The sequence below is a fragment of the Oncorhynchus mykiss genome, chromosome 5 (assembly GCF_057628025.1).
Source record: "Oncorhynchus mykiss isolate SJ-2025 chromosome 5, ASM5762802v1, whole genome shotgun sequence".
NCBI classification, from domain to species: Eukaryota; Metazoa; Chordata; class Actinopteri; order Salmoniformes; family Salmonidae; genus Oncorhynchus; species Oncorhynchus mykiss.
The window spans coordinates 9,654,518-9,798,696 of NC_143026.1; the positions used below are offsets into that span (position 1 = coordinate 9,654,518).

Below are 144,179 nucleotides of genomic sequence, written 5' to 3' on the forward strand. Positions count from 1 at the left end.
TGACACTCAAAATTGAGCTCAGGTGCGTCCTGTTTCCATTGATCATCCTTGAGATGATCCCACAACTTGATTGGAGTCCACTTGTGGTAAATTCAGTTGATTGGATATGATTTAGAGTTCCTCTGTGGAGATGGGAGAATTTTCCAGAAGGACAACCATCTCTGCTGCACTCCACCTTTATGGTAGATTGGCAAGACAAAAGCCGCTCCTCAGAAAAGGCACATGACAACACGCTTGGAGTTTGCCAAAAGGCACCTAAAGACTCAGACCATGAGAAACAAGATTCTCTGGTCTGATGAAACTAATATTGAACTCTCTGGCCTGAATGCCAAGCGTCACATCTGGAGGAAACCTGACACCATCCCTATGGTGAAGCATGGTGATGGCTTCATCATGCTGTGGGGATGTTTTTCAGTGGCAGGGACTGGGAGACTAGCCAGGATAGAGGGAAAGATGAACGGAGCAAAGCACAGAGAGATCTTTGATGAAAACCTGCTACAGAGCGCTCAGGACCTCAGACTGGGAGGAAGGTTCACCTTCCAACAGGACAACGTCCCTAAGCACACAGCCAAGACAATGCAGGAGTGGCTTCGGGACAAGTCTCTGAATATCTTTGAGTGGCCCAGCCAGAACCCGGACTTGAACCTGATCGACCATCTCTGTAGAGACCTGAAAATAGCTGTGCAGAGACACTCCCCATCCAACCTGACAGAGCTTGAGAGGATCTGCAGAGAAGAATTGGAAAAACTCCCCAAATACAGGTGTGCCAAGCTTGCAGCGTCATACCCAAGAAGACTTGAGGCTGTAATCGCTGCCAAACGTGCTTCAACAAAGTATTGAGTAAAGGGTCTGAATACTTATGCTTCTGCAAATAGTAGTGGTTGTGAAACTGAGGGTTTTCCCATTTAACCCTTTGTTAGGCAGACTTTTTTTTGCTTATGATTTAGATACAGTAGATACAGTATTAAATGCAGAGTGGGTATTTTTTAAGTCAAAGGCTTCATTCACTGTTTAAAAATTGCATATTGAGTGCCCAGTAGGTTAGATTTAAGGTACTGTATTTTTCAATATCATCATTATGCCCAATATATCAAATCAAATCAACTTTTATTGGTAGCATACACCGATTTGCAGATGTTATTGCAGGTTCAGTGAAATGCTTGTGTTTCTAGCTCCAACAGTGCAGTAATACTTAGCAATACACAATATTGAAAAAACAATACACACATAATCCAGAAAAATCATACATTCTGAAATATCAGAATGAGCAATGTCAGAGACCGGAATAGAAATATATGTACACATAATGGCAGGTAGTCTAGCGGTTATGAGTGTTGGGCCAGTAACTGAAAGGTCGCTGGTTCAAATCCCTGAGCTGACTTGGTAAAAGTCGAGGTGCCCTTGAGCAAGGCACTTAACCCTGATTGCTCTGGATAAGAGCATCTGTTAAATACAGTATATGAATAGAAAAGGCGTGTACAGCAGTAGTTATATAGGAAAAGCCATGATTAGAATACAGTAAATACACATAAAACACAATGTCAATTTTATTAACGTAACCAGTGTTCATTGATTGTTTTGCTCTATAACCTGTTAGTTCACGTGCCTTGCAGACTAGTAAACAACTACTGATTTAGAACCACCGAGATTTACTGCAGGTCACAAAGCAAACAGGAGCTGCTTCCACTATTCCAGCACCATTTCAACATCATCAAATCCCCTCTGCTTAGTACAATACAGTGACAACAAAAAAGTACCAAAAGCAATTTAGTCCAATCAACGTATGCTAAATATGATGTGGAAGTTCATGGTTCTGATTTCTGTTTGTCTGTGTGTTTGTGGAAGTAGAAAAAAAATGCCATCCCCCTTTCTTTCATGTTGACGAAACGGTCTATGACTCTGTTATACAGTGCACGCTTTTATTTTTTTGTTGCCCTAGGCTACCTGGGTAAAATGCTTGCTCGCTAGCCTAACTTCCTTTCATGGGCAACGTTAGCTAGTTAACAGTAGCCTTCTACATCTAGCTACATATTGAACTTCCATCCTCTCAGTCCAGAGACACAATGTATTTTATGGTTGGATCAAAATCGTCTTTATAATTTCCAGTAAGGAGAATAAAGAAAAATCACAATTTCTCAATCTATCTCCATTTATGGCTAATATAGGATGGGGACTTTTTGCTATCTAGCTTGCTACCAGAGGACAACAACACAACAAGATGCAACAATTCAAGTTGTTTCTGTCGATGACATATTTCTCTGTGATAGGAGTGAAGCCAAATCGAAACTGGCTTCCCTTTTGGAACATGCTGACTTCACTACGACATTCTAGCTTCTGTGTTATCTGAGAAAATGGGCATGTTACTTTCGCCCTGTGTTACTTTCGTGCGACAAAGCTCTTAAAAGAAAATGAGGAAAAAAACAGAGAATGGACTTTACCTACCGTGCATTCGGAAAGTATTCAGACCCCTTGACCTTCTCAAAATGTTGCTACATTACAGCTTTGTTCTAAAATGGAATAAATACATGTTTTTCCTCATAAATATACACACAATACCCCATAATGACAAAGCAAACACAGGTTTTTAGAAATGTTTGCAAATGTATTAAAAATAAAAATAAATAAAATTATTATTTACATAAGTATTCAGACCCTTTGCTATGACACTCAAAATTGAGCTCAGGTGCATCCTGTTTCCATTGATCATCCTTGAGATGATCCCACAACTTGATTGGAGTCCACTTGTGGTAAATTCAGTTGATTGGATATGATTTAGAGTTCCTCTGTGGAGATGGGAGAATCTTCCAGAAGGACAACCATCTCTGCAGCACTCCACCAATCAGGCCTTTATGGTAGATTGGCAAGACAGAAGCCGCTCCTCAGTAAAAGGCACATGACAACACGCTTGGAGTTTGCCAAAAGGCACCTAAAGACTCAGACCATGAGAAACAAGATTCTCTGATCTGATGAAACCAATATTGAACTCTCTGGCCTGAATGCCAAGCGTCACGTCTGGAGGAAACCTGACACCATCCCTATGGTGAAGCATGGTGATGGCTTCATCATGCTGTGGGGATGTTTTTCAGTGGCAGGGACTGGGAGACTAGCCAGGATAGAGGGAAAGATGAACGGAGCAAAGCACAGAGAGATCCTTGATGAAAACCTGCTACAGAGCGCTCAGGACCTCAGACTGGGAGGAAGGTTCACCTTCCAACAGGACAACGTCCCTAAGCACACAGCCAAGACAATGCAGGAGTGGCTTCGGGACAAGTCTCTGAATATCTTTGAGTGGCCCAGCCAGAACCCGGACTTGAACCTGATCGACCATCTCTGTAGAGACCTGAAAATAGCTGTGCAGAGACACTCCCCATCCAACCTGACAGAGCTTGAGAGGATCTGCAGAGAAGAATTGGAAAAACTCCCCAAATACAGGTGTGCCAAGCTTGCAGCGTCATACCCAAGAAGACTTGAGGCTGTAATCGCTGCCAAACGTGCTTCAACAAAGTATTGAGTAAAGGGTCTGAATACTTATGCTTCTGCAAATAGTAGTGGTTGTGAAACTGAGGGTTTTCCCATTTAACCCTTTGTTAGGCAGACTTTTTTTTGCTTATGATTTAGATACAGTAGATACAGTATTAAATGCAGAGTGGGTATTTTTTAAGTCAAAGGCTTCATTCACTGTTTAAAAATTGCATATTGAGTGCCCAGTAGGTTAGATTTAAGGTACTGTATTTTTCAATATCATCATTATGCCCAATATATCAAATCAAATCAACTTTTATTGGTAGCATACACCGATTTGCAGATGTTATTGCAGGTTCAGTGAAATGCTTGTGTTTCTAGCTCCAACAGTGCAGTAATACTTAGCAATACACAATATTGAAAAAACAATACACACATAATCCAGAAAAATCATACATTCTGAAATATCAGAATGAGCAATGTCAGAGACCGGAATAGAAATATATGTACACATAATGGCAGGTAGTCTAGCGGTTATGAGTGTTGGGCCAGTAACTGAAAGGTCGCTGGTTCAAATCCCTGAGCTGACTTGGTAAAAGTCGAGGTGCCCTTGAGCAAGGCACTTAACCCTGATTGCTCTGGATAAGAGCATCTGTTAAATACAGTATATGAATAGAAAAGGCGTGTACAGCAGTAGTTATATAGGAAAAGCCATGATTAGAATACAGTAAATACACATAAAACACAATGTCAATTTTATTAACGTAACCAGTGTTCATTGATTGTTTTGCTCTATAACCTGTTAGTTCACGTGCCTTGCAGACTAGTAAACAACTACTGATTTAGAACCACCGAGATTTACTGCAGGTCACAAAGCAAACAGGAGCTGCTTCCACTATTCCAGCACCATTTCAACATCATCAAATCCCCTCTGCTTAGTACAATACAGTGACAACAAAAAAGTACCAAAAGCAATTTAGTCCAATCAACGTATGCTAAATATGATGTGGAAGTTCATGGTTCTGATTTCTGTTTGTCTGTGTGTTTGTGGAAGTAGAAAAAAAATGCCATCCCCCTTTCTTTCATGTTGACGAAACGGTCTATGACTCTGTTATACAGTGCACGCTTTTATTTTTTTGTTGCCCTAGGCTACCTGGGTAAAATGCTTGCTCGCTAGCCTAACTTCCTTTCATGGGCAACGTTAGCTAGTTAACAGTAGCCTTCTACATCTAGCTACATATTGAACTTCCATCCTCTCAGTCCAGAGACACAATGTATTTTATGGTTGGATCAAAATCGTCTTTATAATTTCCAGTAAGGAGAATAAAGAAAAATCACAATTTCTCAATCTATCTCCATTTATGGCTAATATAGGATGGGGACTTTTTGCTATCTAGCTTGCTACCAGAGGACAACAACACAACAAGATGCAACAATTCAAGTTGTTTCTGTCGATGACATATTTCTCTGTGATAGGAGTGAAGCCAAATCGAAACTGGCTTCCCTTTTGGAACATGCTGACTTCACTACGACATTCTAGCTTCTGTGTTATCTGAGAAAATGGGCATGTTACTTTCGCCCTGTGTTACTTTCGTGCGACAAAGCTCTTAAAAGAAAATGAGGAAAAAAACAGAGAATGGACTTTACCTACCGTGCATTCGGAAAGTATTCAGACCCCTTGACCTTCTCAAAATGTTGCTACATTACAGCTTTGTTCTAAAATGGAATAAATACATGTTTTTCCTCATAAATATACACACAATACCCCATAATGACAAAGCAAACACAGGTTTTTAGAAATGTTTGCAAATGTATTAAAAATAAAAATAAATAAAATTATTATTTACATAAGTATTCAGACCCTTTGCTATGACACTCAAAATTGAGCTCAGGTGCATCCTGTTTCCATTGATCATCCTTGAGATGATCCCACAACTTGATTGGAGTCCACTTGTGGTAAATTCAGTTGATTGGATATGATTTAGAGTTCCTCTGTGGAGATGGGAGAATCTTCCAGAAGGACAACCATCTCTGCAGCACTCCACCAATCAGGCCTTTATGGTAGATTGGCAAGACAGAAGCCGCTCCTCAGTAAAAGGCACATGACAACACGCTTGGAGTTTGCCAAAAGGCACCTAAAGACTCAGACCATGAGAAACAAGATTCTCTGATCTGATGAAACCAATATTGAACTCTCTGGCCTGAATGCCAAGCGTCACGTCTGGAGGAAACCTGACACCATCCCTATGGTGAAGCATGGTGATGGCTTCATCATGCTGTGGGGATGTTTTTCAGTGGCAGGGACTGGGAGACTAGCCAGGATAGAGGGAAAGATGAACGGAGCAAAGCACAGAGAGATCCTTGATGAAAACCTGCTACAGAGCGCTCAGGACCTCAGACTGGGAGGAAGGTTCACCTTCCAACAGGACAACGTCCCTAAGCACACAGCCAAGACAATGCAGGAGTGGCTTCGGGACAAGTCTCTGAATATCTTTGAGTGGCCCAGCCAGAACCCGGACTTGAACCTGATCGACCATCTCTGTAGAGACCTGAAAATAGCTGTGCAGAGACACTCCCCATCCAACCTGACAGAGCTTGAGAGGATCTGCAGAGAAGAATTGGAAAAACTCCCCAAATACAGGTGTGCCAAGCTTGCAGCGTCATACCCAAGAAGACTTGAGGCTGTAATCGCTGCCAAACGTGCTTCAACAAAGTATTGAGTAACGGGTCTGAATACTTATGCTTCTTCAAATAGTAGTGGTTGTGAAACTGAGGGTTTTCCCATTTAACCTTTTGTTAGGCAGACTTTTTTTTGCTTATGATTTAGATACAGTAGATACAGTATTAAATGCAGAGTGGGTATTTTTTAAGTCAAAGGCTTCATTCACTGTTTAAAAATTGCATATTGAGTGCCCAGTAAGTTAGATTTAAGGTACTGTATTTTTCAATATCATCATTATGCCCAATATATCAAATCAAATCAACTTTTATTGGTAGCATACACCGATTTGCAGATGTTATTGCAGGTTCAGTGAAATGCTTGTGTTTCTAGCTCCAACAGTGCAGTAATACCTAGCAATACACAATATTGAAAAAACAATACACACATAATCCAGAAAAATCATACATTCTGAAATATCAGAATGAGCAATGTCAGAGACCGGAATAGAAATATATGTACACATAATGGCAGGTAGTCTAGCGGTTATGAGTGTTGGGCCAGTAACTGAAAGGTCGCTGGTTCGAATCCCAGAGCCGACTTGGTAAAAGTTGAGGTGTCCTTGAGCAAGGCACTTAACCCTAATTGCTCTGGATAAGAGCATCTTTTAAATACAGTATATGAATAGAAAAGGCGTGTACAGCAGTAGTTATATAGGAAAAGCCATGATTAGAATACAGTAAATACACATAAAACACAATGTACATTTTATTAACGTAACCATTGTTCATTGATTGTTTTGCTCTATAACCTGTTAGTTCACGTGCCTTGCAGACTAGTAAACAACTACTGATTTAGAACCACCGAGATTTACTGCAGGTCACAAAGCAAACAGGAGCTGCCTCCACTATTCCAGCACCATTTCAACATCATCAAATCACCTCTGCTTAGTATAATACAGTGACAACAAAAAGGTACCAAAAGCAATTTAGTCCAATCAACGTATGCTAAATATGATGTGGAAGTTCATGGTTCTGATTTCTGTTTGTCTGTGTGTGTTTGTGGTAGTAGAAAAAGAAATGCCATCCTCCTTTCTTTCATGTTGACGAAACGGTCTATGACTCTGTCATACAATGCACGCTTTTATGTTTTTGTTGCCCTAGGCTACCTGGGTAAAATGCTTGCTCGCTAGCCTAACTTCCTTTCATGGGCAACGTTAGCTAGTTAACAGTAGCCTTCTACATCTAGCTACATATTGAACTTCCATCCTCTCAGTCCAGAGACACAATGTATTTTATGGTTGGATCAAAATCGCCTTTATAATCTCCAGTAAGGAGAATAAAGAAAAATCACAATTTCTCCACCTATCTCCATTTATGGCTAATATAGGAAGGGGACTTTTTGCTATCTAGCTTGCTACCAGAGGACAACAACACAACAAGATGCAACAATTCAAGTTGTTTCTGTCGATGACATATTTCTCTGTGATAGGAGTGAAGCCAAATCGAAACTGGTTTCCCTTTTGGAACATGCTGACTTCACTACGACATTCTAGCTTCTGTGTTATCTGAGAAAATGGGCATGTTACTTTCGCCCTGTGTTACTTTCGTGCGACAAAGCTCTTAAAAGAAAATGAGGAAAAAAACAGAGAATGGACTTTACCTACCGTGCATTCGGAAAGTATTCAGACCCCTTGACCTTCTCAAAATGTTGCTACATTACAGCTTTATTCTAAAATGGATTAAATACTTTTTTTCCTCATAAATATACACACAATACCCCATAATGACAAAGCAAACACAGGTTTTTAGAAATGTTTGCAAATGTATTAAAAATTAAAAATAAATTAAATAATTATTTACATAAGTATTCAGACCCTTTGCTATGACACTCAAAATTGAGCTCAGGTGCGTCCTGTTTCCATTGATCATCCTTGAGATGATCCCACAACTTGATTGGAGTCCACTTGTGGTAAATTCAGTTGATTGGATATGATTTAGAGTTCCTCTGTGGAGATGGGAGAATCTTCCAGAAGGACAACCATCTCTGCTGCACTCCACCTTTATGGTAGATTGGCAAGACAAAAGCCGCTCCTCAGAAAAGGCACATGACAACACGCTTGGAGTTTGCCAAAAGGCACCTAAAGACTCAGACCATGAGAAACAAGATTCTCTGGTCTGATGAAACTAATATTGAACTCTCTGGCCTGAATGCCAAGCGTCACGTCTGGAGGAAACCTGACACCATCCCTATGGTGAAGCATGGTGATGGCTTCATCATGCTGTGGGGATGTTTTTCAGTGGCAGGGACTGGGAGACTAGCCAGGATAGAGGGAAAGATGAACGGAGCAAAGCACAGAGAGATCTTTGATGAAAACCTGCTACAGAGCGCTCAGGACCTCAGACTGGGAGGAAGGTTCACCTTCCAACAGGACAACGTCCCTAAGCACACAGCCAAGACAATGCAGGAGTGGCTTCGGGACAAGTCTCTGAATATCTTTGAGTGGCCCAGCCAGAACCCGGACTTGAACCTGATCGACCATCTCTGTAGAGACCTGAAAATAGCTGTGCAGAGACACTCCCCATCCAACCTGACAGAGCTTGAGAGGATCTGCAGAGAAGAATTGGAAAAACTCCCCAAATACAGGTGTGCCAAGCTTGCAGCGTCATACCCAAGAAGACTTGAGGCTGTAATCGCTGCCAAACGTGCTTCAACAAAGTATTGAGTAAAGGGTCTGAATACTTATGCTTCTGCAAATAGTAGTGGTTGTGAAACTGAGGGTTTTCCCATTTAACCCTTTGTTAGGCAGACTTTTTTTTGCTTATGATTTAGATACAGTAGATACAGTATTAAATGCAGAGTGGGTATTTTTTAAGTCAAAGGCTTCATTCACTGTTTAAAAATTGCATATTGAGTGCCCAGTAGGTTAGATTTAAGGTACTGTATTTTTCAATATCATCATTATGCCCAATATATCAAATCAAATCAACTTTTATTGGTAGCATACACCGATTTGCAGATGTTATTGCAGGTTCAGTGAAATGCTTGTGTTTCTAGCTCCAACAGTGCAGTAATACTTAGCAATACACAATATTGAAAAAACAATACACACATAATCCAGAAAAATCATACATTCTGAAATATCAGAATGAGCAATGTCAGAGACCGGAATAGAAATATATGTACACATAATGGCAGGTAGTCTAGCGGTTATGAGTGTTGGGCCAGTAACTGAAAGGTCGCTGGTTCAAATCCCTGAGCTGACTTGGTAAAAGTCGAGGTGCCCTTGAGCAAGGCACTTAACCCTGATTGCTCTGGATAAGAGCATCTGTTAAATACAGTATATGAATAGAAAAGGCGTGTACAGCAGTAGTTATATAGGAAAAGCCATGATTAGAATACAGTAAATACACATAAAACACAATGTCAATTTTATTAACGTAACCAGTGTTCATTGTTTGTTTTGCTCTATAACCTGTTAGTTCACGTGCCTTGCAGACTAGTAAACAACTACTGATTTAGAACCACCGAGATTTACTGCAGGTCACAAAGCAAACAGGAGCTGCTTCCACTATTCCAGCACCATTTCAACATCATCAAATCCCCTCTGCTTAGTACAATACAGTGACAACAAAAAAGTACCAAAAGCAATTTAGTCCAATCAACGTATGCTAAATATGATGTGGAAGTTCATGGTTCTGATTTCTGTTTGTCTGTGTGTTTGTGGAAGTAGAAAAAAAATGCCATCCCCCTTTCTTTCATGTTGACGAAACGGTCTATGACTCTGTTATACAGTGCACGCTTTTATTTTTTTGTTGCCCTAGGCTACCTGGGTAAAATGCTTGCTCGCTAGCCTAACTTCCTTTCATGGGCAACGTTAGCTAGTTAACAGTAGCCTTCTACATCTAGCTATATATTGAACTTCCATCCTCTCAGTCCAGAGACACAATGTATTTTATGGTTGGATCAAAATCGCCTTTATAATCTCCAGTAAGGAGAATAAAGAAAAATCACAATTTCTCAATCTATCTCCATTTATGGCTAATATAGGATGGGGACTTTTTGCTATCTAGCTTGCTACCAGAGGACAACAACACAACAAGATGCAACAATTCAAGTTGTTTCTGTCGATGACATATTTCTCTGTGATAGGAGTGAAGCCAAATCGAAACTGGCTTCCCTTTTGGAACATGCTGACTTCACTACGACATTCTAGCTTCTGTGTTATCTGAGAAAATGGGCATGTTACTTTCGCCCTGTGTTACTTTCGTGCGACAAAGCTCTTAAAAGAAAATTAGGAAAAAAACAGAGAATGGACTTTACCTACCGTGCATTCGGAAAGTATTCAGACCCCTTGACCTTCTCAAAATGTTGCTACATTACAGCTTTGTTCTAAAATTGATTAAATACTTTTTTCCCTCATAAATATACACACAATACCCCATAATGACAAAGCAAACACAGGTTTTTAGAAATGTTTGCAAATGTATTAAAAATAAAAAATAAATTAAATAATTATTTACATGGGAGACTAGCCAGGATTGAGGGAAAGATGAACGGAACAAAGCACAGAGAGATCCTTGATGAAAACCTGCTACAGAGTGCTCAGACTGGGAGGAAGGTTCACCTTCAACAGGACAACGTCCCTAAGCACACAGCCAAGACAATGCAGGAGTGGCTTCGGGACAAGTCTCTGAATACCTTTGAGTGGCCCAGCCAGAGCCCGAACTTGAACCTGATCGACCATCTCTGTAGAGACCTGAAAATAGCTGTGCAGAGACACTCCCCATCCAACCTGACAGAGCTTGAGAGGATCTGCAGAGAAGAATTGGAAAAACTCCCCAAATACAGGTGTGCCAAGCTTGCAGCGTCATACCCAAGAAGACTTGAGGCTGTAATCGCTGCCAAACGTGCTTCAACAAAGTATTGAGTAACGGATCTGAATACTTATGCAAATGTGATATTTTAGTTTTTGCTTTGTCATTAAGGGGTACTGTGTGTAGATTGATGAGGGGGAAAAAACTATTGACTCCATTTTAGAATTAAAAAATATATATATTAAATGGAACTTTTATTTAACTAGGCAAATCAGTTATTCGAACTAGGGTGTCTGTAGTTACGCCGCTAGCACTGAGACACAGTGCCTTAGACCGCTGCGCCACTCGGGAGCCCAGAATAAGGCTGTAACATAACAAAATGTGGAAAAAGTCAAGGGGTCTGAATACTTTCTGAATGCACTGTGTATTTATCCTATTGTTTTTACCAATAAAAACTCCACTCTGTCCATGACAGCCAACATAACACACCCCTTCTTACATGTGTCTCTTGGGTCAATCCTCTCCAGGTGAACCAATACCCCGTCTATATAGCCACGTTATCGTTACTCGTTGTGTATGTTTATTATTATTTATTATTACTTTTATTATTACCTGTTATTAGCAAGCATGTGACGAATAGAATATGATTTGATTTTGGAAAGTATGGTGACAACCTGACCCCGGTGCAGCTCTCTAATGCTGATTAATTCAGAGAAAAAAACGAATTGTCCATGCCCCCAAGACGATGATGATCTTGAACCAGTTTTGCATTTTCCCTTCTAATGATTAAGTTTAGGATTGGGGCACCCCTTCAATCTTACTTTAGTGGACCCTTCTTCATCGGATTAAAAAGGAACAACAGTGAAAAGTGATAAAGTTAGAGACAGACAACACTTTTTCACTAATACAGGTGTTACATACCAAACGGCACCCTTTTCCATACGTAGTGCACTACTTTTGACCAGAGGCCTATGGGCCCTTGACAAAAGTGTGCAATATTTAGGGAATAGGGTGCCATTTGGGAGGCAGCTTGAGGCACAAGTTTGTCTTTGAGGAGGAACACCTTGTTGAGCTCGCTCATAAGACCTTGTACAACTATCCCATTATGGGATTAATTGCTAATCAGGGGTGCGTTCAGTTCGCTTGAACGTTTGAAGAACAGTTTGTACTGAACGACGCGTTTTCTCAAAACATTCTTGAACAGACCGAGATACGTTTGCTCCGTTCAGTGGGTATGCCGGGGAGTGGCTTGAAGCAACAAGTGACATATTTAATTTACATTTTTTAAATTATATATTTATTTATTATTTTTATATTATTATTATTATATTATTATTATTATTATTATATATATTATATATATTATATTATATATATATTATATATTATAATATTATATATAATATATATATTATTATTATTATTTATATTATTATACATTTAAATATTTAATTATATTTAAATATTTAAACCCCGCCTCATTTTTCAACTGGTCGTTCAGTACAGCACCGACTACACTCAATTTAACATTCTATTACGTTTTTCTGTACTGAACGCAGCCTAGGTGATTTTCTGGGGGTGAAGTACCACTGGCCAGAAATCAGTGATTTCAAATAGTATTTGAACCCAGGTCTGCTGGACACATAGCTCTCCATTCAACACATGACAGTAAAGTCCACCATCTCATGACTATACACTTCTGGTCTTTCTCAATACTGTAATTCACCAAGCGACCAAAATGGTGACATTTTTGGAAAGATCACCCTTCTTTTCCTCCAGACATGCAAAACTACAGTTAGGCAGGGTATTGGTCCAGACATTTACACTGAGTGTACAACATATTAAGAACACCTTTCTAATATGGAGTCCCCTTTCACCCTCAGAACAGTCTCAATTCATCAGGGCATGGACTCTAGAAGGTGTCAAAAGCGTTCCACAGGGATGCTGGCCCATGTTGACTCCAATGCTTCCCACAGTTGTGTCAAGTTGGCTGGATGTTCTTTGGGTGGTGGACCATTCTTGATACACATGTGAAACTGTTGGAAGCCTGGAAAAACCCAGCAGCGTTGCAGTTCTTGACACAAACCTGGTGCATCTGGCACCTACTACCTACCATTCACCCTTTCAATGGCACACATTCACAATCCATGTCTCGGTTGTCTCAAGGCTTAAAAATCCTTATTTAACCTGTCCCCTCCCCTTCATCTGGATTTAACAGGTGATATCAATAAGGGATCATAGCTTTCACCTGGGAAGTAGATCCTCTACTTCCAACTTGTTTAAATGTACAAACATCACATATGGAAGTAGTTTAGTTCCTAAAAAAAAAAAAAGGGGAAAATAAAATAAAAAAAATGTTTGTTTTTTATAATAATCCTGATCTGTTTTATATCTCTGATATATAGGACAGACACTTCAAAACAAAGTTCTGTCTTTTTTTTGGGACTATCTGTTATTACATTTATTAATCTGTTATTACATTTATTAATCTGTTATTACATTTATTAATCTGTTATTACATTTATTAATCTGTTATTACATTTATTAATCTGTTATTACATTTATTAATCTGTTATTACATTTATTAATCTGTTATTACATTTATTAATCTGTTATTACATTTATTAATCTGTTATTCAATCTATTAATCTGTTATTACATTTATTAATCTGTTATTCAATCTATTAATCTGTTATTCAATCTATTAATCTGTTATTAAATGTATTAATCTGTTATTAAATTTATTAATCTGTTATTCAATCTATTAATCTGTTATTACATTTATTAATCTGTTATTCAATCTATTAATCTGTTATTCAATCTATTAATCTGTTATTAAATTTATTAATCTGTTATTAAATTTATTAATCTGTTATTCAATCTATTAATCTGTTATTCAATCTCTATTAATCTGTTATTCAATCTATTAATCTGTTATTCAATCTATTAATCTGTTATTCATTCTATTAATCTGTTATTCAATCTATGAATCTGTTATTCAATCTATTAATCTGTTATTCATTCTATTAATCTGTTATTCATTCTATTAATCTGTTATTCAATCTATTAATCTGTTATTCAATCTATTAATCTGTTATTAAATGTATTAATCTGTTATTAAATTTATTAATCTGTTATTCAATCTATTAATCTGTTATTACATTTATTAATCTGTTATTCAATCTATTAATCTGTTATTCAATCTATTAATCTGTTATTAAATTTATTAATCTGTTATTAAATTTATTAATCTGTTATTCAATCTATTAATCTGTTATTCAATCTCTATTAATCTGTTATTCAATCTATTAATCTGTTATTCAATCTATTAATCTGTTATTCATTCTATTAATCTGTTATTCAATCTATGAATCTGTTATTCAATCTATTAATCTGTTATTCATTCTATTAATCTGTTATTCATTCTATTAATCTGTTATTCAATCTATTAATCTGTTATTCATTCTATTAATCTGTTATTCAATCTATTAATCTGTTATTCAATCTATTAATCTGTTATTCATTCTATTAATCTGTTATTCAATGTATTTCTATGGGCTAATAGCAGTAAGGCCAAATTCAATGTTTCACCCCCCCCCCCCCCCCATTGTTTTTTGTATACCTAAAGGGGTCCTAAAAATCTAAATCAAAAAGCCAAATGATCCTTAATATGACCATCTTAAAACAAGTCCCTTTGTTAGTTTAGTAGAACATCGGCGGATGTAATGGATTGAGACACAGCCCATGCAAAAAAAATAACTAATATTTCTAGCTTAAACAGACAGATTTGTACAATTATTATGCTAATTAGATTTCCGTGGGGCACGGCCAATGACTTTAGGGGGTTAAAGTCTATGTTGAACAGAAATGAGCATTATAAGGACACGGAGAGATCTTAACATACACACTACATGACCAAAAGTATGTGTGCACCTGCTAGTCGAACATCTCATTCCAAAATCATGGGCATTAATATGGAGTTGGTCCTCCCCGCTATAACACTCTTCTGGGAAGGCTTGTCTGAACATTACTGCTGGGTCTTGCTTCCATTCAGCCATGAGCATTGCTGAGGTCGCTCACTAATGTTGGGCGATTACGCAGTTGGCGTTCCAATTAATCCCAAAGGTGTTCGAAGGTACTGAGGTCAGGGCTCTGTGCAGGCCAGTCAAGTTCTTCCACACCGATCTCAACAAACCATTTCTGTATGGAGCTCACTTTGTGCATTATTATTTACCTTTATTTAACTAGGCAAGGCAGTTAAGAACAAATTCTTATTTTCAATGACGGCCTAGGAACAGTGGGTTAACTGCCTGTTCAGGGGCAGAACGACAGATTTGTACCTTGTCAGCTAAGAAAAAGGCATTACAGAAAACATAATGCCGGGGAAAGAATCTTTATAAAACGTTCCAGGGAACAAACGTTTAATCTGTCACATCCCATCCCATAAAAATTACAGCACTTCTGAAACAATCTTACGGATCCCGTCCCGAGGACATTCGAGAACTGTTTCCTATTGGCTCATTAAAACAAAATGGAGACACACACGTCCTAGCGTAGTAGTGTTTTTAATAACAATGTCAAGTGTAAGATAATAAAACGTAAGTCAGTCGCATTGCAGGGCATAAATAGACACAGTAGAAAACAAAATAAATGCTTTTAGGTAGCTAAACTACAGTATACAAGCGGCGTGAAAGATTTGACCAGAAAGTCAAAATGACAATAAACCTTTTGTAGGAATAAAATGACAAAAGTTCCACACAAGCCTATGAACATGAAGTCAAAATGAGTCACTGAAAAGCACTGTTGACCTGCGATGCAACTTCCTTGTTCCATTGTTGTGGTTAATGGTCATGCAGGAAAATATCACGTTTCAACCCACATTGTAATCATGAAGACAATGCTTTACTGTGAACATCGAGGGCCGGTTTCCAGATCACAGATTCAGAACAGTCCTGGCCTAAAAACCATGTTCAATGGAGATTCTCTATTAAACGGGCATCTCAGTCCAGAATTACTGTAGTCTATTATCAATTCCCATAATGCATTGGATATTCCTGTTTAGAACTGACACAGTCTTACAATATCTTGCATTGTATGGCATATTAAAACATGTGTTGTTCAAGTAGCGTTTTCCTTCATGATGGCCAAAGTAAAACTGTTAATTTCTACTGTATACTATTAATATGATGCGGTACGAACACTGTTAAGGTTAAACTGTTAAATCAACACATTCTAAACATCACAACTAAGAAGCCACCAAAAATTCACTGCAAACACAGTCACATCTGTGAGCAAATTGTTGACGGTTATTGATAATACCGAATATATTTCCCCAGAGAACATTTCCAAGTGTTTGGTGAAAACATCACCGTTATTCAGGGACAGTTTGTTCAAATGAATGAGTTTTTATCTTTAGCTGCTGTTGTGATCTGCACCCTTAAATAAGTACACATCACCGTTCATACGTCGGGTTAAGGTGCCTTTAAGTGTCCACTCCAGGTAAACATAGCCTATATGCAACATACTGCCATTTTTATATTAAACCAATATCAATGTCTTCCATGACTTCAGATAAATTACAACTAGAAATAAAAAATGATATAAAAAATAAATAATAATATAGTTACATTAAACACCTTTTAAAAAAAAAATGGAAATACAGATTAAGCCATTTCTGTAAACCCATTTAGAGTGAAGACAGACAGGTGACTAACCCTAACCCATGAACCATCTAGAAGGGTCCAATAACCTTTTACTCAAACTACACTGACACAAACACAATGGAGAACACACAGAGGAGATGGATGTGCAGTTCCTAACTTTGAAAATATTTCCTTGTATGGTTTTTGGAGGTTATTTTCTTGTCTTATGACACAAAGAGGTTAGCGTGGAAAAGAGAAGCATGATGAAAAAGAGCTTAAACCCATAATAGTAGAATTTGAAAGTCACACCAAACCATATAAAGCATGATATGGCATATACATGTACACTGAGTGTACAAAACATTAAGAACACCTGCTGAATCAGTTGAATCCAGGTGAAAGCTATGATCCCTTATTGATGTAACTTGTTAAATCCACTTCAAATCAGTGTTGATGAAGGGGAGGAGACAGGTTAAAGAAGGATTTTTTAAGCCTTGAGACAATTGAGGAATGGACTGTGTATGTGTGCCATTGAAAGGGTGAATGGGCAAGAAAAAATATTTAAGTGCCTTTGAATGGGGTATGGTAGTAGGTTCCAGGTGCACCAGTTTGTGTTAGGAACTGCAACGCTGCTGGGTTTTTCCACGCTTAACAGTTTCACGTGTGTATCAAGAATGGTCCACCACCCCAAGGACATCCAGCCAACTTGACACAACTGTGGGAAGCATTGGAGTCAACATGGGCCAGCATCCCTGTGGAACGCTTTTGACAACTTCTAGAGTCCACACCCTCAACGAATTGAGGCTGTTCTGAGGGCAAAAGGGGGTGCAACTCAATATTAGGAAGGTGTTCTTAATATGTTGTACACTCAGTGTAAATGTCTGGACCAATACCCTGCCTAGCTGTAGTTTTGCATGTCTGGAGGAAAGGAAGGAGGAAAGGTGATCTTTCCAAAAATGTCACCATTTTGGTCGCTTGGTGAATTACAGTATTGAGAAAGACCAGAAATGTCTAGTCATGAGATGGTGGACTTTACTGTCATGTGTTGACAACTCAATATTAGTAAAGTGTCCTTAATGTTTCGTTCACTCAGTGTATAGTTACCATTACATGTCATATGGCTTATAATAGGTAAATTGTCATTGGTAAGAGACTATCAGATCATTTATATCATGCAAATGATTGTGTTATGAGGGCATTAGGTCAGGGCTACTTCAAGTAAGGTGTTCTCCAAGATTACGCCTCAAAATGATTGTCACGTGTCCTACGAAACCCCAAATAGATCATATTTCAATGTGGTCAAGTTTTCCCAGGGCACCCCAAAATAATCCTCCTTTGGTTTCCATAGCTACGGTACGTGTTTCAGGTGCTTTACACACCTTTATGAAGGGGTGGCAAAAACATCAAACTAAATTGAGAACCTTTTACCCAGGCTAAAACACCCATCCCTCCCATTCAGGAAATGAAAAGAATGACTGGGATTCAGAATGATGGACACAACGTCTAGATGCAGAAAATCTGGAATCTCCTAATTCAACCCCTCACCCCCTGCTGAGGATTCAGTCTGACTGGGAGAAATGGAGTGAGGGGATTAATTCTGTATATAAGGAGCTAATCTCACCTCAGGCACTCTGACGGTAAGCCTCTCCCCACAAATCCTCTTAGAGCAGCAATCAGCAGTTGAAGCAATAAGAAAGCGTTTCCTCCGCCCCCGTTTCGGTAAAAAGCTGAGGGATGGGGCTGCAGAAATGTAACCAACACTCAAATTCATAGATATGAATGCAAGGACTGACCACCAATGATAGGAAAATTATCGTTTTAACCATGTTTTGATATATATATATATATATATAGTGTTTGTTTATATTTACTGTTTACAAACAGTGGGGTAAAACAAGCATATATTTTAAGTTCTGATGGGCAACGACAGTTGAACTAAAGCTCATGAGGCATTTAAAAGTTATATTCTTCAAGAATCAAATGAGTATCATCAATTTACAAGTCCAAAAATGGATGCAGTAACTGCAGATTGCCCCTTTACAGGATTATGTTTTAAATAACCTTTTGATTGTGTAACAGTCAGTGGTTTAACATTAAACCCACATTTCCCTGGTGATGGCAAGAGCAAAATAGTAGTGTAGCGGAGTGAGCTTTCACATTTAAAAAAAAAAACTTTATTTAACTAGGCAAGTCAGTTAAGAAACAAATTCTTATTTACAATGATGGCCTAGGAAGAGTTGTGTTAACTGTCTTGTTCAGGGGCAGAATGACAGACTTTTTTTTAAACCCTGTCAGCTCGGGGATTTGATCTAGCAACCTTTCGGTTACTGGTCTAACACTCTAACCACTAGGCTACCTGCCGCCCCTATACATCCACACACATACAGATATACAGTAGCTTACATACAGTACTGCTGGGGCTAATGCTAATTGCTATGGATGTATAGCACAGTACTGTTTTGGCTAATGCTAATTGCTATGGACGTATAGCGCAGTACTGCTGGGACTTATGCTAATTGGTATGGATGTAAAGTGCAGTACTGCTGGGGCTAATGCTAATTGGTATGGATGTAAAGTGCAGTACTGCTGGGGCTAATGCTAATTGGTATGGATGTAAAGTGCAGTACTGCTGAGGCTAATGCTAATTGCTATGGATGTACAGTGCAGTACTGCTGGGGCTAATGCTAATTGCTATGGATGTAGAGTGCAGTGCTGCTGGGGCTAATGCTAATTGCTATGGATGTAGAATGCAGTACTGCTGCGGCTAATGCTAATTGCTATGGGTGTAAAGTGGTTAAAAAGTAAAGGTGTGTTGTAGTTGAGGATGCAAGGTCTGTAAAAACATAATATGTCTAACAGTGCAGTCCAATGCAGAAAAAAAAGGGGCCAGTTGGAGAGGCATTGGTTACCACATCCCTTACCATTTTTAAAAAGGTGCGCGCACACACATACACACACACAGTCAATAAATACGTTTACCAGTTATTGCTAATCCTGACGAACTTCACATTTTTGTATCTAAAACGACCTCTGTTTTCAGTGTACTAACTTAACAATTTGTGTTCACTGGATTTTTACGTATACGTAAGCATGCGTCTCATTTCGTCAAGAGACCCGCTTAGTTTGTCACCCTCGATTCATAATAATAACAAGATTAGTGGTCTCCGCAAGTGTCCCCTTAAAGGACTATCCTATGATCTGAGTAGGGAGAGAAACGCACAGCCGGAAATAGCACCCAAATCCCATGGGAGTGGATGAGAGAACAGGCGGGTGGTGACTCTGGTGTTGCTTCATGTCTTGTTCCTGGTGAACATGCGCTCGCTCCGCAGCGTCAGGTGCTGGAGCTGGAACTGCAGCACCTCTGTGTCGGCCGGAGGCTCCTTGACACTCATTTTGTCCAGGTTGAGGTAGTCCAGGGACTTGGACTGGGCCCTCTTCCCCTTGAGAAGGCAGAGGGGCAGGGGGCCGTGGTGCAGGGCCCTCCCTGGGCCACCCTCCCCTTGGGACAGGGGCCTGAGGTAGGGGTCACCTGAGCTGGGCATGCGCCTACGCCGGCGCCCGTTGACCACGGGGATGTCGTATGGCTGGTAGTAGCGGTTTTTGGCTTTGTAGATGCGCGACGCCCGGTGGATGCCCAGGTCCATGGGTTTGGGGACAGAACTGGGCAAGGCCTCTGATGCTGTTGACGTTGTGGTGGTCGGTGTGGTGATAAGGGTCTTCTCTGGGTTGGGAGACCACTTGTGGGCTAGTTTTAGCAGCTCCTCGCCGGTGGTGAAGCCGACTAGGTAGTTGGAGTCCATGTGGAGAATCTGGAAGCCTGAAACAGTACTTTTGATGGGGGAGCAGGGGGTGCTGGCACAGCGGGGCCTGTCCCCTGTATCGGGTTTCAGCATGGCTTTGACCTCTGCAGCAGCAGGTAGAACAGAGATGGGTGTCCTGGACACGCCACTGACATCCATTTCCATCTTTACCGACATGACCTGACGAGAGAAATAAATAAATATATATTTTTTTATATATAATATATTTATCTATATGATAGAGAGCGAGAGAGAGAGAGAGAGAGAGAGAGAGACAGACAGAGATGAAGAGAACAAAAACAAAATAATAACTACAAAGTCATCCTCTTTTTAAAAAATTGTTCAAACCATTCTCAGACACATGGTCCACACAGTGATACTTTTATTCAAGGAATTAATTGTTGGTGATTGGCCAAGGTGGCAATGGTTTCATCCTTCAGAACACTGTAATAACACTTTGACCTTCCTTTGACCTTGTGGAATTCTCCCAGATGCGAATTAGTCTGACAAATCACATACTGTAGGTCTTTCCATTCATTAACATTTAGAGGAGATCCCATCCACATCTCTTAACCCTCATACCTTTAAAAGGTGATGACGGAGGCCATCACCTAAAGCTTGCACTCAACCAATGTGGAGCAAGCAGCCCAGCCCTACTAGCTTAAAATTAACATATGGTCATGTGATATTGGTTGAGAGAAAAGGAGATTGAAATCAACAGCAGAAAAAAATATATTTCAGTCCATGAGAGGAAAACAAAACCTGGAGCAACAGTAGTATCCAGACATCAAAAACAGAAATGGATAACAAATGCCTGGAAAGAAGTAATACTTCAATAGCTTGTGTTGAGTGCTGTCCAGGAGTGTGGGAAGGGCACGACAAACACATTTAACAAACTACTTGGTGAGGAATACAAAACTTAATGTGGCTTAATGTTCTAAAATGAATATGTACAAACACTTGCAGTGGTATCCATCGTCCCTTACCATATTTGTAATATTCATTTTCTCGCACGTGTAATTTCACTCATGCATATTATATATCATTGGGAAGAGTATGTGCTTGATATTGATCATGTGGAGGCAGGCAGACCTACAATATAATTACAGTGCAGGTACACGTGTTTACAATGCATTGGTGTGATTGCACATTTGTGTTTTGGTGCTCGTTTGCACAGTGAAATGACATGCAACTTCCCACATAGTAAGAACCATCACACTAACACTACAGTTTATTTGACACATCTCTCAAGGTGTGCAAGCAACATGCATATAACAGTAAGTAACCTACTCGTTAATGTCACTGTACCTCCCAATGTAATAACCATGTAAATACATGTTTCTAGGGACACTTCAGTTTATATTAAGTGATAATGCCCGAGAAGCCGGTGTTTGGAGGATATATTGGCACGGTGTTGTTAGGCCCGAGATGAAGTCAAGGTAGCACGAGGGCCGGGAAACCGTGCCAATGTATAATCCAAACACCGGCTTCCAGCTGAGGTATATATCATAATATATACAACCATGCAGGCAACTGTGGGTGTTTACACTCCAGGCCTATTCCAAAATGTAACATAATTGTGAACTAAGTTAATTTCTTATCCCCTTAACACCATTGGTGACATTTATGTCTAGGGAAAAAGATAAAAGCATTTGATAGGCCTTTAGGCTCGTCTGTTTACACACAGTAGATATTTTTATGGTAATGACAGGCTATTTATAATATCACTAATGCACAGCTTGTGGTGGTTGATGCGCCTCATTCAATCAGTTGAAAGGAGGCCCATCCTAAAAAAAAACTCTAGCCAAATAATACTATTGCGTCATGCTTGGCATCTTCATTTTGCTTTCAAATGAGGCCCATGCCCATCCCTGTATGAATTATGGAATTCTACGTTCAAGGCCGTTTAAATGTCAGCGGATAGCAAACTATAATTTATGTTGGCCTCGCAATTTATATAGACATTATTGCAACGTAAATGTTTCCAAGTCATAAATAGATGTCCGTCTGCGCATCCCGTCTCACACACCTGTCATCTGAAATCCTTCATCTGAAATCCATACGCGCTCTCAATAGAACATAGGCTACGAAAGGGATTCGGGCTAATACATTTTTTCACGATCATTTGACGCAGTATTATGAATAAAATTCGTTAATTTAAGCTTTAATATAAATATAGAGATATATTAAAACAGCTTTCCCACAACAAAACCATTCGACACAGGCCGGTTTTATCCTGTTTTTCCCCTGCTGGCAGGCTGGGAGGAAAATTAGGCAAGAAAGACCACCATGGAACAAAATCAACATGGAGAGATAACATCCGAGTTCGTTTTCAACCGTATGCATGGCACACAAAAAAAGCAATCTGCAAAAGCAATCTTAACATGAATATTAATAAAACTGGTGTTATTCTTTCCGGGTAGAGAGCAGTCTGTTGTCCACCATTACAATATGGTGCCATTATATGACTATTCGGTTGATTAAATGTAGTCTATTGAAACAACATCTTTAAATGTAGGTGTTTAATTCGAATAAACATCTCCAAACATGCTAGAACGATATAACAAGGGAAACAAACCTGTTCAACAGCAAAGCCACCCGACGTTCACGCCTCTTCTTATTTGAGCCAAATCGGAGAGGAAGAGGCAAAACGAGAAGGTTTACTCCGCCCAAAATCTCTCCACGTTCAGCAAATAATTAATTATTAAGCAAGTGAAGAGTTTTTGTATGGGAGACATTTAGTGTCGAATTTAGTCAATATAAAAAAATGCATTTCTATTTTGATACGTGAGGCTTATTTGATCTAATAGAAGTTTCGTAATGCTTAGGCTGTTGTTATGAGTGTACTGACAGTGATGCACGTGACCAGTGGTGACAAGTCATTCAGGACAGGTTGGGGGCAGAGCCGCACATTTTCAGCAAAATAAAATAAATATATATTTTTGGGGGGGCTTGCCTATTTTACATATTATTTTGACATTAATACGTGTCACATATCAGTTTTCAAACAATGTAAAAAAATAAATATATATATATCATCGAGTTAATAAAGCCACGTGCAAACAGGTGTTCCAGCCTAGCTCAGTGCTCTCTGTAGTGGTGGGGCAAGCCAGCAGAAAATAGGAGCATTGCGCTGTGATTGGCTCAGTGTTCTGTCACTCATGGGGACACTACGTCACAGGCCAAGTCTAAATCCCTAGTAAGGGTAGACATCAAATATTTAAGCCCTTTGGGTCCTGCCATAGAGGTAGGCTCAAGGTCATTGGCCACAGATAAAATGACGTCAAATCATGGTATATGTACATTAGCATTGATTGGACTGATCATGTGAAAAATATTAGCTCGCAGTCATCAGGAATCAAGTTGACAATCTACTAGCAAATCCTTTATAATCCTTGTCATATGAAGATAAATAATGAAGAGAAATTCTAGATAAGACGTATCGGTGCTCATCGGCCATTGGACATAAACATTACACAACAAGTTGGAAATCGCAAATTCAACAATGAGTGGTTTGTAAGGAATCAGTGGCTAACTGTAAGCATTGCAAAGCAATCATTAGCCTGCTATTCAGTGGAGTGGCTGTGGGGATTTTTCCAAGTTCCCACTATAAATCCAGAGAATGCCAGAATTTGATGACAACATTTGCCCACACAGGACTGCCATGCCACCTTCCTGTTTAAGTGAGCACAGCACAAGATGAGTCCAAAAATGTATTGGAACGTTATGCTGCTGAATAAATGATGTAATATGCAAGGGAGATATGTATACTGAAGCTAGTAAAGTAATACTAAGTGTATGTTGTGTAGTAAGCCGTTAGTAGCCCATGTGCCTCACCCTAATAATTTGGTCTATTTTCACCAACGCGGTATTGTAAACACATCGTTCGTGGCCGGTGTGTGCTTGTTTGCAGACTTTTTTTGTACAGTGGTGCCGCTTGGCTTGCACGTGCAAATTCGCCACACACAACATTCTATAATAGAATTGTGTTATTTGACGTGTCAAATTAAAAGCTTATTTAACGTGTCAAATAGTGTTTTTTGACGTGTATCTTTTTTGACACGCAAAGATCCAAACGGCGTTTAATGTGCCTCACCCTAATCATTTGGTCTATCTTCACCTCTTAATTTCGCCTACTGTTCTAACTTGGTGGTGCACATGTAGCCTATAACCTGTTTGAGAGAAATGTGATCATCAAATATTGTAAGAGCTTTCATTGTCTGCTTATATGCCCCCTTTATTTATCCTACGGTTCTGACTTGGTGTAGAGGGAGTATACTGTAAGAACGGCCTATGTTCTCAATTCTATCGCTGTACATTTCAAAAGTGCTAAACAAATAGTTACATTGACTACGTCCGTTGTCGCTCGCTCATTAATGTCTCAATCGAAATGACAGGTTGCCTCTTATCCGCTTGTCGTTCCCTTATATCATAGTTTGTACTTCTCAATTGTCAGTAGAACCACATTTGGTTAAGCAAGTCAGCCATATCAGCTGTTTTTTTTTAAAGGCAGTAAATGAGGCTAGATGAACTGTTTCGCTGCCAGACAAGGCTCCACTGATAGCCACGTGTAGCAATGGTAAGGTGTTGGGACTGCTGTTGGGACAGCTATATGTAGACCCTAACAGTTTTTGGGCACCGTTTGTCACCATTATAGTGCATTTAGTGTAGTGTAGTGGCTTTGCTGGCATGCATCCCACTTCTTTTTTTGGGGGTCCCACCAAGATTTACATGCTAAAATCACCACTGCACGTGACATCCCACAAAAAAACACTTTATCCACCAATCCAAAGATAGGAATAGGTGGGAATCTGGCCCGTGGCTGGTTTTATTTGGCCTCCAAGTTTTCTGATAGTTTCTATTTTTTCTAATGTTCATCGTTTTACATAAAAAACTGTACAAACACCAGGAAATCAGCTTCAAGTAATTTTAATTTTTTGAAAATCTCCTCCAAAGTATCCCCAAGCATAATAGAGAAAAACAAATAATATTGATAATACATAATAATTAATTGGATTTATATATCACTTTACTACCAACTGAGTTACTCAAAGTGCTTTACATAGTAGGGGGAAACTCACATCATCCAACATCAATGTGTTGCACGGCGACCATTTTTGTGCCAAAGCGTTCACCACACATCAGCTATCAGGTGGAGAGGTGAGGTGTGATATATGCCAATTAGGAATGAGGGGGGGGGGTGATTAGGTGGCCATGATGGAATGTGGCCAGGATGGGAATTTATGGATGCCTGATGAAGACGTAAGGGTCAAAACATTGTTATAAATAATTATCACCTGGGAGCATGAGCAGCAGTGTGCAGCGTCTTCCTTTCTGTTTTCCACAGGTTGGGAATTTAGCCTTGACACCGGAGTGAACACCCCTAGTCTTACAACAAGTGCCATGGGAATTTGCATGACCACTGAGAGCCAGGACACCCATTTTAACATCCCATCTGAAAGACAGCACCCTACGCAGGTCAATGTCCCCAAATGTAATCAAGGTTTGAAATGATTATATTTTAGTCCAATATTATATCTGTTTGGGCGTCTTGCGGTCAATTTGCAGTCTACATTTAAAAAAAAATGATGTTCCTGCCCAACGACCATCCGCTCCAGAAAAAAATTGGCCCGCGGCTGACAAGGTACAAATCTGCCATTCTGCCCCTGAACAGGCAGTTAACCCACTGTTCCTAGGCCGTCATTGAAAATAAGAATTTGTTCTTTACTGACTTGCCTAGTTAAATAAAGGTTAAAAAAAATAAAAATCCTTGGGATACAGCTTTTGTCAAATTGATGTCAATATATATAATGGTTTTGTTTTTTCTATTTCTATTTCAAGGTAGCACATTAGGACGTAGGGCACATCGATTGCATGTGTTACACCTGTGCTGGCGTGTCCATCCTGTGCTAGCCCAGGTGATATTTAAGAGCGACTGGCCCAGGTGATATTTAAGAGTGACTGGCCCAGGTGATATTTAAACCTCTTAAAGATTACCCCCTTTTTTTCAATTTTCGCCTCAAATGACATACCCAAATCGAACAGCCTGTAGCTCAGGCCCTGAAGCAAGGATATGCATAGTCTTGGTACCATTTGAAAGGAAACACTTTGAAGTTTATGGAAATGTGAAAGGAATGTAGTAGAATATAACACAATATATATTTTAGTTTAGCTTAGTATATTAATTCAACCATTTAAAAAAAAAACAAGCACACGTAAAACTTGAAAAAGCCATACATGCACATGAATAAAATCATCGAGGATAACACACAATAAAGTCTGGGATTTATTTCCATTGTGGTCCTCTTGAGACAAGATGGCTGGACAAGATCGAACACAGTATGGCAGTGAAATAATAAAACAAAAACATAGAAGAAGAACATCTATCTCATCATTCCAGTTACATCATAGGGGTTATTCATATGGGCACAGAGAACATCAAACATATTTTTACTTTATTTATAAAGCTGTCCAGAGAGGACGTTGTTTTTATGGGCAGAGGCAACTCATTCCATTCTGAGGCTCCAGTATATAAGAAAGTACCTTTCCCAGCATTACTCCTGTATAAGCACACATCAACAACACCTGATCTGGTGCTGAGATTGTGTGCATCCCTAACACGAGGATAGTAATCCCTTAGATATCTGGGCGCTGGACCATAAATACTCCTGTAAACCAAACCTAGTCTAATCTGGGACACCCTAGCCTCAACATGCAGCCAGTTTAGTTCCTGAAAGCAGCTCCCTGCCTATGTGAATACGTGGACTCACCATCAATACTACCCTGATCAGCATTATTCTGGGCTATCTGGAGCTTCCCCTTCAAGAGTGTAGATAAGCCCCCAACCCAGGAAGTACTAGCATAGTCAAAATGGCATTGAATGAGGGCAGTAGCAAGCACTTTCATGGAGTCCTTATCAAGCAGCTTGGATTTTCTAGCCCAAAAATTTGTCCTGGCATTAACCTTCCCTAGCGCTTTATTGGCCATGCTCACACCTCCCAAGCTTCCAACAATGATACATCCCAAGTAGCTAACAGAGGTTTTAGTAGTCAGCTCCTGACCCCCTAACTCCACTCTGATTTCAGACGACCTACACAATTTAGGTCTGGATCCAAAAGTTTTCCCTAAGTGCAGAGATATCTCCAAGACATTTGCTAATGTTAGTAAGCTCTGTGCTAAGTATGCTCTCCAACATAGTTTTACTTTTGTGAGACACCAGAAGTGTAGAGTCATCCGCATAAAGAAAAAGATGTCAAGAACGAGCATCTTTGATATCGTTAATATACAATAAAAACAGCAGAGGCCAAAGCACGCTCCCCTGCGGAATGCCACAACTCAGTGGTTTTGCCTGAGACAGTGACCCATTAACCTCGACTACTTGCTCCCTTCCTGATGAATAGGACTTTACCCAGCCTAGAGGGATACTGCTCAAATATGGCAGTAGAAGAAGATGGGACGAGATGGATTTTGGATGACATTGTGCAAATTTTGTCATCAATGAAACATTTGATCTCCACACAGTTTTCTGTTTCCAAAACTAGAATCTGTAACAAACAGAGTGCACTAAGTTTGGTAGACTTGACTTGCCTGATTGTTTACAGAGATGACTATGTTTAGGACGAGTGCACTAGTTAGTGGGCGTTTTCCTAATGATCGGCATCCATATTCAGTAGGGAACAAATGGTCCTCGTCCTCTTCTTGGCACTAGCTAGCTAGCTAGCTTGTCTCAAGTAGATATCTAGCTTGCTAGCTAGCTAATTCACAACTCACAAAGAACAAACAAAAAACATACTTGTACTTGGCTTAATTAAATAGCTAGAAATCGATGTCTTTGTAAGTTTTGCCACAACTAGTACTCCGTCTGTGAATCAACTTTTTTTTTCAGGATAAGAAACACGTCTTCAATAAATACCTTGTTTACTGTAAAATGTTGTCAGTGATTTCGTTAAGGGGAAGCAATATAAAAAACTAATTGTTATGCAAAGCTAATTTCCCGCTTGAAATTGTTGAGCTGGAATCTCATATGTTTGTCGCAATTATTACAAAGATAGAAAATGAGGCTCTGTGCAGTAATGGGCTGTGATACTGTCCAGATTTCCAACAGACGTTGAAAGTAATAAATAAAGAGATGCATTTGGAGCAGTGGCGATTTTAGCATGTAAAAATGTTTTAGATGCATGCCAGAAAAGCCACTACACAACAGTGAACAATACATTAATTGAACTATAACGATGACAAACGGTGCCCACAAACTGTTATGGCCTACATAAAGCTGTTCCAACAGGAGAGCTTTCTTTTCAGCACCATGGAGTGAATCCTTACCACCACTCCACCTGGCTATCAGCAGAGCCTTGTCTGGCAGCGAAACAGTTCATTCAGCCTCATTTACTGCCTTAAGAAAAACTGCTGACTTGCTTAAGCAATGTGGTTTCTACTGACAATTGAGATGTACAAACTATGGCATAAGGGAACGATGAGCGGATAAGAGGCAAGCCGTAATTTCGATTAAGACATTAATGAGCAAGCTAAGACGGACATAGTCAATAGAACTATTTGTTCAGCACTTTTGAAATGTACAGCGACAGAATTCAGAACATGGGCCGTTCTTACAGTATTCTCCCTGTACACCAAGTCAGAATAACGGGGGCATAAGAAGACAGTGAAAGCTATTACAATATTCAATGATATTTCCCCAAAACAGGCTATAAGCTACATGTGCACCACCAAGTCAGAACTGAAAAGGGGGAAAGCACCCAGTTATTAGGTTGAGCCACATGGGCTACTAACAGCTTACTACATAACATACACTTAGTATTACTTGCTTAGCTACAATATACATATCTCCTTTGCATATTACATCATTTATGCAGCAATTTTTGGACACAACCATTGTCGTGCAGTGCTCACTTGAACAGGAAGGTGTCAGTCCTTCTTGTGGGCAAATGTTGTCATCCAACTTTTTCATCAAAGTCCGGCATTCTCTGGATTTATGGTGCTCTGGATTTAAGACAACTCAGAACTCGGGGAAAAAAACAAGGTCACATCACAACGTCAGTGATCTTCGTGCCGGAGCTCTAGAAAGAGGCCAGAGTTCCCGACTTGGATGTTGAATGACCGTTCAAAATGTATTTTGCCAGTTGGAGCAACATTTCTTCCAGAGTTTCCAGTTGTATTGAACTCACTGAAGTCTGAGATTTCCCAGTTCTGAGTTTTCAGTTGTTTTGAACGCAGCTTTAGTCATGCTGGATTGACAGCATGGCCAATGTATTCAACCTTTTCTGGCCCTTGGTGTTGTACAGTATGTGAATGTTTTTCCTTTTAAGCTTGGAAAAGAGACCCTTTAACCCAGACTTGGACCACACACCATCTCCACTGAATAGCAGGCTAGTGATTGCTTTGCAACACTTGCAGTTAGCCACTGATTCCTTCCAAACAACTAATTGTTGGATTTGCAATGTCCTACTTGTGTAATGTTTATGTCCAATGTATGTTTTATCTATAATTTTTCTCAGGGGCACAACTTTGGTTTTAGAAGGGGGGGGCATATATATATTTCTTTCAGTCGGATAAACACTGCAAACAGCCTACCCGACCCGTCAGAGACGTCCCGCATGGTCCTAAAGCACACCGTTGCAATTTCAGAATGTGGGGGGGGGGACATGTCCGCCCCGTCCCCAGTGAAAGTTGCACCCCTGATTTCTCTTCATATGACAAAGATTGAAAAGGATTTCAAAGTATGATGTATCAAAGTATCTGTCCAACCAAAGCTACGGTATATATACAGTGCATTGCGAAAGTATTCGGCCCCCTTGAACTTTGCGACCTTTTGCCACATTTCAGCCTTCAAACATAAAGATATAATACTGTATTTTGTTTGTGAAGAATCAACAACAAGTGGGACACAATCATGAAGTGGAACGACATTTATTGGATATTTCAAACTTTTTTTAACAAATCAAAAACTGAAAAATTGGGCGTGCAAAATTATTCAGCCCCTTTACTTTCGGTGCAGCAAACTCTCTCCAGAAGTTCAGTGAGGATCTCTGAATGATCCAATGTTGACCTAAATGACTAATGATGATAAATACAATCCACCTGTGTGTAATCAAGTCTCCGTATAAATGCACCTGCACTGTGATAGTCTCAGAGGTCCGTTAAAAGCGCAGAGAGCATCATGAAGAACAAGGAACACACCAGGTAGGTCCGAGATACTGTTGTGAAGAAGTTTAAATTTGGATACAATTTATATCTTTATGTTTGAAGCCTGAAATGTGGCAAAAGGTCGCAAAGTTCAATACTTTCGCAATGCACTGTATATATATAAAAAAACATGATTTGATGTCATTTTATTTGTGGCCAATTGTCACGGCCGTGGTCGGAATGAGACCAAGGTGCAGTGTGGTGAGCGTACATTTTCTTTTATTTGTAAAATGTCGCCAACAAAACAAGAAATAACAAAAACGACCGTGAAACTTACAAGGGCTATAGTGCCCCTAACAAAGACAACATCCCACAATGACAAAAAGGGAAAAGGCTGCCTAAGTATGATTCCCAATCAGAGACAACCATAAGACAGCTTTCCCTGATTGAGAACCATACCCGGCCAAAACATAGAAAACAGAATATAGAATGCCCACCCAAATCACACCCTGACCAAACCAAATAGAGACATAAAAAGGCTCTCTAAGGTCAGGGCGTGACACCGATGACCATGAGCCTTCTTGGATGGGCACTTCTAATGTAAATCTATGGCAGCACCCAAGGAGCTTGAATTTTTGAGCTCTCCCCGTATATTTTGTGGTGATGTATTGTCCGCATGAGTGACAGAACACTGAGCCAATCACGGCGCAACTAGAGAACATTACTAACCCTTACGTTCTCTATTTTCTGCTGGCAGCTCCACCGCCACAGAAAGCACTGAGCTAGGCTGAAACACCTGCATTTTGGAACTGCCTTACTCAAAAAAGAGACCATGTATGTATGCGGCTTTATTACCTCATTATTTATTTATTTTACATTGTTTGCCAACTGATATGTGACATGTATTAATGGCAAAATAACATGCAAAACAGGTAACCTCAAGAAATAAAATGAATGATGGGTCGCCACTGATTTGGATAAATTATTGCACGGTGAGAAATATGTCGGTAGCTGTGTAATCAGTAGTGTGCTGTATCCATGACTACCCATCTAACCAATCACTAACGCAATGGTCACTGATAGATAAAATATGCTAGCTACCAGTAATGAAACAAAACTATAGCTGGGTTTAACACAACTAGCATGATGAGGCAACATGGCTAATTAACATTAGATGACCAATGTGTCCAGCTATATGACATACCAGGGTATCCCAGGGTATGCTGCACCATCAAAAGATGCCATCATTAGTGACACTGGGGTCATTGCAAAGTAATTTATCGAGCTGTAGAACACCATTAAGCTCTTAAGTTTTGGTAGACGTCTGTAAAACATTGCATAGGCAACTACTTATGCTCTGTTGCCCTATGATCAGATTAGGTCAGAATACCATTAAAATATAGTCTACTATAATTATAGGCATCTTCTGAAAATAGACAAAACTCAAAAGGTTGTACATTTCACCAACATGTATTAAATAGCCGATAATATGGTGAACAATATAGAAACCATGAAAGTAGAGGATGGATCCCCTCTCAATATGAAAATGACACACCACAAGAAAGATACACAATGTGTAGAATTAGAGCAGAGCCTCAAAACATCAATCAGGTTTAAGAGGGCAGCAACTGAACACGTTTCATAGGACAAGATAAAGTGTGGGTGTTTATTCTAATGTTTCAGAGGACAAGATAAAGTGTGGGTGTTTATTCTAATGTTTCAGAGGACAGGATAAAGTGTGGGTGTTTATTCTAATGTTTCAGAGGACAAGATAAAGTGTGGGTGTTTATTCTAATGTTTCAGAGGACAAGATAAAGTGTGGGTCTATTCTAATGTTTCATAGGATAAGATAAAGTGTGGGTCTTTATTCTAATGTTTCATAGGACAAGATAAAGTGTGGGTGTTTATTCTAATGTTTCAGAGGACAAGATAAAGTGTGGGTGTTTATTCTAATGTTTCAGAGGACAAGATAAAGTGTGGGTGTTTATTCTAATGTTTCAGAGGACAAGATAAAGTGTGGGTGTTTATTCTAATGTTTCAGAGGACAAGATAAAGTGTGGGTGTTTATTCTAATGTTTCAGAGGACAAGATAAAGTGTGGGTGTTTATTCTAATGTTTCAGAGGACAAGATAAAGTGTGGGTGTTTATTCTAATGTTTCAGAGGACAAGATAAAGTCTGGGTCTTTATTGTGATGTTTCAGAGGACAGGATAAAGTCTGGGTCTTTATTCTAATGTTTCATAGGACAGGATAAAGTCTGGGTCTTTATTGTATAATATGTTCTCCGTTATTGGGGGTGTTGCTGATCAGGCAATGGTTGTTATGTTGTTATCTCACAGAAAGGAATGTGCTAGTTTTGATTGAAGAAAAGGAGTGTGAGGTTGACCCAGAAGTCTGCAGACTACAAGGATGGAGTCTATATACACTACTAACTATAGCAGGACACGATCAGTAAGAATTGAAGGTCCTCATTTGGGTACTGGTCACAGGAGTAGCAAGAAAGGCTGCCTCTCTGCTGACCTCTGGAGTCTGTCTTTCTCCTCTTACACATACAGAGAGAATAACAACATGGCTGCTGTTTGAATGAACTGTAGAACACTATTAAAAACAACCAATCAGGGTGAAAAACAGGGATAGGGGACATAAACATCAACTATTATCTACAAACTACACTACCACAGATGTTATAAAAACCACTACACTACTAAATAAACTATAAAACAGAAGACCATGAGCACAGACCCAACATCCAGCAGAAACTAGAGAAGAGGTGAGAAAGATAACATGAGACCATGAGCACAGACCAACATCCAGCAGAAACTAGAGAAGAGGTGAGAAAGATAACAGGAGACCATGAGCACAGACCCAACTCCAGCAGATGATGTCAAATGTGGTTCAGGTGGTCTGCAGGAGGTTCAGGTGGTCTGCAGGAGGTTCAGGTGGTCTGCAGGAGGTTCAGGTGACAGGATGTCCTCAGGCTCACAAGGATCTAAAGGACTTCAGATGTAGAGGAATAAGAGAACAAGGGTCGAGAACACAAGAATAAACTTTAAACTAAACACTGGCCTATACTGTATAGATCAGGCATGGGCAAAGGCCGGCCGGGGGGCTGTATTTGGTCCGCTACCTGATTCAATACGGCCCGTGGAATCATGCTCAGATCACAAAGAATTTGCGATAGTAAAGTTTGTAAAAACGTATTTGTTATTCATATTAAAATCCCAATGAATACTCACCTTTGTGTAACATTTTAACTCCCACCGCTTGTGGGACATTTATTTTGAAGGCACGTATAAATAACAACTGCACGAGGAAATACAGTGACTGACAGGCTGACATACACGTCACAGTTAAATAGTAGCTAGCTAGAAATTGCGCAAAAAAAAAGGTTTTTCAAAAGATATCAAAGAAAGGGAAAGAGGACAATGAATGTAGGGTGTTTCAGCAAGAGTGGACATGACATATTTATTTATCGAGGTATCAGGGAAAGCTGTGTGCTAAGTGTGCAAAGAGAGCATCGCTGTCTTGAAAGACTACAACTTGTCCCGACATTGTCCAGACGAAGAATGCAGAGAATTATAGGAATATGTCTTCTGAGCAAAGGGCAAGTGCATCAAAAGAGTTGCTTTCTCAGTTGCAAAAGCAGCAAGGACTTTCCACAAAACTGCATTCAGCAAACGACGGAATTGCGAGACCTAGCTATGTACAGCACTGTGCCACAAAATTGCTTTACATAGCAAGCCATTCGCTGAGGGCTAAATCATTAAATAAATGTTTAATCGACTCTGCAGCAATACTTTGCCCCGACAAGAAAGAGCTGTTTAAAAATGTTTCCCTGTCAAGACGAACAATGACACGGTGTGTTGAGGACATCGCAGAGAATATGGAACAACAGTTGAACGAACAGGTAAAGGATTTCACCTTTCTCCTTGGCCCTGGATGAGAGCAGTGACACGGCGCAGTTGTTGATATTCTTACGAGGTGTAAACCCAAGACTTTTAAATGAGAGGAGCTTGCTTCAGTGCAGGCAATGAAGAGCACAACCACAGGGAAATGTTTATCATAGGAGGTTAATAAGTGTGTGGCAAAGCTGGGAGTGAGTTTTGAAAAGTTATCCAGTGTGACCACTGATGGGTGCACAAACTTGACAGTAAAAAAGATTGGCCTTTTGAAAAGGATACAAGATCAAGAAGCTGAGCTGAACCCAGATTAGAAAATGATTTTCCTGCATTGCATTATTCATCAGGAGGTGCTCTGTAAATGTGTTCTGAAAATGAGCCATGTTGTGGATACAATCACTAAAGTGGTAAACTTCATAAGAGCAAAATCTTTAAACCACAGGTAGTTTGTCTCACTGTTGGAAGAGACAGAGTCGGGTCATGCAGATCTCCCCTACCACACAAACATGAGATGGCTGATTTTGGGGAAGGTGCTTAAAAGGGTGTGGGACCTGAAGTCAGAGATTGCAGAGTTTTTGCAAATGAAAGGAATCGTGGATTTCCCTTAACTGCAAGATAAAGAATGGCTGGCTGATTTTGCCTTCACTGTGGACATCATGGTCCTCATGAATGAGCTGAATTCCAAACTACAAGGGAAGGGCCTTTTTGCACATCAGATGTACAGCCTTGTCAAAGCCTTCAAGAGAAAATGACTCCTTCTGACCCGCCAAGTAGAAGCCAACAATCTCACCCACCTGACAGTACTCCCAAGTGGCGCAGCAGTCTAAGGCACTGCATCTCAGTGCAAGAGGCGTCCCTACAGTCCCTAGTTCGAATCCAGGCTGTATCATATCCAGCCGTGATTGGGAGTCCTATAGGGTGGCGCACAATTGGCCGGGGAGGACCGTCAGTGTAAATAATAATAATTGATCTTCAGTCTGATGAAGTGATTGGAGAACTATTCAAAACAATGTCACTGACAAGTTGAAACTTTCCAAAGATTAGGAGTCATGCTTAGAGATGTTTGTATTGTTTGGGTCAACCTATGTATGTATGTGAACAGACATTTTCAGTGATTAAATATAACAAGTCAAGACACAAATCAACCTTTTTAAATTTAACCAGGTAGGCCAGTTGAGAACAAGTTCTCATTTACAACTGCGACCTGGCCAAGATAGAGCAAAGCAGTGCGACACAAACAACACAGTGGGATAAACAAACACAGTCAATAACACAATAGAAAAGTATATATACAGTGTGTGCAAATGTTGTAAGATTAGGGAGGTAAGGCAAAAAATAGGCAAAATAATGACAATTTAGCAATTAAACACTGGAGTGATAGATGTGCAGAAGATGAATGTGCAAGTAGAGATACTGGGGTGCAAAGGAGCAAAATAATAAATACAAATATGGGGATGAGGTAGTTGGGTGGGCTATTTACAGATGGGCTATGTACAGGTGCAATGATCGGTAAGCTGTTCTGACAGCTGATGCTTAAAGTTAGTGAGGGAGATGTGTGTCCAGCTTCAGTGATTTTTGAAATTCGTTCCAGTCATTGGCAGCAGAGAACTGGAAGGAAAGTTGAGTTGGCTTTGGGGGTGACCAGTGAAATATACCTGCTGGAGCGCGTGCTACAGGTGGGTGCTGCTATGGTGACCAGTGAGCTGAGATAAGGTGGAGGTTTACATAGTAAAGACTTATAGATGACCTGGAGCAAGTCGGTTTGGTGACGAATATGAAACGGGGGCCAGCCAACGGTGACAAAACGGATGGCACTGTGATAGACTACATCCAATTTGCTGAGTAGAGTGATGGAGGCTATTTTGTAAATGACATCGCCAAAGTCTAGGATCGGTAGGATAGTCAGTTTTACGAGGGTATGTTTGGCATCATGAGTGAAGGATGCTTTGTTGCAAAATAGGAAGCCGATGCTAGATTTAATTTTGGATTGGAGATGTTTAATGTGAGTCTGGAAGGAGAGTACAGTCTAACCAGACACCTACAGTTGAAGTCGGAAGTTTACATACACTTAGGTTGGAGTCATTAAAAACTTGTTTTTAAACTACTCCACAAATTTCTTGTTAACAAACTATAGTTTTGGCAAGTCGGTTAGGACATCTACTTTGTGCATGACACAAGTAATTTTTCCAACAATTGTTTACAGACAGATTATTTCACTTATAATTCACTCTATCACAATTCCAGTGGGTCAGAAGTTTACATACACCAAGTTGACTGTGCCTTTAAACAGCTTGGAAAATTCCATAAAATTATGTCATGGCTTTAGAAGCTTCGGATAGGCTGATTGACATCGTTTGAGTGAATTGGATGTGTACCTGTGGATGTATTTCAAGGCCTACCTTAAAATTCAGTGCCTCTTTGCTTGACATCATGGTAAAATCAAAAGATATCAGCCAAGACCTCCGAAAAAAATTGTAGACCTCCACAAGTCTGGTTCATCCTTGGGAGCAATTTCCAAACGCCTGAAGGTGCCACGTTCATCTGTACAAACAATAGTACGCAAGTATAAACACCATGGGACCATGCAGCCGTCATACCGCTCAGGAAGGAGATGCGTTCTGTCTCCTAGAGATGAACGTACTTTGGTGCGAAAAGTGCAAATCAATCCCAGAACAACAGCAAAGGACCTTGTGAATATGCTGGAGGAAACAGGTACAAAAGTATCTATAACCATAGTAAAACGAGTCCTATATCGACAACCCGAAAGGGCGCTCAGCAAGGAAGAAGCCACTGCTCCAAAACCACCATAAAAACGCCAGACTACGGTTTGCAACTGCACATGGGGACAAAGATCGTACTTTTTGGAGAAATGTCCTTTGGTCTGATGAAACAAAAATAGAATTGTTTGGCCATAATGACCATCGTTATGTTTGGAGGCGAAAGGGGGAGGCTTGCAAGCCAAAGAACACAATCCCAACTGTGAAGCACAGGAGGTGCTTTGCTGCAGGAGGTACTGGTGCACTTCACAAAATACATGGCATCATGAGGAAGGACTATTATGTGGATATATTGAAGCAACATCTCAAGACATCAGTCAGGAAGTTAAAGCTTGGTCGCAAATGGGTCTTCCAAATGGACAATGACCCCAAGCATACTTCCAAAGTTGTGGCAAAATGGCTTAAGGACAACAAAGTCAAGGTATTGGAGGGACCATCACAAAGCCCTGACCTCAATCCTATAGAAAATGTGTGGGCAGAACTGAAAAAGTGTGTGCGAGCAAGGAGGCCTACAAACCTGACTCAGTTACACCAACTCTGTCAGGAGGAATGGGCCAAAATTCACCAAACTTATTGTGGGAAGCTTGTGGAAGGCTACCCAAAATGTTTTACGCAAGTTCAACAATTTAAAGGCAATGCTAACAAATGCTAATTGAGTGTATGTAAACTTCTGACCCATTAGGAATGTGATGAAATAAATAATTCTCTCTACTATTATTCTGACATTTCACACTCTTAAAATAAAGTGGTGATCCTAACTGACCTATGTGTATACCCATTAACAAGAGTTCTGTCCGTGGTGCTGAATGCACAGTGTACTTTTCCCTCCGTGTAGTTCATTCCATGTTTAATCAAGAAAATCCCTACCAAAAGGAGAACATGGATGTGGTTTATTTCTGTGCATGTTAAAAAAAGTAAAATAAGTAGCATACCTGGACGTGATTTACAGTAGATATATCTGTCAACACAGTCATACACATGATGTATAATCCTGTAATATGATTCTGGCCCGCGGTGGCAAAAATATATTCTAATCTGCTCCTCCATGGAAAATAATTGTTCATGCCTGGTTTAAACAATGGCTGGGGGTCCCAGAGAAGAGGTGAAACAAAACAACTGGTGTTGTAGATTCCCAGAAACTTCTGAGGTCTCTTCTGGAGTCAGTCATATTTCCATAAAATGAAGCAAAATTACAATTTTTTTGTGAATTCAATAAATAAATTACTCCGGAGGAAGATATGGCTGAGAAACATCAGTCTGCAGAAGTCCTTTGAGGGCCTAAAGAAAAGGGGGTTGTGTGTGACGAGCACTTTGAATAGTGCTTTATTCTGATTCTGGTACAGCTACTATCTTTGTCAACAAAAATACATTTCAAGTCATATGATACACGGAAGACACTGTCCTCCGAGGCACTATCTACCAGAATAAATAGCAGGAATCCACCCTCTCAACCTGCAACAGATGCACGGCATAGTAGAAAAATAAGTAAGCCAACTACAGAGTTCGTAGCAATTAAAGATGCATCGTTGTAGTTTTATATCAATACAACAGGTTTAAAGTCTTGAATTGTCTATTTTTGAAGGAGAAGACAGGGGAGCAGATGGAGGTTTATGTGAGAAAGAAGACAGAGAGAACAAGCGAGTGAAGGAGAGCGTAGACCCAACTCCAGCAGAGGAAGCAGCTGATGGTCTGCAGAAGGTGGTCTGTCAGATGACAGGGGTGGCAGAAGGAGGCATCCTCACAAGAAAACGGGAAGCTTAAGTGTCAAAGGAAGCGGCATGTAGCACAGGTGTCATGCAGGAGGCCATTGGAAGGAGGTCTATAGTATAATAATTATACACTCGCAGTAATTGATTGCACACACATTGAAACAAAAAATATCAAAGTTAATCTCATATAGATTTTGTCTTCTCCAGGAACTGTATTCTATCAAATTGACACCAAAAAAAAAAATCCTATAGATTGAAATAAAGCATATGTTGAATTCTAATAGACAACATTAGGATTGATTATACAATTATATGTGGGTTTTTCTTCATCACCCAACTATCCTCTTTATAATTTGTAGAACAAAACAAGATACAATGTTGGAGGCCATGGGGTCCCGACCTCCACATCTAAAGGACTTCTTCAAACTACAGAGCAGTGTGCAGAGAAATAAGAGCGGGCGGAGGTTCTCCGTGGAGGTAAAAAAAACTTGGAATACAGATGTACCACAACAGTCCTTCCACTTACAGAATTCTCCAGAAAAAATGTATCCTACCATCCCTAAGTACCCTCCAGCGCACGCACCATTTGTTCATTTTCTGTTAGAATAAATATAGCATTTTGCTCTTTACAAGAGGCTTCATTTATTGCTCTACAAGAGGCTTCATTTATTGGACTGCATGTTTTCAGAAGTTATCTCAAATCTGGTATTTTATTTTGAAGCCCGGATTCCTTGACTCTTTCATGGAAAATATGAAATATGAGCACAGCAGAAAGAGAAGCAACTCCTGCGTTGTCCTGTTGGAAGGTGAACCTTCGCCCCCCAGTCTGAGGTCCTGGGCGCTCTGGGACAGGTTTTCATCAAGGATCTCTCTGTACTTTGCGCCATTCATCTTTCCCTCAACCCTGACTAGTCTCCCAGTCCCTGCAGCTGAAAAACATCCCCACAGCATGATGCTCACCACTATGCTTCACTGTAGGGATGGTGCCAGGTTTCCTCCAGACGTGACGCTTGGCATTCAAGCCAAAGAGTTCCATCTTGGTTTTATCAGACCAGATAATCTGGTTTCTCATTATCTAAGAGTCCTTTAGGTGATTTTTTGGCAAACTCCAAGCGGGCTGTCATGTGCCTTTTACTGAGGAGTGGCTTCTGTCTGGCCACTCTACCATAAAGGTCTGATTGGTGGAGTGCTGCAGAGATGGTTGTCCTTCTAGAAGGTTCTCCCATCTCCACAGAGGAATCCTGGAGCTCTGCCAGAGTGACCATCGGGTTCTTGGTTACCTCCCTGACCAAGGCCCTTCTCCCTCAATTGCGCAGATTCGCCGGGCGGACAGCTCTAGGAAGAGTTTTGGTGGTTCCAAACTTCTTCCATTATGGGGTATTGTGTGTAGATTTATGGGATAAAAAACAAAAACATTTTAGAGTAAGGCTGTAATGTAACAAAATGTGGAAAAAGGGAAGGGGTCTGAATACTTCCCATGCAATCTGAGTTTCTTTGGAGCTAGCTACCTAAAGCTGGCAAAAAGCTATGCTGTGGTCTCATACTCGCTAGCTAACTAATGTCAGCTGGACTCAATGGTATCATCTTCCTTGAACCTTGTTCTCACGGTATCCGTACCCCAAGGGTATTACGTGGGACACACTTGTGTCAACCTTAGTTCCTTTTCAGACTTGACGTTGCCAAAGGCGCTTCAACAAAGTAATGTGTAAAGGGTCTGAATAATTGTATAAGTGAAAAAACATTTTTTTTAACTGTTTTTGCTCATTATGGGGTATCGTATGTAGATTGAGAAAAAAACTATTCAAACCTTTTTAGAATAAGGCTGCAACGTAACAAAATGTGGAATTAGTCAAGGGGTCTAAATACTTTCCGAATGCTGCGATAGTATACAAATAATAATTGATTGGGCTTAAATATAGCACATATCTACCAACTGAGGTACTCAAAGCACTTTACATACTCACCTCATCCACCATCAATGTGTAGCACCCACCTCAGTGATGCACAGCTACCATTTTTTGTGCCAGAATTCTCACCATGCATCAGCTATCAGGTAGAGAGGCGAGGAGTGATATGCCAATTAGGAATGAGGGGGGGGGTGATTAGGTGGCCATGATGGAATGTGGCCAGGTTGGAAATTTAGCCATGACACCGGTGTGAACAGCCCTACTCCTACAATAAGCTCCATGGGATTTTGAATGACCAGAGTCAGGACATCCGTTTTAACATCTCATGTGAAAGATGGCACCCTACGCAGGACAATGTTTCCAAATGTAATCAGGGTTTGAAAGGATTACGTATTATCTTGTTTAGGCTTCTTTGCGGTCAGTTCACAATCAAATGTTTTATTTTATTATTAAGTTCCGGATCCCCGACCATCTGCTCAACATCAAAATTGTCCCGCGGCTGAATCTAGTTGAAGATCCCTGATTTAGGGTATCAATTACTTTCAAAGACATTTGGGGTTAAGTACCATGATATTAATTTATATTGAAAAAACAAATAGTTGAATATTCCCGGGACCACCCATACGTAAAATGTATGTACGCATGACAAAGTCGCTTTGGCTAGAAGTGTCTGCTAAATGTAATGTATTCATATTGGAATGCATTTGGAAATAGACAAATACACTGACTTAAACACACCCCGATGCATTTAACCCAGGTATTTTAAATAAGTATTGGAAAATACTTTTAAGCAGTAGGCTATTTATAGGAAATTATTAGAAATACTTCCAGTAGAAGTACTTGATTCGGGCCACATTATTTGTTATTTAAACACACCAAAATAATCAAATACAGATTGAACCCAGGTCTGATCATCTCCCATATTCTTTACCTGTCACACCTTAACTGTCGTCATTACTCCAATGTCTAGGCCTGCTAAATGTTTTGTGTAATATGATGTAATAGTGTTTCCCCTGCTAACACATATATACTGTGGGAATAACATTATCTAGAGGAATATTTCCATAATTGTACCTCTCATATCAAAAGAAATAGAATGGTTTGGACAGACAAATAGACACATGAATGACAGTTGTTGCACAACAACAAGCACAACTTGTAGTAAAGAACTAATGAAGTGACAGTTAAACCAAAGATTAGAATTTTCCCTGAACTTTTATTCTGAATATATATATATATATACACACACACAACAATTATATGTTTGATTACAATGTAATAAAGAGAATGATGGTCATTACAGTGTGCACAAGGCAGACACTTCCGATTCCAGTTTCATGAATGGGAAATGAAGTGCAAGCTCAGAGTAGGTCTGAAAATATAGGTGAAAAACATATGTACCCTGTACAGGAAACAAGTATATTTTATCTGACCCTTTAAAAACATAGCTTGGACCTTGTAGGCTCAAGATGAGCCAGAACATCCATTCCATTAGTCTCAGTTCAGGAATCCAGCGAGATGTAGGCAGCAGAATATTCAACATTTCAATTCTATACATCGGCATTACATTAAAATATACAAGACGCTAGCAACAGGTGAATCAAATGGGAAGCAGTCATACAGTAGCAGAGACAATCACAAACACATGTCTTAGTTAAGTGTGCCTTTCACACACCCACTGTGCAACAGTGACACCCTCCCTAGAAACATTGAAACATCATGAAATTGCCATGTTGTAAGCTCAGCTAAATGAGTAACAGCATTTTGTAACAAATAACCCTAGTCTAGACGAGAATGTGATTTCTGGTTAATCTAATCCTAATTATGTAACAATTGAAATACTGTTTTGACCTTGAACAGAACATCTGTTTATTTGGAGTCCAGCTTTGCCTCCCTTTCCTTGCTGGTGGTCAAAGACATGGCACCTTCTCCAAGAGTCCCTTTAGAATTCAGTCCCTGGTGAACTCTGTCATGGGGTGAAGTCTCGGACCCCTTTTCTGTGGGGTCTAGGGAAGGGGCTTGTGGCGTCACTTTACCACTTGGTGCATCCTGGGTAAACGTTTGTGGTAACACTTTACCACTCTGGATTTCTTTGGAAGGTGAGTGTGGGGACATTTTACAAGTCAGGTTATCTTGGGTAGGGTTCTTTGAAGGGACTTTGGCAGGGGATTGTGGTGACACGTCACCACTCTGGGTTTGTGGTGGCACTTTGCAACTTTGGGCATCATGCTGCAGAGTCTGCTTGACCCATTTGTCTGGGGTTGAGGCTTCCAGTTTCTCTTCGGAGGCGTGTTGAGTTGCTGGGTTCAGGGTGGCTGAGAATCCAGTAGGAGGTTCCAGGTCCTCAGAGGAGGATTGCAGGGCTGCTTTACTTTCTGTGGTGGGCTGAGAAGGGGACGGCTGGGACGCTTTATCCCCGGCTGCAGCGTTTGGGGAAGGGTCAGCAGGGCCAGACCGGGGTTCTTTAGTGGGCGATGAGCTGATCCCTGTGAAGGAGAAAAGGAAGCTCAATGAGCATGGTCAACTGTGAGCATAGCTCACACCGCTGGTGAAATGGACTTCAGTTCATCTCAAATAGTAGAGTTAATCTCCAGCCGTTACTGAGCTTTCAGATGTGTCAACTTGGCATTCTCCATTCACAAGAACATTGTGACTGAATAAGGAAAAAAGTTCCAGCGGAAGGTCAACCTGAGAAAAACTTGTCAATCATTTCAGAATGAAACCACGTTCCTAATTATCGAAACCACGTTCCTAATTATATTTTGGAGTGCAGACTAACAGTAGGCACATGTCAAAAAACAGGTAAAGAAAAAGCTCACATCGCCTCTCCCCTATTTGACCTATATAGTTTGTGTATGTATTGATGTGTAGGCTACGTGTGCCTTTTTTAAATTGACACAGTTCTGTCCTTGAGCTGTTCTTGTCTATTAACGTTCCATATTATGTCATGTTTCATGTTTTGTGTGGACCCCAGGAAGAGTAGCTGCTGCTTTTGGTATTTTTGTGTGGGGGGGGGGAATACCAAACAGCTTAATCTGCATATTGCTCATTTGCATATTCATGTCTATTTTAACACAATATTTCAGAAAAGGTGAAAAACAAATAATCTCATGTCTATTTCAACCAACTAATTGTAGCAATACCGCAAAAAAGGAAGAGGCAAGTGGGAAAAAGTAAGGAACTCTTGACAGCTGTGCCATATAAATTGCTAAATAGTTGGGAAGAGATTTGCGATGTACCAATTCCATGGCACATGGTTTATGAATTGACATGCAAAACGACGCCGGATTCAAAACTTAGAATTTTTTCAATTTAAATTATACCAAATTATTGCAACCAATAGAATGTTATATAAACACAGCAACAAAAGAAACATCCCTTTTTCAGGACCCTGTCTTTCAAAGATAATTTGTAAAAATCCAAATAACTTCACAGATCTTCATTGTAATGTGTTTAAACACTGTTCCCATGCTTGTTCAATGAACCATAAACAATTAATGAATATGAACCTGTGGAACGGTCGTTAAGACACTAACAGCTTACAGATGGTAGGCAATTAAGGTCACAGTTTTGAAAACTTAGGACACTAAAGAGGCCTTTCTACTGACTCTGAAAAACACCAAAAGAAAGATGCCCAGCGTCCCTGCTCATCTCCGTGAACGTGCCTTAGGCATGCTGCAAGGAGGCATGAGGGCTGCAGATGTAGCCAGGGCAATAAATTGCAATGTCCGTACAGTGAGAAGCCTAAGACAGAACTACAGGGAGACGGGACGGACAGCTGATCGTCTTCGCAGTGGCAGACTACGTGTAACAGGGATCGGTACATCCGAACATCACACCTGCGGGACAGGTAGAGGATGGCAACAACAACTGTCCGAGTTACACCAGGAACGCACAATTCCGCCATCAGTGCTCAGACAGTCCGCAATAGGCTGAGAGAGGCTGGACTGCGGGCCTGTAGGCATATTCTAAGGCAGGTCTTCACTAGACATCACCGGCAACAACATCGCCAATGGGCCCAAACCCATCGTCGCTGGACCAGACAGGACTGGCAAAAAGTGCTCTTCACTGAGGAGTCGTGGTTTTGTCTCACCAGGGGTGATGGTCGGATTCGCGTTTATAGTTGAAGGAATGAGCGTTACATCGAGGCATGTACTCTGGAGCGGGATCGATTTGGAAGTGGAGGGTCCGTCATGGTCTGGGGCGGTATGTCACAACATCATCGGACTGAGCTTGTCGTCATTGAAGGCAATCTCATGCTGTGAGTTACAGGGAAGACATCCTTCTCCCTCATGTGGTACCCTTCCTGCAGGCTCATCCTGACATGACCCTCCAGCATGACAATGCCACCAGCCATACTCCTTGTTCTGTGCGTGATTTCCTGCAAGACAGGAATGTCAGTGTTCTGCCATGGCCAGCGAAGAGCCCGGATCTCAATCCCATTGAGCACGTCTGGGACCTGTTAGATTGGAGGGTGAAGGCTAGGGCCATTCCCCCCAGAAATGTCTGCGAACTTGCAGGTGCCTTGGTGGAAGAGTGGGGTAACATCTCACAGCAAGAACTGGCAAATCTTGTGCAGTCCATGAGGAGGAAATGCACTGCAGTCCTTAATACAGCTGGTGGCCACACCATATACTGACTGTTACTTTTGATTTGGACCCCCCCCCCCTCCCATTGTTCAGGAATACATTGTTCCATTTCTGTTAGTCACATGTCTGTGGAACTTGTTCAGTTTATGTCAGAGTTGTTGAATCTTGTTATGTTCATACAAATCCTTACACATGTCAAGTTTGCTGAAAATAAACGCGATTAACAGTGAGAGGACGTTTCTTTTTTTGCTGAGTTTATATAGGGGATACAACGTTCCCAGCTCTGCAGATTTTGCAAGGAGGCAGAGTTATTAGATCATTTATTTTGGTATTGTCCATATGTAGCTAATTTTTGGTCATAGGTCCAGGAATGGCTGAAGAATTGCAACATTAACCTAGAGCTAACACTGCAGATGGCACTACTGGGTGATTTCAAAAGTCAGTCAATCGATCAATAATATAATAATTATTTTAGCAAAAAATTTTACCTTTAATTTACAATCTGTAGAAACTATGAGAATAGAAAGGTTCAGAACTTTTGTGAAACATCACAGTGCAGTTGAAAAAAATCTGGCCAATAGAAATCCGGTGCTGGCAGAGTTCCTCTGTCCAGTGTCTGTGTTCTTTTGCCCATCTTAATATTTTATTTTTATTGGCCAGTCTGAGATATGGCTTTTTCTTTGCAACTCTGCCTAGAAGGCCAGCATCCCGGAGTCACCTTTTCACTGTTGACGTTGAGACTAGAGGTCGACCGATTATGATTTTTCAACGCCGGTACCGATTATTGGAGGACCAAAAAAAGCCGATACCGATTAAATTGGCCGATTTAATTTTTTTTTATTTGTAATAATGACAATTACAACAATACTGAATGAACACTTATTTTAACTTAATATAATACATGAATAAAATCAATTTAGCCTCAAATAAATAATGAAACATGTTCAATTTGGTTTAAATAATGCAAAAACAAAGTGTTGGAGAAGAAAGTAAAAGTGCAATATGTGCCATGTAAAAAAGCTAACGTTTAAGTTCATTGCTCAGAACATTAGAACATATGAAAGCTGGTGGTTCCTTTTAACATGAGTCTTCAATATTCACAGGTAAGAAGTTTTAGATTGTAGTTATTATAGGAATTATAGGACTATTTATTTCTATACCATTGGTATTTCATATACCTTTGACTATTGGATGTTCTTACAGGCACTTTAGTATTGCCAGTGTAACAGTATGGCTTTCGTCCCTCTCCTCGCCCCTACCTAGGCTCGAACCAGGAACATATCGACAACAGCCACCCTCAAAGCATCGTTACCCATCGCTCCAGAAAAGCCGCGGCCCTTGCAGAGCAAGGGGAACAACGACTCCAAGTCTCAGAGCGAGTGACGTCACCGATTGAAATGCAATTAGCGCGTACCCCGCTAACTAACTAGCCGTTACACCAGCCTCATCTCAAAGAGTTGATAGGCTTGAAGTCATAAACAGCTCAATGCTTGAAGCATTGCGAAGAGCTGCTGGCAAAACGCACGAAAGTGCTGTTTGAATGAATGCGTACGAGCCTGCTGCTGCCTACCATCGCTCAGTCAGACTGCACTATCAAATCATTGACTTAATTATAACATAATAACACACAGAAATACGAGTCATAGGTCATTAATATGGTAGAATCCGGAAACTATCATCTCAAAACGTTTATTCTTTCAGTGAAATACAGAACCGTTGGGTATTTTATCTAACGGGTGGCATCCATAAGTCTAAATATTCCTGTTACATTGCACAACCTTCAATGTTATGTCATAAGTACGTAAAATTCTGGCAAATTAGTTCGCAATGAGCCAGGCGGCCCAAACTGTTGCATATACCCTGACTCTGCGTGCAATGAACGCAAGAGAAGTGACACAATTTCACCTGGTTAATATTGCCTGCTAACCTGGATTTCTTTCAGCTAAATATGCAGGTTTAAAAATATATATTTGTGTATTGATTTTAAGAAAGGCATTGATGTTTATGGTTAGGTACACGGAGCAACGACAGACCTTTTTCGCGAATGCATCAATTATATGCAACGCAGGACACGCTAGATAAACTAGTAATATCATCAACCATGTGTAGTTAACTAGTGATTATGATTGATTGTTTTTTATAAGATACGTTTAATGCTAGCTAGCAGCTTACCTTGGCTTCTTACTGCATTCGCGTAACAGGCAGACTCCTCGTGGAGTGCAATGTAAGGCAGGTGGTTAGAGCGTTGGACTAGTAACCGTAAGGTTGCAAGATTGAATCCCCGAGCTGACAAGGTACAAATCTGTCGTTCTGCCCCTGAACAGGTAGTTAACCCACCGTTCCTAGGCCGTCATTGATAATAAGAATGTGTTCTTAACTGACTTGCCTCGTTAAAAAAAAAGGCATTTTTTTTTTTTAAATACAGATTTTTGTTTCTGGCCATTTTGAGCCTGTAATTGAACCCACAAATGCTGATGCTCCAGATACTCAACTAGTCTAAAGAAGGCCAGTTTTATTGCTTCTTTAATCAGAACAGTTTTCGACTGTGCTAACATAATTGGAAAAGGGTTTTCTAATGATCAATTAGCCCTTTAAAATGATCAACTTGGATTAGCTAACACAATGTGCCATTGGAACACAGGAGTGATGGTTGCTGATAATGGGCCTCTGTACACCTATGTAGATATTCCATTAAAAATCAGCCGTTTCCAGCTACAATAGTCATTTACAACATTAACAATGTCTACACTGTATTTCTGATCAATTTGATGTTATATTAAAGGAAAAAATATGTGCTTTTCTTTCAAAAACAAGGACATTTCTAAGTGACCCCAAACTTTTGAACGGTAGTGTATATATAAATATATGTACACCGAAAATATATGGGAGATTGGAAATGATGCAGACAATTACTTTGATGGAAGCTACAATCTATCCTCAATATTAAAATTGATCCACCCTTTTAAGAAAATACAAAAAATAGAATAAAAAATAATCCCATGTCTACATTCAACTAGTAATGGTCATTGATAAAGATGTTTTTTTTTTTTAATTTGTAAAAAAAAAAATACTCTGTTTGGAGTGTTGCCTTGCATTGCAGAATACTATTCAGTATTCTGGACCATAATTATGTAGTTCCACTTCGTTTGACATTCTAAAAAACATTCCAGATGACAACACTTGTGTTACAATACGATAGATTTTGATCAAGAAATCTGACTGTTTCAGATTGTCACATCCATAACGGAGAGTTTCACATCCATAATCGTTGCTTCTCCTCTCCAAAGTAATAATGCAAGACAATCTTTTCAAAATGGTTGTTTTTGTGTTCAGTCAAGCCGTTCATTCTAAAAGACTTACAAACACAGACTTTTTTCTAATATGTTCAATCTCCCCTGAAATCTTGTACATTTCATGTCACATCCATTTTTTAAAATTTATTTAACTAAGCAAGTCAGTTAAGAACAAAATTCTTATTTACAATGACGGCCTACTCTGGCCAAACCCGGATGACGCTGTGCCAATTGCGCCCCGCCCTATGGGACTCCCAATCACGGCCGGTTGTGATACAGCCTGAAATCAAACCAGGGTCTGTAGTGACGCCTCTAGCACTGAGAAGCAGTGCCGAGGACCTCTGCGCCACTCAGGACCAAAAGCGTATTTGCTTTATTTCTTATGTCACATCTATAATGCTGGAATAGCCCAAAGAATGGTCAAATAAAGAGTACATAGACAGAGCAAGCCTATTAGTTACAGTACTACTATAGCAAGTGATGGGTATTCAACCCTAAATCGTTTACCAGTTGCAGCCTTGTCCAGATTCTTCTTGCCTTGCGTGAAAGGGCAGGGCAATATCTTTGCAGGGGTGTAAGTGTTCAAAGGAGTTTTTTTCGCAGCTGTCGAACACAAAAAAAAAGACATTGAGATGCGAGCGGCAACAAATTACCGTTGATAATTTGTACTGTACGATGAGCAGCGATAAGTACCTGGGGAGGAGGCAGAGATGTCCAGGAGTGACTCATGAGATGCAGCGATGGAAGCCAGGAAGTCGTCTATCTGTTTCAGCGAGAGCGAGTTGTGCAGGGTCTCCAGGGGGCATATGGACGGAACCATGGAGTACAGCTCAAAACCTAGAGGGTGGAAACGCCTCCAGACGATAAGCCGACAATACGGAGAACACTACAAGCCCTCTGGGGACTACTCATGACAGAGAACATTGTATTATTTGAAAATCGGCAGACAAAAATCACAATGCTTCCATTATCTCCAAGTGACAGCAAACAAAATAAAACACTACCGACAAAAATCAGATCTGATTGAGGTGAATACTGTAGGATGCAGGCAGATGTATGATACAAAGTATATCCCACTGAAAGCAATACCCATCACGACTGTCACAGCCAGGATGAGAAGAAACACAAGAGTGAATGTTAACCTAGTTGGGAATACAGTTTGGTTTATATAGCCCTGAAGCCTTTGATGGACGTTGGGGAGAGATTGAACAAAGTGGTCTAACAAACACCACAATATCGTTCAGGAGAAAAAGCGGTCTTAATTTTTTTTATTTTACATTTAATTTAAAAGCTACAAGTTGTAACTTTTTGGGCAACCTGATGAAATTTGCATAAAAATATGAGTTATAGATCTGTTACTCTCATTGAAAGCAAGTCTAAGAAGAGGTAGATCTGTTCTATTTCTATGCTTCCCGTTCATAAGTTTTGTTTTTGCGTCTTTTACTTTGGGTTTTGTACACCAGCTTCAAATACAATGAAAATACAATATTTGTGGTTATTGAAAATATTTCCGCAGCGGTTTAGATGGTACCATGATTCTCTCTATACATTGCTTGTTTTGCCACCAAAGTGTAAATAAATGTGTCTGAGACACTGCAAGACAAAGGTGATGACGCAGAAAACATTTTTCAGTTAGTATGTTACAATGAGCATGGCTTCTCTGGTTAAAACAACGGAGGGCAAAAGGGGACATTTATTTGATCACTAAAAAACAGCATCAAAATCTTCCCCATTAGCATGTCATTGAGTCAATACATTGAACAAAATAGGTTTGCTAAATATATAACTAAAATCAATTGAGCTTATCATTTTAAGCAATAACCACATTTATTTGTATGAATACCTCCCCAATGAGTAACACACCATGGATGAAAAACATGGGTACTCTGTAGAAAGACACATTTTGCGATATGATGTAAATTAATATAAAAAATATTAGATTTGAACAAAGTTCCTTTATCATTAAAAACGTATTTGTTGGCCAAGTGTGAAAATATTTGCAGGGATGTATAACACTGTAGTTACACTATATGATCCCTCAGGAAAAGGTATATATTGGATCTTCCCCCTTTCTTATTAAACTTCTAACTTTCCCTATAACAAGAAATATACAGTTGAAGTCGGAAGTTTGCATACACCTTAGCCAAATACATTTAAACTCAGCTTTTCACAATTCCTGACATTTAATCCTAGTTAAAATTCCCTGTTTTAGGTCAGTTAGGATCACCACTTTCTTTTAAGAATGTGAAATGTCAGAATAATAGTATAGATAAATGATTTATTACAGCTTTTATATTTCATCACATTCACAGTGGGACAGATGTTCATAAACACTCAATTAGTATTTGGTAACATTGCCTTTGAATTGTTTAACTTCGGTCAATCATTTCGGGTAGCCTTGCACAAGCTTCCACAATAAGTTGGGTGAATTTTGGCCCATTCCTCCTGACAGAGCTGGTGTAACTGAGTCAGGTTTGTAGACGACCTTGCTCGCAAACGCTTTTTCAGTTCTGCCCACACATTTTCTATAGGCTTGAGGTCAGGGCTTTGTGATGGCCACTCCAATACCTTGACTTTGTTGTCCTTAAGCCATTTTGCCAAGTATGGAAGTATGCTTGGGGTCATTGTCCATTTGGAAGACCCATTTGCGACCAAGCTTCAACTTCCTGACTGATGTCTTGAGATGTTGCTTCAATGTTTTCACAATGTCCTCCCTCATGATGCCATCTATTTTGTGAAGTGCACCAGTCCCTCCTGCAGCAAAGCACCCCCACAACATGATGCTGCCACCCCCGTGCTTCATGGTTGGGATGGTGTTCTACGGCTTGCAAGCCTTCCCCTTTTTCCTGAAAACATAACGACGGTCATTATGGCCAAACAGTTCTATTTTTGTTTCATCAGACCAGAGGAAATTTTTCCAAAAAGTATGATCTTTGTCCCCATGTGCAGTTGCAAACCGTAGTCTGGCTTTTTTATGCCGATTTTGGAGCAGTGGCTTCTTCCTTGCTGAGCGCCCTTTCGGGTTGTCGATATAGGACTCTTTACTGTGGATATAAATACTCTTGTACATGTTTCCTCCAGCATCTTCACAAGGTCCTTTGCTGTTGTTCTGGGATTGATTTGCACTTTTCGCACCAAAGTACGTTCATCTCTAGGAGACAGAACACATCTCCTTCCTGAGCGGTATGACGTCTGCGTGGTCCCATGGTGTTTATACTTGTGTACTATTGTTTGTACAAATGAACGTGGTACCTTCAGGCGTTTGGAAATTGCTCCCAAGGATGAACCAGACTTGTGGAGGTCTACAATTTTTTTTCTGAGGTCTTGGCTGATTTCTTTTGATTTTCCCATGATGTCAAGCAAAGAGGCACTGAGTTTGAAGGTAGGCCTTGAAATACATCCACAGGTACACCTCCAATTGACTCAAACGATGTCAATTAGCCTATCAGAAGCTTCTAAAGCCATGACATCATTTTCTTGAATTTTCCAAGCTGTTGAAAGGCACAGTCAACTTAGTGTATGTAAACTTCTGACCTACTGGAATACAGTGAATTATATTTATAATTTTTACTTATATTTTTTATTATATCTGTAAACAATTGTTGGAAAAATTACTTGTGTCATGCACAAAGTAGATGTCCTAACCAACTTGCCAAAACTATAGTCTGTTAACAATATATTTGTGGAGTGGTTGAAAAACAAGTTTTAATGACTCCAACCTAAGTGTATGTAAACTTCCCGACTTCAACTGTATATTAAGTAAATATATAAAGTACCAGTCAAAAGTTTGGACACACCTACTCAAAGCATTCCAGGCAAAGCTGGTTGAGAGAATGCCAAGATTGTGCAATGCTGTCATCAAGGCAAAGGGTGACTACTTTGAAAACCTCAAATATATTTTGATTTGTTTAACACTTTTTTGGTTACTACATCATTCCATATGTGTTATTTCATAGTTTTGACATCTTCACTATTATTCTATAATGTAGATAATAGTAAAAAAATATAGAAAAATCCTTGAGTAGGTGTGTCCAAACTTTTGACTGGTACTGCATATGCCTGAAATTAACAGTAACAATGATAACAAATCTTAATATTTTATCAACAAATATACTAAACCTTTTTTGGACTGTAGGACATGTACTGTATGGCTGTGGTTTAGATTACTTATCATAGACAGCACCTGTCAACAGCACCAAATAGAATTATCATTTTCATGAGCAAAAGTGTTCTGAGGGGCAGGACTAAAGCACACAGCTACTCAAGGTATTTCCATAGCCAAGGGTCTGAGGAAAGGAGAAAACAGGGAAGACTACGTTGAAGAGACTGTGGAGGTCTAGACTGAGAAAGGAAGCTGAACTATACACAACAGAAATCTATATGAACTAAAAACACCAAACAACGTTCAGACAAGATATAAATGGGTAAATTAAACATAATAAAACACTTACCACAGAACATACTGGAAAAGACTGACCCATTTAGAAAAGCAGAAAAAAACGATAATCCAAAATGATCAAATTAGTGCAAATTGATTTAATGTACAAAATCATATTTTGTTGCATCAAAATTACAGCGTTAACCACAAACTGAGGTGACTGACAGGTTTATGCGGCCCAAATGTACGAAAATATTAATCCCAGATATCACATTGATTTAAAAAGTTGCCTTTACATAAAAATATATAAAAGTGCAATAGATACTATAGCTAAATTTGACTAGATTAGCAGCATTACCATAGTTGCCTAGATTAACAGAATTACCACATTTGACTAGATTAGCAGCATTACCATATTTGCCATAGACTAAAAGCATCACTACATTTGCCTAGATTAGCAGCATTACTACATTTACCTAGATTAGCAGCATTACTACATTTACCTGATTAGCAGCATTACCATATTTGACTAGATTAGCAGCATTGTTATATTTGCCATGGACTAAAAGCATCACTACATTTGCCTAGATTAGCAGCATTACTACATTTACCTAGATTAGCAGCATTACTACATTTACCTAGATTAGCAGCATTACTACATTTACCTGATTAGCAGCATTACTACATTTGACTAGATTAGCAGCATTACCACATTTACCTGATTAGCAGCATTACTACATTTACCTGATTAGCAGCATTACTACATTTGCCTAGATTAGCAGCATTACCACATTTGACTAGATTAGCAGCATTACCATATTTGACTAGATTAGCAGCATTACCATATTTGACTAGATTAGCAGCATTACCACATTTGACTAGATTAGCAGCATTACCATATTTGACTAGATCAGCAGCATTACAAGATCAACGGTATAACTATTTGCCATACCTCTAAAGGAACATTTAGATTGGCAACATTGTTGTGATACAGTCACCCAACTCCAACACAACAAAAGTCATCAAGAAAAAATTGAAGGCCATATTCAAACCAAACTACAGCACTTTGACTATTAAAATGAACAGATAAGCAGGGGACAGGTCTAGCTAGCCTAGCAGGTCACAAAATAGCTCCATGTAATCCTAAACTATAGCGTGACAAACAGGAGGACTTTTCAGGCGAACAAAAGAAGCACATGATCTTGGAGGGCTGCATGAGCATTCAGAAGTCTCAATGTTTAGGATCACATTCCCTGTGCACTGCTTTGACACTAGCAGAGGATCTCATGAGGAGGGAAGATTCTATCCAGATCAAAATGACAACAGGGATGAGGTAAGGATGCATCTTAATTAACAAAAGCAAACATACCATTGGTTGGGTGTCGCGCAAATGAGATAGAAAATCGTTTTACAGCAGACCCACGCGTGGCCTCTGAGAAAGAGAAAAACAGGTACCTGAAATGTACAACAGCTAAAAGGAATAGAGGTTAGGAAAAGGCAAAATAAATCAAGTATTAGAAGGCATGCAGGTGAGAAAGGTGGGAAACGGAGCGCTTGTTTTAGTAGTGAGTTAACTGTTGGGATTCTCTCAGCCAGAGCAAAGTTTGTGAAGATTAACAATTGTTATCTGCTAAGGGGGGGTAGGACGGAAACATTTCTAAAAAGGCCATTGGACACCTGTTGGTCCCACACTTCATTGGACCTTGCATTGGGCAGAATCCAACCCAAACCACATCTACTGTAGCCTCTGTACATTCACCACCTGCCTTCCACCAACTCGTTTTCCTACATTTACCTTGCTGGTGCTTCGGCATCTTTCCACTGCTATAAATTATTACAAATAGGATACATTCTATGTGACAGTGCAAAGAATCCTGGATTTTACGGGGTAATAAATTAAAAGTTTGATGATCCTGATCAATTTGCGTCAAACTAAAAGGAAAAGCTGTTCATTTTTGACAGCCACAATCTAAGAAATGTGGATTTTCTTCATGACTCAAACAGATGGTTTAGCAAGCCATGACACCCATCATCTCAGATTGTTCTGAAATAATTTCTGTAGTTATAAACAGATAAGAATAGCATTCCTGAAACATTATTTTGTTTTAAATTAATCTCTTATAATTTGAGTGCAGCCAAATTTGCCCTTTTGATTTGTGGTCATTCACATAATATTCAACAAATACAGTACCCAACTTTCTACCACCGAGTAAGACCAGTGGTGTAAACTACTTAAAGTAGCTCTTTTTTACTTAAGTCGTTTTTGGAAGAATCTGTACTTTAACTTCCCTATTTATATTTTTGACTACTTAAAAAAAAAAAGAAAACCGTACCGTCTGGTTTGCCTAATAAGGAATTTGAAATGATGTATACTTTTACTTTTGATACTTAAGTATATTTTAGCAATTACATATACTTCCGATACTGAAGTATATTTCAAACCAAATACCTTTAGACTTAGTATATTAGTAGTATATTACTGGGTGACTTTTACGCGAGTCATTTTCTGTTAAGGTATCTTTACTTATACTCAAGTATGACAATTGGGTACTTTTCCCCCCATCACTGAGTAAGACATGAGGAATCCACTAAAATGTTCAAAAAGCCACCCATGGACCTCAGCGCCAAAGCCACCACAACAACCTGTATATAGTAGAATTTCTTACATTTGAATAGTAGAATGAAGCTGCATGTTTGTTGTATTGCTTCTTCATCCTTTGTAATGCATTTCCTGCAAATCTGGCTATGTTTTTATTCCCCCTGTTATTAATTGAAATCGCTTGTATTATTTACCATGAATCAGTGTGAAAGTACCAGGTTTTTAACCACTAAATTCCACTGTTCCTGCTACTGCCGCTACACCCTTTTCTCCACTTTGCTGTCTGTTGTATTTATTAAATGGAACACGACCTTTTCTTTGCAACTCTGGGTAGAAAAGCAATAGATTTGGCTCATGATTAAAATAAATGGTGTGATCATCCTCGCAATTCAAAGCCAGTTCTCCATGAAAGCAATTCAGTTTGTCCTTCTCTTATAAACCTATAGCTTCAACCCAACTCTCCTTGACCAGTCCAACAAGTGGCCTCTCTCTGAGACAGCTATCCCTATGCAATTCTCAAGACGTTTCATACAAGCTCAAAACTTTGGAGAAATGAGTTTGTGACTAAAATGTGACAACCCTAATTCAATTATAAACCATTGCATGGCAGTTGTTTACTAATAATTGTATTGAAAAACACATCTCCATACTTAGTAGGGATGCAACGGTACAGTAGACCCACGGTTTGGTATGTATCACAGTTTGTGGGCAACGGTAACGGTACGGTTTCTTTGTATTTAAGTAAAGTGTGCGTTTGTATGACTCTCATACAAGGGATGCGTTTGCAACACGTAGCTCTAATCTAATCTCCTAATCTAGTACATAGTGAACCATCACAGTGAGGTAACTTCCAGTACATAGTGAACCATCACAGTGAGGTAGCTTCCAGTACATAGTGAACCATCACAGTGAGGTAGCTTCCAGTACATAGTGAACCATCAGTGAGGTAGCTTCCAGCACATAGTGAACCATCACAGTGAGGTAGCTTCCAGCGCATAGTGAACCGTCACAGTGAGGTAGCTTCCAGTACATAGTGAACCATCACAGTGAAGTAGCTTCCAGCACATAGTGAACCGTCACAGTGAGGTAGCTTCCAGGACATAGTGAACCATCACAGTGAGGTAGCTTCCAGTACATAGGGAACCATCACAGTGAGGTAGCTTCCAGTACATAGGGAACCATCACAGTGAGGTAGCTTCCAGTACATAGTGAACCATCAGTGAGGTAGCTTCCAGCACATAGTGAACCGTCACAGTGAGGTAGCTTCCAGCACATAGTGAACCGTCACAGTGAGGTAGCTTCCAGTACATAGTGAACCATCACAGTGAGGTAGCTTCCAGTACATAGTGAACCATCACAGTGAGGTAGCTTCCAGCACATAGTGAACCGTCACAGTGAGGTAGCTTCCAGCACATAGTGAACCGTCACAGTGAGGTAGCTTCCAGTAATAGTGAACCGTCACAGTGAGGTAGCTTCCAGTACATAGTGAACCGTCACAGTGAGGTAGCTTCCAGCACATAGTGAACCGTCACAGTGAGGTAGCTTCCAGTACATAGTGAACCGTCACAGTGAGGTAGCTTCCAGCACATAGTGAACCGTCACAGTGAGGTAGCTTCCAGCACATAGTGAACCGTCACAGCGAGGTAGCTTCCAGTACATAGTGAACCATCACAGTGAGGTAGCTTCCAGTACATAGTGAACCATCACAGTGAGGTAGCTTTGAGTTCCTCTGGAGGTTCAACTATCCGTGGAGAGAGGTATATAGGGTGTCTGTATCAATTTGTTTTCATTTTCTCTCCGTGATGTTTCATAGAGTTTGGGAATTACTTTGCTACTGAAATGTGTGCGGGAGGGGACATTGTAACGCGGTTTAAGAAAATCATCAGGTGACGAAATCCCGAGTCAGTAACCACCGAATAGGGCGGCAAATCTTTGGCTATGATGAATACCCCCACTGCTTTTGTTATTTCTTTATGTTTTTCTGAATTTGTCGCAAATTGTTGTTGGAAGGCAGCAACGAGAGATTGTTGTGTTTTTCGCAAACGAGTGGACTCTCTTTGCTCCAGCTTTACCTACAAGGGATACAGCCGGGTGACGGCCACGTAAATGACACATCACGTTTGAAGTGTTTCCACTCGAGTAGCTGACAGGGGCAAAGCAATGCTTGCAGACTGTACTTTGTTTGTTTACGGTCTTCTTACCCTCGTCATCGTATTGCACGCTGAATCCAACATTTCCCACACAGCGGATTTGAAAGACAGCGGTATCTCGTCAAATGTGCTTTTTTTTGTGTGTTTCCCCTCTCTTCATGGGGCCCCTTTAGGGCAGTTTCCTACTGAGATGTCATTGCAAATCGTACATTGGTTGTTTAAGGGGGAGGGGGTTGTGGTTGACACATTTTGAGACATTGCTGTGGAGTAAAGTCTGTCAGCCCTCAGGAGTCCCCTAACGGCCTGGGGCCCCAAGCAGTTGCTGTGTACTATTGCATCCCTAATATTTAGTGTGATTAGTGACATTTACCATTAAACCCAACCCAGCCCCAATACCATTACACTTGCAAAACACTATAGAGTTTGTGTTTGGGACTTTTACAATTGAAACCATTAGAATTGATGTAGCCTAATGGTTTGCTTGTTCACCAGGAATGAACTAATCCATACCCTTTTTTTAAAGGGAATAAAACACACAAAGGGGCCGTTTCCTGGACACAAGTTAAGCCTAAGAGAAGGACAAACTGAATCACTTTTCATGGAGGACTGGTTTCTATTGTGAGGATGACCACACAATGTATTTTCATCATGAGCAAAAGCTATTGGTTTTCTACCCAAGGTTGCAGAGGAAATGTTGTGATCCATTTAATAAAACACAAGAGACCAGCAAAACGGATAAAAGCATCAGGAACAGCGACATCTAGTGGGCAAAACAAATTTATTGTAAACAATGCAAGCGACTTCAATGGCCGATTTCAAAATTCACCCGATTCACAGGGAATACATTACGAATGATGAATAAGCAATAGTCCAAGCAGCAGATCCATAATATTTGTCAAACAGAGACCTGATACTGTATACAGGTTGTTGGGGTGGGATTGGCGTGGTTGTTGGGGTGGGATTGGCGTGGCTGTTGGGGTGGGATTGGAGTGGTTGTTGGGGTGGGATTGGCGTGGTTGTTGGGGTGGGGTGTCCGTGGGTGGCCTTTTTACCATTTTATTGAATTCCTCATGTCTTACTTATTGTTAGTAAGAATTATGGTCTAAATCGGATATTAGGTACTACATTTATTAAAGATTATATGAATCTTATAAATAAAATAAATGGACAACTTGGGTACAATCAATTAGCTTAATTGCTCAGATATCAAATTACATTATATACACAAAAATGTGTGAATTCGGCTATTTCAGCTACATCCATTGCTGACAGGTGTATAAAATCGAGCACATAGCCATGCAATCTCCATAGACAAACATTGGCAGTAGAATGGCTCAGTGATTATAATTTTTGTTTGTTTGTTGTAATTGTATCCCCTTTTTCTCCACAATTTTGTGATATCCAATTGGTAGTTACGATCTTGTCTCATTGCTGCAACTCCCCAACGGGCTCGGGAGAGGTCGAGTAATGCGTCCTTTGAAAAATGACCCGCCAAGCCGAGCTGCTTCTTAACACCTGGTCGCTTAACCCGGAAGCCAGCCGCACCACTCTGTGGGAGGAAACACTGTTCAACTGAGGTCAGCTTGCAGGTGCACGGCCCGCCACAAGGAGTCACTAGAGCGTGATGAGTCAAGGAACCCTCCCCAAACCCGGACGATGCTAGGCCAATTGTGCACCGCCCTATGGGACTCCTGGTTACGGCCGGCTGTGACACAGCTTGGGATCGAACCACAGGCAGTAGTGACGCCTGCGCCACTCGGGGGGCCAAGCTCAGTGACTTTCAACGTGGCACCATCATAGGATGCCACCTTTCCAGCAATTACTACCTCAAATTTTTGCCTTGCTAGAGCTGCACACAAGCTCACAGAACGGGATCGTGAGTCCTGAGGTGCAACACTCACTACCGAGTTCCAAACTGCCTCTGGAAGTAACACCAACCAAATAACTGTTAGTCAGGAGCTTCATGAAATGGTTTTTTATGGCCGAGCAGCCGCACACAAGCCTAAGATCACCATGCGTAATGCCAAGCGTCGGCTGGAGTGGTGTAAAGCTCGCCCCCATTGGACTCTGGAGCAGTGGAAACGTGTTCTCTGGAGTGATGAATTCACCATCTGGCAGTCTGACGGACGAATCTGGGTTTGGCGGATGCCAGCAGAACGCTACCTGCCCCACTGCATAGTGCCAACTGTAAAGTTGGGTGGAGGAGGAATAATGGTCTGGGGCTGTTTTTCATGGTTCGGGCAAGGAAGGTCCTTTCCTGTTTCAGCATGACAATGCCCCCGTGCACAAAGTGAGGTCCATACAGAAATGCTTTGTCAAGATTAGTGTGGAAAAACTTGACTGGCCTGCACAGAGCCCTGACCTCAACTCTATCGAACACCTGTGGGATGAATTGGAACGCTGACTGCGAGCCAGGCCTAATCGGCCAACATCAGTGCCCTGCCTCACTAATGCTCTTGTGGCTGAATGGAAGCAAGACCCTGCAGCAATACTCCAACATCTAGGGGAAAGCCTTCCCAGAAGAGTAGAGGCTGTGACAGCAACAAAAGGAGGACCAACTCCATATTAATCCCCATGATTTTGGAATGAGATGTTCGACGAGCAGGTGTCCACATATTTTTGGTAACGTTGTATATTTCAACAAAATAATGTTTCAGGAATACTAAATCTTATCTGTTTCGAACTATACAAATGATTTCAGAACAATCTGAGATGGGGGGTGGCGAAATGCTATTTCTTGTGCTTTTTGTGGTGGAATGACTCCGGCTTGAAATCAAATGCCCATGTAAATGACAACAGTGAAACAGTCTGTGCAAAAGTGCTATAACGTGTAGTACTTCGTAGCGTTCTAAAACTGGGTGAGCAATCAAATAAACACAAAAATATTATCATCTACACCTTATTCCACAGTCTGCCAGCATAATACAACAATTATTTTCTAAACTTTGTGGAATAGGGCTGTTTTAATAAAAGCTCTATCAAAAATGTCTGGAAAGGTCCAAAAGGATTATCTAAAATGCATAAAAATACAGAAAAGCTACAAAGGCTGGCTTAAGAAAACTACAAAAAAAACGTATTCAACGACAATATTCATAACCAAATTACAATAAAGTATTTGTAGACAACTGTTTGAAGAGTGTAATATGGCTACAAAACCAGGGATGTGGTCAATTCCATTTAAATTAAGTCAATTTCGGAATTAAACTGAAATTCCAATTCCAATTTATAATTGAAATGGAATGGACCCCAACACTGAATAATATGGTTGTTAAGTGGAGACGCCAAAATGTAGACATTAGTGGAGACACTTTACTAGTTTTGAAGGGAGCATTAAGTTTGCTAGCAAAGAGCGATGCGGTAGCTAACCAACTGTAAATACGTTCATTGTTTCGCCCCAAAGTTAGCCAGCTAGCTAAGTTAATTAGCCAGTTAGCTTAAGATATTTACAGATAGTTAGCAACCGTTCACACACTTTTACTTGCTACCTGTCGTGTCAAAAACATATCCCGAAAAAATGACGAGGTGTCTCCTCCAGCTGTGATCTACTTTCCAAGCATATTACAACATATGCGCTTTACAGCTAGCTACAGTAACTACAGGAACAAAGTTTTACATTTTAAAATGTTATTTGTAATACAAATTCCAAAAAAATTGTAAATTTTCCCAAAAAATAAATCACGGATGATTTAAATTGATTGAAGGTAAACTGTGATTGAGGGCCAAGTCCTTACTTGAGATCTGCACACGCAACTGTTTGAGATAAAAGCTAAATGTTTAGTTGCATCTTAGTTACGTGTGCAGATGTCCGGTTCGGATTCTAGCCATAAGAAATTGTTTGCATGAGTAATTTATTATTATTTTTAAATGTAGTAATGAATGAAATAATGGATGTTCACACCTCATCGTCTAGCTAAATCGATATAGTACAAGATTTCTGAGACAGGAATATTTGACCCGCAATTAATTTGAATTGAAAGTAAGATACTTTAATAAGATATTGATTATTAAAAGAAGTTATGAGGGGGATCAGTACTGAGTGCAACATTGTGCACAACTCCGGAAAAATACGTCTTATTTTGTATGAATAAACCTTAAATTCCCTACCAAAACAATGGACTTCACCATATTAACAAAAAATATGGATTATTACAATTTATTCTCCCAATAACATGAATTATGTTTCTGTCCAAAAACACAATATGGTAAATTAGAGGGACCGACACAAAGTGTCAGAATACATTCATGTATTTCCTATTGAAATACACAGGAGGAAATTACAGGATTCCTTTAGAGAAATGAGCAAGGGTTCATCTTTTTTTTTTTTTTTTAAAGATGTGTGTGCGTGTTTGCACATACCATCTAAGAAGCCAGAAGAGGTCAGCTTTTTACGGTGCGCGCGAGCATAATCTTGTAGGTTAGGTGCACTGGAGGAGGCCCCGAGCACCATGGTGCTAAAGAGACCAGCGCAATGAGACCCTGGTGGGAGTTAAGAGAAGATACATACAACAACCATTTGGTCCACACCATTGGAATGCATGCAGCATGCATTTCTAGGAGATTCTTGCCACAAAAAAGACCCTGTGCAGCCTCATAAGAGCCTTCACATAATGACAGTAATGTCACTTGGCATGAGGATGGCCTTGTGGGAGGGGGAGGAGGGGTGGTGTAATTCCTAACTTTTGGGCCGACATTATAGACCTGGGTAAATTGTAAAAACCTTCCTAGGAGCAATGTTATATCTCCGAGTTGTTGACCAAAACCTTTGTTACTAAACTTGCACTTGAAAATGCTTGTAATTTAACGACTGCCTCAACCTACTTGTAAAACATGTAAGTGCGTTGTTCGATTATTTATTGCCCTCCCCTACACAACAAATATTTCTGCTAAACATAGACAGAAACACATCCTATCTTTGACCGCCAATATCTTAATATATCAATATACAGTACAAATACAAGTTAGCAATTGTTACAACCTAGCCAAGCAAGGATAAAAAACAACAACTTTTAAACTACTTATTAGGCCGAAATATTTAAATCATATTGAGTTATAGTTTGCTAATTGCAGGTTAATGTAATTGTGCCTCAATACATTTAAATGATGCGTAAACGTGATGTGCCAAATCTGTGATTTTGTGCATTATCATAGGGTAAGCCATTAGAATAAAATGACTCAAATTATTGCAGCCATATGTGATAGATTCTCCATGAGCTGGTCCGGGGTCATTATTGCGCATTCATTCTAAAATGGGAGGGTAAGAATTTGAATGAAGAAAACTGATCAGAGATCAGCGCTGCCTTCTTTCAATCTTTTCGGTATTGACACATGCTCTCGACGAGTGTTATCTACCTGGTGTCATGGGAAACGCATGTAAAGATGCACTTGGCGAATGTTATCTACATGGTGTCATGGGAAACGCATGTAAAGATGCACTTGGCGAGTGTTAGCTACCTGGTGTTATGGGAAACACATGTAAAGATGCACTTGGCGAGTGTTATTCACGTGGTGTTTTGGGTAACGCATGTAAAGATGCACTTGGCGAGTGTTATTCACGTGGTGTTTTGGGTAACGCATGTTACAGCTTCTTCGGTCGTTATGAACGATGCATAGTTAGAACATTGGTAAAAGCCTCATTTCCAACGCAATCGGGAAACCTGATCCAGGTCACTGCAAGTTGATAACTACGTCCTCTAACCACTAGGCTATTATACAGTTGCTACGTATCTTGATGACTGTCATCTTCATTGCACAGCTAATTATGAGCCAAGAACCTGGTACGATACACAGGCATAAACTACTAACTACTAGATACCATCACAAATAATACGATCAAAATTAAGATAAATAATAACAATACAAACATGATAGTTTGTAATATCAAAGCGTTACTTAGTGATACAAAAATATCAAAACTGAAGAAAAAAGTGAAAGAAAAGAATGAAGGTGTAGGACAGCCATTTCTAAAATGGTAGCCAGCAACAAATCCCTAATATTTTGATAAGAATTTGCTGTGGCTACAACATTTTAGGTCACTAAGGACATTACCAGCATGTATGAGAAATTGAGTCAGCACTGTATTAGTTGTGTGGCAAAAATCTTTGTCTAAAGTATGCTTAACAGCTTGTTGACAGTATTACTTGGTCAAACAAGCTCCACAACACAGATGTAGTAATTGATTGTTAATTGTGAAGAGAGCAGCCAGTGTATGACACTTCAGGTGCTTGAGGCTCCGTCAACACAAAGCAAAGATTTGAGATGCGTCAGAAAACATACAGTACAGAACAAATCTGACATCATTAAAAAAAAATCATTGCATTGCAAAAGTTACTTCCAATATTTGCCCTCACGTTGAAGTTGTGCTGAAGTAATGTGAAGACACTAAAACATTTGAAAACTAGGGATATAATGAAACATCTAAATCACATTCTTTAAAAAAAAAGAACATTTTCATTTTTTTTTTTACATTTCTTAATAATATAAAGTGATAAATTGGAGCTAATTTGTTTCAAACGTCCTAAAAGCAGTGATTATGCTTACCTACTCCTGGGGTGAGTTTGTGTTCAGAGTATAGTCTACCAGGTCGCTGTGCATGGGCATTGTTCTCTGACAGAACCTAGAGGAGAAAACAAAAAACTATAATTACCACATTTCACTGAAACTCGTCCACAACCTCACTGAAACGGATGCCTTTTTCTGGAAAGACATGTCAATAAGCAGCAGAGGGAAATGGTAGTGCAGACGCCAACAAAGACTAATCAGCAGAAGAAAAGAAAGATGAACATGCAACATCCCTATGGCCACACGAAGTCCATGCCACGTGAGAGGTTGGACATTACGGAGGACACAGCGGGTGAGAAGAGATGCAGGAGTTGAGGGACGAGGATGGACGTGGCAACAGTTTGCAGAAAATCAGGTTTCAAACAATCAAGACTGCACAACTTTAACCAAGATACACATTACACCCGTGTTAAAGAAAAAAAAGTCAAAGTGAAGACAAAACACGAAGAAAGAAGTTGAGTTTGGTGTTCTCATTTTCCCATCCAAGATGTTAATATCTCCGTTTCGTGCACGGACAACAACAAAAAAACGAGACAAACTTGAAATGAGCGGATCCTCTGCCTTTTTTTTAGGGGGGGGGGGGGTGAAGGGAGGTAGAGGTGGAGTGGGGCGGACCTCACAGCAGGATCCTGGTCTGTGTCAGTGGATTGAAAGGTCATGAGAGCACGAAGACAATGAGCACACTGTGAGCCCATTCTCACACCTCACATGGCTCACCTGGAGGACCAGGAAGGGTAACCCCCTGTCTAGTAGGGCAGAAGACCCATCTTAGTGACTAAAACCAACCAGGCTCCATACAGAAACCCCACATTACAGGAAGTGGTGGGTTTATTTTGTATTTATTTAACCCTTATTTTACCAGGTGAGATGACAGAGAACATGTTCTCATTTACAGCAATCACCTGGGGAATAGTTACAGGGGAGGTGTGGACAAGCCAATAAAAGCTTCTTCTAGCACTGACCTAGCCTGCTGTGAGTTTGGCTGAGAGATAAGAGTTTCTCGGAAAGTCTGAGGCAAATATACATAAAATTGTCCATCATTGTATGTTCGCCTACAATGATGCCTTTTCTAATTATGTACAGTAGGGTATAGCCTATACGCTACAGTTGTAGTAAATGACATCAGTGTGATGTAAATGTAGGTGGTTAGGTACTGTACAGACGGTGTGATGAAGACATTCAAGTGCCGCCACACATACAGCCATAATATAAGCACCTTTAACTCAGTCACGTGTCCTCTGACAGCAAATACATTATACTATAATACATACTATTATAATATTCTTTAATACATACATATTATTATAATATACAGTGTTCAGACCCCCATGACTTTTCACACATTTTGTTACAGCTTTATTCTGAAATTGATTAAAATCGTTTTTTTTCTTCTCTCAATCTACACACAACACACCATAATGACCAAAAAAATAATGAAATAACAGTTACATAAGTATTCAGACCCTTTACTCAGTACTTTGTTGAATCACCTTTGGCAACGTTTACAGCCTCAAGTCTTCTTGGGTATGACGCTACAAGCATGGCACACCTGTATTTGGGGAGTTTCTCCCATTCTTCTCTACAGATTCTCTCAAGCTCTGTCAGGTTGGATGGGGAGCATCGCTGCACAGCTATTTTCAGTTCTCTCCAGAGATGTTCGATCGGGTTCAAGTCCGGGCTCTGGCTGGGCCACTCAAAGACATTCAGACACTTGTCCCAAACCCACTCTTGCGTTGTCTTGGCTGTGCACTTAGGGTCATTGTCCTGTTGGAAGGTGAACCTTCACCCCAGTTTATATCAAGGATCTCTCTGAACTTTGCGCCATTCATCTTTCCCTCAATCCTGACTAGTCTCTCAGTCCCTGCCGTTGAAAAACATGACAACATGATGCTGCCACCACCATGCTTCACCGTAGGGATGGTGCCATGTTTCCGCCAGACACTTGGCATTCAGGCCAAAGAGTTCCATCTTGGTTTCATCAGACCAGAGAATCTTGTTTCTCATAGTCTAAGAGTCCTTAAAGTGCCCTTTGGCAAACTCCAAGTGGGCTGTCATATGCTTTTTACTGAGTAGTGGCTTCCGTCTGGCCACTCTCCCATAAAGGCCTGATTGGTGGAGTGCTGCAGAGATGGTTGTCCTTCTGGAAGGTTCTCCCATCTACACAGAGAAACGCTGGAGCTCTGTCAGAGTGACCATAGGGTTTTTGGTCACATCCCTGACCAAGGCCCTTCTCCCCCGATTGCGCAGTTTGGCAGGACAGCCAGCTCTGGGGAGAGTCTTGAACTTCTTCCACTTAAGGATGACAAGGCCACTGGGGACCATCTAAGCTGCAGAAAAGTTTTGGTACCCTTCCCCAGATCTGTGCCTCAACAATAATATCTCGGAGCTCTACGAACAATTTCTTCAACCTCATTGCTTGGTTTTTGCTCTGACATGCACTGTCAAATGTGGGACCTTATACAGAAAGATGTGTTTCCAAATCGGGTGCGTTTTCCTTTCCAAATCATGTCCAATCAATTGAACTTACCACAGTTGGACTCCAATCAAGTTGTAGAAACATCAAGGATGATCAATGGAAACAGGACGCACTGGAGCTCAATTTCAAATCTCATAACAAACGGTCTGAATACTTCAGTAAATAAGTTTGGTTTAATTTTTTTATAAATTTGCAAAAAAATTAAACGCTTTTGCTTTATCATTATGGGGTAGTGTGAGTAGATGGACAAAAACATTTTTTATATATAAAAAAAATCAATTTTAGAATGAGGCTGTAAACGTAACAATGTGGAGAAAGGGAAGGGGTCTGAATACTTTCAGAATGCACTGTTTAATATACTATAATACATACTATTATAATATATGATATAATACATACTATTATACACACACACACATATATATATTCTATAATACATACTATTATTGATCACTGCTATAATTGAAAGATATCACCTTTCAATATATGATTTAGTGTCAACCTTAGACCTGCTTTAAATATTCACACTGCATTCCCCCTTTATAGGATGACTTCAATGGCCCTATCGTTAATATAATCTGGTCAAAAGTATAAAATACAGCCAATTTCACATTCAAATCTGGTTGTGTCCATTTGGCAAATGGGGTGAGAAATGTAGTTGAAATAGCCTGCTTTACATTTGATTTGAGCAAAGCAGTGACCCATTAGAAAAGAGTGTGTTAAATTCCATCGCAGCCGAGTTGGGCCAAATTTCTTGGAGGCATAAGCGGCAGGCAAGCTTAGGACGGACATCCCACCCCAAACAGATCTCCAAAATCTGCATGTTAGTTAGTCACACTAGCCACTCTGATAGTGGCCCAGATTATTGTTCAAATTCTCACTCAACAGCAAATCCGAGCGAGTCGCGAAGGACAGCTAATGTCTGTTTCAGCAGATTAATATAAAGAGTGGTCTTTACCTAGTCTCTTAGATGGATGAAAAGAACGACACCAAACTGTGCAGACAGACTGGTTCGATTATGGCTTTTCTTGTTGGCAAAACGTAAAAATGCATGACAAAAGAAAGACATACATTCTGTTGTTCAAGTTATGAATATAGTGGAATATAGAGTATTGATACCAATATAGTGGAATATAGAGTATTGATACCAATATAGTGGAATATAGAGTATTGATACCAATATAGTGGAATATTGAGTATTGATACCAATATAGTGGAATATAGAGTATTGATACCAATATAGTGGAATATAGAGTATTGATACCAATATAGTGGAATATAGAGTACCAGTCAAAGGTTTGGACACACCTACTCATCCCAGGCTTCTACTTTATGTTTTACTATTTTATATATTGTAGAATAATAGTGAAGACATCAGAACTATGAAATAACACACATGGAATCATGTAGTAAACAAAAATGTGTTATATTTGAGATTCTTCAAAGTAGCCATCCATTGCCTTGACTGCTTTGCACACTCTTGGCATTCTCTCAACCGGCTTCATGAGGTAGTCACCTGGAATGCATTTCAATTAGCAGATGTGCCTTGTTAAAAGTTAATTTGTTGTGACAAGGTAGGGGGGGTATACAGAATATAGCTCTATGTGGTAAAAGACCAAGTTCATATTATGGCAAGAACAGCTCAAATAAGCAAAGAGAAACAACAGTCCATCATTACTGAAATGAAGGTCAGTCAATGTGGAAAATGTCAAGAACTTTGAAAGTATCTTCCAAGTACAGTCACAAAAACCATCAAGCTCTTTGATGAAACTGGCTCTGATTAGGATCTCCACAGGAAAGGAAGACCCAGAGTTTCCTCAGCTGCAGAGGAAACTCTGGGTTACCAGCCTCAGAAATTACAGCCCAAATAAATGCTTCACAGAGTTCAAGTTACAGACATCTCAACATCAAGTATAAAATATATTTAGATTTGTTTAACACTTTTTTGGTTACTACATGATTCCATATGTGTTATTTCAAAGTTTTGACGTCTTCACTATTATTCTACAATGTAGAACATAGTAAAACAATTAAGAAAAACCCTTGAATGACTAAGTGTGTCCAGACGTTTGACTGGTACTGTATTTCACACAGCCATCATTGAAAGAGTCCATGAGCAGGTAGGTATTTGATAAAAAAATGTTTTTAAAATATATTTACCCGGGGAACAACAAAACAGGGAGAAACCTCAACAAAGATGAAACCAGGGAGAGAGCCACAGACAGTGTCTCATTAGCTGGTTGGTGCTAAGCACTTTAGGTGTACCTCTAGTAGACATTGTGGCCACATTGTGAGGAAAGTGTGAATTCCACCAAGGCAGCAGAGCAACAACGTTAGTTGCAAAATATATATATATATTTTTTAAATACAGTGCAAAATGAGTATCCCATAGCCAGCAATCTTTGAATTGCAATGCTATTACAATTTAAGACACTAAAATGTAACCTTGTTTCAAGAGTTATCATCTTCACTGTATGGACCCAATGAACCGAATGACCCCCCCAAAAAATGAAAGACAAAAAGGAATCATTCTTCCCAGTACCATTTAGGTTGTTTTTTTTTAATTATGAAAATGGCACCCATTTTTTGAAATTGCGAATAGGGGTAAAAATGGCATCTTTACATCAATCTGCTGATTAGGTGTCCTTGCTGACCGCAGCAGTGTTTTTAAGTGCACATGAACAAGAGTAGGTGTCATCTGTTTGTGTGGATAATAAATTAAAATGGGTAAAAACCTGTTGCCATGAGCCAAAAATACTGGATGTGAAAGCCAGTGATTTGGGGGAGACAGGGGAGGAAGTGATTTGGTCCCCTGATCTGCGTCTTCGACGCCCAGTACCAACACCACAGGTGTAATGAAGCCAGGTACCAATAGAGTCAGGGCTAGACACACTCAGGGGGCTCTCTTCCTGGAAGTGAGAGAGGGGGCAGAAACAGCACAGTCATGCAACATTACAAAAAAAAAAAGAACAGTCTCCAGCTAATGTATGTGTGTCCCATCAACATTCACAAGTAGGAACTGTTTTTTTGTTTAGGTTTGGTATAATGTATCGTCATACTTTGCCAGCTGCGGTCTTGATAAAGTCTGGCTGCAATGGGGACTAAAAGGAAAGTTAAAAAAACACACACAAAAAAGGAGAAAGATCAATGTACTAGCAATTGTTAGACTGTCCATTTCCGGGTCACATTGACATGCAGGTCAATTCTGTGATCCTGGCACAAGTTCGTTAATCAGATAATTAACAATCAATACATACATTTTAAAGTAAATGTAGCCCTGGGCAACTTTAGCTGATGTGTGTAGACTGTTCTCTCAGCATTAGTGTCAGCATACAGCTGGTGTAATGTATTAGGTCAAGTTAAATCACCAAACAGTGTACTGCCAACACCATGTGATAATGTGAAAGACCAGTGACTATAATACAGTGGGTGAGGAGGGACAATCTACACTATAATACAGTGGGTGAAGGACAATATTCCCTACAATACAGTGGGTGAGGGACAATTTTACTACAATACAGTGGGTGAGGGACAATTTCACTATAATACTGTGGGTGAGGGACAATTTCACTACAATACTGTGGGTGAGGGACAATTTCACTACAATACTGTGGGTGAGGGACAATTTCACTACAATACTGTGGGTGAGGGACAATTTCACTACAATACAGTGGGTGAGGGACAATCTTCACTACAATACAGTGGGTGGGGGACAATCTTCACTATAATACTGTGGGTGGGGGACAATATTCCCTACAATACAGTGGGTGAGGAGGGACAATATTCCCTACAATACAGTGGGTGAGGAGGGACAATCTACACTACAATACAGTGGGTGAGGGACAATATTCACTATAATACTGTGGGTAAGGCACAATATTCACTATTAGCCAAAAGATGTACAGAGATAGTTGCTTTTGTAATATATACCCTTAAAAGCCAGCAGTATTACATTGACATTTTAGTCATTTAGCTGACGCTCTTATCCAGAACAATTAGGGTTAAGTGCTGTGCTCAAGGGCACATTGACAGATATTTCACCTAGTCGGCTCAGGGATTTGAACCAGCGACCTTTCGGTTACTGGCCCAACACTCTAAACCACTAGGCTACCTGCCACCAGTTATGACAACGTAATCAACAATTCAAGTTAAAAATATACTCTTGTTGAGTTGATTTTAACACTTACACGGGTATATAGTGAATGCAACACAATAACCAGTGTTGGTCAATATACATCTTCAACTATTTACAGTTAGCTTTTAATACTGTACTTTCAGAGTTTCTAACATTTTCGAAAGTCTAACATTAGCTCGGTGTAGTGTGGAACAACACGGACACCGTGTTAATTTTAACCCTATGAGAGTTGATTTAACATTTGTAATTTTGCTGTGCAACTGGTGAATTTGAAACATAGGGGTTGCTGTTTGGCAAAAGTGATGGTACACGCTGCTTGCAGAACATTTCCTTGTGATCTGAAGGAAACAAACGTAAATAGAAATGTGGCACTCTTATGCACATGCAAGGTGTCCTGTGGGGGGTGTGACTTAGTGCATTACTGAAGTATATGCAATGGAGATTAGAAGGTGCAGTAGATATGAATTTAGCAAATAACATTGACTTCTAGACAACAACAAAATTATTATTACAAAATATTTATCATTACTTATAACCTGAGTGACTGCATCAAGCTGAATTTTATAAAGGTAAAGTGTAGAATGCAGATGTAAAAATGAGCAAATTTCTTCTAAGAACGTGTATTGGTGACCACCACTTAAAATTAAAAATTGATTAGTTTCTACAACATTTTCAAAGACCAGTAGTTACCATGCACTCACCACACTCAGCAACATACAGCAATGTTTTGTGTGTGGGTGGGTACACAGAAATAGATTTCAATATTACATAAAAAAATAAATTAAATATATCAACATGAATATATACAGACATAGATCTGAATATTGCAAGCAAAGAAGTTGAAGATCCAGATAAAAACAAAGTTTCAAATTACAGGAAACAACTTTCAGAGGTGAGTTTGCTGAAAGCTTCATAGCTAACGTGGCACTTCATTTCTCTCAACGACCAAGGCCAACGCTACTTGTAGAATAGCAAAGTGCTTCCTTTGAGGACTTTTGTGTGTTCATGCAAAGATGGACCATCAAAGATACACTACTGTTCAAAAGTTTGGGGTCACTTAGAAATGTCCTTGTTTATGAAAGAAAAGCACATTTTTTGTTCATTAAAATAACATCAAATTGATCAGAAATACAGTGTAGACATTGTTAATGACTATTGTAGCAGGAAACGGCAGATTTTGTATGGAATATCTACATAGGCGTACAGAGGCCCATTATCAGCAACAATCACTCCTGTGTTCCATTGGCACGTTGTGTTAGCTAATCCAAGTTTATCATTTAAAAAGGCTAATTGATCTCATACAACGCTGTGTACTACTCCCTTCACAGAACAGCGCAAACTGGCTGTAACCAGAATAGAAAGAGGAGTGGAAGGCCCCGATGCACAACTGAGCAAGAGGACAAGTACATTAGTGTGTCTAGTTTGAAAAACAGACGCCTCACAAATCTTCAATTGGCAGCTTCATTAAATAGTACCCGCAAAACACCAGTCTCAACGTCAGCAGTGAAGAGGCGACTCCGGGATGCTGGCCTTCTAGGCAGAGTTGCAAAGAAAAAGCCATATCTCAGACTGGCCAATAAAAATAAAGGATTAAGACGGGCAAAAGAACACAGACACTGGACAGAGGAATTCTGCCTAGAAGGCCAGCATCCCGAAGTCGCCACTTCACTGTTGACGTTGAGACTGGTGTTTTGCAGGTACTATTTAATGAAGCTACCAGGTGAGGAGTTGTGAGGTTTCTGTTTCTCAAACTAAACACAATATACTTGTCCTCTTTCTCAGTTGTGCACCGGGGCCTGCCACTCTTTCTATTCTGGTTAGAGCCAGTTTGCGCTGTTCTGTGAAGGGAGTAGTACACCGTGTTGTACGAGTTCTTCAGTTTCTTGGCAATTTCTTGCATGGAATAGTCTTCATTTCTCAGAACATGAATAGACTGACGAGTTTCAGAAAAAAGTATTTGTTTCTGGACATTTTCAGCCTGTAATCGAACCCACAAATGATAATGCTCCAGACACTCAACTAGTCTAAAGAAGGCCAGTTTTATTGCTTATTTAATCAGAACAACAGTTTTCAGCTGTGCTAACATAATTGAAAAAGGGTTTTCTAATGATCAATTAGCCTTTTAAAATGATAAACTCTGATTAGCTAATACAACATGCCATTGGAACACAGGAGTGATGGTTGCTGATAATGGGCCTCTGTACACCTATGTAGATATTCCATTAAAAATCTGCCGTTTCCAGCTACAATAGTAATTTACAACATTAACAACGTCTACACTGTATTTCTGATCAATTTGATGTTATTTTAATGGACAAAAAAATGGCTTTTCTTTCAAGAACAAGGACATTTCTAAGTGACCCCAAACGTTTGAAAGGTAGTGTACATTTTACAATTGTTACTTGCTCGCGGCTGGGCTATTGAGAGAAGGTAGTCACACCAGCATTGTTTTGAGACCTTAAAAATCACTCCTTGTTCTAATTGTAATGGTATATTACTGTAATAAGTAACACAGTAAGCTTACATTCCAAAGGGGGCTGGTGACTCATCAGGTGACCCCTTTCAGTGCACATTGTTATTCTGTTGCATAGCTCTGCTGTAAACATACAACACTACACAGTACTAACCCAAAAACCAATTCAAGCCAATTACATGCAAGAGCAGTACCACTAACCAGGCATTTTTATCACCAATGTAGCTAGCAGGTGACTATCATAGTGTACGTTTGTTGTGACACTTTACAACTCTTATACAGTCTATCCTGTATACCACCTGTGTATTCTGAACTGGACCTGAAGGTGGCACTTACTTCCACAGAGCCAATCTTTTTGGAGCGGGGCAGTGGGCACTTTCTGTTGATGTAGATGGGGTCAGACACCAGTGGCCTGAACATCATTAGGGCTGCTCGGTCCGGCTCGTCCCGCTTGGCGTTGGCGGCGGCCAACTCCTCGTCGTTGTCTTCCTTAGACTTCTTCTTGGATCCCTCGTTCTGGAGATGACAGGGATACGATTGGTAGAACATCATGTATAAGGGAAAAGAAGGTTATAGTCCACTTTAAACCATGAGAAAAAGAAATAAGATGATTTCAGAGGTTTGGAAAAAAAAGATTTAGAATTCCTGATTATTCAGAAAAACACACAATGGAGTAAAAAAACTAACAGGATATAGGCTCATTCATGTTGCCTCTAAGATTAACTACTTCCTGTCAAGATGTGAGTAAGCCGAATACTAATATTAACTACACAACTCACACCCATAAAACACTTTTAACCTCAATAAGCGTTTCTATCAACTTTTTCCCAGTAACTACATCAGCATTCACCATACGCCACCCTAAAAGTGGTTACACAGTTCTACAAAGACATGCATCTAATGAGACACACACACATGGTTTCTTCAGATACTGGGACCCCGTACCTCTCGAGAAGCTGGTCTGTAGCCAAACCCTGAGGGCAGGTTTTTGTCGTCCTCACAGCCCTTGGCTCCCGGGCTGAAATGCAGCTCCACGTGGAAGCGCTCCTCAGACGAAGGGTCCTAGAGTAATGGTACAATGGTTCTGGTAATAATAAGGTGGCAGGCAACGTGGCGTGTGTTGGGCCAGTAACCGAAAGGTTGCTAGTTTGAATCCGAGAACCGACGAGGTGAAAAAAAATATGTTGATGTGCCCTTGAGCCCTAATTTTCTACAGGGCAGTCGTTGATAATGGCAGACTCCGGCCGTGACCCCAATCTCCGAGGAGAAGTTGGGAAATGCGGAAAAAAAATAAACATTTCCAATTCACACATGCGTATAATACACACTTGTACATGTGTGAAATAGGACAAATAATAAGCACCCACCTAACTATTATTATATTAATATTATAATAACCTTGGTGTTACCCTCAAAAACATACCACAAAACAAGTAGAGATGAACGCGCATTGTTACCTCTATGACCCATAATACTGAGCGTCATAATACTGAGCGCCATTAGTATGACAACTTCCTCAGTAAATAGATATAGATCCATTCTATATCGGCTATGAAAATAAAATCTGGTTCTACTCCAACAATCCCACTTACAGTGGCTGTGTGATGACTCAGCTGGTGTCAGCAGCTGAGTCAGGCTGCTAGTTAACATAACCAAAACCCACAGGCATATACTTGGACCTTACAGTACCTTGTTAGGGTCCTCGTAAAGCATGATTACAATCTGTGTCATGTAGTTCAGTTCGCTGACCACCTTGAGGTACTCCATGGCCCTCTTCCATTGGTCATCTTTGGTCTCCTGGGATTTGAGCAACAGTTAAATATGGGATTCAGACATATTTAAGCCATATTAACCACATTTTTCTGGGTAAAATGTGGTTATATTTGGTAGACAAAAAAAAAAAAAAAAACCACAAAAAAAACGTGACACATCATTTAATACATATATGCAATACACAATGTTCGGTGGATTCTAATGTGAAACATGGCCCTTTAAACTGGTTCAATAGATACAATACAGAAATGTAAACGTACGGAAGTTCAGGACCAATGTTAGAGAGGACTCACGTCACAGAAAGCTCCGTAGCGGAGGATGGAGAGCAGGGAGTGCACGTGGCTCTCACTGGTGAAGTACAGCCTGGTCCTGACATGACGCTCCGGGGACATGACTCCACGGGAATACCTGGACAACACACATGAGACAACTGCAATTGTATTTCATAGGGAGACCGATATGGATACTACTCTGAGGATGGTGACTCCACATGTTTTTTTAAAATGTATTTTTATTTAACCTTTATTTAACTTGGCAAGTCAGTTAAGAACAAATTCTTGTTTACAATGACGGCCTACACCGGCCAAACCAGGACGACACTGGGCCAATTGTGCGCCGCCCTATGGTACTACCAATCACGGCCGATTGTGATACAGCCTGGATTCGAACCAGGGTGTCTGTAGTGACGCCTCTAGCACTGAGAAGCAGTGCCTTAGAGCGCTGCACCACTCTGGAGCCCCGAGTTCGAGAAATGTCTTACACAGGGTGCAGTTTGTTGACGGTGTCGTCGTCCTGTGTCCTCTGCAGGTCGGAGCGGATCTTGCGAATGAGGGGGGTGCAGTAGCCCTTGGCTATGTCCAGCTTCTCAGGTTGAGAGATACCATACTCCTGACGGGACAGGGGTGTAAAAAAACATGTTTATTTCAACAAGAGCACAACAGTGGCCACTAAAACAAATGTCCCTTTAACCAAACACATATTACTAGTCTATCTGGTAACACTACAAGATATAAATCAAACTATTTGTCACATTCGCCAAATACAACAGGTGTAGGTAGACCTTACCGTGAAATGTTTACTTACAAGCCCTTAACCAACAGTGCAGTTCAAGAAGAGTTAAGAAAATATTTACCAAATAAACTATATCTATAAGCAGAATGTAATAGGGGCTGCCACTATTAAATCACTCCAAACTTCACCACGATGTATGGAGAGTATACTGGTGCTGTACGTCTGCTGTGCATCACTGTAGTGTCTTGGTGAAAGGCGCTAGCTACATAAATGCCAATCATAAAATCTTTGATCCAAACCTGGAACATACCTGTGGAATGACGATGTCGGCCAGGGCCTTGGACAGGCGGTAGATCTCCATAGTGTTAGACAGGTTGAGGGAGCTGTTGTGCTGCACGTCGTACTTGATGCAGTCGTAGATGTCTGGGATCTTGCTGATGTTGTAGCGGCCGTTCTTCATCCGGAAGTCCTTCTCCAGCTTGGCCCAGCGCCGCAGCATCAGATCCAGAGTCTCACTATGGTACAACTGGATGTCTAGAAAATATTTTTTTTCAAATGAACATTACACTATAGGTGCAGGACAACAAGTTGTTTGAACAATTTGAAATGTATGACATTTGAAATTCTACTGTTAAAAGGCATGTACACAAATACTGCGACTACCACATTTAGATGACAGTTTGACCAAAACATCATTCAAAATGTAGTTAAAAAAAACAAATTAAATGGTTTAATATTGTCTTTCATTCATATCCCAATAACTTTTAGATATTGTGGTAAAATATGGCATGTCAAATAATGAATAAGAACTGAGTCAAAACTACTTTATTAAGTAACTGTGAATATCAGTGTAATCTACTTTCATCTGGGACATACATTTATTTTTTTGTTGCAATTTTTACCCCCCTAATTTCATGATTACCATCTTGTGTCATCACTACCTCTTTCCCTACTGTATTTATTTTATTTATTTATTTAGCTCCTTTGCACCCCATTATTTTTATTTCTACTTTGCACATTCTTCCACTGCAAATCTACCATTCCAGTGTTTTACTTGCTTTATTGTATTTACTTTGCCACCATGGCCTTTTTTTTGCCTTTACCTCCCTTATCTCACCTCATTTGCTCACATCGGCCCTCGGAGTGTGGTGTCAGGTATATACTGTACTCTGTATCATCTACTGCATCTTTATGTAATACATGTATCACTAGCCACTTTGTTTACATACTCATCTCATATGTATATACTGTACTCAATACCATCTACTGTATCTTGCCTATGCCGCTCTGTACCATCACTGATTCATATATCTTTATGTACATATTCTTTATCCCCTTACACTTGTGTCTATAAGGTAGTAGTTTTGGAATTGTTAGCTAGATTACTTGTTGGTTATTACTGCATTGTCGGAACTAGAAGCACAAGCATTTCACATAGAGTTCAGTGTGTCAAATCGGAGGGTCTGTTGTCCGGACCTCTGGCAGTCTCTATGGGGGTGCCACAGGGTTCAATTCTTGGACCGACTCTCTTCTCTGTATACATCAATGAGGTCGCTCTTGCTGCTGGTGAGTCTCTGATCCACCTCTACGCAGACGACACCATTCTGTATACTTCCGGCCCTTCTTTGGACACTGTGTTAACAACCCTCCAGGCAAGCTTCAATGCCATACAACTCTCCTTCCGTGGCCTCCAATTGCTCTTAAATACAAGTAAAACTAAATGCATGCTCTTCAACCGATCTCTACCTGCACCTACCCGCCTGTCCAACATCACTACTCTGGACGGCTCTGACTTAGAATACGTGGACAACTACAAATACTTAGGTGTCTGGTTAGACTGTAAACTCTCCTTCCAGACCCATATCAAACATCTCCAATCCAAAGTTAAATCTAGAATTGGCTTCCTATTTCGCAACAAAGCATCCTTCACTCATGCTGCCAAACATACCCTTGTAAAGCTGACCATCCTACCAATCCTCGACTTAGGCGATGTCATTTACAAAATAGCCTCCAATACCCTACTCAACAAATTGGATGCAGTCTATCACAGTGCAATCCGTTTTGTCACCAAAGCCCCATATACTACCCACCATTGCGACCTGTACGCTCTCGTTGGCTGGCCCTCGCTTCATACTCGTCGCCAAACCCACTGGCTCCATGTCATCTACAAGACCCTGCTAGGTAAAGTCCCCCCTTATCTCAGCTCGCTGGTCACCATAGCATCTCCCACCTGTAGCACACGCTCCAGCAGGTATATCTCTCTAGTCACCCCCAAAACCAATTCTTTCTTTGGCCGCCTCTCTTTCCAGTTCTCTGCTGCCAATGGACTGGAACGAACTACAAAAATCTCTGAAACTGGAAACACTTATCTCCCTCACTAGCTTTAAGCACCAACTGTCAGAGCAGCTCACAGATTACTGCACCTGTACATAGCCCACCTATAATTTAGCCCAAACAACTACCTCTTTCCCTACTGTATTTTATTTATTTATTTATTTATTTATTTTGCTCCTTTGCACCCCATTATTTTTATTTCTACTTTGCACATTCTTCCATTGCAAAACTACCATTCCAGTGTTTTACTTGCTATATTGTATTTACCTTGCCACCATGGCCTTTTTTTGCCTTTACCTCCCTTATCTCACCTCATTTGCTCACATTGTATATAGACTTGTTTCTACTGTATTATTGACTGTATGTTTGTTTTACTCCATGTGTAACTCTGTGTCGTTGTATGTGTCGAACTGCTTTGCTTTATCTTGGCCAGGTCGCAATTGTAAATGAGAACTTCTCAACTTGCCTACCTGGTTAAATAAAGGTAAAATAAAAAAAAAAATAAAAATAAAATAAAAGGTCGCATGACATATACAGTACCAGTTAAAAGTTTGGACACACCTACTCATTCCAGGGTTTTCCTTTCTAAAACGGTGTGATGGTTTGGGGGTGCTTTGCTAGTGACACTGTCTGTGATTTATTTAGAATTCAAGGCAAACTTAACCAGCATGGCTACCACAGCATTCTTCAGCGATACGCCATCTCATCTGGTTTGCGCTTAGAGGGACTATCATTTGTTTTTCAACAGGACAATGACCCAACACACCTCCATGCTGGTTGAGAGAATGCCAAGAGTGTGCAAAGCTGTCATCAAGGCAAAAGGTGGCTACTTTGAAGAATCTCAAATATAAAATATATTTTGATTTGTTTTAACACTTTTTTGGTTACTACATGGGGAGGGAATGTTATGGTTCATTCATACTCATTAAGTGGGATGTGTCATAGAATCCAAACCAGAATCAAGGTCTCCGTTTCCTCATCCCCTCACTAACAAGCCCGTTGCTCCAAATCAGAGCTCTAACTTTCAATTCAAGCCATTGACTTAGTGACTCACGATAATGACAGGGACCTATGATCCAACTTAATTATGGATTTTAAAATGGGGTTTCAGAGCAAATTTTGGGGAGCATCCCAAAAGGCAATTTATTTCACGACAGTGCCTTTACGGGTCCTGGTCAAAGCGAGTGCACTAAAGAAGGGAATAAGGTACCATTTGGAACCATCCCTGGAGTTCATTAGTTTCAATGGGGATCTTCGCTGGAGATATGAGCAGAGTGTTTACCAGCTGACTTGGGGTCCTCCATCCTCTGTCTGATCTGCAGAGTGAGGCTCTGAATGAGAGCGTACACCTTGTCACACGTCTTCACCGGGTTCTTGATCATCTGCATGGACTTGATCAAGGAGGAGCTGGTGGTGGGTGCCAGCTGGGAACAGAAAGACAAAATACTATGAGCACTAGGAAGGGGGGAAATATTAGGGATGGTGCAGACAAAAATCACTACGGCCCACAGTCAGAGACAGGGTTTTATACATCTCTGAGCCCTGTCAGCTTATGTGTCCTGCTTGGACTATTTCATTAGGACAAGAAAAAAATGGGTCATTGGACATTTTCAAAAATAATATTTTAGCAAGAATCTATTTACAACAGTAGTACTTATAATGATCAAACGCCAATATATATTTTGTCACCGAGTGGCTTTCTCCACAACAGTCACAGACAAAATGGATCGGACAGGACAGAACTTAAGACTGCATCACATAGTCCCAACCTTCTCGTAATCTTCGGCAGTGAAGTCCCTATCTCTCTGCAGGATCTCGTGGAGACGGGCCTTGACGCGCTGCTGGCAGCTGCTGAGAGAGTCGCTGTCGCTGTCCAGCAGCCCGTTCATGTTGGCACTCTTCACCATCTGCACCAGGATTGGTGTCAGCTCGCCCTCCAGCGCCAGCAGTCCCTAAATGGATGCCACCAGATATATTTACATTTTAGTCATTCAGCAGATGCTCTTATCCAGAGTGACTTACAGGAGCAATTAGGGTTAAATGCCTTGCTCAAGGGCACATCGACAGATTATTCACCTAGTCGGCTCTGGTATTCGAAAAAGCGACCTTTTGGTTACTGGCCCAATGCTCTTAACCACTAGGCTACGTATTATAACTAGACTGACTGACTAACGAGACAACATTCTTAAAAGTACATTTCACTTCAAAAAGAAAGTGTGTGTCAGATGTTTCTATTTAGATGTCAAAAGTAGACACACATTGAGATATATCCACATTTCAGATCATCTGGTTGAGTAGATCGAGATTTGCCTCAATACAAAATTAGATGGAAAAAAGATAAGCGCCATTTAATTTCCAGATGTTATTGTGAGTTAGTATTTTCTATTCATTTGGGAAGAGGCAAATAGGCATGGGACGTGGATTTATCTTAACATTAAAAAAAAAATGTTGTGGTCTAAAAACATCGGCCAGATGTCTCTTTAAAAATCTGTACTGTCAGACAGACCTTAGCGAAGGCAGCGGCTGTCATCTGAACGCGTCCCTCGTCGGAGGCGTAGATCTTCAGGTCGTGTCTGTAGGTGCTGTGGAGGCGCAGCAGGCCACACCCTGGGAATCCTGCGTAGTCACCTGGAAAATACCAAATCAGCTTTTTACACATCAGTGTGAGTCTGTGAGGACGTCCACTAATTTAACATTACAACCTAAATATGGAACATGAGATGGGTATTGAAGTGGATTGTACTTATCTAGGTAGAGAAATAAATGGAAGTCAGGATTGGGGTCATTTGGGGTATCAGGAAAAAAGCTTTGTTATTGTTTCAACTGCTGATTGCCGCTTTAAAGCCTGAGTGGATAGAGTTTGTTACCTTGTCTATAAAGAGGGAGTGGAGGATAGAGGTTGTTACCTTGTCTATAAAGAGGGAGTGGAGGATAGAGGTTGTTACCTTGTCTATAAAGAGGGAGTGGAGGATAGAGGTTGTTACCTTGTCTATAAAGAGGGAGTGGAGGATAGAGTTTGTTACCTTGTCTATAAAGAGGGAGTGGAGGATAGAGGTTGTTACCTTGTCTATAAAGAGGGAGTGGAGGATAGAGTTTGTTACCTTGTCTATAAAGAGGGAGTGGAGGATAGAGGTTGTTACCTTGTCTATAAAGAGGGAGTGGAGGATAGAGGTTGTTACCTTGTCTATAAAGAGGGAGTGGAGGATAGAGGTTGTTACCTTGTCTATAAAGAGGGAGTGGAGGATAGAGTTTGTTACCTTGTCTATAAAGAGGGAGTGGAGGATAGAGTTTGTTACCTTGTCTATAAAGAGGGAGTGGAGGATAGAGTTTGTTACCTTGTCTATAAAGAGGGAGTGGAGGATAGAGGTTGTTACCTTGTCTATAAAGAGGGAGTGGAGGATAGAGGTTGTTACCTTGTCTATAAAGAGGGAGTGGAGGATAGAGGTTGTTACCTTGTCTATAAAGAGGGAGTGGAGGATAGAGTTTGTTACCTTGTCTATAAAGAGGGAGTGGAGGATAGAGTTTGTTACCTTGTCTATAAAGAGGGAGTGGAGGATAGAGGTTGTTACCTTGTCTATAAAGAGGGAGTGGAGGATAGAGGTTGTTACCTTGTCTATAAAGAGGGAGTGGAGGATAGAGGTTGTTACCTTGTCCTCCAGGGTACATGCAGCGGAAGGCCCTGCCCAGCTCCTCAGCCTGTACCCTGCCTGCCGGGGTCAGCTCCCCACCCCACTTCAACACCAGCAGCAGAGAAGGGTCATCCCTACGCACGTCTATAGGGCACAGCAAGCAGAGACAACACAGAGAAACACACATATAATGAGTCAGTAAGTCACAGAGAACCACACAGACAGACACAAACAATCAGTTCACAGACTAGAGAAACTGTTATATAAAGTCTAGATGACAGAACAAATCCTACCTTCCTCCTCACTGGATGTTTTGGGGCACCCATGCGGAAGGTACGTCATCTGAACCTTGCGATTGATGCCAGAAAAATGGCCATACCTAAAGCAAAACACATTTTGTTTTAAGAGCAGATTGTTAAATCAAATATTCAAATCGTTAGAAAGACATCTGGGAATGTGCAGTAACACATACATTTCAAGGACTGTTTTCAGTTGTTCAAGTTTTGCTTTGGATTCTTCAATTTCGGAATCGTTGTTCTGTCCGATTTCGACAAGGAGTTGTCTTGCGATATCTAGCACTTCCTGGATTTGGACATAAACAAATTGCGATGCAGGTAAGTTGTACTGTACAACACGTGAAGCTACAACGTACAAAGGATACAAATAGGTTTTATTTACCTGTAACTGCTTTGGCTTTTTCAACTTTAGTTTTTTGTTTTTGTACCCGCCACATTTTTCAAATAGATCAAAAAACCTAAAAAAAGTAATAAATACAAATAAAGAGGCGATACATTACAGTGGTGAAAACATTCACCAATACTGAATCACCATGTTAACAGTACTGTAGTGTGACAGTAGCCCTGTACATTGACTGTGTGGGAACAGCTGTCATGTACCTTTGGTGCCGAACCTCCATTTTCATTTTCTGTTTGGGAGTTCTGTCGCCATGACGAATCACAGCGATAACACACCGTAGCTCCATCCTGAGTTAAGAGGAGCAACAGTTAAAGATATCAACTTCCCATATGAGTGGAGTTCAGCCATGTTCTATTTTTTTATTTATTTTTATTTTACCTTTATTTAACCAGGCAAGTCAGTTAAGAACAAATTCTTATTTTCAATGACGGCCTGGGAACAGTGGGTTAACTGCCTGTTCAGGGGCAGAACGACAGATTTGTACCTCGTCAGCTCGGGGGTTTGAACTCACAACCTTCCGGTTACTAGTCCAACGCTCTAACTAACGCTTATCTTTTTTGCTTGATTTAAATGTATACGATTATGTCAATGGAGGATATGCAGGAACATTTGAGTTATGCACACGGAAGTCAAGTTGGGGCCTAAAAATGCACCAATTTACAGCTACATTTTCTATGGCTAAAACAGCTTTATTCACTACGAACGCATCATCAAAATGTGTGTAAATACGTACATGGTTCCAGAGGTGGTGGGGACAATGGGGATATCTTCAGCCTCCAGAGGAATGGACCACGGGATGGAAAACTGGGGAGCCAGCTCTCTCATGATGATATTTCTACAGGAGAGGACAGATGATGTTCAGGGACAAAGAAACTTTGGTAACTACTTGAAGATCATTCTTATTACATGATGTATTGGGTTGTATTAGCGCTACATTGCCTAATACATATATTCATCTTAAAACAAGCTGTGTCTGACCATTATGAATCTGTGTAATAGTGATGTGCATCTTTCCCTTTCTAGACGATTCAATACGTACATGGATCCAGATGAATGGGCTCCGATACGATACAGATTGATACGTTTTAGTTTTAAACAATTCAGGGGGGGGGGGGGGGGGTTCGGTTTGTTTAGAGAACGAATCGATGCACTATAACATTTGTTGCATAAACACATTCACACTCCATTCTAAATTAAATTCTGCAAAATGGAATGTTTGAAAGTTTTTAAATAGCTTATTTTCTCCTCCTGATATGCCGTTATTGTGATGAAATGATCAACTTTAACCTACATATCAAAAGATTAAACAATCAGTGTTAAGTAAAACTACCAAAACTATTACTGATGGTGAACCTGAAGAATCTAAATGAAATCTACTGTAAGCCAGTTCAGCAGGAATAGCCAGATGAGTGGTCTCCGGTAATGTACTTTTATTATGGTAAAACACCATTTTCAACAGCACATAGATAATAACCTATAGCAAATTACATAGGTTGTCACTCAACTAATAAAGCCTAATATCCAACAAGCCATTTTAGCATTTGAAAGCTGAAGGTGCTGTGCAGTAGTTCAAGATCAAAACAGGCCGCCACTGATATTACCTCAGTCTGGTCAGCAAGAAGCTGGGCACAGTGAAACAGTTTGACTAGGCTACTGATATCACCTCAGTCTGGTCAGCATGAAGCTGGGCACAGTGAAACAGTTTAACTAGGCTACTGATATTACCTCAGTCTGGTCAGCAAGAAAGTTGTGCACAGTGAAACAGTTTAACTAGGCTACTGATATTACCTCAGTCTGGTCAGCAAGAAAGTTGTGCACAGTGAAACAGTTTAACTAGGCTACTGATATTACCTCAGTCTGGTCAGCATGAAGCTGTGCACAGTGAAACAGTTTGACTAGGCCACTGATATTACCTGGGGTTGCTCAGCACACAAAATGACTTGTAGATCAATGACTGTCAACACAGTTACATGCTTAGTTCGACACTGATGTGTATCAGTTGTTACAAAAGATTAGGTTATTTCGGTAGAAAGAAAGTAATATACGAAAAAATATTTATAATTAAACCGGCGATTTGTAACGTTTGATTTTCTGACCCGATGCATGCTACATTAGGATCGTTTTGGGGTCCGTGGAAACATTTGAAATCACTGGTGATCTAAGATGCTCCATTAACTATTGAATGGATCTTACAGTCAACGGTTCGGTCCAAGTAGCCTTGTGGTTACAGCGTCGGACCAGTAACCGAAAGGTTGCTAGATCGAATTCCAGAGGTGACGAGATAAAAATCTGTCGTTCTGCCCCTGAACAAGGCAGTTAACCCACTGTTTCCCGGTAGACCGTCATTGTAAATAAAAATTTGTTCTTATCTGACTTGCCTAGTTAAATAAATATTTGTATTTATTTTTAGATGTGTTATTTTTAGATGTGTGTGTGTGTGTGTGTGTGTGTGAGATATATATATATATATATATATATATACACAGTGCCTTGCGAAAGTATTCGGCCCCCTTGAACTTTGCGACCTTTTGCCACATTTCAGGCTTCAAACATAAAGATATAAAACTGTATTTTTTTGTGAAGAATCAACAACAAGTGGGACACAATCCTGAAGTGGAACGACATTTATTGGATATTTCAAACTTTTTTAACAAATCAAAAACTGAAAAATTGGGCGTGCAAAATTATTCAGCCCCTTTACTTTCAGTGCAGCAAACTCTCTCCAGAAGTTCAGTGAGGATCTCTGAATGATCCAATGTTGACCTAAATGACTAATGATGATAAATATAATCCACCTGTGTGTAATCAAGTCTCCGTATAAATGCACCTGCACTGTGATAGTCTCAGAGGTCCGTTAAAAGCGCAGAGAGCCTCATGAAGAACAAGGAACACACCAGGCAGGTCCGAGATACTGTTGTGAAGAAGTTTAAAGCCGGATTTGGATACAAAAAGATTTCCCAAGCTTTAAACATCCCAAGGAGCACTGTGCAAGCGATAATATTGAAATGGAAGGAGTATCAGAACACTGCAAATCTACCAAGACCTGGCCGTCCCTCTAAACTTTCAGCTCATACAAGGAGAAGACTGATCAGAGATGCAGCCAAGAGGCCCATGATCACTCTGGATGAACTGCAGAGATCTACAGCTGAGGTGGGAGACTATGTCCATAGGACAACAATCAGTCGTATATTGCACAAATCTGGCCTTTATGGAAGAGTGGCAAGAAGAAAGCCATTTCTTAAAGATATCCATAAAAAGTGTCGTTTAAAGTTTGCCACAAGCCACCTGGGAGACACACCAAACATGTGGAAGAAGGTGCTCTGGTCAGATGAAACCCAAATTGAACTTTTTGGCAACAATGCAAAACGTTATGTTTGGCGTAAAAGCAACACAGCTGAACACACCATCCCCACTGTCAAACATGTTGGTGGCAGCATCATGGTTTGGGCCTGCTTTTCTTCAGCAGGGACAGGGAAGATGGTTAAAATTGATGGGAAGATGGATGGAGCCAAATACAGGACCATTCTGGAAGAAAACCTGATGGAGTATGCAAAAGACCTGAGACTGGGACGGAGATTTGTCTTCCAACAAGACAATGATCCAAAACATAAAGCAAAATCTACAATGGAATGGTTCAAAAATAAACATATCCAGGTGTTAGAATGGCCAAGTCAAAGTCCAGACCTGAATCCAATCGAGAATCTGTGGAAAGAACTGAAAACTGCTGTTCACAAATGCTCTCCATCCAACCTCACTGAGCTCGAGCTGTTTTGCAAGGAGGAATGGGAAAAAATGTCAGTCTCTCGATGTGCAAAACTGATAGAGACATACCCCAAGCGACTTACAGCTGTAATCGCAGCAAAAGGTGGCGCTACAAAGTATTAACTTAAGGGGGCTGAATAATTTTGCACGCCCAATTTTTCAGTTTTTGATTTGTTAAAAAAGTTTGAAATATGCAATAAATGTCGTTCCACTTCATGATTGTGTCCCACTTGTTGTTGATTCTTCACAAAAAAATACAGTTTATATCTTTGTTTGAAGCCTGAAATGTGGCAAAAGGTCGCAAAGTTCAAGGGGGCCGAATACTTTCGCAAGGCACTGTATTTTATATATATATAAAAATAAATTTTAAAAAACCTTCATTATTTTTACAAGGCAACATTAGACATCATATGAAGCGTCTTCCATCTAAAGTACTACATAACCTATTTCATTCATTTAGGAATACCCATAACTAATTACTTAAATGATTAAGATCATTTGCAAACTGTAAAATTTTAGCAACAATAATTAGTCATTTCTTTTCTCCAAAATGTGTATTCTGACCCCAGTATTTTTGCACAGTCGTCGTAGTACTTCATGGAGTTCTTGACGAAGCTGAAGCCGTTGACGTCACACACGTACGACTGGCCGTTGGCACGTAGCAAGTCGAAACCACAGACCGTTTGCTGTCAAGAGAAAGGAGAAGTGAAACTGAGAATCAGAGATGTGACATTTAAACCTCACTATCCAAAGTTGCAAACAGGCCTTTATGGTTCACTGGTAAGGCAGATACGGGAATTGAAACCTATCGTCATTGAAAGCAGTTTACTGTACACAGTATCAAAGAATATTAAAATACATTATTTGATTAATCAGATGGAATGCACATTATTGGGCCATAATTGAAAACAGACAATGTCTTGATATACTTTGATATTTCTGATAATGTGTTACAATTTGGGCACTACATTCTATTTAGTCTCTAGGGAACTTGGATACTTAAGGCACTTCTACTCTGTGTTTCCTAGCATTTAGGCCACTTGTCTCTCTTTAGACAACCCCCATCACCTTTGCTTGGTCTATTCCACAGGGCTGTCCACCTTAATCAAGTCAGACTAAGGATAATGAGTCAAGTCCCTGGCTTGGTCCTAAACGGTAGCTTGTTCCTTATACAGTACATCACTTTGGACCAGAGGGTCAGGGCTCTGGTACAAAGTAGTGCACTATGTAGGGAATAGGGTGACATTTGGGACATAACAACAGTCTTGGCAGAGCTTAAGGTCATGGTTGCTAGCGTGTTGTCCCTGATTACTGGTTGCTGGTGTGTTGTCCCTGGTTACCGGTTGCTAGCGTGTTGTCCCTGGTTACCTTGAAGGCCAGACAGACCTTCCAGGCGATGAGCTTCTCGCGGGCGTTGAGGATAACAGGGTAGCGCACCTCCTTGCCTTCACTGTCCCGCTCCACCTTGCCGTCCAGGGCCGGGGACTTCCTGGCCTCCGCGTGGGCGTAGTCCGGCCCCACTGTGTACACCTAAGGACCAAGACCACCCCACACACAGACACCGCCCCCCACACACAACCACAAAATGATGGTTACCTATCCAGCATTTATGATTTTTTTTATTTTTTTATTTATCTATTCTACTTCCATTGTTCTCTGAGAGTAGGGGCCCTGGTCAAAAGTAGTGCACTGAATAGGGTGCAATTCGGGACACAGCCTTGACTGTGGTGCTCAAAGCAAAGACCATGGACATACACACTGAAATACTGAATCTAGTGGCCTCACTGTCCTCGCCTTTTATCAGCTGTGTAACTAAAAGCTGGTGCCTGATCCTGCAAAGTAAATATAATGAGCATTTTTAGCTGCCCTATTTCAGCTGGTCCCAGATAGTAAATATAGCTTGTCCCAAGTGGTACCCTATGGGCCCTACGCCACTTGGAACGTAGACATAATATGTGGTTTTAGCTAGATCCCTTTTCAGCTGAGCCCATGAGATAAGCAGAATGATATATATACTGCTGGGTTGGAGTTCTCCTATTTCGGCAGACTCCGCAGTCTAGATTTGCACAGTCACTCTCCTCTCATCATTTTTGAAACCGAGACAGTCTTCCACGAGGCATAACACATAAATCCTATTATGTTGTTCTTTAAGGCAAATATTGACTCTAAATTCACCCCTGAGGATGCCCTATTTTTTAGACAGTAGAATGGAAAACACTGAAGTAAACACGTTTAACACAAACGGCTGTTGGCTAATGGGATTTACCTTCACATCAGTTCCATCCGTTGGCATGAACTCTTCATAAATGTAGGATCCAGTTTTTCGCACATTGCTCTCGGGCGAATAAACACTACTTCTGCTTCCAATCTAGAGGGAAGATCAGGTGGAGAGAAATTACATGGACAGCCATGAATGCTGTACCGTGACTTGTACAGTCTTTAGCTAGCCCTGCAGGGGGTTAGAGGCTCTAGCTAGACTTGCAGGGGGTTAGAGGCTCTAGCTAGCCTTGCAGGGGGTTAGAGGCTCTAGCTAGCCTTGCAGGGGGTTAGAGGCTCTAGCTAGCCTTGCAGGGGGTTAGAGGCTCTAGCTAGCCTTGCAGGGGGTTAGAGGCTCTAGCTAGCCTTGCAGGGGGTTAGAGGCTCTAGCTAGCCTTGCAGGGGGTTAGAGGCTCTAGCTAGCCTTGCAGGGGGTTAGAGGCTCTAGCTAGCCTTGCAGGGGGTTAGAGGCTCTAGCTAGCCTTGCAGGGGGTTAGAGGCTCTAGCTAGCCTTGCAGGGGGTTAGAGGCTCTAGCTAGCCTTGCAGGGGGTTAGAGGCTCTAGCTAGCCTTGCAGGGGGTTAGAGGCTCTAGCTAGCCTTGCAGAGGCCCTAGCTAGCCCTGCAGGGTGTTAGTGGCTTGTACAGGTTCTAGCAGGCTCTAGTTAGTAGGAAATTGTATTAGGGGCTTGTAAACACTGCAGAGTTGTTGCTAGAGCACTGAGTTATGGCCTTAGTTAGGAATGTTGACAGCTGACTGTGTGTATGTGTATTACATGACCAAAAGTATGTGGACACCTGCTCATCGAACATCTCATTACAAAATCATGGGCATCAATATGGAGTTGGTCCCTCCTTTGATGCTATAACAGCCTCCACTCTTATGGGAAGGCTTTCCACTAGATGTTGGAACATTGCTGTGGGGACTGGCTTCCATTCAGCCACAAGAGCATTAGTGAGGTAGGGCACTGATGTTGGCCGATTAGACCTGGCTCGCAGTCAGCGTTCCAATTCATCCCAAAGGTGTTTGATGGGGTTGAGGTCAATGCAGTCAAGTTCTTCCACACTGATCTTAACAAACCATTTATGTATGGACCTCACTTTGTGCATGGGGGCATTGTCATGCTGAAACTGGAAGGGCCTTCCCCAAACTGTTGCCACAAAGCTGGAAGCACAGAATCATCTAGAATGTCATTGTATGCTGTAGCATTAAGATTTCCCTTTACTGGAACTAAGGGGCTTAGCCCGAAAAACAGCCCCAGACCATTATTACTCCAACACCAAACTTTACAGTTGGCTCTATGCATTGGGGCAGGTAGCGTTCTCATTGCATCCGCCAAAGGCAGATTCGTCCGTCAGACTGCCAGATGGTGAAGCATGATTCACCACTCCAGAGAATGAATTTTCACTGCTCCAGAGTCCAATAGCATTGAGCTTTACACAATTCCGCTTGGCACTGCGCATGGTGATCTTAGGCTTGTGTGTGGCTGCTTAGCCTTGGAAACCCATTTCATGAAGCTCCCGACGAACAGTTATTGTGCTGAAGTTGCTTCCAGAGGCAGTTTGGAACTCGGTAACGACTGATGCAACAGAGGACAGACGATTAAAAAAATAATATTCAGCACTCGGTCCCATTCTGTAAGCTTGTGTGGCCTATCACTTCGCAACTGAGCCATTGTTGCTCCTAGACGTTTCCACTTCACTTACAGCTGACTGGGGTAGCAATTTGACAAACTGACTTGTTGGAAAGGTGGCATCCTATGACTGTGCCACATTGAACGTCACTGATCTCTTCAGTAAGGCCATTTTACTGACTGTGGTGGTTTTCTATGGAGATTGAATGGCTGTGTGCTCAATTTTATACACCTGTCAGCAACGGGTGTGGCTGAAATAGCCGAATGTGTCCATATACTTAGGTGTCCATATACTTATAGTGTGTGTGTGATATATATATATATATATATATACACACTGCTCAAAAAAATAAAGGGAACACTTAAACAACACAATGTAACTCCAAGTCAATCACACTTCTGTGAAATCAAACTGTCCACTTAGGAAGCAACACTGATTGACAATAAATTTCACATGCTGTTGTGCAAATGGAATAGACAACAGGTGGAAATTATAGGCATTTAGCAAGACATCCCCCAATAAAGGAGTGGTTCTGCAGGTGGGTACCACAGACCACTTCTCAGTTCCTATGCTTCCTGGCTGATGTTTTGGTCACTTTTGAATGCTGGCGGTGCTTTCACTCTAGTGGTAGCATAAGACGGAGTCTACAACCCACACAAGTGGCTCTAGTAGTGCAGCTCATCCAGGATGGCACATCAATGCGAGATGTGGCAAGAAGGTTTGCTGTGTCTGTCAGCGTAGTGTCCAGAGCATGGAGGCGCTACCAGGAGACAGGCCAGTACATCAGGAGACGTGGAGGAGGCCAACAACCCAGCAGCAGGACCGCTACCTCCGACTTTGTGCAAAGAGGAGCAGGAGGAGTACTGCCAGAGCCCTACAGAATTACCTCCAGCAGGCCACAAATGTGCATGTGTCTGCTCAAACGGTCAGAAACAGACTCCATGTGGGTGGTATGAGGGCCCAACGTCCACAGGTGGGGGTTGTGCTTACAGCCCAACACCGTGCAGGACGTTTGGCATTTGCCAGAGAACACCAAGATTGGCAAATTCGCCACTGGCGCCCTGTGCTCTTTACAGATGAAAGCAGGTTCACACTGAGCACATGTGACAGTCTGGAGATGCCGTGGAGAACGTTCTGCTGCCTGCAACATCCTCCAGCATGACCGGTTTGGCGGTGGGTCAGTCATGGTGTGGAATTTCTTTGGGGGGGCCGCACAGCCCTCCATGTGCTCGCCAGAGGTAGCCTGACTGCCATTAGGTACCGAGATGAGATCCTCAGACCCCTTGTGAGACCATATGCTGGTGCGGTTGGCCCTGGGTTCCTCCTAATGCAAGACAATGCTAGACCTCATCTGGCCCGAGGAAGGCATTGATGCTATGGACTGGCCCACCCGTTCCCCAGACCTGAATCCAATTGAGCACATCTGGGACATCATGTCTCGCTCCATCCACCAATGCCACGTTGCACCACAGACTGTCCAGGAGTTGGCGGATGCTTTAATCCAGGTCTGGGAGGAGATCCCTCAGGGGACCATCCGCCACCTCATCAGGAGCATGCCCAGGCGTTGTAGGGAGGTCATACAGGCACATGGAGGCCACACACACTACTGAGCCTCATTTTGACTTGTTTTAAGGACATAACATCAAAGTTGGATCAGCCTGTAGTGTGGTTTTCCACTTTAATTTTGAGTGTCACTCCAAATCCAGACATGCATGGGTTGATAAATTTGATTTCCATTGATAATTTGTGTGTGATTTTGTTGTCAGCACATTCAACTATGTAAAGAAAAAAGTATTTAATAAGAATATTTCATTCATTCAGATCTAGGACATTACATCAAAGTTGGATCAGCTTGGAATGTGGTTTTCCACTTTAATTTTGAGTGTCACTTCAAATCCAGACATCCATGGGTTGATAAATATTTTAGTGTTCCCTTTATTTTCTTATATATATTATATATATTATCTTATATATATATATATATATATGGCCTATTGGTGTATGGATGGATGTCATGACCTTTTGTGTGCATCCTAACCTTGCGGAAGAGCCTCTGGCTGCCCCCTCCGGCCGACGTGGGGTAATAGATGTAGACATTGTGGTCCTCGGCACTCACAGGCTTCTCCACAAAGGGCTTCTGGAACACTTCACCGTTCACCTCCACGTGGTCCTCCCCCTCCACCAGGTTACACTCTGGATAGACACGGCACATACAACTGGTTATCTATGGGATTAGCAGGCCTTGATCTTCAAATCAGACCCCTTAGCAGCAACTCTTTACTGTACAACAGTGGTCACTAACCCTGGTCAAAGAGATATACCCTGTGCAGTCATTTAATAGTCCAGCACCAAACCAACCAATTCTGTAGCCTGGTCCCAGATCTGTTTGTGCTGGTGTTAGTACAGTGTTTCTACAGTGTCTGCGTCACAGAAGAGTTGTTACCAATCCTCTTTTACTGCTGCTCTTTAATTATTTGTTACGTTTATTTCTTCTTCTTCTTCTTCTTCTTTTTTGGTAGGTATTTTTATTTTTTAACTGCATTGTTGGTTTAGGGCGCTTGTAATGCAAAAGAGATAGAAAATGGACAAAAACAGATATGTCCTTGGATATCCTGATAGTTCAAAAGAGGCCTCTTGCTGTGAGGCAGAATGAGAATTTCATACATTGATGCTTTTCTCCTTTTATAATCTGGCTTCATCCAACAGAAAGGGAAACTAATATTTTTATGCCAGGGCAGTGTTTCCTTTAGGATTTTAGTTTAGCAGCGGAGGCAAAGTAAGAGTGTGTGTTGGGGGGAGGGGGGCACCCCTGTGATATTTTTTGTGTAGAACTGAGAAGGTCACTTCTGGTGACTTTTTAAAAATGACATTCTGCTTTAAATTGAATGACAATTAAATTATGTTGTCAACCATCTGAAATATAATGCTCCCTTTAAAAGCATTATAACCTGTTGCCCAACTGATGCAGCATAGCGGCTTTAAATAAATTGGCTAAAGCATAGGGTTGCCAATCTGCATGTACCTCACTGAGAACCCCCCCAAAACAGCACAGTCACTAAACTGCTACATTAAAATGGGGCCAGATGGTTTCTCACCTATTAACCGAATATCTAATAAAAGCCTGCATGGCAGTGACTATGTGTGAGTAAAGTACCTGTGACCCCCACTGGCTAGGACACAACCAGACTTTGGGAGGGAAGGTTTCTTCGTTTGCACAGAGGCTTATCTGCTAGATTCCACAGCAGCCATCTTTACTGCTGCGTGCCTGAAAAGGCCTGTTCCAACGGGAAAAACTAAGTGGACGCGGCAGACGTGCAATCTGATATTTAATTTACCAATCGGTTGAGGATATGGTTCGTTTCAGGCTAATAGGCCTATCAACAGGATGCTGGTCTGAAAAGTCCCCGTACGTGTTCTGACACACTGGGCGGGGTGATTTAGTTTAGTTGACGAAAGCCCATTGGCTGTTCTAAATAGGCCTTCTCAACATCCTCTGGTAAATACACGGAACTCTACAGAATTTCAATAAATATGAACGTAGAGACGAAACAACATGGAATTGTAGAAGAGATTCCATTTCATTAAAAGGAAAAGAAACACCATAGTGTATCCCATCTATCACAATGGAAGCCTAGAGTCAGAGAGGTCAAAGCAGACAGCTGTCATGTCCACAGATGGCCTCCTTAAATTGGCCACCCATACTAGAGAACCAGTAGAGAAAAACAGGGAAAGAGAGGAGAGCGAGAAAGACAGAGACAGAGGAGACAGAAGGACTAGTCTACAGTACATCATCCTGGAAAAGGGAGAGCAAGAGCGAGTGCGAGAGAGCGAGAGCAAGCAGGAGAGAGGGAACGTGGCAGAGAGAGATCCAAACACCAGTGTGAGTGGGTGTATAATCACTAAGCAGTGCAGAGCTGAGACAGGACAGACAGGAAGCAGGTCTCCCAGGCCTAGTGGTGCTCCAGTTTTACTCCTCAGAGCAGGGGGTGGATGGGAACGAGACAGCTGCTAACACACACACGGTTCACTGCAGCTACATTACACAGCTGAGCCTATAGGCCTATCTGAACGTTTTCATTTTAATGAACACAACCCTGTGTACCAGGACTGGATTAGACCTGGTGCCCATTCAAACATTGTGTGGTAGCCATTCAAACAACAATGAGGCATCCAACCTAGACAATGAGGCATCCTGAATGATCAATGGTCTGATTATAAATTCATCTCAGAGAAGTGTTGATGACGTACACTTGGGAAAGGCTAGCAGATAATATGTTAAGAGACGCGATTAGGTCTCTTTGCCAAAAGATAAAGCTCTACCATCAAGGGAATGAGCAAAATTTAAGCCGTAGCTGAATGGCCTTTATTTGCCAACAGCAACAGATGTGGTATGAACAGGTCTATCCAGCCGTAGCTCATATTCCTATTGGATTTGAACATGATGGTGGGGGTTCATTTCAGATGCCAAATGGCTGCATTGTCCTTTTGGACAGGATTGTTTCCACTAAAACAGTATTGTTTCCCCATCTGTTTCACAGTCATGGCTAGTTGCCATTTTAAGACTGAAATGTAAAACAGTTTAATCCCTGTAGCCTTTCTACATGCCAGTAATCTTATGTTTGCAGCGATCTAAAGGACGAGAGAGGAATTTAAAGCAGTCCTGATTGATTCCATTCCAGATACGACAGATTTGAAAATGTTAAAAATGTGTTTTGTATATTGAGCTGACATATTGAACCAGACAATTAACATCACTGGCTAGGTTTTCATGCAAATATTCACAATCCTGCATAAAGACAATATGCACATTTCCCCACCAACGGTGTTTCCACCAAACGGACTCGTTGAGGATAGAAATTAGTGTGTGATGAAAGCAGTGCACAGAAAATGTACCTTTTCGCTTTAAATTGTCACGTACCAAATAAAAATCTAAAGTTCAATGTGTTTATCATCACATTTTCAACTCTGATAGTTTTGTCACAAAAAAAAAAACTGTTGCGTAGAATAGCAAAGGTGCCTCCTCTGGTCTTGGCACTCTGGCCAACAGCTTGCCCATATAGTGCGATAGGATGTGTGGGTAGACTAGTCTACATGAGATTATTATGGATAAGTGGTTATTTTATCAATATTGGCGCATAAAAAAGGCATTTCCGCCACCATTTCTCACATAATTCAATTTACAGACACAAAAAGATCCAATCATGCTGAACATGGTTGGATCGATCACAGCTGTCCATAATTTCCTTTAGACATGGTTGAACTTTACTGTGGATGGAAATGTGGTTTTGTGAGTAAATCTTTGGACACAATTTCTGTTTGGATTATCATAAGAATAAACTACAACAACAAAAAAAACTATGGCACAGACCAAGCAGTGGACCAGAAACAGGATGTTTACAGTCTAACGTGAGGTTCTGGGCAGAAATCAAATGAAGAATAACACAATGGTCTAAACACTGATCTGACAGTGATTCATAATGCTACTTCCCTATACTGAAACACTTTTTTTGTCAACATCATTAAGGTATACAGAGGCGCATTTTGAGAACGTGCCCCATATTCTACGAATAAACTTAAAGGGACATTACACTTCAAAGCTTGTCTGATGTGTGCAAACCTCAAACCTGTTCTTCTGTTGAGCTAAGTCCACATCCCAGGCCATCCCTTTTGTAGATCCAGCTATATGTCACAATACACAATACCGATGAATGGAAAAGAGAAGCACCATTTGATTTAAAGATTGGCTGTGCTCATCTTTTCCATTAATCTTGGAGTTTGAGGCATAGCTGGATCGATATACATGATAAGTACTCATCTTGACATTAGATTACTTTTGAAGTCTGAAAGCACATTTTAGATTTTTCCCTAGCATCCAAAAACGTAATTCAACCAATCAACTCATCATCAAGCCTCTTGAAAAACTAAGAAAAATGTGCACAACTTTGGGTTGCCTGGACCAGGATTGAGAAACATTGCTTTTTTTCAATGACGGCCTAGGAACAGCGGGTTAACTGCCTGTTCAGGGGCAGAACGACAGATTTGTACCTTGTCAGCTCAGGGATTTGAACTTGCAACCTTCCGGTTACTAGTCCAACGCTCTAACCACTAGGCTACCCTGCTTTGACCTTTAAGGTACTGGGTACTAACCCTCTGGTCTCGCAGGGTCTCTGTTGAGAACGGCGTAACGTGGGAGCAGGATGCCCTGGTTCTTCAGAATCCGGTACACCTCCCTCCTGGAGGAAGAGAAATGCTAGATCAGCTGACTGAGCATCAACAACACAGGGATCAAAACCACTCTTTTCATTAGCTGTGTGGCGTCAATTAGCCTGCAGCAAGGCTTCACCTTTAAAACAGCTGTGTGCTGTTTCAAGTCTTTCTGAATGTGACCACTTTCTTAAAGGGATACGTCAGGATTTTAGCCCTTTATCCTCTTCCCCGGAGTTACATTAACTCATGGATTCCAATATTCTGTCTCTGCACGTGGTTTTATGGAAGTTGCTAACTAGTGCCAGAGCAATTGCTAGCTAGCGTTAGCGCAATGATGAAGTCTATGGGTATCTGACTTCCAGTTATTGTGCTAACGCTAGTTACCATTGGCTCGCAAAATGTATTTCATACTGGACACAGAGACTAAAATAGTATCCACGAGTTAATTTACTTTTTGGAAGTAGATTGGCAAAATCCCGAAGTATCCCTTTTCACCCTGCTTCTTGATTGAACTGGCCTTTCATTAGCCTGTACAATGACTTAGCATTTAACACTGTATCAAGTGGTGGGTGTCAAGTTTTGTTTCATCATATCGTAAATATAGGATAGGCCCAATGTACAGCAAATCAGCAATGGGGTGCGTCCAAATCAGCACAGTATTACCTATATAGTGCACTACTTTTTACCATCGACACTCAGAAATGGGAGTCAACATCGGGAGTTGACGTGCAAGTCGTCAAGGAATCAATTAATTTGGAGTCGATTCACCATCACAACGCCATCGTCGTTAACAGTTGGATCAATCAGAGAAAGGCAAGGGACAAAAGTGAGTTCCTGTATGGCAATATTTTGAGAAGTTAAATGAGAAGGAAATGCTAACTTTGCCAGGTGGAATTGAGGCTCAGTAATACTAGTACAGGTCATGCAGCTGCACTACTGCCAGCAACAGATGGTTTCAGACCCTGACCTGTTCGCTGTGATTACTATTATTTGACCCTGCTGGTCATCTATGAACATTTGAACATCTTGGCCATGTTCTGTTATAATCTCCACCCGGCACAGCCAGAAAAGGACTGACCACCCCTCATAGCCTGGTTCCTCTCTAGGTTTCTTCCTAGGTTCTGGCCTTTCTAAGGAGTTTTTCCTAGCCACCGTGCTCCTACACCTGCATTGCTTGCTGTTTGGGGTTTTAGGCTGGGTTTCTATACAGCACTTTGATATATCTATCACCTGATGTAAGAAGGGCTATATAAATACATTTTATTTAGAGTTATTTGGTAACTTTAGTTGTGAATGATACAAACCTTAAAATGTCTTAGAAATAAAAATATATATGGTCTGTATGATGCGACTATTTGCTACTGATGATTTGAGAAAAATAATGGGAAAAAAAGCTTGAGTTCTATTCCTTGCCTCAGGCTGCACAAACTGTTCTCTCATCAAGTGATCATATTTTCACCCATCAGACTATTCTCAATTGAATCTCGTCTTTAATAATATGTCAAATTAGTTTTGACTTAGAGTGGACCATTAGCAAATGGGCAGGAACAGGGGCAGGGGATAAAGACATGTCATCACACTCACTACAATAGCAGATGGAGGCTACTTTCCAGCAGGTTCTTTTTTCTCACTCATGCCGGTAGGGTGACCGCATATAAAAACACCCAAATGCGGGACAACAGGATGGTTTTGTGGGCCAGCGTAGCCTACATTAATGCATGCATTTAGACCGGAATATGCATGTAGATCTTCTTGCAACTGTTTTGTAAGAAAATTAGAGCAGATGGTGTTTACTATATAAATCAAATCAACATTTATTTGTCGCAGGTGTACAACAGGCCTTACAGTGAAACACTTACATATAACCTTCCTGCATTTTGTTTCAATCACAGCCCATTTTGCCTAGTTACCGACATTCACACGCTGTTTCAATCACAGCCCATTTTGCCTAGTTACCTGCATTCACACGCTGTTTCAATCACAGCCCATTTTGCCTAGTTACCTGCATTCACACGCTGTTTCAATCACAGCCCATTTTGCCTAGTAACCGACATTCACACGCTGTTTCAATCACAGCCCATTTTGCCTAGTAACCTGCATTCACACGCTGTTTCAATCACAGCCCATTTTGCCTAGTAACCGACATTCACACGCTGTTTCAATCACAGCCCATTTTGCCTAGTTACCTGCATTCACACGCTGTTTCAATCACAGCCCATTTTGCCTAATTACCTGCATTCACACGCTGTTTCAATCACAGCCCATTTTGCCTAGTAACCTGCATTCACACGCTGTTTCAATCACAGCCCATTTTGCCTAGTAACCTGCATTCACACGCTGTTTCAATCACAGCCCATTTTGCCTAGTAACCGACATTCACACGCTGTTTCAATCACAGCCCATTTTGCCTAGTAACCTGCATTCACACGCTGTTTCAATCAAAGCCCATTCTACCTAGTAACCTGCATTCACACGCTGTTTCAATCAAAGCCCATTCTACCTAGTAACCTGCATTCACACGCTGTTTCAATCAAAAGCTCATTCTGTCTAGTAACTGACATTCGCATGCGGAAATTAGGTGGTGTGTTTGGTGTATCAGTAACAATAAGGCTCGAGGGGATGTGGTATATGGCCAATAGACCATGGCTAAGGGCAGTTCTTATGTAGTCAAATATACCACGGCTTTAGGCCAATCAGCATTCAGGGCTCGAACCACCCAGTTTATAATACGCTATTATATATACACGTTTCTGTTATGAATCATTATCTTCCAAGACATTCATTCAATATCTCAAACAGTCTGGGACAGTTGTGGGATGCAATAGATCCCAAATGAACACAACCACTAGCATCAAAAAAACTTTTTTTATGCAATGTGGCTGACGCAACAGATCAGAACGTTTAGCTTAAAATGTTAGAAACTATTAGGCTATTTCTTCACATTATAAGCACAGCAATGAGCACGTGGTAGTAGGCTATAAGTGCTAATGTTCCATTAGCAGAAAACATTATGAAAAGTGACTGCAAATGCAATTATGCATGTAATACTTTTATTATAAAAGGTGCATTTTTAATGGTGAAAATTGTCTTTCCCGAACTTGAAACTCACACACTGCTTATATATATGCCAGTTAGGCTCTACACGCCTTGTAAAGCGGATTAATGTGCTTCATTTTTTTGGGCCACTTCAGTTGTGATACAAACCGTATTAAAACATATAGGCCTATGGGCTAGGCTACATGAGGTGTGATACTAACCTTATTAAAACATATAGGCCTATGGGCTAGGCTACATGAGGTGTGATACTAACCTTATTAAAACATATAGGCCCATGGGCTAGGCTACATGAGGTGTGATACTAACCTTATTAAAACATATAGGCCTATGGGCTAGGCTACATGAGGTGTGATACTAACCTTATTAAAACATATAGGCCTATGGGCTAGGCTACATGAGGTGTGATACTAACCTTATTAAAACATATAGGCCCATGGGCTAGGCTACATGAGGTGTGATACTAACCTTATTAAAACATATAGGCCTATGGGCTAGGCTACATGAGGTGTGATACTAACCTTATTAAAACATATAGGCCAATGGGCTAGGCTACATGAGGTGTGATACTAACCTTATTAAAACATATAGGCCCATGGGCTAGGCTACATGAGGTGTGATACTAACCTTATTAAAACATATAGGCCCATGGGCTAGGCTACATGAGGTGTGATACTAACCTTATTAAAACATATAGGCCTATGGGCTAGGCTACATGAGGTGTGATACTAACCTTATTAAAACATATAGGCCTATGGGCTAGGCTACATGAGGTGTGATACTAACCTTATTAAAACATATAGGCCCATGGGCTAGGCTACATGAGGTGTGATACTAACCTTATTAAAACATATAGGCCCATGGGCTAGGCTACATGAGGTGTGATACTAACCTTATTAAAACATATAGGCCTATGGGCTAGGCTACATGAGGTGTGATACTAACCTTATTAAAACATATAGGCCTATGGGCTAGGCTACATGAGGTGTGATACTAACCTTATTAAAACATATAGGCCCATGGGCTAGGCTACATGAGTTGTGATACTAACCTTATTAAAACATATAGGCCTATGGGCTAGGCTACATGAGGTGTGATACTAACCTTATTAAAACATACAGGACTATGGGCTAGGCTACATGAGGTGTGATACTAACCTTATTAAAACATATAGGCCTATGGGCTAGGCTACATGAGGTGTGCAACTATGACTCAAACAAGTCGTAAAAAAGGCATTGTTTCTTAGGTTGGGCATCATTCACAAGTGATAGGCTAATATTGTCACCCATCAGACTTTTCTTGATTTAAACTTGTATTTACATATACTAAACAATATGTGTGACATTTGTTTAGATTTAGAATGGACAATTATCATGCAATTATCATTGGCCCAGCATTGTCCGGGTTTGGCTGGGGTAGGCCGTCATTGTAAATACGAATTTGTTCTTAACTGCCGTGCCAAATAAAGGTGAAATAAAAAAAATAGCGAATGGAGGATACTTTTCCCCGTGGTTCATTTTCATGCCAGCCAGGTAGGCTATTCTCCTGTTGTAAATATAAGCAATGTGCTTAATATTAGGATAGTTGAGAAATATAGTAGGCCTAGCCTATAGAGAGCTGATGGGATCCTCCTCTTTTTATTAGCAGCCATCACTCTTTTCTCATGCAATTACATAGCCTATAGAAATGTTGCGCAACATGAGCTCTCATGAAGTGTCTTATTCGATTTTCGATTACATTTGCATTGATGTCGGAGTGATTAGAGGGACAAGAGAGTGCTGAGTACCAGGCAGTTAGCAAGTTTGGTAGGCTACTAATGACAAGCATCAGCGCTTCGAGAAGCCTAATTACCGTGACTAAACGGTCATGTGGAATTTCACTGCCTCCAATGACCTGTGACCGTCAGTGTGGAGGCAATACAAATCTTGGGCTCCCGAGTGGCGCAGCGGTGTAAGGCACTGCATCGCAGGATATAGCCTGTTGATATGAATTAAACAATCTAGCCGATTGGTATGAATGACAGAATCTAGCCTATAGATATGAATTACACAAGAAATATACATTTAGAGATTTTTATTTTAATGCATTGTTTAATCTTTATTCAACCCACCTGCCCATCGTTCACCCACACAAAATGTCATGAGCCTAAACCCGCCCACCCCACGGATATAACCGCGGGTTCTGAGTCAACCCGCGCATCACTAGTGTGTATGTACGTATCCCAAGTGGCACCCTATTCCCTTAATAATAAACTACTTTTGACCAGAGCCCTATAGTAGTGCACTATATAGGGAATAGGGTGCCATTTGGGACAAAATCCATGTCTGTCTGGGTGAAATGCTTTCGTGGCGCCAAATTTTAATACTTGTTCTAAATTATTGTAGATGTCAAATAGCGAATGATAAAACTGTTCCCATCCACAGAGACATTATGAATACCACTGTTTCACAACTCTTATCAGAGGGCAGCAGTGTATTCCAGTTTGTATGCTTCCTCAAATTAAACTTGGGTTGGGTGATTGATCAATCATGAGAAAACAAAAACACTAAAAATACTTACTATAGACCATTCCTAAAAAAGGGATTCATGTCCTTCACTCGTTTAGCATTACCAGTGATTTTTATTAGCAACCATAATGTGTAGAATGAAAGCAACCTCCAATGTTTCCATTGCTGCAGTGATGTCGGGAGATACTGTCCAACACATGGCTTTTAACCAGAGTCCATAAAGGCTGGTCAAAAGTAGTGCATTGTTTAAAAATCCACCAGTGTTTTTTTTTTGTATTATTTTTGTATTTAACTAGGCAAGTTAATTAAGAACAAATTCTTATTTTACAATGACGGACTACCCCAGGCCAAACCCTCCCCTAACCCGGACGGCGCTGGGCCAAATGTGCGCCGCCCTATGAGACTCCTGATCACAGCCGGATGTGATACAGCCCGGGATCGGACCAGGATCTGTAGTGACACCTCTAGCACTGAGATGCAGTGCTTTAGACCGCTGCGCCACTCGGGAGCCCTTTTGTGAAGATAATGTGAAGAATGGGCAACAGCCGTGTCAGGATCTATTGTCCAACACATGCCTTTTGACTAGTGGATTATTGAACAATGCAAAAGTTTAGAAAACAGTGAAGGACATTGTTGTGGATGGTCTATAGTGAGTATTTTCTAGTGTTTCATTCAACATGATTGATCAATTAATGATCAAACACCCAACCCAAGATTAATTTGAGGAAGCATACACTGCTGCCCTCTGACAAGAGTTGTACACCTTTGCCTTTAGTGAAACAGTGGTATTCGTTTCATGAGAAATTAAAACACTAGATTCTCTTGATTGGGACATAGGCCAAGGCATCAAACATGGGCAGAGGGGAACATATCATTCACCCTTTGATTATAAACTTCAGGATCGTTCAGTTATCCACCGATGACTATTAGCAACCATAATGTGAAGAATGACCTATTGTCCAACACATGCCTTTGACCACATATGGTCATGATTCCCATAGCAACTGTCAATCACCTTACCTGTCTTGGATGTAGTACTGGAGATCCAGATCATTGATGACAAACGGGTTTCTGAGTTTCTCATAGGCTACTGCTTTGTCCAATGGAAAACCTAAAAAAAAAAAAGACCAATAAAAACAACTTGTGTTTGTAGGAGAACAGAGGTGAAGTCAAGCTCATTCAAAAGACCTCTGTGCCAGGAGGACGGAGGAAAATACATTCGCTAACGGCTAATTTCCTAAAATATTTAATACGAAGGCATTTCCTTGTAAAGCCCGTGCTTTAAAGGCCTTACTAGCAGAGATTGTGTGAACTAAACGGGCATGTGTTTCTCTCTCTCTCTCTCTACAATACATTGAGAGGTAACATGTTTGCTTTACTGTTTAGCTCATATGACAAAATGACTAATGAGCGTCCAAATGGCATCATATTCCCTACACAGTACACAGGGCTCTGGTTTAAAGTAGTGCACTATGTAGGGAATAGGGTGCCATAGAGCTCTGGTCTAAAGTAGTGCACTATGTAGGGAATAGGGTGCCATAGAGCTCTGGTCTAAAGTAGTGCACTATGTAGGGAATAGGGTGTATTTTGGGACACATCCTAAACCTCTTATGTTACCAGCTAGAGTTGATGTCTAGAGGACGAGTCTAAACAACAAGCTGAAATAAACCACCAGCCGTAAACAAACTTAACTACAGGCCGCTTGGCAGCTGACCAAATCACATCACAGCTTCTTGGGTGACATAGGTGTGGTGTGCCAGCCAGACGAGGACTACGTAGTAAATAAATCGCTGGTTGGAGAGGTCTGTTTACATATGGGCCCTGGTCCAAAGCATTGCAGGCAGGGAAAAGGGGGAGGGGTTTAATTGGTACATATCAGGATATTATTTTTGACGATATATTATATCGTTGACAATATCGCTATATAATTTTTGCGCTACTTTGCTATACCTGCACCAACATTTCTGTCTTTTTTTCTTCTTATGTCTTGTTCATCTTCTTTTAAATACGGAGCCTATTTGTTTTCAGCACTTTTATTTCCATGACTGACTAAAAGTCGTTTTCTCATGGCACTCTTGTCCCCCAGCAAAAGGAATATGTTTGGAACATCAAATCAAATCACAATAAAATCACAGTACCGACTCACAATATATATTACGATTCTATGTATTGCATCGCACCCAAGTATCGTGATAATATCGTATCATTAGGTCCCTGGCAATTCCCAGCCCTAATTTGGGACGAAGCAATGGTTTAAGAAAAGCAGGGTGACCCCCACCCCCCCACCCCCACTTAACTTTGGACGTGCAGACACAGGAAACAATGAAAACACATTACATGTCAATTACAACACAAAGTCAGAAGCACCAGTGCTGTGACTCCTTAATTAAAGGGATAGTTTCGCCAAATAAAATAAAAATGTGTGTAGTTTCCCTTACCCTGTTGTCCTACCCTGTAAGCTGTCTAGTCTTTTGTTCACCTGGCCACTGTTTCCAAATGCAAACTTTTTAGCATGTGTGGCACATATCCAATGCAAGTCAATGTTATCAATATTAGTATGTTGCACTGTCCAAATCATCTAGAAATAACTTTGAGCTACATAATCAGTGTGAGATACTTTACCCAATTACATATTGTTTTCCCTATCCTTTTTCACACTTCATGTGCAAATCATCCTAATTTGGGAAAAGTATCCCTTAAAGGAAATACTGTATGTGCTGAAGCACATGTATCTTCTGTCTTTAAACAACACCTCCTTGCCTCCTTCCAGTAACGGTTACGCAATGTTGGACGTTTCAAAACACTGAACCGTCTTGTGATGAATGAACAGCAGTGTCAACCTAAACAATGAGGGCTGTATATGCGAGGGCGTGGGTAAGTGAGTATGTGTGTGTATGAGTTTGTCTATATATATGTGTGTGTGTGTGTGTGTGTGTGGTGTGTGTGCGCGTGTGTTTACGTATGTGCATGTGTTTGGGGTGTGAACGTTTCAAAGTTGGGATCGATAATGTTTTTAAAAATCCCTGATAACTAGCCTTCCAATCTATTAGCCTAGATATCTCCTGATAACTAGCCTTCCAATCTATTAGCCTAGATATCTCCTGATAACTAGTCTTCCAATCTATTAGCCTAGATATCTCCTGATAACTAGCCTTCCAATCTATTAGCCTAGATATCTCCTGATAACTAGCCTTCCAATCTATTAGCCTAGATATCTCCTGATAACTAGCCTTCCAATCTATTATCCTAGATATCTCCTGATAACTAGCCTTCCGATCTATTAGCCTAGATATCTCCTGATAAATAGCCTTCAGATCTATTAGCCTAGATATCTCCTGATAACTAGCCTTCCGATCTATTATCCTAGATATCTCCTGATAACTAGCCTTCCGATCTATTAGCCTAGATATCTCCTGATAACAAGCCTTCCAATCTACTAGCCTAGATATCTCCTGATTACTAGCCTTCCAATCTATTAGCCTAGATATCTCCTGATAACTAGCCTTCCAATCTATTAGCCTAGATATCTCCTGATAACTAGCCTTCCAATCCATTAGCCTAGATATCTCCTGATAACTAGCCTTCCAATCTATTAGCCTAGATATCTCCTGATAACTAGCCTTCCAATCTATTATCCTAGATATCTCCTGATAACTAGCCTTCCAATCTATTAGCCTAGATATCTCCTGATAACTAGCCTTCCAATCTATTAGCCTAGATATCTCCTGATAACAAATATTCCAATCTACTAGCCTAGATATCTCCTGATTACTAGCCTTCCAATCTATTAGCCTAGATATCTCCTGATAACTAGCCTTCCAATCTACTAGCCTAGATATCTCCTAATAACTAGCCTTCCAATCTATTAGACTAGATATCTCCTGATAACTAGCTTTCCATCCATTAGCCTAGATATCGCCTGATAACTAGCCTTCCATCCATTAGCCTAGATATCTCCTGATAACTAGCCTTCCATCCATTAGCCTAGATATCTCCTGATAACTAGCTTTCCATCCATTAGCCTAGATATCTCCTGATAACTAGCTTTCCATCCATTAGCCTAGATATCTCCTGATAACTAGCCTTCCAATCTATTAGCCTAGATATCTCCTGATAACTAGCCTTCCAATCTATTAGCCTAGATATCTCCTGATAACTAGCCTTCCAATCTATTAGCCTAGATATCTCCTGATAACTAGCTTTCCATCCATTAGCCTAGATATCTCCTGATAACTAGCCTTCCAATCTATTAGCCTAGATATCTCCTGATAACTAGCCTTCCAATCTATTAGCCTAGATATCCCCTGATAACTAACCTTCCAATCTATTAGCCTAGATATCTCCTGATAACTAACCGGTTTGATGCCTTGTGATTGGACAACAATAACCTACGCACGCCACTCTCGTGAAAAGCAAGAGCAGCATAAATTATAAACTGTTCTCTCTCTCCACAGGCAGCACGATGTAGACCATCTGCATTGTGAATTCTCGTAGAATTTTACTTACTGTTTTAATGGAAAACAGATTTTAAAAAATGGCCATTTAAACATTGTACATTTGTCTCATCCCTACTGTGTTTGTTTGTTTATAAATTGTGTTTGTGTGTCCGCACATGTCCATGGTAACCCAGCGTGTCCATGTTGACCCAGGGTGTATGTGTGTGTTTATTCATGTGTATGTGTGTTTATGCGCTTGTGTGCTTGTTGATACGCACATGCATGGTAACCCAGCGCTAACCTTTGGAGTGAAATGAGATGAGGCAGTCACAGAGTGGCCAGTTGTCCACAGGCTCGTTGAGGATGACCTCCTCCTCGATGGTCACCACCGTGATGTACTTGAACAGACAGAGGCGCTCCAGGATCTCCTTCATGGGCTTGGACTTGGACTTCTTGGACATGGCACAGATGCCCACCACGATCTGCCTCTCAGGAGGCTAGGGGAGAAGAGATGGAGGAATAGGGGTTAAGGAGATGAGGACAGGATTCTATAGAGTATTGGAACACAGCCTATAACCTTGGTGCAATGCAATAGTCTCTCGTGAGCCTCCCTCGCTAGGGAGAGGAGATGGAGGAATAGGCACCAATGGGTGCATCTCAATAGTCTCAAGTGCTCTCCTCGCCTTGTCTTCTTTTAGTAATTTCCACTTGTGGGCAAGAACTGGACAGGTTAAAGCCAATTCCCAGGAGACAACCATTTGGTTTGTTTTGAGATCATTACAGATTAGGGAGGGGAGAGGAACTTGATGCTATGAGACTCTCCCTAGACAGCTATCGGACTGCCTACTTTAGGTCAGTTGGTAGATTGCCTAATGAGCCTCTTTCTAGACAACTGACTGTCCACTCTGGGTCATTTTTTAAAAAACTATGTCATCATACCAGTATTTTACCATGCATGACAATGGCACAACACACTTGTTATGTAAACCAATCATTTTATTTAGGATTGTTCAAGGAACATTAAAGAAGGACATTTTTGGGGAAAATGTAAGCCGATCAATTCTTCATACAGAGGATAGAAACGGCATTGACAGTTATATAACAACTGACAATATTCAGCAAAGCTGATTCAAAATAGAATGTTCAATCAATCATCACAAGCTTTAGAATGGAAGGCAATTAATTTGAGTGTTTAGTTACATACTTAATTAAAAATGATATGCATGTTCAGAAAGATGCCCAATGCAAATATATGAGATCAACTCCAAATTTCCACTGCAACATCTCAGCCAAATCCTGATCAAATCCTATAACATGTACTGTGACATAAATCTCTAATTTCCATGATGACACTATTAGATGCTCCAAAAACAGTATGAAACAGTCTGTGTGAAGATTTGAACAGACTGAGGATTCACTTTGTTGTGTGTGAACCCTTTGCTCAATTCAGAACCTGGAAAGTTACTTTATACGTGAGCATATTACACCTAAAAATGGACTTCGATCAAAAGCCATAGATTTACATTTAGTGCAGAATCAAGTGCCTCCACTGCAGTCTCAATTGTGCCTATTTTGTTATGACTTGGATGATGTTCTTTTTAGAAAGATGGACGCTTTATCTTCAGCCACTCTGACGATCTCTATGGGCAAATCAACTCACCGAATCATACATCTCGTCGTCCTCGTCCTCCTCCTCTTCTTCCACATTCTCGTAGAGGCAGTCGTAGCCCATGACCCGCCCGGGGTCCAGCAATTCCTCGCCCTCGTTGTCGTCGCAGCCTACGAAGAAGCGAGGGTGTTCCCCGCCGTCTGGAGCCTCACCTCCTTTAGACATGGCTGGGCCGTCTTGCGGCTGGGGACCCTGGGAGTCCTGGGGCTGAGGCCTGTCCCTCTCTACCACAGACCTGTCTGTGGCTGGCCCTGTGCCTCCTGCTGCACTCCCTCCTCCAAATGCCACACCTCTCACTCACCTCACCTCCCAGCCTCCAAAGAACTAGGCTTTATCCCTCACCCTCTCTTCCCTACCCCAGGGCCTGCCTGTCTGAGACCCAAACTGGTCCACTAGACCCCCTGAGAAAGAGGTGGGGGGGTAGTTTAAAGAACTTGATGGGGAAGGGAATGGGTTTATCCCTGGTGCATGTCTACTTGTACAATCAGGGTGCTGGGTTACCGTACTCCGTTAGAGGGTCACAGCCAGTGAGCTGGTGCTACGCTCCTGTCGTCCTGTTCCTTACAGCCCAGCATGTCTTTTTTGTCCTCTAACTATCTTGCCTGAAACACAAACATGTATGTGCTTTATTTGTCCACCACAAAATAAATTATCACAAAGGCCCCAAATGTTTGGAGGCCAATAAGGATATTTTAACTTGTGCTCACAATATAACACATGTGGAGGATGGACAATACAGCACACACACACACACACACACACACACACACACACAGTGGAAGACGGCAATTAAACATGACGCACACGGCTGTCCTCCCTGTTCCCGCTGATTAAGAAGCAGAGCGGACTATCAAACAGGGTCACGTCATTGCAGAGACAGTGAACGTGAAACCCAGATTACAGGGAAGGTCAGACCGTTACGTGTGCTGTCCTAACAACCTCCCTTTAACGGTGCAGGATGAGATACACTTTGGAAGTTTTTCACTGGGTACTTATCGGCTATAACCGGGTAATCCTCATGTCTGAGCGAGCAGAGAGGAAGGCTAGGGAGGAATGCCACTGAAGTAAAAATAAAATGGAGGGCATTGTCTGACAGAATGGCACAAATGAATAGACCTAATTCAGTGAAGAGACATTGAGAGGGAGATGAAGAGGGCAAGGGAAAAGGAGCTTGAATTAAATGACACTAGAGCTAGATCTGTGTTAGCAGCAGAATTGTCTGTATAATACATTATCATCCTAACTATTCATGCCATAGGCCTTTTATTTATTTTTATATTCCTCATGAAAAAAAACTAATGGATTTCTGGAGTGAAATACACCTGGAGTCGTTGTAGCTCTACAAATGCCCACAAGAACTGAGCCAATTCAACCACCATAAATATTCCAGGCTGTTGACAGCTCTGGGAAAACTATGCCCTTTCAAGATCTGCTCTTTTGAAGAACTAAAAGGTAGCCAACTATGAACGGGTGCAACAGACACTGTGTGCACGCTCATTTTACCCTGAATAATGTTTCCAATCGGTTTTACTCATTTCATATTTATACACTGTATTCTACTGTATTTTATTCAATGCCACTCAGACATTGCTCATCCTAATATGTAGATATTCCTTAATTCCATTTCTTTTTTATTTAGATGTGTGTATTGTTGTGAATTGTTAGATATTACTGCACTGTTGGAGCTAGCACCACAAGCATTTCGCAACAACCGCAATAACATCTGCTAAATATGTGTATGTGACCAATAACATTTGATTTTATTTGAATACAGCCAATAGCATAGAAAGACAACCTAGTGAATTGCATAGGCCTACAGCTGAACTGGGACACAAGTGAACCAGGATTAATGTGGAAGTGGCCACTCACCTGAAGAGAAAGGACCCATGTAAGATTTATAACAGAAGAGTATGGACACACTTTCCAAAGGTTGAACACTAGCCAAAAATAGCCTTGTTCAATAACAGTAATGTGTATTATGTTGTTCTAGCACCATCAACCAATTATATCTGTTTTTTCTTCCGAATGTTTCCACATCGATATTAGGCCTAGCTGATATCCTTTCACCTGACTAGGAAGTAGCCTACTCTGAGCTGTCATCTAGAAAGGACTTACATTTTATCAGTGACTTTCAACACAAATGAACACAGGCTAGAAAGCTCAAATATAGAGCATTTTGCTGAAAATATGCATTCAGCAGCATTCTCCCTCTTTTGCTTGACAGAGATAAGACCACACCGTTTCGCTGACATCAAATCCAATTGTATTTGTCACATGCGCGGAATACAACAGGTGTAGTAGACCTTACAGTGAAACGCTTACTTACAAGACCTTAACCAACAATGCAAGTAAAGGAAAAATAAGTGTTAAAGTATTTACAAAAAAAAAAAGTGGGGAAAAAATGATTTAAAAAGAGCAATAATAAAATAACAGTATCACACGCAAATGTCAGTGACTACTTCACCTCGTCATCGGGCTTTGGTCAGAAGTAGTGTATAGGGCTATTTGTGACACACTGTTTATCTGCCTGGGCACGCACACACACCACCATGCAACCTTCCATCACCCTCAGACTGGACATCTGTCATGGGAACAAAATGTCAGTCACAGCACGACCAGGATGCTACAATCAGCCCAGGATAGTCAGATGATGCCCAATCCAAAACAAGTCCAACCTTGAAATGCAAGGGCAAGGTCTCCAGGTTGGATTGTAGCTACTGATTGATGTTTTTTTCCTTTCTGTGTGGACCACACACACACACACACACATATACTAGGCTAGACTGCAATGGGGTTCAAGGAAGATGTATGTATGTATTGAATAGTCTTCTGATAGTGAACCAGTTCTCTGACTGTGTCCTGGAAACGTATTCTGATCAGGATTATTAGTATGTGAATAGAAATAGTAACATTGGGTCTGATACTTGCCATTAGTAAACTAGCTTCTACACCATGTAAATGATAACAAGCTGACACAGACAGTGAAATAATTATTAACGACGTTACAATCAACATTCACTCGGGCAACGGAAAAGGACGTTTATAGTTCTAAATCACATCAACGTTGGGGTTGGATGACATGCTTATCTAAATCTTCTTAGGGTTAGCTAGCTAGCATTTTTTCAGTTGAATGGGGAATTCAAAAAGCGTTTCATCCGATAAAATGACTGAATGACTCATCGGTCTTCCTCCATCCAGACAGGTACAACATCACCTCGCTCTTAGCCTAGTCCATGGCTAACGGCGTTAGCTACCTAGCACAGTTAGCTTGTACTTCCTGACAAATGTCTAGCGACTTGTTAACATTGGCCAGGCACGATTGCCTCCCCTTTTTATGTTAAGCTTAGTGAACTTAAATGTACAATGTGTTGTTGTTTTTTTTTACTTAACGTTAAAACAATTTTTTTTAAACGTCTCTTACCTTATCTAATATGAAACGCCCTTAGTCGAGTCTGTATGCCTTCAAAGTAAGTTAGTCCTGCTTGGCTTCTGACAACACGGACAGCTTAGCTAGCTAGCTTGCCAACTACACAGTAGTACACCTTGCTGAATGTGTGTGCAATGAAAAAAATGTTGTTGCTAGTTTGCAGCCAACATTGTCCCGACACTGTTACTAGCAGGGATGCTGATTTATCTACCTTATTCCAAGTGTGTTTTGCAGTTTTACTCTACCAATTATGCATGGGGATTTTCATCTTGCGCTATCACAGCTATCATTAAAAATCTCAAAATACCAGGGGCGTATTCATTACTAGCGGACAAAACTCCACTCCGTGGTGGCTAATTCATTACGGAAACCGTTTACCGTTTAAGAACCAAAAGTAAGCAAACAGAGCAAAACGAGAGTTTCTATTGGACTAATTCAGGTAGGTCCCGCCCCCATTTCGTTCAGTGTGTTTCCGTTTAAGAAACGTTTTCCAACACAATTGTCGTAATGAATACACCCCAATAACCAAAAAACGTAATTTGTATGTCGTCACTAAGGGGCGGGAAAAGAGACATAATTCCTACAAAGCCTCAAAAACACAAGTATGGGTAGAATCAAACTTGAAAAACAAGAAGCAGAGTATACAGGAACTGCTTTGGTGAAAGTATTGATTCCACCGTCTAAAGCTCAAATCTTTCACAATAGCCGGGCTATTGTGCCCTTGCCGTTGTGCCCTTGAGCAAGGCACCCCTAACTGTTCTACATGGCTGTGTTAGGCAGGCAGCCTACTTCTGTTATTTTTTTTCACTAATTGGTATTTTGGCCAATCCAATCTGGTGTGGGTTGCCTGTCTAAACGCACTCTATGCCGGGGAGCCACACTGTTGCTGACAATGAGCTTCCAAACCCCTCAGTTGTGTGTGTGTGTGTGTGTGTGTGTGTGTGTGTGTGTGTGTTTTGTGTGTGTGTGTGTGTGTGTTTTGGGGGTTGGGTCAAAAAGGAAAATAATGTTCCCACTTTCTGACAGATCATGGACAATAAAGGTTTCTTCTTCTTCTAACACAAGGTTGGGCTCGATTCACAACGGAATTGAGAATGCCTCATAAATTCCAATTCAAGTCTTGCATTTTAATTTAATTTGAATTGAAGTAGTGAAAATGAAACAGAATTGCAATTCGAATTTTAATTTAATTCGATGCCTTTTTCTGTTCCACATTAGGTGTGGTCTGTACAAATATACATCCTGTACATAAAACATCAAACATGTTGTTATATACATGCATATCAAATATTGTTGAAATTGATTTAGAGGACAAATTCTTAAAATAAATGATCAAGGAAAACAAAACCTGTATGTGAATATTCAAAGTTATTATATTTAGTTAATATTAAAATAAAAATGTTCAATATGGGGAAAATACTACATTTCCCAGAATGCAAAACTTACTGTTGTGGACTTTAGCAGAGCTTCCCTTCCTCTTTTTTTTGCAGCCCTAGAGTCCTTTAAAATGTCTATCTGGTTTCTGAAAATGTCCTATCTGTTCTCTGATCATGTCCTACGGTTTCTGGACATTTATCAATGTTCAGGGAATTACCAGTACCCATTGAATTAGCGGGTAAAGAGTTTCAATTACTGTGGCTATGTTGATTTCCAACTTTGTCTGCGTTTACAACTGCAGCCCAATTCAGATGTTTTACTGTTGCACAAATTGGTCTTTTGACCAATCACATCAGATTTTGTTTAACATCAGATCTTTTTTAGAGATGTTCTGATTGGTCAAAAGACCAATTAGTGAAAAAGAAAATATCTGAATTCTTCTGCCTGTGTAAACGCAGCCATTGTGCACTACTTTGACAAGAGACCTATGGGCCCAAGACATAAGAAGATCACCATAGGGAATAGGGTGCCAGACTGTCTTCTTGACCTTGTGTAGCTTAGCTCTAAGAGGGTCAAATAAGAGAGCGTAAGAGAGCAACACATATTGTTTGCCCTTGCTTTGGGATGGTCAATCATTAAACATAATGAATTCACAACTCGTTTTACAACACACTGTATAATCACAGATCATCGTAGTTGAGAATAGCAAAAAAAAGATTGAACTACAAATTCTATAATTTCTCCAGAACATATGACTGAGGTCAATGGATGCGTCTCAATGGTGACTTCCTCTACTCACCTAATTTTCTTCATATGTGCTGATCTGGATGCCTATCAGGTGATCAGAAAATCTCTTCCTGCCTATCAGGTGATCAGAAAATACTTTACTGCCTATCAGGTGATCAGAAAATACTTTACTGCCTATCAGGTGATCAGAAAATACTTTACTGCCTATCAGGTGATCAGAAAATCCTTTACTGCCCATCAGGAATATCCAATAACTTTCTGAAAATTCCCAGGTTTTCCAAAAACCCTGGTTGGCTCCAAGTATTGTCCAACCGAAATTTCTGAAAAACAACCCTAAACTTTCATTGTTCTGTTCACACTGAGTATACAAAAAATTAAGAACACCTTCTCTTTCCATGACATAGACTGACCAGGTGAATCCAGGTGAAAGCTATGATACCTTATTGATGTCACTTGTTAAATCCACTTCGATCAGTGTAGATGAAGGGGAGGAGACAGATTAAAGAAGGATTTTTAAGCCTTGAGACATGGATTGCGTATGGGTGCCATTCAGAGGGGTGAATAATACCACCGGTGTCCCTCCAACCAAACATATTCTACAGCTCACCACTAGGTGTCCCTCCAACCAAACATTCTACAGCTCACCACTAGGTGTCCCTCCAACCAAACATATTCTACAGCTCACCACTAGGTGTCCCTCCAACCAAACATATTCTACAGCTCAGCTCACCACTAGGCGTCCCTCCAACCAAACATATTCTACAGCTCACCACTAGGTGTCCCTCCAACCAAACATATTCTACAGCTCACCACTAGGTGTCCTTTCAACCAACACACCGCAAAATAACGTCTGACTGAAGCCATCTGAAGAACTCCAATCAATGTCAACCCAGTCTCAATGAATAAGTTTGAATATTGACATTATGATCAGAAATATTTAACCAAAAGGATAAGTTAAACTCAGCAAGCAATGCTTGTTTTCATAAAATATTCATGTCCAATAAGCTACTGTACAAGCACTGGTGAAATAGAAAACAACTGACGCAATTTTGTGCAATGACCTTTTGCCTCTAGATCTACATACAATATGTGTCAAGAGAATCCAATACCTGTGCCATGAGCACAACGCGAGAATCTGATCCCTTCTCTTTTACAAGGTACGTCGGGTTGCAAAATTCCAGTAACTCCACCAAAATTCCCAGGTTGTCTAGAATTAGGAAGGAATTAAGCAGGAAATCTGGAAAAACTTTGTGATTTTGGTAAAGTTACCGGATTGTTGGAACCCTTAATGTTGTCGCTCAGTGAATGACGTGAGAAGGTTATGCTTTGCAGACACTTTATTACACAAATAACATTGTTACTGAAAATAGTATTCTTGCAATAAAACCTCAGTATGTCACAATAAATATCAGACACAGCTTACATCTGATTGGAAAATTTCCTAAATACAGCTTTAGATACATGATAATAATAATAATGTTTTTTTATCCTTTCTCTTGAATGCGATACAATGAAACCTAAGTACAGTTGACAGTAGCAGCAGCTCTTTCCATTATGTGGCACAATTGTAATAATATTCACTGCCGTTCAAAAGTTTGGGTTCATTTAGAGATTTCTTTGAAAATCACATTTTTTGTCCATTAAAATAACATAAAATTGATCAGAAATACAGTGTAGACAATTGTTAATGTTGTAAATGACTATTGTAGCTGAAAACGGCTGATTTTCTATGGAATATCTACATAGGCGTACAGAGGCCCATTATCAGCAACCATCACTCCTGTGTTCCAATGGCATGTTGTGTTAGCTAATCAGAGTTTATCATTTTAAAAGGCTAATTGATCATTAGAAAACCCTTTTGCAATTGTTAGCCAATTGGGCCCCAATACTCCTCTTTCTATTCTGGTTGCAGCCAGTTTGCGCTGTTCTGTGAAGGTAGTACACAGTGTTGTACGAAATCTTCAGTTTCTTGGCAATTTCTCAAATTGAATAGCCTTCATTTCTCAGAACATAGTCTGACAAGTTTCAGAAGAAATTTCTTTGTTTCTGGCCATTTTAAGCCTGTAAACAAAACCACAAATGCTGATGCTCCAGATACTCAACTAGTCTAAAGAAGGACAGTTTTATTGCTTCTTTAATCAGGACAACAGTTTTCAGCTGTGCTAACATAATTGAAAAAGGGTTTTCTAATGATCAATTAGCCTTTAAAAATGCTAAACTTGGATTAACTAACACAACGTGCCATTGGAACACAGGAGTGATGGTTGCTGATAATGGGCCTCTTAGATATTCCATAAAAAAATCTGCCGTTTCCAGCTACAATAGTAATTTACAACATTAACAATGTCTACACTGTATTTCTGATCAATTTGATGTTATTTTAATGGGCAAAAAATGTGCTTTTCTTTCAAAAACAAGGACCTTTCTAAGTGACCCCAAACTTTTGAACGGTAGTGTAGGTGCTGCAGAAAGGCAAAATACATAATTAAAAAGGCACAAATGTACAGATAAAAGTAATCAACCAAAGTTTCTGGACCAAAAAAAACAGAAAACATAACATTAAAGCATCTGGTTGATTAAGTACTGTAAGTGGAAGAGATTTATGTAGACAATTAATTATAAAAATAAAACTACCCCTCGTTTTCTTCCTTCCTGTTAAAATTATACTCTAAAAAGCATCACTCCTCGACCTACCAGTGTTCTCTTACTTAAAATCTCTGGTCCCATTAACTCACCAAGCAAGATAGTGGCACATCGTATCGAGAATGTTTTTTTGCACAAATAAATAGGAACGATTGGCAGCCAACACAAACATAGATACACATACGATTATAGTACATCCTGACCACGGGAGCCAAGGGCCGGTTGGCATTTGGTGGGACGGCTTCGAGGTGGGGTGGTGGGGGTCCTAAGAGGAGGAGGAGGGGCCGGCAGGGGGAGGCGGGGCCGAGTACTCCTCGTTCTCAGAGTCAGTGTCGTTATCGTCATCTTTCTCCTGGTCACTACCCTCGGTGCTGAGACGGTCAAAGCCTTGCCGGGTGTAGCCCTTGTGAGTGGCAAAGAAGTTCCCCAGGTTCAGACCGCCCGCAGCTTTACCTGTGGGAGAAGGAAAACATCAAAGAGGAGATGTCCCATTTCAGAGAGTATTTTCCCATTTCAGAGAGTCTATTCCCATTTCAGAGAGCCTATTCCCATTTCAGAGAGCCTATTCCCATTTCAGAGAGCCTATTCCCATTTCAGAGAGCCTATTCCCATTTCAGAGAGTCTATTCCCATTTCAGTAAGTCTTTTCCCATTTCCGAGAGTCTATTCCCAATTCAGAGAGTCTATTCCCATTTCAGAGAGCCTATTCCCATTTCAGAGAGTCTATTCCCATTTCAGTGAGTCTTTTCCCATTTCAGTGAGTCTTTTCCCATTCCAGTGAGTCTATTCCCATTTCAGTGAGTCTATTCCCATTTCAGTGAGTCTTTTCCCATTTCAGTGAGTCTTTTCCCATTTCAGTGAGTCTTTTCCCATTTCAGTGAGTCTATTCCCATTTCAGAGAGATTCATCGTGTTTTAGGGGACGGTGCATAGGCCCAGATTGAATCTACTCCTGGACCGAAAACCTGTGCTTTGGAGAAATTGAAAGTATTTTTCTGACCTAAGACAAACCCACATTGAACCTACTGGACTTAAAACTAGACTTGAAAGGGGTGTGCTTGTTTAACTCCATTGTTTGTAAACAATGTAATTTGAAACCAACACTGTATAGCCTCACAACATGGTTAAAACTAAAATGTTGATAAAAATGAATGGTCAGTCCTTGCATCCATTGCTCTGTCTATGAACTTGAGAGTGGTTACATTTTCATCCAGACCCATTTGTTTCAACCAGTGACTCATTTGTTATTGTTTGAACTGCAAATTGCCCCTTTAAAAAAAGCATGTGCAATGGAGAATCGTCCACTGAAAGTTATTTCTAGTCCAGGAATATGCTTGATCGAGATCTGTGCAGCTGCCTGTTAGAGATATCATAGATGTCTCCCATGTGCTATCTATTCTCTTTGTGGGATGGCACAGGGTACTGTTTCGCATGACAAATTCCAAATCAGATATAATCACAAAGGCTCATCAGCATTCAAGAACCAACGTTGAAACAGAATCAACATTATCACTGCTTAATAAGGGAGTTTGTATTTCATTCATCATAGTCACAGTAAAGTAGCACAGAGCTGTGTTGTACAATACCACCAGCTTGTCTGATCTAACAACATATCTTCCCTGGTCACAATAAGACCGGTATCAACACCTCAACAGCCCCTATTCATGACACCATCTGCCTGGGACTTCTATCAAACCCCATCTTGAGTCTAGACACCTCTGAATGCTACATCATCATTTCTCCCCTTGCACTGTAGTCGGTGAATCATCTGCTTATCATTGGCTGAGTCACAAGTGGCACCCTTTTCACAGCTCATAGGGCTCTGGTCAAAAGTGGTGTACTATATTGGGAACAGGGCGCCATTTGAGATGCATATCCATTATGTGAGGTGATTGGATGAAAGTCGTCCCAGAGTCCACTGACGTCAATCTGAGACAGTGACAGGTCATAAAGTATTATAAATGACATTTATTGGTCATATCTACACCGTCTCGTCATGCCCTCTGGAGATTCCCTGATGGGGATGCATTTTTTATATCGGACGGCTGCCCGTTTGCACTTAGACAAAGAGAGCTTAACCTTGACTATCTCTGTGCATAGCAGTTTTTCCATTCGTCTGGGTGTGTGCAATTCCACTTCACAAAAGGGCAGGGAGTTTTCTGAAAGGACTGTTTGTGTGTCCACCACTTAGTGGTAAAGACCAAGGTTAAGGGTGGTGATGGGCTCTGCAAGAGGGAATTTCTCACCACCCTGGGACACACACGTAACCGCAGAGCAGCACCCCTGGAGCGGTTTAGTGGTTAACCTGTTAGAGCACTAGGGGCGCTATTTCATTTTTGGATAAAAAACGTTCCCGTTTTAAGCGCGATATTTTGTCACGAAAAGATGCTCGACTATGCATATTCTTGACAGTTTTGGAAAGAAAACACTCTGAAGTTTCAGAATCTGCAAAGATTTTGTCTGCAAGTGCCCCAGAACTCATTCTACAGGCGAAACCAAGATGATGCATCACCCAGGAATTAGCAGAATTTCTGAAGCTCTGTTTTCCATTCTCTCCTTATATGGCTGTGATTGCGCAACGAATGAGCCTACACTTTCTGTCGTTCGCCCAAGGTCTTAGCAGCATTGTGACGTATTTGTAGGCATATCATTGGAAGATTGACCATAAGAGACTACATTTTCCAAGTGTCCGCCTGGTGTCCTGCGTCGAATTCGGTGCGCAATTGCCAGCTGCTTCTACTTTACCATTTGATTCAGGGGAGAAAGCATGTGTCCAAGAACGATGTATCAATGAAGAGATATGTGAAAAACACCTTGATGATTGATTCTAAACAACGTTTGCCATGTTTTCAGTCGATATTATGGAGTTAATTTGGAAAAAAGTTCGCGTTTTGAGGACTGAATTTTCGGATTTTTTTTGGTAGCCAAATGTGATGTATAAAACGGAGCTATTTCTAATACACAAGGAATCTTTTTGGAAAAACTGAGCATCTGCTATCTAACTGAGAGTATCCTCATTGAAAACATCAGAAGTTCTTCAAAGGTAAATGATTTTATTTGAAGGCTTTTATGTTTTTGTTAATGTTGCGTGCTGGATGCTAACGCTAATGCTAACGCTAAATGCTAACGCGAAATGCTAACGCTAGCTAGCTACTTTTACACAAATGATTGTTTTCCTATGGTTGAGAAGCATATTTTGAAAATCTGAGATGACAGTGTTGTTTACAAAAGGCTAAGCTTGAGAGATGGCATATTTATTTCATTTCATTTGCGATTTTCATAAATAGTTAACGTTGTGTTATGCTAATGAGCTTGCTGATAGATTTACACAATCCTGGATACAGGGGTTTTTTCATAGCTAAACGTGACGCAGAAAACGGAGCGATTTGTCCTAAACAAATAATCTTTCAGGAAAAACTGAACATTTGCTATCTGAGAGTCTCCTCATTGAAAACATCTGAAGTTCTTCAAAGGTAAATGATTTTATTTGAATGCTTTTCTGTTTTTTTTGTGTAAATGTTGCCAGCTGAATGCTAATGCTAAATGCTACGTTAGCCATCAATACTGTTACACAAATGCTTGTTTTGCAACGGTTGAGAAGCATATTTTGAAAATCTGAGATGACAGTGTTGTTAACAAAAGGCTAAGCTTGAGAGCTAGCATATTTATTTCATTTCATTTGCGATTTTCATGAATAGTTAACGTTGCGTTATGGTAATGAGCTTGAGTCTGTATTCACGATCCCGGATCCGGGATGGGGAGATCAGAAAGGTTAAGTACCAAATGTGGAGCAATCCAAATCCATCTCACTTCTTGAACCAACCTGGTGGATTTGATCCCAACTCTGCTCATTGGCCAACAGATGGTGTCAATCATTTCTACAGCACGTGACAAAGTCCTCCGACCAGCCATGTTGTGAATTTGAAGCATCAAAGAAGACCAAGAGATGGCTCATTTCTCATTTCAGAGAGCTTTATGGCAACTAAGGGGAGGTGGCACTGCACAGACCCACATTGAACATCCTCCTGGACTAAAAATATGTTCAATGGCCTCCTGAGTGGCGCAGTGGTCTTAAGGCACTGCATTGCTGAGACACCACTACAGCTGTAGTCCCAGGCTGTGTCACAGCCGGCCATGACTGGGACCCCCAAAGGGCGTTGCATGATTGGCCCAGCAAGGGGAGGGTTTGGCCCGACGGGGCTTTCCTCATCGCGCTCTAGCGACTCCTTGTGGCGGGCCGAGTGCCTGCAAGCTGACTTCGGGTCGTCTGTCAGACAGCGTTTCCTACGACACAAGGGTTAGTAACACGCATGCCCCACCCACCTGTCTTTTTCAGACATCTATTTACTGTGCTTCAGGGGTGCAAAATCCACTTGAATCTCATTAAATTGATTTCTTTCCTTTACTCCTGCGATTGTTTTATACTCTTGCTTCTGCCTTTCCCATTAACGTTACGACTGCGGAAATGTTTCATGGTATCCAATTGGTTGTTGCTGCAACTCCCGTACAGACTCAGGAGAGGAAGGTTGAGAGCCGTGCATCCTCCGAAACATAACCCAATCAAGCCGCACTGCTTCTTGACACAATGCCCGCTTAACTCGGAAGCCAGCCGCACCAATGAGGAAACACCGTGCACCTGGTGACAGTGTCAGCATGCATTGCGCCCAGCCCGCCACAGGAGTCGCTAGTGCGCGATGGGACAAGGACATCCCTGCCAGCCAAACCTTCCCCTAACCCGGACAACGCTGGGCCAATTGTGCGCCGCCCTATGGGTCGAGGTGAGTACATGTAGGGTAGAGAGAGCAGGTGAGTGCAGGTAGGGTAGACATAGCAGGTGAGAGCAGGTAGGGTGGAGAGAGCAGGTGAGTGCAGGTAGGGTAGAGAGAGCAGGTGAGTGCAGGTAGGGTAGAGAGAGCAGGTGAGTGCAGGTAGGGTAGAGAGAGCAGGTGAGTGCAGGTAGGGTAGAGAGAGCAGGTGAGTGCATGTAGGGTAGAGAGAGCAGGTGAGTGCAGGTAGGGTAGAGAGAGCAGGTGAGTGCAGGTAGGGTAGAGAGAGCAGGTGAGTGCAGGTAGGGTGGACAGAGCAGGTGAGTGCAGGTAGGGTGGACAGAGCAGGTGAGTGCAGGTAGGGTAGACAGAGCAGGTGAGTGCAGGTAGGGTAGACAGAGCAGGTAGGGTAGAGAGAGCAGGTAGGACAGAGAGCAGGTAGGGTAGAGAGAGCAGGTAGGGTAGAGAGAGCAGGTAGGGTAGACAGAGCAGGTAGGGTAGACAGAGCAGGTAGGGTAGACAGAGCAGGTAGGGTAGAGAGCAGGTAGGGTAGAGAGAGCAGGTAGGGTAGAGAGTGCAGGTAGGGTAGAGAGAGCAGGTAGGGTAGAGAGAGCAGGTAGGGTAGAGAGTGCAGGTAGTGTAGAGAGAGCAGGTAGGGTAGAGAGTGCAGGTAGGGTAGAGAGAGCAGGAAGGGTTGAGAGTGCAGGTAGGGTAGAGAGAGCAGGAAGGGTTGAGAGTGCAGGTAGGGTAGAGAGAGCAGGTAGGGTAGAGAGAGCAGGTAGGGTAGAGAGAGCAGGTAGGGTGGAGAGAGCAGGTAGGGTAGAGAGAGCAGGTAGGGTAGAGATAGCAGGTGTTTGGTGGTTGCAGCCCTGTTTCACGCCTTTATGTTAATGTATTCATATATGCAAATACAGACAGCAAATTTATGCAAATGAGGCACATATAATTTCTTATATATTTTTAAATACCTGATACAATCAGAAAAAGTTCAACATTGCAAAAAAACTGACTACCTGAATTCCCACTAATCCCTGAACTCCATTATTTGTCCATGTCAGTAAAATATGCTTTAAGGGATAATTAAGGCAATATCTGATAGATAATAGAAATTGTAAAAGTTTGGAGTTCAGGCATTAGTGGGATTGTCCAACTGTTGCAATTATTGGAATTGTTTTGAAAACATTTTAATAATTTTGATGACCATTGCTACATTGGTACAGTTGACTTCCGGGTTAAGTGAGTAGCGTATTAAGAAACAGTATGGCTTGGCGGGTCATGTTTCAGAGGACGCATGTCTCGACCTTCGCCTCTCCCAAACCCGTTTGGGAGTTGCAGCGATGAAACAATGTTGTAACTACCAATTGGATATCACGAAATTGGGGAGAAAATAGGATAAACATTAACTGCAATATTTGACGTACGTAAGGCCATGAGAAAATGACCTTAGGAAGGAATGCAGCAGGGCAGAGTATTGCTGCCCCTCAACTTTCTCTGTATGTCTGTCCATCTATTTAGTCCATCTTTTATGAAAGGAGTTTGACATTTAACCCATATCAACGTGACCTCAGGACTACTATAATAGGAGTTGCTACCTTGACATATCAAAGGTATGTAATTACCAAATGTGTTATCTGAGTGAGTGTCTGACTAGGAGATTTCATTCAGACACTAAACGAATCAAAGCTAGTTCCTTGTTCCTTGCTAATTCTGACACAGTAAAGGGCTTGACTGATGTTTAACTTGTCCGAAAGCTCAAATCACTTGCCCAAAAACACAAAATGGTTGGTAACACCATGGACCAAAAAGGTGTGTTTTAGGGACCTGTTCAGAGGTGCTAAGTTATCTCTGCCAGCAAACGCTACCGGTGTGTCTGTGCCATAAGACATAAAACAAAGTGATTTACCCAACTGGCTTTTCAGTTGCTTTACTCAGGGTTCTTATACATTTTGACAGATGGAATGTCATGACTTCTTCATTACTAGTTAAGCAAATTCCATGTGTCTACATTCAGGTTTCAGGGAAGATCTATTGACAGCATGGGAGCTGTTTGTCAATTAGGCTACTCTAAGATTATTTTCTTTACGTTGTCAGAATTACATGGACAATACTGAAGTGAGGGGAATCCCACCCAGCATTCCAATCGTGTCAAATGTATTTCTCAACTCCAAATATTGAGCACTTGAGAGACGGTTTTACAACCGAAATATGTAGCATTGGTTTATTATCGCACCCGTTCATCAACTGTGTGTCGGCCATTTGCGGTTATTCACAAGTGCTGGTAGAAAGTTTTTTAGGAAATTAGGACATGACAAGAACGTTAATACATGCTAGCTAAATAGTTAACTAGCGAGGTAACTAGCCAGACTACACTAGATGTTTTGAATATCTAGTTAGTCTATCATTATTTTATAGGCTACCAGTTGCTGCAATGTCTCTCTCCTCGGGCAACTGCCCCCTTGCTCTGGCACACACACAGGTGATGCACTCAGCATGACTTTTAATTAATGACTGTAGAAACCCTGTTTGCTGACCAAAATGTAGCTATAACTGGGCAAATAACTCACTAACTAGCAATGAATATCAAGACGTGCAGATGTGGATACACGCTGCCCTGGGCTTTGATCTCAAAAGCGCATCTCACAACCGCAGGTGATTGAAAGACAGCTCGTGCCTGTCAATGCTATACAATAATTCTACTCCGATGCCCTCTGCATTTATTGGGAGAACAGTGCGCAACACATCACATCCGGAGGACACTGATCCAATTCTGATCTGAGTAATTGTTTGATATTGTGTTTTCCCCCCCATTCAGACAACTTAAATCGAACAAAAAACAAAGTTTTAAATGATAGGTAGGCATTGGTCTGAAGTAGAGGTTGACCAATTAATCGGCATGGCCGATTAACTAGGGCCGATTTCAAGTTTTCATAACCATCGGTATTTGGCATTTTTGGACGCCAATTATGTCCGATTACATTGCATTCCACGAGGGTATGCAAGGCTACTCTATCTGAGTGGTGGTAGGCAGCAGCAAGCTCGTAAGCATTCATTAAAACTTTACTGCGTTTGCCAGCATCTCTTAGCAATGCTTGATCACAGCGCTGTTTATGACTTCAAGCCTATCAACTCCTGAGACTAAAGTGCCTATTAGAACCTCCAATAGTCAAAGGTATATGAAATACAAATGGTATAGAGAGAAATAGTCGACGCGTCATAATTCCTATTTATTTTTTTATTTTTATTTTACCTTTATTTAACCAGGCAAGTCAGTTAAGAACAAATTCTTATTTTCAATGACGGCCTGGGAACAGTGGGTTAACTGCCTGTTCAGGGGCAGAACGACAGCTCGGGGGTTTGAACTCGCAACCTTCTGGTTACTAGTCCAACGCTCTAACCACTAGGCTACCCTGCCGCCTATAATAACTGCAACCTAATATTTCTTTACTGGGAATATTGAAGAACTGGGAATATTGAACCACCAGCTTTCATATGTTCTGAGCAAGGAACTTAAACGTTAGCTTCTTAACATGGCACATATTGCACTTTTACTTTCTTCTCCAACACTGTGTTTTTGCATTATTTAAACAAAATTGAGCATGTTTCATAATTTATTTGAGACTAAATATATTTTATGTATTATATTAAGTTAAAATAAAAAAAGTGTTCATTGTTCATTCAGTATTGTTGTAATTTTAATTATTTCATATATATATATAAATCGTCCAATTAATCGTATTGGCTTTTTTTGGTCCTCCAATAATCGGTATCGAAAAATCATAATCGGTCGACCTCTAGTCTGAAGCCAAAAAGGAAAGGAAATTCACATGAGCACCACAATGCCTACTCCACAGTAGCTACAGTGCCTTGCGAAAGTATTCGGCCCCATTGAACTTTGCAACCTTTTGCCACATTTCAGGCTTCAAACATAAAGATATAAAACTGTATTTTTTTGTGAAGAATCAACAACAAGTGGGACACAATCATGAAGTGGAACGACATTTATTGGATATTTCAAACTTTTTTAACAAATAAAAAACTGAAAAATTGGGCGTGCAAAATTATTCAGCCCCTTTACTTTCAGTGCAGCAAACTCTCTCCAGAAGTTCAGTGAGGATCTCTGAATGATCCAATGTTGACCTAAATGACTAATGATGATAAATACAATCCACCTGTGTGTAATCAAGTCTCCGTATAAATGCACCTGCACTGTGATAGTCTCAGAGGTCCGTTAAAAGCGCAGAGAGCATCATGAAGAACAAGGAACCAGGCTGGTCCGAGATACTGTTGTGAAGAAGTTTAAAGCCGGATTTGGATACAAAAAGATTTCCCAAGCTTTAAACATCCCAAGGAGCACTGTGCAAGCGATAATATTGAAATGGAAGGAGTATCAGACCACTGCAAATCTACCAAGACCTGGCCGTCCCTCTAAACTTTCAGCTCATACAAGGAGAAGACTGATCAGAGATGCAGCCAAGAGGCCCATGATCACTCTGGATGAACTGCAGACATCTACAGCTGAGGTGGGAGACTCTGTCCATAGGACAACAATCAGTAGTATATTGCACAAATCTGGCCTTTATAGAAGAGTGGCAAGAAGAAAGCCATTTCTTAAAGATATCCATAAAAAGTGTCGTTTAAAGTTTGCCACAAGCCACCTGGGAGACACACCAAACATGTGGAAGAAGGTGCTCTGGTCAGATGAAACCCAAATTGAACTTTTTGGCAACAATGCAAAACGTTATGTTTGGCGTAAAAGCAACACAGCTGAACACACCATCCCCACTGTCAAACATGGTGGTGGCAGCATCATGGTTTGGGCCTGCTTTTCTTCAGCAGGGACGGGGAAGATGGTCAAAATTGATGGGAAGATGGATGGAGCCAAATACAGGACCATTCTGTAAGAAAACCTGATGGAGTCTGCAAAAGACCTGAGACTGGGACGGAGATTTGTCTTCCAACAAGACAATGATCCAAAACATAAAGCAAAATCTACAATGGAATGGTTCAAAAATAAACATATCCAGGTGTTAGAATGGCCAAGTCAAAGTCCAGACCTGAATCCAATCGAGAATCTGTGGAAAGAACTGAAAACTGCTGTTCACAAATGCTCTCCATCCAACCTCACTGAGCTCGAGCTGTTTTGCAAGGAGGAATGGGAAAAAATTTCAGTCTCTCGATGTGCAAAACTGATAGAGACATACCCCAAGCGACTTACAGCTGTAATCGCAGCAAAAGGTGGCGCTACAAAGTATTAACTTAAGGGGGCTGAATAATTTTGCACGCCCAATTTTTCAGCTTTTGATTTGTTAAAAAAAGTTTGAAATATCCAATAAATGTCGTTCCACTTCATGATTGTGTCCCACTTGTTGTTGATTCTTCACAAAAAATACAGTTTTATATCTTTATGTTTGAAGCCTGAAATGTGGCAAAAGGTCGCAAAGTTCAAGGGGGCCGAATACTTTCGCAAGGCACTGTATATTGGTCTGTTGTACTTCAAACAATGTGTTGCTCAGGATTCAAACCTTCTCACACAGCCTAATTCACACTCTTAGAGGTTGTTCTCCCACAATAATGTGATTTGTACCACAGTATTAAATTGTTCACACACCACACTAGTCCCATTCCACTACCATTTCAAGCTGTTTTTTTTTTATTATATGAAAACAAGCGTTGCTTTTATACTTACAAGACCCTCAGGCTTGATTGAGCTGTTTTGTATTGTAGTAATGTGGTGCCTGCCTGTATTTCCTTAAACCGTTTTATTTAGCAATACATGTCATTGAGAAATAAATATATTTCATAAAATCTTTTTTTGGCAAGTAGGTGCCCAACATAACACCAGGTAAGGTGGTGGTGTGTTGGACACAGTCACTCATATATAGAGCTTTATAGAGCCTGTGTGCATTCCTGATTTCTGTAACTGTTATTTTACCTTTGACATAAGCTCTAAAACACTTGTTTTGTAAACATGGTCCGATTTGATTAATTGCTGTGCCGATCAATGGGCCGTTCATTACCTCTGTCAAATGAATATGTAGCTTAAAGTGTGTGTGTTTGTATTTATTTTTGTAATCAAGATGGTGCCGTTACAACAATACACATTTACAATAGGACTATATCTAAAAAAAAAATATATATACAGCCTTTTGAGATATCCAGTATCAGTCAAAAGTTTGGACACTCCTACTCATTCAAAGGTTTTTCTTTATTTGTATTATTTTCTACATTGTAGAATAATAGTGAAGACATCAAAACTATGAAATATTAACACATATGGAATCATGTAGTAACCAAAAAAGTGTTAAACAAATCCAAATATATTTTATATTTGAGATTCTTCAAATAGGCACCCCTTTGGCTTGATGACAGCTTTGCACACTCTATGTGAGGGGGCGGCACGGTAGCCTAGTGGTTAGAGCGTTGGGCTAGTAACCGGAAGGTTGCAAGTTCAAATCCCAGAGTTCAAATCCCCGAGCTGACAAGGTACAAATCTGAACAGGCAGTTAACCCACTGTTCCTAGGCTGTCATTGAAAATAATAATTTGTTCTTAACTGACTTAAATAAAGGTAAAATAAAGGTAAAAATAACAATTTAAAATTCTCTCAACCAGCTACACGTGTAATGCTTTTCCAACAGTCTTGAAGGAGTTCCACATATGCACATATCCTTCACTCTGCGGTCGGACTCATCCCAAACCATCTCAAATGGGTTGAGGTCGCGGGATTGTGTAGGCCAGATCATCTGATGCAGCACTCCATTACTCTCCTTGGTCAAATAGCCCTTACACAGCCTGGAGGTGTGTTGGGTCAATGTCCTGTTGAAAAACAAATGATAGTTCCACTAAGCCCAAACCAGATGGGATGGCGCATCACTGCAGAATGCTGTGGTAGCCATGCTCGTTAAGTGTGCCTGGAATTCTAAATACATCACAGACGGTGTCACCAGCAACACACCTCATCCTCCATGCTTTACGGTGGGAAATACACATGCAGAGATCACCCGTTCACCCACACCGCGTCTCACAAAGACACAACTCCAGACCAAAGGACAAATTTCCACTGGGCTAATGTCCATTGCTTGTGTTTCTTGGCCCAAGCAACTCTCTTCTTCTTATTGGTGTCCTTTAGGAGTGGTTTCTTTGCAGCATTCCGACCATGAAGGCCTGATTCACACAGTCTCCTCTGAACAGCTTATGTTGAGATGTGTCTGTTACTTGAACTCTGTGAAGCATTTATTTGGGCTGCAATTTCTGAGGCTGGTAACTCTAATGAACTTATCCTCTGCAGCAGAAGTAACTCAGGGTCTTGCTTTCCTGTGGCGGTCCTCATGAGAGCCAGTTTCTACACCTTCTACACCTGCATTGCTTGCTGTTTGGGGTTTTAGGCTGGCTTACTGTACAGCACTTTGTGACATCAGCTGATGTAAGAAGGGCTTTAATAAATACATTTGATGGATTGATTGACTTTCATAGCGCTTGATGGTTTTTGCGACTACACTTGAATAAACTTTAAAAGTCCTTGAAATGTTCCTGATTGACTGACCTTCATGTCTTAAAGAAATGATGGACTGTCGTTTCTCTTTGCTTATTTGAGTTTTTCTTGCCATAATATGGACTTTGTTTTTTACCAAATCGGGCTATCCCCCCCACCCTGTCACAACACAACTGATGGCTCAAACGCATTAAGCAGGAAAGGAATTCCACATACTAACATTTAAGAAGGCACACCTGTTAATTGAAACGTATTCCAGTTGACTACCTTATGAAGCTGGTTGAGAGAATGCCAAGAGTGTGCAAAGCTGTCATCAAGGCAAAGGGTGGCTATTTGAAGATTCTCAAATATAAAATATATTTGGATTTGTATAACACTTTTTTGGTTACTACATGATTCCGTGTATTATTTCATAGTTTTGATGTCTTCACTATTATTCTACAATGTAGAAAACAGTAAAACAAATAAATAAAGAAAAACCTTTGAATGTTCTAAAACTTTTGACCGGTTGTGTATATATTTTTAAAATTACGGTAATGAAAATCATACCATCGGTATGTCTTAATACCGCAGTATACGGTATATACGGTATACCGCCCAGGCCTAGCACTGGACGGATATTCTCCTTTATTCCATTTCATACACCTTGCACCTATTAAATCTGCTGAATGTTCACACTACCAACTGCTAGCCTAATAGAGATCCCCTGATCCCCTCACATAGGTAGCGTCCCAATTCATTCATAATTCCATAACTATAGTCAAAGTCAAACCAATTCATAACTCCATAACCGTAGTCGAAGTCAAACCAAACAAAAGCACAAGTGGAACATCCTCCGAGGAATGACATGTCAAGTCATTAGCTACTACCGCACGGTGGGAGACCACTACCGCACGGTGGGAGACCACTACCGCACGGTGGGAGACCACTACCGCACGGTGGGAGACCACTACCGCACGGTGGGAGACCACTACCGCAAGGTGGGAGACCACTACCGCACGGTGGGAGACCACTACCGCACGGTGGGAGACCACTACCGCACGGTGGGAGACCACTACCGCACGGTGGGAGACCACTACCGCACGGTGGGAGACCACTACCGCAAGGTGGGAGACCACTACCGCACGGTGGGGGACCACTACCGCACGGTGGGAGACCACTACCGCACGGTGGGAGACCACTACCGCACGGTGGGAGACCACTACCGCACGGTGGGAGACCACTACCGCAAGGTGGGAGACCACTACCGCACGGTGGGAGACCACTACCGCACGGTGGGAGACTACTACCGCACGGTGGGAGACCACTACCGCATGGTGAAAGATCTTGAGTTTTTAATTTCACCACAGGATACACCAATAAGAGTATCTCACAGACACATACCTCTGAGTTTTCCCAAGATTCCTCCGGACGAGGTCTGTTCCAGTTTTACTTCGCATCCATCTGTAACAACAGTGAAAGATACGCTGAATATCATCAATCCAAAATGGTGGGTTTTTGTTGTGTCTGTTCTGTTTGTTACTGTTCATTGTTGTGTGTGAAAAAAAAAAAATCTATAAAAATGTTCATCATAAAAAAAATATTTAGAAATTCTGTTTTATCCCACAAGCAACACTGCAGTCATAGATATAGAATCCATAGAATGGGCCTCCCCATTCAAGTCAATGACGGCATAACGAGTTTACCAGTCAAATTGCCAGGCTTAGAGGTTCCAAGCCCCTACTATACATTCCATTTGCAAGGCTGCAGCTATGTTGCTTCAAATCCCCTCCTACCTCCATACATCCTGTTCTTCCTGTAGCGGATCAAGACCCCTATGGAGATGACCACCACTAAGGGGATGAGCAGCAGGGTGGTGATAACTGCCGGAGACACGCCCTGAGCACTCTGTTTGGCTAGAGTCGTCTCCTTATCATCCTCTTGTTGTTGCGGTTTTTGGGACTGTTCCTGGACAAGCTCAGCAGTCTTCTGTTGAGTCACTACAGGTATCTGCACCTTGGCCACCGCTACCTCTACCCTGTGCTGGGGCTTCAGGCGGGTTTGGATTATAGTCTCTGTTTCTAAGAGAGAAGGAGATTTGAATGGAAATGGTGAGTGAGTGTGTCCATTCACAGGTGAACAAAAAGGTAGTTACAGAAAATGACAAAGATGACTTTCTATCGACTGTTTTAATAAAACCACAATCTTTCTGTAAAAGCAAGGCGTAAATCGCTAACAAAAGCGTAAACACCAAACATGTTCACGTGCAAATTGCTCCTGGTTTGTATTACATACCTGTAGTGCTCATGGAATGACATTAGGATAAGTTATGTTTGTAAATCAAGAGATGTATTTCATTCATTGAAATTACTGGAAATCGTATAGTGTGGCTTTAACTTCTTTGGGAAAGGGGGCAGCATTTTCACTTTTGGATGAAAAGCGTGCCCAGAGTAAACTGCCTCCTACTTAGTCCCAGATGCAAATATATGTATATATTTATTAGTATTGGATAGAAAACACTCTGAGGTTTCTAAAACTGTTTGAATGATGTCTGTCAGTAAAACATAACTCATATGGAAGGCAAAAACCTGAGAAAAAATCCAAACAGGAAGTGGGAAATCTGAGGTTTGTAATTTTGAACTCAGACCCTATCGAATACACAGTGGGATATGGGTCATTTTGCACTTCCTAAGGCTTCCACTAGATGTCAACCGTCTTTAGAACGTTGTTTCAGGCATCTACTGTGAATGGGGGGCCGAATGAGAGGGGATTGAGTCAGAGGTCTGGCAGCAGCCTCGATCTCAGTCACGCGCATTCACATGAGAGGTGGCTCTCGTTCCTTTGCTTTTCTACAGACAATGGAATTCTCCGGTTGGAACATTATTGAACATTTATGATAAAAACATCCTAAAGATTGATTCTATACTTAGTTGGACAAGTTTCTACGACCTGTAATATAACTTTTTGAACATTAATCCGACGTTCGGCTGGACCTGAACGCGCATTTGAATTTGTTTACCAAACGCCCTAACAAAAGAAGCTATTTGGACATAAATTATGAACTTTATCGAACAAATCAAACATTTATTTTGGAACTGGGATTCCTGGGAGTGCATTCTGATGAAGATCATCAAAGGTAAGTGAATATTTATAATGCTATTTCTGACTAATGTTGACTACACAATATGGCAGATATCTTTTTGGCTGCTTTGTTGTCTGAATGCTGTACTCAGATTATTGCATGGTTTGCTTTTTCTGTAAAGTTTTTTTAAAATCTGGCACAGCGGTTGCATTAAGGAGAAGTGTATCTAAAGTTCCATGCATAACACTTGAATTTTCATCTAGATTTATAATGAGTATTTCTGTGAATTGATGTGGCTCTCTGCAAAAATCAATACATATTTTAGAACTACTGAACGTAATGCGCCAATTTAAAATTAGATTTTTGGATATAAATATGCATTTTATCGAACAAAACATACATGTATTGTGTAACATGAAGTCCTATGAGTGTCATATGATGAAGATCATCAAAGGTTAGTGATTCATTTTTATCTCTATTTGTGCTTTTTCCTCTCTTTGGCTGGAAAAATGGCTGGGTTTTTCTGTGACTTGGTGGTGACCTAACATAATCTGTTGTGGAGCTTTCGCTGTAAAGCATTTTAGAAATCAGACACTGTGGCTGGATTAACGAGAATTATATCTTTAAAATGGTGCCTAATACTTGTACGTTTGAGAAAATAGATTTATGAGATTTCTGTTAATTTGTAGTTGGCACCCTGCAATTTCATTGGCTGTTGGCTAGGGGTTCCGCTAGCGGAATGGGGTTCCGCAGTCCTAGGTTACAGGTTAAAGGGGCAATTTGCTTATCAAACAATAACAAAGCGGTCACCCAGCCAGAGAAATTAAACCATTCTGAAAGGTATAGGCAGAGTTATGGATGCAAGGACTTACCATCCATGAAAAATTATAGTTTTAAACAACTTTAGAGACTATACAGTGTTTGTTTACATTTACATTGTTTAAAAAACAATGACGTAATTTTTTTTGTATATTCTGGGTTCTGATGGGGCACGACAGTTGAACTAAGCTCATGAGGCATTCATGTTATTTATTCTTCAAGAATCAATGGGTGCATGTTATTAATAAGTCAAACACATTTAAAATTACTACCTTCTGAGTGGGGGAAATGCAGATTTTGTATATCTTTCTGTTCGACAACTTCAATATGGGGCGGCAGGGTTAGTGGTTAGAGCGTAGGCCTAGTAACCGGAAGGTTGCAAGTTCATACCCCCGAGCTGACAAGGTCTGAGCTGACATCTGTCGTTCTGCCCCTGAACGGGCAGTTAACCCACTGTTCCTAGGCCGTCATTGAAAATAAGAATTTGTTCTTAACTGACTTGCCTAGTTAAATAAAGGTAAAAACTGCGCTCATTTTTACCACAGAACCTCAAAATGATGGAAAATATATTCTATAAATGCTCAAGCTTCTTTCAGAGAGGTTTATAGCCTGTATATAAAGTTTCAAACATACAACGCTGCTTCATTTCCTCAAATGAAATTAGGCATCAGTAGAAAAGAGCAGAAGTCTCAGGAGAATGTCAGCCTTTAGCTTCGCAATCAATGTGTAATAGGTTATCAGACCTACTGCTGTTCATAAAATGTACAGTAAAGACAATTTGACTTCAAGCCACGCCAATCACTATTGTGAAGCAAATATCCACTCATTTACAATGTAAAACATTTAAAGTCAATCAAAAATCCCTACAGTTTAAGTAAAGAGAATGTGGACCTCAAACAAACAAGTAAAACTTTCAGCTCGCAATATGTTTGAAGAGAAAGAGCAGCCTACCTTCAATTTCTTGTACTTCAATTCCACCTTTCTTAACAGAGCGATGTTCAGCTTCTAGAGAGGGTGAGAGAGACAGTGGTGTCAAGGACTGATGTGACTGAGTGATTCATTCACTGCAATCGTGACTCAGTTGCTATTAAATAAAGAATAAATCCAAACGGATTGTACAGTTGTGCTTACTCATGTTCTCTTATGGTGTATTTAGCGGTTTCATTACAATGATCGAATGTCCATCTCATAAAGGCATTGCACCAATGGTGTAGATTACATACGATTATGAACACTCTGCCTCTATACAGTACAATGTGCTGACCTTTTCAACAAACACCATTTTTTGCTGGTGCAAAATCAACTGCTTCTCATTAGTAATGTGTGAAGTGCAATGCTTTCAATTTGATTGCAATTGCTTTTCACTTGGGTTCTGTTCATTTGCATTTAAATGTACAAAACTCTAATTGTTCTATGCATTTTGTGTTGTTAACAGATAACTGAATCAGTGAGTCACCTACACTTGAACGGGGATTAAACCATTCAAGGGGATTAACTGTGCATTCGCTCGGTTTGAATTGGCGTGCCAAAGGCATTTTTTGAAGGACATCCAGCAATTCATAGTCCCTTTACATCAGAAACATTACATAAGGTGGCGGTGCAGTGGCCTAGAGCGTTAGTCAATCATTTTGCAGTTCGCCACTGATTCGCTACATGCTGGAGAATTCTCTTTCAAGAACATAAAAAACATGGCTCTCTGAGTTTACAGCCAACATTACAGAATTCATACATTGTTTATAAAACATGTTATCTGGAGCAATGTGTGAAAGAGGGATCCATTTTGACATGATATTCATTTCATTTTACCTTTATTTAAGCAGGGAGACCACAGTCTCTTTTGCAGATGAGGCTGCATACAGTAAACATCAAATAACAATGCCATTATACATACAGTATCTACAGTGGGGCAAAAAAGTATTTAGTCAGCCACCAATTGTGCAAGTTCTCCCACTTAAAAAGATGAGACAGGCCTGTAATTTTCATCATAGGTACACTTCAACTATGACAGACAAAAATGAGGGGAAAAAAATGCAGAAAATCATTGTAGGATTTTTTATGAATTTATTTGCAAATTATGGTGAAAAATAAGTATAAGCACCAGTCGTTCCTGCAGCAAAGCACCCCCACAACATGATGCTGCCGTCCCCGTGCTTCACGGTTGGGATGGTGTTCTTCAGCTTGCAAGCCTCCCCCTTTTTCCTCCAAATATAACGATGGTCTTTATGGCCAAATATATCTATTTTTGTTTCATCAGACCAAAGGATATTTCTCGAAAAAGTATGATCTTTGTCCCCATTTGCAGTTGCAAACCATAGTCTGGCTTTTTATGGCAGTTTTGGAGCAGTGGCTTCTTCCTTGCTGAGCGGCCTTTCAGGTTATGTCGATATAGCACTAGTTTTACTGTGGATATAGATACTTTTGTACCTGTTTCCTCCAGCATCTTCACAAGGTTCTTTGCTGTTGTTCAAGGATTGATTTGCACTTTTTACACCAAAGTACGTTCATCTCTAGGAGACAGAACGTGTCTCCTTCCTGAGCGGTATGATGGCTGCATGGTCCCACGGTGTTTATACTTGTGTACTATTGTTTGTACAGATGTACGTGGTACCTTCAGGCGTTTGGAAATTTTTCTGAGGTCTTGGCTGATATCTTATGATTTTCCCATGATGTCCAGCAAAGAGGCACTGAGTTTGAAGGTAGGCCTTGAAATACATCCACAGGTACACCTCCAAATGACTCAAATGATGTCAATTCGCCTATCGGAAGCTTCTAAAGCCATGAAATCATTTTCTGGAATTTTCCAAGCTGTTTAAAGACACAGTCAACTTAGTGTATGTAAACTTCTGACCCACTGGAATTGTGATACAGTTAATTATAGGTGAAATTATCTGTCTGTAAACAATTGTTGGAAAAATTACTTGTGTCATGCACAAAGTAGATGTCCTGACCGACTTGCCAAAACGATAGTTTGTTAACCAAAAATGTGTGCAATGGTTGAAAAACAAGTTTTAATGACTCCAACCTAAGTGTATGTAAACTTCCGACTTCAACTGTATTTACACATCCATTATACTATACATTTCTATATAGACATCAAATCACGCTATACATAGCATGTCTAAACGCACCAAAAAAAGAAACGTCCTCTCACTGTCAACCGCGTTTATTTCAGCAAACTTAACATGTGTAAATATTTGTATGAACATAACAAGATTCAACAACTGAGACATAAACAGACATCAGACTAAGAGAAATTGAATAATGTGTCCCTGAACAAAGGGGGGGGGGGGGGGTCAAAATCAAAAGTAACAGTCAGTATCTGGTGTGGCCACCAGCTGCAATAAGTACTGCAGTGCATCTCCTCCTAATGGACTGCACCAGATTTGCCCGTTCTTGCTGTGAGATGTTACCCCACTCTTCCACCAAGGCACCTGCAAGTTCCCAGACATTTCTGGGGGGAATGGCCCTAGCCCTCACCCTCTGATCCAACAGGTCCAAGACGTGCTCAATGGGAATGAGTTCGCTGGCCATGGCAGAACACTGACATTCCTGTCTTGCAGGAAATCACGCACAGAATGAGGAGTATGGCTGGTGGCATTGTCATGCTGGAGGGTCATGTCAGGATAAGCCTGCAGGAAGGGAACCACATGAGGGAGGAGGATGTCTTCCCTGTAACGCACAGTGTTGAGATTGCCTGCAATGACAACAAGCTCAGTCCGATGATGCTGTGACACACCGCCCCAGACCATGACCTCCAAATCGATCCCGCTCCAGAGTACAGGCTTCGGTGTAACGCTCATTCCTTCGACTATAGACACAAATTCGACCATCACCCATGGTGAGACAAAACCGCGACTCGTCAGTGAAGAACACTTTTTGCCAGCCCTGTCTCATCCAGAAACGGTGGGTTTGTGCTCATAGGCGACGTTGTTGCCGGTGATGTCTGGTGAGGACCTGCCTTTACAACCGGCCTACAAGCTCTCAGTCCAGCCTCTCTCAGACAGTCGGAGCACTGATGGAGGGATTGTTACTTCCTGGTGTAACTCGGCAGTTGTTGTTGCCATCCTGTACCTGTCCCACAGGTGTGATGTTCGGGTGTACCAATCCTGTGCAGGTGTTGTTACACATGGTCTGCCACTGTGAGGACGACGATTAGCTGTCCATCCTGTCTCCCTGTAGTGCTGTCTTAGGCATCTCACAGTTCGGACGTGGCAATTTATTGCCCTGGCCACATCTGCAGACCTCATGCCTCCTTGCAGTATGCCTAAGGCACGTTCACGGAGATGAGCAGGGATTGTGGGCATCTTTCTTTTGGTGTTTTCCAGAGTCAGTAGAAAGGCCTCTTTAGTGTCCTAAGTTTTCATAACTATGACCTTAATTGCCTACCGCCTGTAAGCTGTTAGTGTGTTAACGACCGTTCCACAGGTGCGTGTTCATTAATTGTTTATGGTTCATTGAACAAGCATGGGAAACTGTGTTTAAACCGTTTACAATGAAGATCTGTGAAGTTACGAATTATCTTTGAAAGACAGGGTCCTGAAAAAGGGACATTTCTTTTTTTGCTGAGTTTATATCCACATCAATTACACTATACATATCTATATCCACATCAATTATACTATACATATCTATATACACATTAATTACGCTATACATATCTATATCCACATCAATTACACTATGCATATCTATATACACATCAATTACACTATACATATCTATATCCACATCAATTACACTATACATATCTATATCCACATCAATTACACTATACATATCTATATCCACATTAATTACACTATACATATCTATATACACATTAACTACACTATACATATCTATATACACATTAATTACACTATACATATCTATTACACTATACATATCTATATCCACATCAATTACACTATACATATCTATATCCACATCAATTACACTATACATATCTATATCCACATCAATTACACTATACATATCTATATCAACATCAATTACACTATACATATCTATATCCACATCAATTACACTATACATATCTATATCCACATCAATTACACTATACATAGCATATCAATATCCACATCAATTACACCATGCAATTACACCAAACACAATCATACAAAGTACAAATATATCTGAACTGTATTGACACAAAGCAATAATTTCAAAAATATTTCACATTTTGTCAATAGAAAATGTATGGTTTATCAATTGATGTGGTAACACTACACTGAGTATACAAAATATTAAGAACACCTGCTCTTTCCATGACAGACTGACCAGATGAAAGCCATGATTCCTCATGATGTCACTTGTTAGTGCGGAGCAATTAACCAACATTAATTGACTGACGTCGGTTCAATTATTTGAATTCCATTTCCTTCTTTTTTTCCCCCTGTGAACTCGATGCTCAGTTTCTGTAGAGATCAATCATATCAAACCTGAACTGTGTGATGTGGTAGGGAGTCGTAGTTTCCAACAGGCCAATATTCTACATAGGTTTGCGCAGAAAAAGTGCTGATTCACTGCAATGACCATAATCCATTGCGCGCCAGCTTGTCATGTCAGTGTGGAGCAGACACGGAGATCTCGTTGACAGAGAGAAGAGAGAACACGCGAGAGGGATAGAAAGCAGTTACTTCGTGAAGTATCTCTACCTGAAAATACATGATCTAGGTGATTGATAGTTGGTATTCAGCAGTTATAATAGTAAGCCTTATTTACTTTGAATAACTATTAAAATAGTGATTTTGTCAGACAGCGTAGGCCAGAGAGTTCTATAGACATGAGATGATGACTTGGAATGAAATAATAAAGTTATCAAATAAAACTAATGTAATATACACAACAACTGAAATATTTTAATATAGTAATGTGAATAAATGATGGTTAATAAGTGATAAGCAGTAATGGACAGTCACTACCATCATGGGACTTTTATTCATTGTTTTATTCTGTGTTGTTACAGAACTCAACCCACATAAATGCATTGTGCATTTAATGTTTAAAAAAAATATTTGAAACCAAAATAAAAAAACGTGATTAAAAAAAATGATCGAACCGAAACCGAACTGACCTCAAAAACCACTAACCGCTCAGCACTTCCACTTGCCATCATCTTATTGATGTCAGTCTAGATGAAGGGGAGGAGACAGGTTAAAGAATAATTTTTAAGCCTTGAGACATGAAGTGTGTATGTGTGCCATTAGTTTCATGTTTTGTGTGGACCCCAGGAAGAGTAGCTGCTGCTTTTGCAACAGCTAATGGGGATCCTAATTAAATACCAAATACCAATAGCAATACCATTCAGAGGGTGAATGGGCAAGACAAAAGATTTAAGTGCCTTTGAACGGGGTATGGTAGTAGGTGCCAGGGGCGCTGGTTTGTGTCAAGAACTGCAACGCCGCTGGGTTTTTCACACCCAACAGTTTCCTGTGTGTATCAAGAACGGTCCACCACCCAAAGGACATCCAGCCAACTTGAACACAACTGTGGGAAGCTTTGTGGTCAACATGGGCCAGTATCCCTTTGGAAAGCTTTCAATGCCTTGTAGAGTCAATGCCCCGACTTATTGACGATTGCTGAGAGCAGAAACTAGGGTGCATCTCAATATTAGGAAAAGGTAGTTTCATAAATAAAATACTAATTTGTAGCTCCATAACTGATGAGTCAAATTGGATATAACCAATTTAATGTCACTCCAATAGTCCACTAATTCATGCCTGAAATCCCTTAATACATTTTGAATGATAGGGCAAGATTTAGATTTCTGCCTAAATAGATACACCCAAACATAATTATTTTTCATGAGATGGACATAAACAATAACTAGTAATGTTGCATAGTTTTAAAAAGGTCTGAAACTCCCCTTGCTGGTAAAAATAATTATAAATTGCTGAGGTGTACTCACGTTTGAGGGCACAAGCTCAAATTCATAGTGGTTTAATATTCCCAGTTAAGAAATATTAGGTTGCAGTTATTATAGGAATTATGACGCGTCGACTATTTCTCTCTATACCATTTGTATTTCATATACCTTTGACTATTGGAGGTTCTAATAGGCACTTTAGTCTCAGGAGTTGATAGGCTTGAAGTCATAAACAGCGCTGTGATCAAGCATTGCTAAGAGATGCTGGCAAACGCAGTAAAGTTTTAATGAATGCTTACGAGTGTCACACCCTGGTCGAAGTATTTTGTGTTTATCTTTATTTATTTGGTCAGGCCAGGGTGTGGCATGGGTTTTTGTAGGTGGTGTGTATGTATGGGGATTGTAGCTAGTGGGGTGTTCTAGCTAAGTCTATGGCTGTCTGAAGTGGTTCTCAATCAGAGGCAGGTGTTTATCGTTGTCTCTGATTGGGAACCATATTTAGGCAGCCATATTCTTTGAGTTTGTCGTGGGTGATTGTCCTTAGTGTCCTGATGTCATTGTTCTTTGTTAGGTTACACAAGTATAGGCTGTTTCGGTTTTCGTTAAGTTTATTGTTTTGGTAGTGTTTGTGTTTAGTGTGTTACTTCATTAAACATGGATTGCAATAGACACGCCGCATTTTGGTCCGACTCTCCTTCTCATCAAGAAAACCGTTACAGAATCACCCACCACAAAAGGACCAAGCAGCGTGTCAACAGGCAGGAGCAGCGCGAGGAGATGCGCAATAAGGATTTCTGGACATGGGAGGAAATCCTGGACGGGAGAGGACCCTGGGCTAAACCAGGGGAGTGTAGCCGCCCAAAGGTGCAGCGGGAGAAGAAACAACAGGAGCAGCCCAAAGAGGAGTACAGTATGGAGTATACGACTTGGGAGGAGATCGACAGGTGGGCGGCCGACCCAGGGAGAGTGCCGGAGCCCGCCTGGGATTCGATGGAGCAGTGCGCGGAAGGTTATCAGAGAATGGAGTTGGCGAAGCAGGCACGGCGGCGCGGAAGGAACGCCGAGAGGCAGCCCCAAAAATGTATTGGGGGGGGGGCTAACAGGGAGTATGGCTACGCCAGGTAGGAGACCTGCGCAAACTCCCTGTGCTTACCGGGGGGCTAGAGAGACCGGACAGGCACCGTGTTATGCAGTGGTGCGCACGGTGTCTCCAGTGCGGGTGCATAGCCCGGTGCGGTATATTCCAGCTCCGCGTGTCGGCCGGGCTAGATTGAGCGTCGAGCCTAATGCCATGAAGCCGGCTCTACGCAGCTGGTCCCCAGTGCGTCTCCTTGGGCCGGCTTACATGGCACCAGCCTTGCGCACGGTGTCTCCGGTTCGCCTGCATAGCCCAGTGCGGGCTATTCCACCTCGCCGCACTGGCAGGGCGACCGTGAGCATTCAACCAGGTAAGGTTGGGCAGGCTCGGTGCTCAAGAGCTCCAGTGCGCCTGCACGGTCCGGTCTTTCCAGTACCACCTCCACACCCCAGCCCTCCGGTAGCAGCTCCCCGCACAAGGCTTCCTGTGCATGTCCTCGGCCCAGTACCACCAGTGCCAGCACTACGCATCAGGCCTACAGTGCGCCTCGCCTGTCCAGCGCTGTCGGAGCCCTCCTCCTCTCCAGCGCTGTTGGAGTCTCCCGCCTGTTTAGCGCTGTTAGAGCCTTCCTTCTCTACAGCGCTGCCGGAGTCTCCCGCCTGTTCAGAACTGCCAGTTTGCAAGGAGCTGCCAGTTTGCAAGGAGCTGCCAGTTTGCATAGAGCTGCCAGTCTGCAAGGAGCTGCCAGTCTGCAAGGAGCTGCCAGTCTGCATAGAGCTGCCAGTCTGCATAGAGCTGCCAGTCTGCAAGGAGCTGCCAGTCTGCAAGGAGCCGCCAGAGCTGCCTGTCTGCAGGATGCCGCCAAAGCTGCCAGTCTGCAAGGAGCCGCCAGAGCTGCCAGTCTGCAAGGAGCCGCCAGAGCTGCCAGTCTGCAAGGAGCCGCCAGGGCCGCCAGTCAGTATGGAGCAGCCAGGGCCGCCAGTCAGCATGGAGCAGCCAGGGCCGCCAGTCAGCATGGAGCAGCCAGGGCCACCAGTCAGCATGGAGCAGCCAGGGCCGCCAGTCAGCATGGAGCAGCCAGTCAGCATGGAGCAGCCAGTCAGCATGGAGCAGCCAGAGCAGCCAGTCAGCATGGAGCAGCCAGAGCTGCCAGTCAGCATGGAGCAGCCAGTCAGCATGGAGCAGCCAGAGCTGCCAGTCAGCATGGAGCAGCCAGTCAGCATGGAGCAGCCAGAGCTGCCAATCATCATGGAGCAGCCAGTCAGCATGGAGCAGCCAGAGCTGCCAGTCGACCAGACTCTCCCAGATCTGCCAGTCGACCAGACTCTCCCAGATCTGCCAGTCGACCAGACTCTTCCAGATCTGCCAGTCGACCAGACTCTTCCAGATCTGCCAGTCGACCAGACTCTTCCAGATCTGCCAGTTGACCAGACTCTTCCAGATCTGCCAGTCGACCAGACTCTTCCAGATCTGCCAGTCGACCAGACTCTTCCAGATCTGCCAGTCGACCAGACTCTTCCAGATCTGCCAGTCAGCCAGGATCTGCCAGCCAGCCAGGATCTGGTAGATTCATCAACCTGCCTGAGCTTCCTCTCACTCCTGAGCTTCCTCTCACTCCTGAGCTTCCCCTCAGTCCCGAGCTGCCTCAGTCCCGAGCTGCCCCTCAGTCCCGAGCTGCTCCTCAGTCCAGTGGGGTTCTGGGTGAGGACTACTAGGCCATGGTCGGCGGCGAGGGTGGACTATCCAGGGACGCGAGGAGAGGGGACTAAGACATTGATTGAGTGGGGTCCACGTCCCGCGCCGGAGCCGCCACCATGGACAGACGCCCACCCGGACCCTCCCTATTGTTTTGAGGTGCGTTCGGGAGTCCGCACCTTAGGGGGGGGGGGGTTCTGTCACACCCTGGTCGAAGTATTTTGTGTTTATCTTTATTTATTTGGTCAGGCCAGGGTGTGGCATGGGTTTTTGTAGGTGGTGTGTATGTATGGGGATTGTAGCTAGTGGGGTGTTCTAGCTAAGTCTATGGCTGTCTGAAGTGGTTCTCAATCAGAGGCAGGTGTTTATCGTTGTCTCTGATTGGGAACCATATTTAGGCAGCCATATTCTTTGAGTTTGTCGTGGGTGATTGTCCTTAGTGTCCTGATGTCATTGTTCTTTGTTAGGTTACACAAGTATAGGCTGTTTCGGTTTTCGTTAAGTTTATTGTTTTGGTAGTGTTTGTGTTTAGTGTGTTACTTCATTAAACATGGATTGCAATAGACACGCCGCATTTTGGTCCGACTCTCCTTCACACCTAGAAAACCGTTACAACGAGCCTGCTGCCGCCTACCACCGCTCAGTCAGACTGCTCTTTCAAATAAACACAGAAATACGAGCCTTTGGTCATTAATATGGTCAAATCCGGAAACTATAATTTCAAAAACATTTATTTCAGTGAAATACGGAACTGTTCTGTATTTTATCGAACAGGTGGCAACCATGAGTCTAAATATTCCTGTTACATTGCACAACATTCAATGTTATGTAATAATTATGTAAAATTCTGGCAAACTAGTTCGCAACGAGCCCGGCGGCCCAAACTGTGGCATATACCCTGACTCTGTGTGCAATGAACGCAAGAGAAGTGACACGATTTCCCTCGTTAATATTGCCTGCTAACATGAATTTCTTTTAACTAAATATGCACGTTTAAACAATATATACTTCTGTGTATTGATTTTAAGAATGGCAAAAGATGTTAATGGTTAGGTACATTCGTGCAATGACTGCTTTTTTCACGAATGCGCCTTTGTTAAATTATCACCCGTTTGGCGAAGTAGGCTGTGATTCGATGATAAATTAACCGATTTATCATTGATTATATTATCATTGATTATCATTGATTATTGATTATATGCAACGCAGGACAAGCTATTTAACCTAGTAATATCATCAACTATGTGTAGTTAACTAGTGATTATGTGAAGATTGATTGTTTTTTATAAGATAAGATAAGTAATGCTAGCTAGCAACTTTCCTTGGCTCCTTGCTGCACTCGCGTAACAGGTGGTCAGCCTGCCACGCATTACCCTTGTGGAATGCAATGTAATCGGCCATAATTGGCGTCCAAAAATGCCAAATACCGATTGTTATGAATACTTGAAATCGGCCCTAATTAATCGGCCATGCCGATTAATCGGTCGACCTCTTGTACAAATATTATGAAAATATGAAAAATCATGTGTTTATTTTCCAATTCAACAAAAGTGGGGCAATAGGGCTTGAAATGACTGAAATGTTTTCTAAATATAGTAATAATCAAATTATAAACAACTTGCTATAAGATTTCACATTTCTTATAACTGCAAAATAATTCTAGGAAATTATTTAGTATTTTTTTATGTTGAGACCTCTAAAACCTGGCTGAGAATATCACAGACAGATGAAACCACAGTGCCTGGACTTGTTAGACTTGTTAGACAGTCACCGTTCAAAT

The 144,179-nt window shown here is 41.0% G+C and overlaps 3 protein-coding genes across 23 annotated transcripts in view; all 3 read right to left on the bottom strand.

Annotated features, from left to right (window-relative positions):
* Positions 1-15,487: 15,487 nt before the first annotated feature.
* Positions 15,488-23,253, bottom strand: macir (macrophage immunometabolism regulator). Its single transcript, XM_021601583.3, has 2 exons — positions 22,959-23,253; positions 15,488-20,560 (listed from the first exon to the last, which is right to left on the bottom strand). The coding sequence occupies exon 2, from the start codon at positions 20,555-20,557 to the stop codon at positions 19,871-19,873; it is 687 nt and encodes a 228-aa protein (XP_021457258.1). The 5' UTR covers positions 20,558-20,560; positions 22,959-23,253; the 3' UTR covers positions 15,488-19,870.
* An 18,754-nt stretch (positions 23,254-42,007) lies between these two features.
* On the bottom strand, positions 42,008-112,408 carry ppip5k2 (diphosphoinositol pentakisphosphate kinase 2). Of its 18 annotated transcripts, XM_021601588.3 has the most exons (32): positions 111,851-112,401; positions 108,421-109,031; positions 107,062-107,257; positions 103,345-103,435; positions 96,704-96,789; positions 92,595-92,749; positions 88,934-89,035; positions 88,036-88,197; positions 87,232-87,353; positions 83,639-83,740; positions 83,106-83,192; positions 82,888-82,963; positions 82,682-82,791; positions 82,503-82,588; positions 82,228-82,353; positions 81,087-81,208; positions 80,350-80,532; positions 79,863-80,004; positions 76,557-76,780; positions 75,996-76,123; positions 75,529-75,643; positions 75,152-75,259; positions 74,408-74,524; positions 73,799-73,978; positions 69,914-69,955; positions 69,590-69,763; positions 64,358-64,433; positions 62,177-62,296; positions 54,441-54,503; positions 49,387-49,530; positions 49,201-49,296; positions 42,008-43,297 (listed from the first exon to the last, which is right to left on the bottom strand). In XM_021601588.3, the coding sequence occupies exons 2-32, from the start codon at positions 108,592-108,594 to the stop codon at positions 42,681-42,683; spliced, it is 4,326 nt and encodes a 1,441-aa protein (XP_021457263.2). In that variant the 5' UTR covers positions 108,595-109,031; positions 111,851-112,401; the 3' UTR covers positions 42,008-42,680. The 18 variants fall into 18 exon arrangements, with proteins under 18 accessions (XP_021457263.2, XP_021457267.2, XP_021457265.2 ...); XM_021601592.3 differs by lacking the exon at positions 62,177-62,296; XM_021601590.3 differs by lacking the exon at positions 54,441-54,503.
* Positions 112,409-115,299: 2,891 nt separating this feature from the next.
* Positions 115,300-144,179, bottom strand: part of pam (peptidylglycine alpha-amidating monooxygenase) — a 157,377-nt gene continuing 128,497 nt past the window's right edge. For all 4 annotated transcript variants that reach the window (XM_036976722.2, XM_036976718.2, XM_090233666.1 and 1 more), the window contains 4 exons: positions 133,710-133,763; positions 130,654-130,938; positions 130,262-130,321; positions 115,300-117,076 (listed from right to left, as the gene is read on the bottom strand). In XM_036976722.2, coding sequence (XP_036832617.1) covers positions 116,889-117,076; positions 130,262-130,321; positions 130,654-130,938; positions 133,710-133,763 — 587 coding nt within the window. In that variant the 3' untranslated portion in view covers positions 115,300-116,888. The remainder of the gene's footprint in view (positions 117,077-130,261; positions 130,322-130,653; positions 130,939-133,709; positions 133,764-144,179) is intronic.

Bases quoted from the DNA above. Each gene is read 5' to 3' on its own strand.
- macir (XM_021601583.3), bottom strand. From the start codon at position 20,557: ATGTCGGTAAAGATGGAAATGGATGTCAGTGGCGTGTCCAGGACACCC.
- ppip5k2 (XM_021601588.3), bottom strand. From the start codon at position 108,594: ATGTCTAAAGGAGGTGAGGCTCCAGACGGCGGGGAACACCCTCGCTTC. The intron at 83,741-87,231 runs GTCAGAATACAC...CCTCTCCTGTAG, and splicing joins GACTGTGCAAAAATACTGGG to AAATATCATCATGAGAGAGC. The intron at 82,964-83,105 runs GTACATGACAGC...TACTTTTTTTAG, and splicing joins ATGGAGGTTCGGCACCAAAG to GTTTTTTGATCTATTTGAAA.